The sequence below is a fragment of the Camelus bactrianus genome, chromosome 5 (genome assembly GCF_048773025.1).
Source record: "Camelus bactrianus isolate YW-2024 breed Bactrian camel chromosome 5, ASM4877302v1, whole genome shotgun sequence".
NCBI classification, from domain to species: domain Eukaryota; kingdom Metazoa; phylum Chordata; class Mammalia; order Artiodactyla; family Camelidae; genus Camelus; species Camelus bactrianus.
The window spans coordinates 24,990,677-25,104,725 of NC_133543.1; the positions used below are offsets into that span (position 1 = coordinate 24,990,677).

The following is a 114,049-nucleotide window of genomic DNA, read 5'->3' on the forward strand; positions in this document are numbered from 1 at the left end:
CTCATTGGAACCTAGATGAATAATTTCCTAGGGACATGCAGATTACCAAAATGAGTTAGAAAACTTAAATGGATCAATGTTCATAGAAGAAATAATGTTATTAAGAAATTATCCTATAAAAAAGCATTGGGCCCAGATGGGCCAAGGAATTCTGTCAAACCTTTAAAGGCTAGATTATAAAATTTATAAATTGTTCCAGAGTGTTAAGAGTGATAGAAAGCTTCCTAACTTGTTTTATAAAGCAAATATAGTATTGATACTTAAACCTGGTAAGAATAGTACAAATAAAAAACTCCAAACCAATATTCCTTATGAATACTGATACAAAATACTAAATAGGATAATAGTGTTATTATTAAATAATATGCCATGACCATGTGAGATATATCCCAGGAATGCAGAGATGGTTCTGTATTAACATAGTCATTAACAATTATACTTCGTATTAATAGATTTGGGAAGAAAAATCATTTATCTACATAAATACTGAAAGAGGCTTCCAAAAAGTCACTCATTTAGGATAAAAATAAAACACACAGACATACACACTCAATAAAATAGAAATTGCAGGATACTTTTTAAAAATAATAAAAAAATTTGTATCTTAATCGTAAAGCCAGAGATCTTATATAATGGGAAATACTTGAGGTGTTTCCATAATATACAAAAACAAGGCAAGTGCTCACTATCTCCGCTAATACTCAGTATTGTAATGTAGGTGTTAACCAGTTCAGTTAGATAAGAAATCAGTCAGAAATATGAGAATGGGTAAAGAAGAAAACTCTCTTCTTCCAGATATGCTAGTGTAGCTAGAAAACCCATAGAGGGTCACTGGGAAAATGAATTCAAACAATAAAAATAATTCAGTAAGGTAACAGGGTATGAAATTAACTTTGAAAAATCAGTAGCCTCATATACACAGAGTTACCATTTAGCAGTTATAATGGTGGTGAAAACTTCATTTATAATAGCAACAAATATTAAATACTTAGAAATAAATTTAAGATATGTGCAAAACCTGTATGAAGAAAATTTTAACATTTTTGTAAGTCACAAAAGTAGACTTAAATAGGATGACTCAACACTATAGAGATGTCAGTTCTCCTTAGTTTCTAAATTTAGCTCAATCCCAGTGAAAGTACCAAGAAACTTTTTTTTTAATGAAGTTAGACAACATTGGTACTAAATTATAAGAGGGGAGGGGAGGGACATAACAAGAGTATCCAGGAAGAAACTATAAAAAGAAAAGCTACCTGAAGGGACTACCCGTACCAGATATTAAAACATGTACTATAAAACTTCTACAGTTAAAACAGTGCACTACTGTCACTGGAATAAACAAATAGAGCAGTGGAATAGAAAGCCCAGAAACAAACCAACGTATACTTGGAAACAATAAAGGTGGCATTTCAAGTCACTGAGGCAGAGATGAACTTTTTAAAGTGGTACCAGGATATCTGGGTAGCCACTTAGAAAGAGATAAAATTAGATCCAATCTTGCACAAGAATAAACTCAACATTAAAATGTGTACACAGATGTTCATAGCATTATTTATAATAGGGACAAATGGGAAACAACCCAGATGTATAACTGATAAATGGATAAATAAAATGTGGTATATCCATACAGTGGACTGTTACATGGCAATAAAAAGTGCTGGTACTGCAACATGGATGAAACTTGAAAACGTTATGCTGAGTGAAAGATGGCAGTCACAGAAGGCCACTTATTATTTCATTTATGTGAAATGTCAATAACAAGCAAATTATAGCAACAGAAAGTAAATTAGTGGTTGCCAGGGACTGAGAGAGTTTGGGGAAAAGGGAAAGACTGGTAAAAGGTACAGTATTTTTCTTTTAGGTGATGAAAATCTTTTACAGCTGGTTGTAGTCAAGTTTATAGAACTCTATAAATATACTAAAAAACATTGAATTAAACACTTTAAATGGGTAAATTTTGTGGTATTTGAATTATGTATCAGTAAAGCTGTTACCACACAGGAAAAAAAGAAGCAGCAGCTCCAAATAGATTAAGAATCTAAGTATTAAAATGATTATAAATCAATAAAAAAATGTAAAAAAAATGAATAAGTATTACAGAGAGGGAGACAGACAATAGAAGTACTAAAAGAAAGCATGGGTTTTCTTCTTTAACCTTGGTTTAAAGAAAGACTTACTATGACTCAAAATCCAAAAGCAGTAAAAGATTGGTAAATTTGAGTATGTAAAAATAAGAAAATTTTGCATGGCAAAAACCACCATGAAAAAAGTTAAAAGATAGCTGAAAAACTTGGAGAAAATCTTTTCACTATATACCACAGTCAAAAAGGCTAATATCCCTTATACATAAGAATTCTTAACAATTAAAGGATGAAAGGAAAAAAAAAGGAAATTGAGAGACAACCAAAGACCTCATAGGAAAATGGCGGAACTCATGAACAGTAACCCTTAAAACACACAAAAAGTTTAATCTTACTCAAAATTAAAGAAATACAAATAAAAACAGCATTGAGATAACACTTCTTATCTATCAGATAAGCAAAAATTTAGAAATGACTGCACATTCTGTTGCAGGACTATTGGGAAGTAGGCCCCCTTATTATACACTAGTGGTGGAAATGCCAGCCAGCATAGCCCTTCTAGAGGGCAATTGGCAGTACTTAATAAACCCACATACACACTTTTGACCCAGCAATCCCACTTGTGGGAATCTTCTTTAAAGACACTCTTGCATATACACAAGTTTATTCATTTTAGGAGTGTTTGTTATTGCAAAATATTGAAAACACAAATGCTCATATAGCAGAATGACAGCAAAATTACGGGACAGCCACACAACAAAGAATGAGGGAGGTCTCTGAACTGTTACAGTGTGATTAAGTGAAAAGAGTAAAACACAAAAGGTATCTATAGTATGCTACTCTTCACGTAAGAAGGGAGATGTGTATACATGTATTTGCTTATTCCTGCGAGAGAAATCGAGGAATGATAAACCAGAAACTAATAAAATTGTTTTCCTACAGGAAAGGGGAGTTGAAATGAAGTAGAAAGATTGGCAATAATAGAAACAAGATACTAGGGAGCAGAGGGGAGTGACACTTCTCCAACTATACTTTTTTTGTATAACTCTGATTCTGGGAACGCTGATAATTTTTCACATACTCTCCAAAAATAAATAAAAGTCAGTCTAGATGGGTGTGTTGGGTGGGGCATGATTCTAAAATGGAATACAAACAATAAGAAGTGAACTTAACTGTATTACAAACAAGTAACAAAACCACACTGGCTTGAGTGGGGAAGAAAGGAACTAAGTAACTTTGGAAAACAGGAGTTTGATTATATGCTCTAGGGCTAAAGATTAACAGAACAAATGTACTGTGTGTAGTAAATGTGTTTCTCACAGAGGTATTGGCTAGGCATATGAAACTGTCTTTTGTGCATACTGAGTTTGAACAAATAAGTGAATTTATTGTAGATAATGAAAGTATAATTTTTCACTGTTGGATAAGGAAGTTACAGATAAAGGAATAACCTAGAATGAACCCTGTTTTCTTTGGAGTTGGAGGTATCCATATGAACCCGTGATTTTTAGTATATATTTTCAGGTGCAGAATTCAAAAACAAATATAGCTCTGTGAATGTGTTAGTATACATACAAACATGTTCTAGTTCTGTCCTGAGAGGACAAAGAGCAGTGAGACCCTAGTTAGAGTGAACACCTTAATGCCCAGACTTCTCAATACCATTCTCCAGAGAGAGGAACCATAGATCCTTAGAGAAATTGTTGAGTCTGAGGCTGGGGTAGGGAAAATTCAAGAAGATCCTGGAACATCATGTGGTACCAGGAAGTAAGTTTGAAAACAGGAGTATTGAATTTTAACCCAAAGGGTAAAATATATATCTGGGCATTCATACATGTAAATAAATAGATAAATAAGGAGAAGGGACAGCATTTTCTTACAATGGAATTCCAATGAGTATAGAAGAAAAGAGGGGAATTAAAATCACCATCAAGCAAACAGCACTGTAATTATTGCATGCAAGAACGATCAGTGGATGCTAAAATTAGCAAGAGAAACTATAATGAGAAACGAGAAATTTTCAAAGTCACAAAATATCTCCCCACAAGATACTTACTAATTACAAGGGGGGAAAGTAGTAACTGTATAGGAAAAACATGGCAGACACCACCTTAACCAAGTAATCAAATTAAAAATCACCAGTTGTAAGAGAAGTCAACATCATGTACTCCCTGATATGATGCACTGAAAAGGGCACAGTTTCACTTCTCTCTTGTTCTTGCCAAAAATATATGTGCTCAATTTAGTCTAACCTAATCATGAGGAAATGCAAGGTAAACCTAAATTGACAGTCGTTCATTCTACAAAATAACTGACTAGTGCTCTTCGAAAATATAAAGGTCACGAAAGACCAAAGTGAGAAAGTGTCACAGATTGGAGGAGAGTAAGCCGACATGACAACTAAATGCAGCATGAGATGCTGATTGGATCCTAGATCAGGACAGAGGGTATTTGTGCAAAACTGGACAATTCATTTGCTTAAGGAATTTGAATAAGGTCTGTAGATTAGTTAGTAGTGTTCTATCAGTGTTAATTTTCTGATTTCAGTAATTGTACTCTTAATTATGTAACATGCTGTCATTAGGGGAAATTGAAAGTATATAAAGGTACACTCTGCTATTTTTACAACTTTCTCCAAGTCTAAAATTATTTCCAGATAGAAAGTTTTTAAAAATAAGTAAGAGTTTGAGGTACAAGTAACTTGCTGCCTGAACTTTTTTTTTTGTTTGATACGCACACTCAGAAACCAGACAGATTTTGATGACACCTTTGCTGTCAGAACTCACTATCTGAAGTAAGGCTGAGTAGATTCACAAGATACCTGTATTTATTATGTACATTTTTGTTGCAATATTATTGAAACTTGGTCTAGAGTTTATTCTTATTCCCCAGGAGTCAACCATCAAAACTCCTTGCTTATTCTCTCGATGTACTCTTCCTTAGAGGGCTCATTCATTTATTTGGTATCAGCTGTCACTCTTTAAGTGAAAAATCTGTTCCTGCCACTAGCCTGGTTGTCTTCACTGTCTCTCTAAATCAGCCTCAGGAAAAGTCAGCTCTTAAACTTCACTCTCAAGGTCTGCTCCTTCAGCCTCATTTTAAAGACTCTTGCTCTTCCTTGAACATAAAGCCCTTGCCTTGCTGAACTATTCTCAGTTCACCAAAGTCACTCATCCTGTGCCTTTGGACTTTTGCTCATAATGTTCCTTCTCCCCCAAATCCTTCTTCTCTATTACTACTTTGCCTGGCAAGTTCATTCAAATGATAGCTTAAATGTTGCTTTCTCCACAAAACATTCCCAGACCCTCCAACACTAGCCTTCAGTGCCCTCTTAGGTGCTTCCCTAGCAACCTAATTTTAATTCCCCTGTCGTCATTTACCCACAGTATCATTATAATGTCTGTATCTTTCTCTGGACCCTCTGTGATATAAAGAATAAAGTAGAAGGGGGTAAGACCATTTTAAAGGTTAGAGACCAGCAAGAAGCCCCTTAGGGAAATCAATCAGGAACTCATGGTTCAGGATATTGGCCGTGGGGATGGAATCCAAAGATATTTAGAAAATAGGTTGTAAGATCCTTGAGGGAAATTTGTCCTGTTTGCCATTAGATCCATAGCAGGGAAACTCTCAAAAATCTTGCCTTACAATCATGATTCCAATTCCATGTCCTGCCCGTGGAACATTTCACTTCACCCTTAACTGTCTTGATACTTTATTTTCTGTACTTATCTGTGGAGGTCTATGAGGCTGGCACTTTGTATATCCCACTGGCTGTGAAATGTTGATTCAGTTCATCCGACTAATTGGGAATATCTCAGTTCTTACCACTCTGGACTCTTTGGGCTTGTTTATTTGCTTACTTGCTTGTCTGTTTACTTGGCTTTTGGTGGGTGGTGGCCAAGAGTAGATAAGAAAACTAGTAACTTTTCTGCCCCTACACCAGTTTCCCATGTTAAACGTCCTACTTCTTAAAGTTCTTTTGTAACGTTTTTTTCAGTTATCCAGTTTTTAAAGTGTTTGGATTATCTTTGATTTAACCTTCTCTTTTATGAGTCATCCATAACTTGCCAAGTTTTGCTTTGAAGTCTGTCCACTGTCTTCATTTTACCCCAACTATGGTCTTCTCATATCCACATTGTTATATTATTATAAGAACCTCCAAGTTTGCATTCTTCATTTCTTTGCCTCATTATCCTCAAATTTGCAAGAATTATGTTGATTCTAAGCTTTGATGTCGGATTATCTCAGTGAATTGAATTTTTCCACAGAATTTGAAGTATTAAATGAGATAATAGATGAGTACTTTGTAAATATATATCCCCTAGCTCTTGATTTAGCCCTTCCTTTCTTAGATTTTTTTCATTTTAAACTCTAATGCTTGATTTTCAAGGTCTTTCATAATTGAGCCAATATTTGATTAACCATAATTTCTACATAGAGAGGGAATAGTGTACCAATTAAGAACAAAGGCTGGAGAACTTAATTCCAGCCTCACATCTCGGGTCTAACAGTACATAGGAGAAATCACTTTATCCATTTATACCTCTGTCTTTTCAATTTTAAAATTGAGGGGAGGGGGTAACGTCTCCTTTAGGGTTATTGTCTGAGGGCTAATTAATATTTGCAAACTACTACTTGGCATGCTATACATGTCACATTTTATGATACTGGTAGCAAAGGTGTATTAACATTAATCTTAGGTGATCAGTACTGAAGCACTCAATATACGTTACATACTTTTTGATGTAACTGCATTATATGTGATAGAAACTTGCTATAGCATCTGATTAACTAGTTTACACTAAGATTACTATATTAATGAGTAAAAAACGTTGCAGTAAATATGACTCCAAAAAGAGAAAAGGAGAGGAGGTCTGCTGGAAAAGGTTGTACAGAAAAGTTTAAATATGGTTATAGTGAGTGACCAAATGGCTTTCTGGGTTTACCAGTTCTGAACATTTCACCCCACTTGTGCGCACGCTCTCTCTCGCTTGCTCGTATTTTTGTCTCACCTCCAAAGTTTAACATTGGTAAAATGTTATTTACATACCAACCATATTCATACTACTCCTGTTATTAGTAAATATCCTTTATAGTTTTTTGAAAAATTCTGAATTCACTCAAATGTAATGCTTTATATTGGTGGTCATGTCTCTCAAGTCTTTAATAATTTTGCCTGTCTTTCCTTTCATAATATTGGTATCTGCAGAGTTCAAGCAAGCTGTCTTATAGAATGGTCCATAGTATAAATTTAATTGTTTCCTCACAGATTCAGTTTAAATATTTTCAGAGAAATACTGCATAGGTGGTTTTGTCCCCTATTTACATTACATCAGGAAGCTTGTAATTTTAGCCTGTCCTGTTATTTACTGGTGATGTTGAACTTGCTCACTTGGTTAAGGTAGAGTTGTTGATGTAAGCATGCCTTTTTCTCTTTGAAATTAAAAATTAACAGTAATCAAAAGTATCTTGTTCAGTAACAATCTTTCATCCAGTAGTTTTCTGTGATCTATTTGCGATCCTTGCCAGAATCATTTATTACATTAGTGGTTGCAAAATACTGATTTTCTACCTCTTAAGAAAAATATTAAATTTCTGAAAATTAGCTTCCATTAGATGGCCCTTGGTTTTGGTAATCATTTACTCATTTTATTTAGAATGTCTTAGGAAGTGAGAGAATTAGGTTCAAATGTTATTTTCACCTTCAAGGGTTGAGCACTTAAAAAGGCACCTAAGAGCTAAGGCACATAAAAATTAAGAAAGTTTATCAGCAGTGTCAGTAATTAGATTTAGAAAATTAAATTTCTGTTATTAGTCCCATAGTTGCCCCAGTTCCCATAATTCAATTGGGAATTATGTTTTTACTTTATAACTACAGTTAAGTTAAACACTGTGTTAGCAGAGTCAGTGTGCTTATGTTTTTGCAGAGGAAGTGTTGAGCATTCTAAGATGTACAGTATGAATTTTGAGGTGCAGGCAAAAAATTAAATCTTACTAATTCATATTGTTCCTATTGAGGATTTATTCTTTGAAAATCTTCTTTATTGCCTGACCTTGATAGCATGTTTTAAGCACAGTTCCAGGATATTATAAGAAACATTTCTAAATCTGTTTCACTGCTATTTGTATTGAACACTTACAGGGTACAGACAAAGCTAACTTATGTAATTAATGATGTAATATCGAAGAGAATATTGAGATATTGTGTCTTATTAGCAAGTTGTAGGTTGTTCCTAAATTAAGGGTTCATTATCAGTGGAATTCACTGTTAACAGCTGTCCTTTCCTTTCAGAATTAGAGGGAGACCTCTAATTGACGGTAATGAAACTACATTTTAAAATATTCTTAATTATGATTTTTCACTACTTCAGAGTTACTTGAATTTATAAGGCCTAACAATTTTCAAAGCACAGAAATTAATAAAATCATTTGAATTATTATCATCCATATATACAAGTGGATTTATCCCGACCTTTTTGACTAGTAGAAATACTCATTTTAATTTATCCCACAATGAAAGTGGGTTCCTTCATTATTCTGCATTTCAGTTTATCTGTTTCATAACAAGAGCTTTTATTATGGTTTTTAAGGAAAGCTGCCTTGAATTTATATTTCTCATAAGTAACAAAAATTTTATCTGAGAAAATATCATTTGTACCTTTCGAAGGAAGCAGAATTCATTTAAGGAAAAGTCAGGAGCTTGGATATTTGTGTTTTGGGTACTCAGGGTGGTACTTGATTTTTACCTCTTACTAGTAGGTGAGTATCACAGAGTACATGAAATGGTAAAGGATTATACATTTGGGAAATAGGTGTTTAAGGAAACTTTAAATTAATGTGAAACCTCTCAGACAGGGATCACTGTCTTACTACCTTTGTTCTTTGAATAATCGGTGAGGGTTTTGTGGATTTATATATATATATAGGTCTGAAATAGAGCCTAATTTTGAAAAAGCAGTAACATATTTTTAAGTTATAAAGTCAGTGTCTTTTATTTTGCTGTTTTCCAAGCTGGTATACAGAGCACTGCTGATGTGTTAGGGTTACATAAATTGTGTTAAGACAACCTTTCAGTAGCAGAGAAAGGTAGTATTTCTGGTTAGTGCTATACATTTTTTCTTCAAATAGTACAGGTAATGTATGAGTCTTCTCTGATATGATCCTTGCAGCATTCCTGTATGCTTATGGAAGTTATGATCTTTGTTTCATAAGATGGGAAACAGAGGCATGTGCTTTACCCAGCAATCACAGAAATCAGCGTCTAGAATTTAAAAATCATGTTTCTCTTGCTTATTCATTGTTTCACCCAGTAGACACATTAGTGTTTTTATCTTCTTCATTTTATTTTGTTTTTCTTCTCATGGTTATTGAACGTTGAGTTTCAGTTAATTCCTTTTCTTTTAAGTCTGCCACTTGAGCTAATATAGACAACAGGCATCTGACACAAGGCAGAATCGTCTTCTGATCGCAGTTCTATTGCTGTCTCCATCTGTTGGTATAACGAAGTAATGCTCTTGCCAGTATAAGCCAGCTCATTTTAATTTTAACAAACAAACTGAGAAATAAGGAATTATGCTCTTAATGCATTTTCTTTCTCTGTGACAATTAAGTCAGTTTGAAGATGCGAAACTGTCATGGGATGTCAGCTTTTGTAGGCATTGTCTTTGGGGTTTTTTTTAAAAAGCTTTTTGTTATTAACATAAAAAGTGTCAAAGAGTCATTAAAAATCTGATATATTAACCATGCCTGTATTCCATACATTTTGTTCTTTAGGGAATTAGAGAAAAATATAATTATCTCAACATTTTTCCATCAGCGTGCATCAAAAATTTAATAGCAAGAAATCTCAAAAATCCTGATAGTCTTTGCACATTCACAGTTTCATGGGCTTTTACATCATTGCTTCTGAATTGCTAATGAAGAGCTCAATATAGCTTCCGATGCATCTTAGATATTCTGGGTGGTGACTGGCTAGAGTGTTACTGACATCACAACATACAGCTGTTGACTTTCTATTGTCTGAGTCCTCGGCAAGTGCTGGAGCCTGCTCTAGCCGCACTCTCCCAATGCCTGACTAATCAGCTGGTTGTGTGTGCCGCGAGCTCTGTGGAGGAGCAATGCAGAGCATCAGTTTACAGATACTATGGAAAGTACACCTTCATTCACTCTGTATGATGAAGCAAATACCAATACGATGAAGGTATGTGACTCTTAATTGATTTAATAATGTGTACAAAAGGTAATCAAATGTATGAAGAGTTATGCATACTCACTTAGTACCCTAATTTTTGCTAGGGGCTTGTGTGATAAAATCCTGACTGTGTCCAAAATGAGAGCATGTTTTTAAATGGTTTTTGTTTATTTTTGCAAAGATATGTTTGTTTAGCTTGGTAGAATAAGGAGTAGGATTCCTTTATTTCTCAGCAGTAGTACAAGCTTCTACTCTACCCCCTACATTTGTGATACTTTTTGTACCTTGAGATAGAATGGTTTATCGGTGTGCTCATTGGTGTTTGTGTATGGCAGAACAGTTTTTCAGTTGGAAAATGATTTCTCTTTCAGGTTCATCTTGAAATAGAAAAGCTGTATGGCTTTTTCGTCTTAAAATTTTTACTGTGGAACAAATACAGTGTAGATAAGACTCATCTTTTGGAAATTAAGAAACTAAGAACCTTAACTGTAAAAACGGATGTTAATTTTTGTATTCCTTTTTTGGAAGAATAGATCAGAATTGTTTTTAAAGTGCTTCTTAACAGCAACACCTAGATCTGTCATTGCTCTGACTAGCGTAGTCAAATACCACGTTGCAAAAGAGAGCAAACGCTAACTGACTGTGATTTTTGAGAACTATCTGATTTCAAACCATACTGTCTGCAAACTTTGACATCTACCTTGATATTTTATGATTCTTCTAAACCGGACTCTAGCCACGTAGGTGAGACTGAATAACTAAATATGTCCATTAGTGTGAAATTGACTTGTTTGGAAGATTTTTGGGAGTTTTGTTTGCTTTTTACCTGGATTTAGCTGAAATTTTAACAGTATTTGGAATTGCTGTGATATTTTCAGCTCCTCTCTGCAGTATGAAACAATTATTTTGACCTTAAGAAATAACTCATCTCTTTTTTAGAGGAGATAGGACAAAACTCATTAAATAGCCTTTTTTTTTTATCAATGCTGAATGTAATTACTCCTCTTTCTTTTGTTTCTTTCTGATTCCCAACTGTGTAATTAGGATCATGAAGACATTAACAGCTGTTATTAAAATTAGGGTCTTTTATCAGATATATTATTTCAACCTAATGCCAGGAGAATTTCATCATCATTTCTTTTTTAAGCCTCAGATTTTAGATTTTATGTTAAACTATGAAACAAAAAAATGAAAATAAACAGTATATACTCAGTTCTTACATACAACTGCTTTTAGCCATCCTTTGTTGCATTCTACTTTTCTCTTCTTTAAATATCTTTCCTCTTTTTTGTTTCTTCTGTTCTTTCCTTTAGGTTTCTCTTTATATCTCTCTCTGCCCCTCGCAGCTTCTGTGTGTGTGTGTGTGTGTGTGTGTGTGTGAGACTTTCTGAATGTTTGTCTCTTCCTCTGTCTTTTCTCTCCTTCTGTCTTCCTCCACCTGCCTGTAGGTCTTTCCCACTTTGTCTCAGTCTGTCTCCCTTTCTGATCATCTCTGCCTGGTGTCTCAGGATCCCTCTCCCCTCCCTGTGTGAATCAGTCTGTGTGTCTGTCTGTCTTTCCTTTTCTGCTCACCTGACTCCCTCACCCTGGCATCTCCCTCTCTCCTTCTGTGCCTCTCTCCCTCCCTAGCTATCTCTGTATCTCCCTCTCTGTGTCTGTCTGTCTCTTCCTCTCCCTTCCTGTTAGTCTTGCCCATCCTTCTTCTCCCTTTGTCTCCAGGGTGCCCCTCGATGTGCCCCTTCCTCTGTCTTTCTGTCTGTCCCCCCACCCCTTCTTCCTCTCTCACCCTTCTTTTATACTCTTCAGTGCCTCACTTTCTCCCTGCCTCTCTGTCCTTACTTGCTTTTCCCAGTCTCCTTGCTGCTGTTCTGTTAGTCTTTCTGCCTCCATTTCTCTCCCCATCTTGGCATTTTGCGCCCTTTTCCACCCTACCCCAAGGTCTTTCTCTTTCCCAAGGTCTAGGCTTCACTCACACACATACACACTCCAAATTTTCGTTGTCATACAGATCTTCAGTTTTCATTGGAACCAGATCTGCGCTTGACTTTAAATGCGTTTTGGTTATTTAATAGCAGTCACTGGTCAGATTTTAATTTATGTCAAACTCTGCACTTTTTTTTTTTCAAACTCTGCACTTTTTAAAAGAAACTATTAGGTAATAATTATATTTTAAATAAATAGATTTTACCCTTATTAGTTTCTGTAATTTTCAGACATTTATGTTTCAGGTCTTTCGAGTGGATTGAAATGATCACATATTGAAATTGTCATTTAAAATGTTTTGTCTTCCAAAGATACACATTTTAGACTGTTAAAGGGAATTACTTTTATTTTAAATGGTTTTTCTATTAATTTTCCTGGTTTTGTTAGAAAGCAGTGTTTAAATTTTCACTTTTTAAGGTACTTAAGACAATATCCACTTCATAATTGTGTTCCAGTTTATAAGTAAACTTGTATTTTTTATGCCTACATGACTTTTTAAAAAATATTCTGTATTTTCCAAGTGTGTTACAGAGGATACATGTTGGGATTTTTTTTTTCTTTCGTTTTTAGCTTTTTATTTTGAAATACTTCAAGATTCACAGGAAGTAACAAAAATATTAGAGAAGTCCTATGTATGCTTTTTAAAGACTTTTAACATTTAAAAAATGTTTTTCTCAAGATTGTGTGTGTTATATCTCCATATTTAAAATGGTCTGAGGAACAGAAATTCGCTTAGCATTTACCTACTTACATAATTCTACAACTGTCATGTTGTTTTTATTTTGTTTTGTAAAACAGATTAAGATAGTATGTCTCAGTAGGACTGTGGTTTTGTGATAACTAGCAGAGCTGTCAGGAAAGACAATTAAATGTACAGTTAACAAGTTATGTATGTTTGAGAAGCAAAGAAAGGTAGATAAGAGGAAAATCTTTTCACAGCTGAGTTAAATGTCATTTTCATGTATAACTGCCTCCTGTGACATTCTGTGGCGCTCCTCTCTTCTATGTTCTTTTGGTGCCCCTGCTGCTTGTCATAGTTCTCTTCTCTGCTGTATAATCAGACTCCTAGTTTTGTGGGGCATGGAGTGTGGGTGAAATAGAACCAAAAAAAAAAACAAAAAACGAAACCGAAAAACACTGTCTCTTCAAATCTTGTTACACTTCCATAGCTGACCAACCCCCTTTCTTATTGATACATGATCTCTTTAATAGAGTTAATACAATGATTTTTATTTTTTCAATTAAGTTCCTCTAAACTCTAGAGTTCCACAGATACACTTCAGTAACTAGAGAAAAAGCCTGAAGCCCAATTACTGTCTTTTGATTCAGCCCCACCTTCTCACTTGAAACTTAACAATTTGTGTAAAAAAAAATATGCATATGGATGTACACACACACAGACACACAAATATGTGGTTCTTGTTTCTGCAGAACCTATACATGAATCCTAGTTAACAACCCTTGTTTTATAACTTACATATAACATAATACAAAAATGTTATATATAGCATGCAAATATATATCCTAGTTGCTAATCTGATTCATGTATAAGCTTCTGGAGAACCAAAAAACTCCCAAAACTAAATGCAGAAATGTCTGTGAACATACACATGTGCCAGTTTTGCATTTCTGCAGAGAAGATCCTTGGGTTTACTAATAAGCTTCTCAACAGGGAGAGATCCTTTTGTGGTCTGAAAGTAATTAAGAATTACTGCTTTATGGTATCTGTAAATCATTACTCAATCTACTATGTTGATTTGACATCCTCTCTTTTCCTTTATATTCAAATACTTAGAAGAGTATATGGTTTCCTCTTTTAACAGCAGGCATTTCCACAAAAATCACATGGCTTTTTTTCAGGCAGTTTGAACATACACAGTGCTGAGTCCCAAGCACGTCTGATGTCAGGCTGTTATACGGGATCACCAGAGAGAGACAGCAGAATGTTTTATTATCTCAGTACTTTCAGGGTGCTGGCAAAACCACAGCCTCTTTTAGCAGGTAGAAAATGAATGATAGCAAAAATTGTGGACTAAATCACCCCCGTTGAACTCCAATGACACAATTGTAGAGAAAGCAAAAGAAATACATTAACTGTTAATAACTACTAAAACAATTGGATGTGGTGGGCATAGCTTAAGGAATAATGAAAGAAAGCCATTTAACAATCGAATCTGAAGTGTACTAGATGGATGTGTTCATTTTGTTCATAGCCATAGGAATTTGAACCAATTAAACTGGACGAAACCTTAGGTACTTTAGAGAGAAGCTCTGTCTGCTCACTCTACAAATGCAGTGTATAGTGTGCATTTCTGGAGACCATGAGGTTCTCAGTGGTGTTCGCTCATGCCTCCTAGCAGCATCTCTATCTGCAGGCGATGAAAGTATGTGCACTCCGTTGTACATGTCCTGTTACGGAGTCTGCAGGTAGATGATGGCAGCTGAAAGACAACACCGGTTCTACCTCAAGCTGTTTTTAACCTATTTTTACTGAGCATGAAATGCTCTTTGACTGAAAGAAGAAATAAAACATTTTTGAGCCTTTTCCCGCTGAACATAATCCCTAGGTGCTTTCTTTAAAGAGGGTTGTGATCCTTTGTTAGAAAGAATGTGGTTGGCAATTCAAGAAGTGAAGGGTGACACATTAGTAGTTATAAAACAGAATGCCTGCCAATTGTAACCTAAATAAAAATCCTATAAAGGAAACATTTTTGTCATAAAAAGGAAATGGGTCATGTTAGATCTACTGATTCAAATGCTAGAGAAAATGAAGTTTCTCATGTTGATGAAATACATTAGGCCATCAAAGAACCTTTGGGTGGATTAGATAAATGTGCCAGGAGCCCAGCAGGAGTTTTGCTAAGAGTCTTTGATGACAGAGCTTAATACTTTTAAAGCTCTCAAAGAATTTCCTTTGTGATCCTGTGATAAGAATGAAATGCTAGTCGTGGATAAAAAGTACATAGAGATAAATTTCATTTAGTTATACTAGTAGTACAGAGGGGAAAACATCAAATGAAATAGAATTCTGAAGGAGTAAAGGAAATAACACATGAGAGTAGCTAAAATACCATGAAGACTGAAGGTTTCTTAAAGAATAGCCTAGCACTTGCCACAGTCTGTGTAAAGCATGTGCCTTTACATTGATGATATTAGGGATGGCTGAATCAACTGGAATTACACTCGTGTTGTGTACCTGTATTCATGAACTTTAACTACAGATATTATCATGCTATGAACCCAGCACAAAATACATTAGTAAGGGTGTAATGAATGAGACTAGACTATGCAAAAGATTGATGACTGCAGCGACTTGTGACACTAATTAGAATTAGGCCAAGCCTCACAGGTTAAGGACACAGTCCTCCATAAGTCTGCTCTTACTTCACACAACCAGGCCACCCTCACTTCTGACCCGCTGGCTACCCCGTTACCCTTCAGGTTTGATAATTCCCTAGAATGACTTACAGAACTCAGAAAAGTGCTATACTTACAATTATAGTTCTGTTGTAAAGGATACAGATCAGGACTGGCCAAAAGGAAGGACTCATAGGGCAACGTCTGGGAGGGTCCCAGATGCAGAGCTTCCCTTGTCCTCTCTCCATGAAGTTAGAATGTGTTACCCTCCTGGTACAGAGATACATGACAATGTGCAGAGTATTGCTATTCAGGGAAGCTCAACCAAGCTTCGGCACTCAGAGTTTTTATTAGTGTTTCATTGCATAGGCATGATTGAGTCATTGGCCATGCAGTTGAACTCAATCTCTTGACCCCCTTCCCTTCCCAGAGGTCATGCTGGTATCACATTGGCTGACAGCCCCAACTTTCTAGCTGCATGGTTAGTCTTTCAGGTGTGGTCAGTCCACATCCTTAGTCATCTCATTAGCATAAGCCATTTAGGGTCTGCACTGTAAGTCACCTTATTAGCATGAGCTATCAGGAGCCACCATCAATAACAGACATTCCCATTACTCCAAAAATTCCAAAGACTTAGAAGCTACTTCCCAGCAGCCAGGGACAGCGGCTAGCCAAATTCTTAATTACATAATATTTTATGCTCTAACTAGTGATAGTGTCTTTGGTGTTCTGTATTAGGGAAATAATTTACTTTTCTGGTTTCTCATCATTACAAGAGATAACTCTGAAGTCAAGTCTGAATAAACATGTTTCTGATTCTAAATGGTTCCCTTTAGCTGGTTCCATATCTTAAAAGCATCCCTAAGTAGACAATATACTACTTAAAGAATAAATTATAATCAATTCAAACTCAGTATGGAACAAAAAAATCTATATTCTCTCTTCATACATGCCTATTATCTTAATTTCGGCTCTCACATCATCATTATCTGTGCTCAATTTCCAGGTATCTAAACCTTTGAATGTTCTTTGGTTATTTTCCAAAGCATGGTCAGATAGTAAGACCAGTCTTTTTTCTTCCAGGTAGTCTTTAAAAGAGATCTTGTTATGTGACAAGAGATCTTATTACGACCTGATTGATTTCCCTATTTCAGTCTTACATTTAACACATACGAAGGGAGCTCCCAATATAATCCGAACTATGACAGGTTTAGAATTACAGCAAAATACATTTTGCCCTCACTAGCAGTATATTGCAAGGTAATCTATAAAGCCTTCAAGTATAGAGTTACGTTAATGGCACTGACTTTATTGCATGGTCTCTTACCTTCATCTGCCAATATCTAAACGCCTTCAGGATCTCACCAAGTTATCCCAGGATCCTCCAAGGTATCTCTCATGGGCTCATGAACAGCCCTTACATGCTTTTCCAGTTTTGTGCTTCTCCAGCCCACTGCCCACTGCCACTTTTGCTAGTGCTTGCCATAAATTTATTCATGTCCCTGCCAAAGGTTCTGCCTCCAGAGCTCCTAGTGTAGTTAATCTTCAGGGCACCATCCTCACTAGGATCTTCTGTCCCAGGCTTGATCACCTGGGCACCAGGAGCCGTTTGTCTCCCACTTCTCCCCTGCTTTGGTTCTCTGAGCGAAACTCTTCCTTTAGCTTCTGCTCTGACTCAGACTGAGACCCCTGCTACATAAAAATATAGACTTCTTTTAGTACTCTAGCATTCCTAACGTTCAACTTCTTACATTTTGATTTGGTATCATTAGGCTTCTTAAGCCCTGTGCCACATAGTGCTGGAATGTCAAATCTGAAAATGGCCATAGAAGGAAGTTTACCCTGTACGATAGCCAAGTAGCACCTGAGCTGTCTCATGTCACTTCTTCCCATTGCACTGACTTAGTTACAGAATCAGAGAAACCTCCAGTCTTGTCATCGGCAGAATTCCCCCAAGAAGGACTGTGCCTGAACAGCCCTGCATGTTGGGGTCAGCTGTGATGAGCCTCCCCGCTCCACTCTTTATCCATCCTCACCCATCATTCTTCCAAAATCCAGCAGCCATCCCAACTTCCTCTCTTCTAGTAAATGTTCTAGATAAAATAGAGAAAGCGTTGATTAGATATGAATTCCATCAGTTCTCTGCCGCATTCCCTCCAGTTTCTGAGGACAGTGAATACTGGTAAGGCTTATCCCTTCATTTGTGCTTCTGACCCCAAGTCCTCATTTTTTTTTTTTCACTTCAGATTTTCATTCTCATTCTCATCCTTTTTTCCTTTTAAGCCTCCAGCCTCTCTCCCTCCTTTTTCTACAGGCTTCTCCTTGGCCTACACATTTTCTATCCTGACAGACTTCTCCTAACTTTGCATCTTCTGATAACCTTTTTACCAAATCCAGTAGATAATTCAGAGCTTCCATCTATATGGTAATTCTACCCAGTAAATGGCATCAGCCCTGCTTTCTTTCCTTAGGTCCTGATTGTCCAGCTCCCTGTTAGATTTCTCCACCTGAATGTCGTGAATGTACACAGCTGTGTACAAAACTGAACTACTGTTCTGCAGCAGATCCTCTTTTTTTCATCTCATATATTTTCCTCTGTTAGCGGGTAGCAAGTACCTGTATCTAGTTGGCTTCCCCCAGTTAGTTACTTTCTTTCTATACCTCTTTACCTCTTCATCTCTAGAGGCAGTATATTATAGGTAGAGGCTAATAGCCAGGACTCTGGAGCCGGACTACCAGAATTCAGAGCCTGACTCTGCCACTTACTAGTCATGCAGCCTTGGGCAAGCTTCTTCATCTTTCTCTACCTCAGTTTCCTCATTTGTAAAATGGGGATAGTAAGAGCACAGGATCAAATGGATAAATACAGTTAAAGCATTGGGGAAGGTACTTTGTGAATAATAAGTAGCTAATTTAAGAGTCGTCTGTTAATATTACTGGTTTTAAAGCATGTATCACAACCAGTAATTATCTTGTTTATTTTGTCTGGTAGAATGTTAACACCTTGACTGCTAGGGATCCTGTCTGCCTGGTTCACTGTTGTATCCTCTGCACTCAGAGCAGTGCTTAGCATGCAGTAACCAGCCAAAATATTAGGATGAACGGATTAAATCTCCTTTTTCCTTTTCAGCCTTCCGCTCTTAATTCTTTGTCTGAGCCTTAGCCACTTTCCATCACAGTTCTCATTACATTTTACCTGCTAGAACAGAATCCATCTGTATTTTACCTGAAGTTTTCTCCATGGCTTCTCTTAAAGTATGTCCCTCTATTATTAAGATGTTCAGGACTAAACTCCTCAACTTCGAATATATCCACCCTTTGATATTATTCTCTTTGTTTTTAGAGCATTTTTACTGAAAAATGTCAGAACCAAAAAAAAAGGAGCATTATAAAAGCATTCTGTACTTACTACTCAGAATTAGCAAATGTAACCTTTTGCTGTTATGTGCTACAGACCTTTTTTTTTAAGAAATAAAATAATGAAAACGTAATTAAAATCCCTTTACTATCTCACCAGAAGCCCTTTCCTTTCCCTCTCCAGAGAGAATTTCTAACATGAAATAGGTGTGTATCCTTCCCATCCATGATTGTGTGGTTTTAAAATTTTTACATTGCATTGTATTGCAGAAACCATTCTGCTTTTTCACTAAACATTCTAACCTTTGGGGGACTTATGTTGATACAGCTTTAGTTTTAATTGTTTTATCATATTGTGCAATATGAGTATACCATAGTTGTTAAGCTTTTTTTTTTAACATTTTTTTATTGAGTTATACTCATTTTACAGTGTTGTGTCAATTTCCACATAGTTGTTAAGCTTTGTATTTTAATCTGTTTCCCTATTAATAGACGTTTGGTCTTTCCTGTTCTTTTGTGTTAAATAAAACAATTCAGTGAATAGTTTTGTATGTCCCCTCATGCACATGTGTGATGTCTTCAGTGTATAGATGCAGAAGTGGGTGTGTCAGGCCACAGGATAGGAGGAATTTAAACTTCATTCATTACCACAAATTGTTTACTTAAGTAGACTCAGTGTTAGAGAGTTCCCCATTCCCTTGACAACCCTAGCTATCATCAAATTTTTTGTCTTCAGCCTCAGTCCGTACACTATTTCTGTTAAATGGCCTTCTTTTTCCTTTCTTCTCCATTTTTCTATTCAGAAGTCAACAAATTCATGTAACATTTTACCTCTCCGTGTAACTTTTTCCATAAAAGTGATTTATCTCATAGTTTTGTAAGACTCCACTAATAAATTACTCCCTCCCATTCTTTAACAAAAGCCTTGTCTTCTCTCTTTAAATATCCTCTTAAAATTATTTTCTGTATCTGTTGACAAATGTCACAATTAACCTCCTTGTTCTGGTTTAACAAACTTTTTCAGGTCAAGGTAGTTCTTTTTCTTTTGCTCACTTACAGTAGTACAGCTGATACTGTGGCTGTACCGCTTTCTGCAGTTACTCAGTAAATTTTTGTTGGATGACAGTAACTGTTTATATAAGTCACGTAGACATTTAGCATTTTGAAACGTTGGTGCTTGTATTCTTGTTCAAGTAACTGGCAAGTGATTAACTCTGAGAATGTGAATTTCCACTATTTCTAAATACAGCATGAACAGTTTTCCTTTCCTTTCTTTCTAGAGGCCGTTGACCAATTGCTTGTGTCAATATGTAACCTTAGGAGAAGCTGATGTGTATTGGTTGTGTGCATTCCATTTATTTTATAAATGTGCCTGCCTGATTATATTTTTCCTGCAAGGGAAGAAATACAGCATTATGTGCATCTAATGAAAAGATATGGAATAACCAGGGGGTCATATGGGAAGAACAGTGCAGTGTGCTTTGCCAGATTCTCTCCCAATAACTTCTGTAATGTAACTTCCCTGCCTCCTGATATTCATGTGAAGAGAACTTTATCTGTAGGGCCGGATTTCTTTCCCATAAAAAATGTAACTTCAATAATTTTTGACATTTTGTTTACCTAGAATAAACTGGTTTTCATAGTGTGAAATTAGAATATTTACTTTTTTGATTGCCTCACGTTTCAGTTCTTTTGTGCTGTAGAACCAAAAATCAGGCCCTTGGCAGAAGTATCAGTGTTGCATTTTTAGTGCTAAATAGTCTATTTGAAATTTTCACTAGAGAAAGTACTCATTCATGGACTGCGTAAACTTGTGTGCCTTTCTTCCCAAATGTTGATGCCGATTCTGCCTTGCTTTGTTACCCTGAGGAAGGTGCTTAACTGTGCATATTTATCACGTTGTTCCTCTGCCACAAACTGAATCCTTATTGCCAGCCAGATTTACATAGCTATAAAACAAGGGTATTAATAGAACCTACCTCCTAGGATTGTTGTGAGCTGTAAATGAATGAATTATGAAAAATACTAGACCAGAACTTGTATATAGTAAACTATATATTAGTATTAGTTTTTGGTGGGGGTTATTTGTATTTCTTTTGTAAATTACCTGTTCACCATTTCTCTTTTTTCCCCTTTGATTTTCAAGAGTGTCTTTATTTTAGAGATTTTGACCCTTTTGTGTTGGGAGTATTTTTTGTTATATCATTTGCCTTTTAATCTTTGTTATATTTTGTCATACAGAAATGTTAAAACTTCATTATAAGTTTTGTTAATATTTTCCTCTGATAGCTTCTAGATTTTTACGTCATGCTTAGGAAGGAATCTCCCGCCCGATAATTACAAAATATTTCCTGTATTTCCTGTACTCTTATAGTTTTACCTTTTTTATATTATAATCTTTAATTTTCCTTTTAATTCTCTTTTGCTTATGGTGCTAGGTGACTTCCAACCTTTTTATGCATAATGTTCTGAAGATTTTATTATATATCCATCCATATATGTGGCCTTTCTTTTGTTGGCCGCCTGGTAGCACAGAAATTGTATATAATCAAATCTCTGGTGTGTCCCTAATAAATAACATGTTACTGGCTGGAAGAACGTTTTTTCAAGGTTGAATATGCATTTTGAGCACATATATCCATCTCTTTCAGGTTGAAGCAGATTATGAGAAACTCAGTTTTTAAATATCAATAACAAATACTCAGATGTATGCACTTAACAGATGCCAACATTTTATTTTTTCCTCTTAAGTTGTCTTTTTATTGTAGAAACCTACCAAGTTCATGTAAGTTCCTTAATCACTTTTATTTACTGTATAACTGTTAGGTTAGGATGCTGCATTTAACTGACTCCTAAATATTGTGGCCCAGACACGATGTGCCATATCTCTCTGTGGTTTCCTGTACTTGACAGCTACATGTCCACACAGCCTTAGGTAACCCCGGAAGTGTAGGCTTTGTGCCAAGATAAAAGGGTTTTTATTTTAGTGAGTACCAAAAATCCATAGTATCTCTTTCACTTGAAGGTTTGGAAAACATTTTAAACAATGCATTAATATTTCTGAGAAGAATTCAAAATTAACATGAATTTTTAATGTTAAATGCGAAGGCTCTAATGAGAGCCTGTGTGCTCAGGCAAGCACCCCCACCCTCAAACACACACACATGCATGCATGCAAACTCTAGCCGGTCTTCTCTGTTGAGCTTTGCAGGTACATGCATAAGAAAACTTGAGGCATACAAAGCCATGAGCACCCTTGGCACGCCTCCTCTCAGTCTGCTCTCCTGCAGGGTGTAGCCAGGACTCAGCAGACCCAGCTTCGGCTAGCTGCTGGGCTAGGGTGATCCTAACCATGGAAGAGAGTTAACGTTTTTGGAGGGCCCACTCTGTGGCAAGTGCTTTACATTTAAACCATTCAATTCTTCCAACAATTTATGAGCTAAATATTTTTCTTCCCATTTTACAGGTTAGAAAATGGTGGCTTAAAGAGATTAAGTCATTTACCAAAATCATAACTGGCAGAGCTGGGATTTCAACTCGGGTCTAATGCCAGGGCACTTGATCCTTCTGTTATACCATTGCCTCCTTCCCAGGCAATAACTGGCCATTGTGGTTCACCATCGTTCATTCACTTGTTGTCAAGTGGAGTAGCGTATTAGCAAATATTGGTCACACAAATTAGTTGTGTGACTGTGGGCGAGTCATTTTTCCTCTGGGCTCTAATAAATTATACAATTATAAAGTGATCTCTAAGATTCCTTAAAACCTTGGGGTCCTAAGAGGATCGTCTGATCCTCATTCACCGCTTCACGTTGCGCCCCTCCTCTTCACCCCTTGCAGCTGTTACCTTAGCCAGTGCCTTATTCACTTTAAATGGATTACAACCATCCCTTTTTAGAATTTCGTATTTAAAGGATTTGTGATTAAATCACCCAGCCACTTTACAAGAACACAAAGAATTTAGCTGCTTAGTGAGTACTGCCATCTTGTGTCTACCATTATATGAGAGGAAAAAATTTTAAGTGAGAAAAATTATACTTAAGTATTTTTTGTTTTGTGTGTTTTGGGTGGAACTTGAAAAAAAAAAAAACGCCTTTGATTTAGTGGCCCAGCAACCTTGGTCCTATTGCAATGACAATGTCAGTTAAAAAACAACTTTGACATTTGTTAATGATACTCCTTTTCTGTTATCCCATAGTCAAACATAGTGAAATGGAGATGTGAAAACTAATGTGAATCTGTATCAGGTTTCTAAATGATTACATTTCAAAATCGTTTTCGAAGAATTAGTGCAAGATGTGAAACCTTCTGTGGTGCATGCTTAGCAGTATTAGTATTGTATCTCCTGGTGCTTAGATCTCATTATGCTCAGTTTCTTCACCTTAGAACTGTGCTGTTCTCTGTATTGACAACAAAATTGTCAAAGGAAGATGGAAGAGCTATATAGGACTTTTAGAGTTGTGATGTATTCACTTGCACCAAAAAAGGTATAAATGAAACTGACTTTAAAAGCAGATGACACTGAGAGAATTTTGGCATTAATCTTTCAGATGTCTTTAAAAATAGTCATTCCGCCCTTTATAGACATTAGCTTTTAACAATGTGCATTTCTTTGAAAATGTTAAATGGCTTATTATAGCTTTTGTTCTTTTGTACTTTTAAAAATCTAGAGTGAGATTATTATTGAGAACTACAGTCTTAACTCCATACAGTTGTAGCTCTGGAAGAAAACTCTACAAATCATAGTTCTTGGAGTCAAGCGTTCCTGGTTCTGATCTTTGGCAAACCTTTTTACCCATACCTATAAAATGAACATAGTATTTCTCTTATTAACACTGACCACATACTCGGTTCTTCTTATATATTAGTTCCCTTGCTTTCTTCTGCCTTCTGCTTTTACTGCTAAACTCTCTAGGTGGCCTCATGACTTAACTGAGGCGTACAAAACCAATGCATACTAGGATTGGTTGTAACTAAGTGTTCTGATTCTTGCTTAGGACAAGAAGATGATAAAATCAACATTGATATTTTTAGTTTCCAAATTACTGTGTACTGTTCATTTCCCTTGGCTATTGTGCTAAAATGTTTTCTTTTGTTTTAATTTTAGGCCACTGAACGGTATGATATATTTGATCCAAGACAGTCCGTTTCAGTCCAGGAATCTACAGTGGTGACAAGGACATGGGACTCCTCCTGCCAGATTCCAGATGGTTCAAGACAATTGACATCCTGGCTGACAACTGTGAAAAAGAACCTTGGATTATTTTATTTGATTTCTGTGGGACACCACAATCCCAAATCCATAGGACACATCAGGTAACCTCTCTTGTCACTTGAGAAAAACACATCCCTTTTTCTCTCACAATCTTACATGTAAGCAGCAAGGAGCCAGAGTACTTTAAGTAACTCCCTCCCTCTTAGTAACCTTACTGTTTTGAGAGTGAACCACTTTTTAGGTATGGATGAAATTAAGGAAGACTTTAAAGAAAAAACCTTTTCAGATGTATTTATGGCTTCCTGAAATCTATTTAAATATTTAATTGCAAAATACTCTTTTCTGGAAAAGAACTCTTCAATTTTCCATATAGAAATAAAACAAGTTCTACTGGGTTTTTTTCCCCTCAAGATCTTCTTATGAGATTTTCAGAGATACAGAGAAATTGAAAGAATTTTACAGTAAACAGCTGTAGGGGTTATAGCACCCCTACATCCTGTCATTGACATTTTCTCATACCTGATTTGACCTGAACCTGTCCATCTTTATCCATCCCTCTACCTATCCATCAGGTCATCTCAGTTTTTGGATGCATTTGAAATAAGTTGTTTTTGTTCTCGCCACACACACACACACAAAATTTAATCATGTGAGATAATGGATTGTGTTAATCATTCCACAACATATATGTGTATCAGATCATCCCATTAGTACACCTTAAGCTTACATATTGCTATGTATCAGTTATATCTCAGTAAGGCTAGAAAAAAGCAACAGGTCACTTACATCAAGTTCTGCTCTTCAGGTTCATCTTTCTCACGTGTCCTAAAATGACAGCTTTCTCTGATACATCCCTACTTGGCATCCAGTGTAAAGTCCCCACTGATGTCTTAAACTCACTAAACGTATACAACATATCGGCGTCTTGTGTATTTAATCTCCTGGGGAGTCCATATACTAGAGCTTCCTGTCGTATGTGTTGTTTCACCCTGAATCACGTAAGTCAGGAGAGTTTCCAATGCTTGATTCATAATGCTGAACAGAGTTATTAATGGCGATTCACAACTGTGTTTTGTATAGAATGTTGCTGTTTATTTTGTAAGTAACTTCTTTTTGACATGGCAGGTTAATTTAAGAAATTTGAGATTTTAGGAATCTAGGTGAAAGCTGTAACAGGAAAATATTTTTTTCACAGGATAATACTCATACTACCCCTTCAGATAAAAAGATTTCTAATGGCATCTAAATATACATTTATAACTCTCCAGCCATTACCTTTCATCTCAGTAGGGCTCATTCCTGTGTGTTTCTTAAGAACTTTCACAAGTGGTATGTGCATCAAAATCACCTCATATACCCTTATTATATAGCCCTTATCTCATTGTATTATGAATTTTTGTTTTAGTTTGAGTGTACCGCTAAACTGTATTCTCCTCAGACACAGGAATTTTGCTTCTATCTGTGTATATTTAACAGTATTTCTGGAACATAAAAGACACTTAAAGGCATTATACATTTACTGAATGTAAGAAATGCTTCAAACTGAATTAAATCTTTTTTTCTTGCTTGCTAAGGCTTCAAGTTCCCTGTAGAATTCTAAAATAACCTTTGCTAATGAGGATGTCTGATACTGTTACTGTAAAAAATGAAACTGAAACAATGAAGGATTTGGAGGCAGAAGTGAAAGATACAACCAGAGTTGAAAATCTTATCAAATCAGAAAACTATGGGAAGATTTTGGCAGAGAAGAATGAACGTTGTATTGACAACAATATTGATTTGCAGGTAAACAGGATTTTTTTCTGGCTTCAAATATTAAATATTCCATATATAATTATATTTATCATAAAAATTTCACTTTCAGAATTCTAAAATGGTAAGTTGACCCTTTGGGACATGCCTACCAGCTGTGTTTTGAGTCATCTGAATTAGCCTGTTGAATCTAGCTCTTTGATTTGCTTGTATCACCTAATATAATTCTTTTTATTTGTATGTGGCCAATATGTTTTTTTATTGGCTTTCTACTTTTTCATTCCACTCTGCACCTAACTGTTAGTGTTGTGAGAGTTCAAAATTTAACCGAAGATTAGAGGAGAGAAAAATAGAGAGGTTGAAACTGAAGTTCTGTGCTAGGGGAAGCAGACAGTCAACCATAACAGAGAAAAGAGGTTGGTGGGGGGAAAAAGATCACTTGAGGCTTTTGATGCTACGCATATACGGTAATTTAGAAGTAGCCATTGAGAAGGCTTTTAATTCCAGGAATAGATGGAAATTGATGAGTTGGTCAACAGATTCAAGATAGGTAAAAATTGTTTGAAGTAGTACTTACAGTGTTCGCTTCTAAGTGTTCCTTTTGTCTATTGCTATACAACAGATGATTGCAAAACAAAGGGCTAATAATTTTTAAACAACGTTTTATTTTTAATATTTCGTATGAGTCAGGAAATGGAACAAGGGCTTGGCTGAATGAATCTTCTCTCCTACAAGGCATTAGAAGAGATCCCTCACTGGTATTTAAATGGCAGATGGGCTGGCTTGGAAGATCCACAACTGTTTCACTCACATGTCTGGCCCTTTGGTGGGAATGGCTGGAATATAGGCTCAGCTGGACCTGGGAGTAGTCCTGTGGTCCCCTCAGCACAGTAGGCCCAAGCAGTCAGGCTTATTATGTAGAAACTCAGGGGTTCCAAGAGCCAAGCAAAGCTACAAGGTTTCTTTTGACCTAGGCTCAGAATTCTCAGAATGTCATTTCCACTGTTGTCTTTTGATGACACATGTCATTAACCCAGCCCAGATTCAAGGGAATGGGCATTAGACCCCGCCTCCCAGTAGGAAGGACCTTTAATCTACCACAAAATGTTGTCTTAAAATACTGTTTAACATTTCTGTTTTAGTTTAGCCCTATGAATAAAGAATTCTATTTCTGGAGAAACAGTCTATCATTCTTTCTACATTCTAAGGATCTTGAGGGCTACGTGCCAAAGCTTGAACCTTTTTTTTTCCTTAGAGTAAGTAAAGAAGGTTCTTTTAAAGGTTGTTTGATTTCTTCATCCAATCAAAAACGTTATTCTTCATTATGTGCCAGAAATGTATTCAAAAATGATAGCAACTCGTATAGCAATAAAAAAGCATTTAGGCCCCACTAATTAAGTATACTCAAGTGGTAATTATCTAAGAAATTTGGAGGAATAACATAATTCTTCTACTCATTTTTAGTAATAGCATTAAAAAAAAAAAAAAAACTGGTGTACCTGCAATCAGTACACGCAGTGATGGCAGCATGCCAGTATCCTGATTGGATCAGAGAAAAGGACAAAATTCCATTGCATTTGTAATTGAAATAGTAAAAGATTTCCTTTTAGTCTCTTTTTTGCACCTAATGTTCACTCTTCCAGGTCATGTTTATCAACAAGCAACTGATTTGGATTATGCAATACCTTGGAGTTATTGCGGATTTGTTTCCAGACCATTGCAGTAAAGCAAATATCGTGATAAAGCGAGTCATGCAAATTTTTTCATTTCCCAGCACATATAAAAGTTATGTTTACACTATGCTGTAGTCCATTAAGTTTGCAATAGCATTATGTCTAAAAAATGGTGTGCATACCTTAATTTGAAAAATTCTTTATTGCTAAAAAATGCTAACCGTTATCTCAGCCTTCAGCAAGCCGTAATCTTTTTGCTGGTGTGGGGTCTTGCCTCAGTGTTGATGCTGCTGACTGATCCGGGTGGTTGCTGAAGGTTGGAGTGGTTGTAACATTTTCTTTAAATAAGACAACAACAAAGTTTGCAGCATTGATTGACTCTTCCTTCTGTAAACAGTTTCTGCTGTCCTATCTGATATCATTTTACCCACAGTAGAACTTTCAAAATTAGAGTCAGTCTTCTCAAGCCCTACCACGCTTTATCAAGCAAAGTTATGTCATATTCTAAATCTTTTGTCATCATTTTGACAATTTTCACAGAATCTGCACCAGAAGTAGATTCTGTCTCAAGAACCACTTTCTTTGCTCATCCATTAGAAGCAACTCCTCATCCATTAAAGGTCTATTATAAGCCTGCAGTAACTCAGTCATATCTTCAGGCTCCACATCTAATTCTAGTTCTTTTGCTATTTCCACCACATCTGTAGTTACTTCTCCCACTGAACTCTTAAACCCCTCAAAGTCATCCATGAGGGTTGGAGTCAAACTTTTTCCAAATTCCTGTTAATGTTGATACTTTGACCTCTTCTCATGAATCACCAGTGTTTTTAATGGCATCTAGAATTGTGACTCTTTCCAGGATGCTTTCAGTTTACTTTGCCCACATCCATCAGAGGAATCACTATCTGTGGCAGCTATAGTCTTACAAAATGTATTTCTTAAGTAATAAGACTTGAAAGTTGAAATTACTCTTTGATCCGTGGGCTGCAGAATGGATGTTGTGTTAGTTAGCAGGCATGAAAACAACATGAATCCCATTGTCCATCTCCATCAGAGCTCTTGGGTGACCAAGTGCTTTGCTAATGAGCAGTAGTATTTTGAAAGGAATATTTTTTTTTGAGCAGTAGGTCTCAACGTTAAATCTGAATATTTAAAACCCACTTAAAATGCCATGTTGTAAACTGATGTACTGTCATCCAGGCTTTGTTGTCCCATTTATAGAGCACAGGTGGAGTAGATTTGGCATAATTCTGAAGGGCCCTAGGATTTTCAGAGTGGTAAATGAGCATTGGCTTTAACCTAAAGTCATCAGCTACATTAGCCCGTAAGAAGAGAGTCAGCATGGCTTTTGAAACTTTGAACCCAGGAATTGACTTCTCTCTAGCTGTGGAGTTCCTAGATAACATCTTCTTCCAACAGAAGGCTGTTTGGTGTACATTGAAAATCTGTTGCTTAGCATAGCCAACTCCATTAACTATCTGAGCTAGATTTTTCTGGAAAACTTGCTGTAGCTTCTACATCAGCACTGGCTGCTTCACTTTGCAGTTTTCTGTTGTGGAGATGGCTTCTTTCCTTAAACCTCATGTACCAACCTCTGCTGGCTTTAACCTTCTGCAGCTTCCTCACCTCTCTCAATCATAGAATTGAAGAGAGCTGGGGCCTTGCTTGGAATTAGGCTTTGACTTAAGGGAATGTTGTGGCTGGTTTGATCGTCTGTCTAGACTACTCAAACTTTCTTCATGTCAGCAGTAAGATAGTTTCACTAGTTTGCTATCATTCATGTATCCACAGGAGTAACATTTTAAATTTTCTTCAATAACTTTTCCTTTGCTTTCACAGCTTAGCTAATTGTTTGGCACAAGAGGGCTAGCTTTCAGCCTATCTCAGCTTTTGATATGCCTTCCTCACTAAGTTTGAGCATTTCTAACTTTTTATTTAAACTGAGAGATATGCCACTCTTTCACTTGAACACTTAGAGGCCATTGTAGGGTCATTTTTTGGCCTAAATTCAATATTGTTATGTCTCAGGGAATAGCGTGGTTCAAGGAAAAGGAGACAGGAATGGCTGGTTGGCGGAGCAGTCACAACACACATATTTATTGGTTAAGTTTGCCATCTTGTATGGACATGGTTTGAGGCGCCCCAAAACAATTTTAATATAAACATCAAAGATCACTGATTGTGGATCACCATAAGAAATACAATAATAATGACAAAGTTTGAAATGTTAGGAGGATTACCAAAATGTGACACAGAGACACAAAGTGAGAAAACACTGTTGGAAAAATGGTGCTTATAGACTTGCTTGACATGGTTGCCACCTTCAATTTGTAAAGATGCAATATCTGCAAAATGCAGTAAAACAAGGTATGCCTGTAATGCATTTCTTGCCTTGTCTGTTGTGTTGCCCTTGGCAAAAGCACAAAAACATTCTAATGACCACCATTGAATCACAGACCAATTGTTCATATTATAGGAAAACTGCATACATTCTCCAAACACCCACTGAAAATCTCTTCCATGCCAAGGAAATAGAGTAGTAAGCAAAAATGGGCCTGGTCTCTGACATCATGTTCCATGTAGCATGGTGACTATTAAAGATTGGGAGGAGGAACAAAGAGAATATGAACATTTGTTTTATGTAATCCATCGAATGCTATGCTCATTGTTTATTCAAATGTTTACTAAGAATTTACTATATGTGGCTATATTTACTCTGCTTGGAGATTTTGAGATCCAAGATGCCTCCATGTAAGGTGTCTGGCAAGAGGCTTTCAGTCGAACACACACAGGAAAGAGGTTTAAGTAATGAAAGTTAGGAATGGAAGTAGATAAAACTGGAAAATTTTATGTTTTTGCCAAATGTAAAATAAAGTCAACTGTTGTAAGCATGAACAGGAATAGAGTGTCTTATTAAAAATAATCTGATTAATTGAGTTACCTTTTAATATAGAGTTAGCTATTATAAAATGCCCTTTTTCTAAAATACAACTAGACATTTCATCTTCCTTTGATACCTCTAAGAATACTGTCAGAAGGTTTAATTTTAAATAGCAACTATTAGTTTTATTCAAATTTAGATGTATGTGCCAATTAATATAGGTCTCCTATTGAGAATTTTGAATTAACCAATATATTTTCTACTTTCCTCTATCATTCTAAAAGTCGGCTACCATGAATATAATTTATGTCTGTTGTCTTGCTTCAGCATTAAATTAAAAATAATTTCATCAAACTGGAGAGAGACCAGCAGACATTACACATCCCCTTGAATGGTTCCCAGCAGATATTATCTCATAGAACCCCTTGACCATTTCTTCTATAGATAATTTTGCTTGTGTGATTCTCTCTTCAAAAATGTTAGTTCTCATTTTAATTCAGTTTTATTTTGGACTGTAATCTTTTATAGAAGTTTTATTATTACTTTCTTAAGAATTCTTCAGAGCTAATTCAAGCAATCTGTGTGCATTAATGTCAAGAAGTTAACTTCCCCCTGTAATCGCTGTGGAATTGTTCTGAATTGTTGACTGTGGGCCCAAATAGTTGTGCAAAAGGTTTTTGCTTAGTAATTTTCCTATTGCTACACACTATTTATTTCCATTACAAATCATAAGTTATTTGTTGGACTTTGTATGATTATTCAGTATTTGGACTATTGGGATGGTAAGGTATCAGCTTTCTAAATCCAGAAAATTTTTAATTTGTTAGACTACTACTAATCTTTAACATGGGATAAATGGAGGGCAATGTGTTTTGATTTCCTTTGTATAATTTATTTTGTCCTCTCATTTAATAAGAAGGGTAACTATAAAGAGGAGTCTTTGTTATCTTGTGCCTTTGGATGTTAAATCCTGTGCCTTTTCACCTAAAGTGTTAAATGGTTTTAAACAGATTAGTGATTGGGAGTGGTTTGTCGGTTTGTTGATGTTTTTTTTAGAAGTCCACTCTTTCAGCTAAGAATACTTTGTTGTTTTCTGTTATTCCAGTGTAAATATCAACCTGGTCCTGTTCTTCCTGTTTCTGTCCTTTAGCTAGACATTTAACACTTTAACTCAAGAGGTCCAAGATATTTGCTTTTTCTCAGAGGTAGACTTTCTAGATTAAATTTAGGGTAAATTACTTGTGTTGATTTCCGCCATTTATTTGAACTGGAAAATTAGGAATCTTGTGCTCTAAGGTTCAGACTCAACTTTCTCATGCTTTTACAACTGTATCTTTGTACTTCACAAATGTTTTGTCTAGGGTGTTCATCTGTGTATATGTATATGCGTACACAATCCAAAACATATTTTGGAGCAGTTCAAGTAGTGATCCCTCTTCTCACAAACTATTTATTGAGTAGTACGATGGCTAGTCCAAATTGTGTTGGTAACCGTTGTGGAGGAAATGAAAGAACTGATTTTTGTTAACAAGGAGGCCTTATATACTCAAGTGCATGAACATATATGAGTGAATTTTCTGACATATATGACATACACAATTGAATTTCTATATACGGAACCAGTTGAAGTAGTTGTTTAGTATGTTCTCAGTTTCTGTAGCAAGTCCTTTGATAATTAAGATGAGACTTTTTTATTTTGTATTCCCCAGGTTAGTGCCAGTGTATTTCTTTTAAAAAGAGAGAATGGGGCAAGTAAGGGGCAAGAAGCGATGGTAATCTATAATAAGGTTATCAGAAAAACTCAGGGTGCAGACTACACTTTTCCAACAGTGAGGTTAACGAGCATCAAATTCCTAAATTGATGAAACATGTGAAGAAGTTTCTATTTAAAGGGTTCAGTAAAAACTCTGTATAAAATCATACAAATCTTAATTTTTTTCCCTATTTGTCAGAGATAAAAAGGCTTTATTTAATGTACCTGCTACATAGTTAGAACCCAGCAAGTGATAGATATTATTAATAATTATATTAATAATCATCATCAGGGCAGTAAATTAAAAAATAGTCTATGTTTATTGTACTATTACATCTTAACGATATATTATTGAGTCTCAGTTTTTCTCTAAGCTAGGAGCTAGTGGCTTTGACAGCGTATTGATACAGTTTCAAACTGAAATTCTATTACGGATGTTTTATATTCTGCACCCACTTATTAGTAATTCCTGTCCTATACCATAGTATCAAACAACACAAATTATAAATTGTTGTCTTTATCCCTAATCCTTTTAAATTCTAATTTAATTAGCATCTTTCTGGAGTAGTAAAAGTCTGTTAAAGGAGCTGCCAGATTTTTACTGTGACAATGAAATTTTGTTCAAAGTGAAAAGCAAACAATAGAGAAATATCAGTGAAACCAAAAGTTGGTCCTTCAAAAAAAATAACAAGCCTTTAGCTAGATTGACCCAGATAAAAAGAAGAGTCAAATTACTAAAATAAAAAATGAAAGTAGGGGCATTACTATCAATTCTATAAAATAAAAAGGATTAAAAGAGGGTTCTATGAACAGTTGTACACAAGCAGATTGGATAATCTAATGAAATAGATGAATTTCTAGAAACACAAAACCTGTCAAGACTAAATCACACGCAGAAAATCTGAATCAAATGTATAACTAATAAGGAGTTTAAATCAAAAAGCCTTGGACCTGATGAATTCTGCCAGGTATTTGAAGAAGAACTAACACCAATCATTCTCAAACATTTACCAAAAAATTAAAGAGGAGGGAGTACTTCTAACTCATTTTTATACGTATCCAGTATTACCTTGATACTAGAGTAGACAAGGACAGTATAAGAAAAAACTGCAGACCAATATTCCTTTTGACCACTCATGTAAAAATCTTCAACAAAATAATAGCAAACTGAATTCAGCAGCATATTAAAAGAATTTTACTATGTTACCAAGTGGGGGTTATTCCAGAAATGCAAGGATGGTTCAACATATGAAGATCAATCAGTGCAATACACCATATTAACTGAATGAAGAGGAGGAAACCTGATCATCTCAGTTGATGCAGAAAAAGCATTTCATAAAACTCAACAATCTTTTACAGTTTTTTGCCTTTACACTCATAAAACTGGGAATAAAAAGAAGCTATGTCAACAAAATAAAAGTCATATATGAAAATCCCACATTAAATGTCATAGTTAGTGGTAAAACACTGAGATCTTTTCCTCTAAGACTAAGACCAAGGCAAAGATGCCTGCTTTTACCACTTTTATTCAAAATGACACTGGAAATTTTAGCCAGAACAATGAGGCAAGAAAAAGAAATAAAAGGCATCCAAACTGGAAAGGAAGAAGTCAAATTTATCTCTGTTTGAAGATGACGTGATATTATATGTATACAGCCCTAAAGATTACGCGTATACACACATAAACAACCTGTTAGAACTAATAAACAAATTCAAGTAAAGTAGCAGGACACAAAGTCAACATAAAAATCAGTTGCATTGCTATACACTAACAGTGAACATTCTGAAAATAAAATTACAAAAGCTATTCCATTTACAGTAACAGTAAAAATACTTCAGAATTAATCAAGAAGATGAAAGACTTATGAAAACTACAAAACATTGCTGAAAGAAATTAAAGATGACATAAGTGAATTGAAACACATCCTGTGTTTATAGATTGGAAGACTTAATATTGTTAAAATGTCACTTCTACCCAAAGTGATCTACAGATTCAATGCAATCCCTATCAAAATCCAAATGACATTTTTGCAGCAATAGAAAACCCCATCCTAAAATTCATATGGAATCTCAAAGGACCCAGAATAGAAAAAAAATTCTTGAAAAGGAACAAAACTAGAGGAGTCACACTTCATGGTTTCAAAACTTACCGCAAAGCTACAGTCATCAAAACCATGTGGTACTGACATAAAGACACATAGACCAATGGAATAGAATAGAGACCCCATAAATAAATCTTTGCATATATGAGCAAGTGATTTTTGACAAGAGTGACAAGATCATGGAGAAAGGACATCCTTTTCAAAAATAGTGCTAGGAAAACAAGATATCCATATGCAAAAGAATAAAGATGGACCCTTACCTTACACCATATACAAAAATTAACACAAAATGGATCAAAGACCTAAAGGTAAGAGCTATAAAACTATGAAACTTTTAGAAGATACATAGAGGGGAAGCCTAATGACACTGGATTTGGCAGTGATTTCTTAGATCCAATACCAAAGGGGCCGATGAAGGGGATTCTCAGTCTCCAGCCCCACCTCCAAGACACCCCAGTGTCCAGGGGTGCCTGCTGTAAACTGCACACCCAAGAGGGAAGGGGCCATAGAGCTTGAGCTGCCAGACCCATTCAAAATGGACAATTTTAAGGAGGGCAAAGGGCAAAGACTGCAAAACCACAAAACAGATTGAAGAAGGTATGGGGTGAGACTGCCAAGATTCTGCATCTCCAGAAGCTCCCAGGTTATGCCAGTATTGCCCATTGACAGGTCTGTGGGCAGTACTTTGAACAGAGGATATAAGACCTAAGAGAAAATCAACAACACTGATGAAGGAAAACAACCATTAAGCTGTGGAAGATACTCTAATCAAATGATTAGTGAAACCAGACTCCCTTCCCCTTGGGCATCTTTCAGGACCACAGCCCCCCTATGATGTGCAGAGCAGAAAGATGCAGCCCAGAGCAGTTATATGCTGATCCTGTCCCCGCAGACAATGGGAGACTGGGCCAGTTTACTTTTACCAGAGAGGGAGTGTGGTATTTACTAGAAAAGAGTTAATGCTGGGCTCTAAGGCAAGACTGCTTATCAGTGGGCTCCTGGTGCCACATCCAGCCCTGAGAACTGACCGTGTGTGTTTGGGCTCAAGATTTCCATTTGAAAACCACAGACATCTGTGGAGGTTATCATTACCACCACCATCCTTCATGAACCTGAGGGAGAGGTACCCTATGTTAATCCCATCTGATAACATTTTTCCCCAAAAGATCCCGAATTGACAAGAGAAGCTCAAGGTTGTGACCAGCCATTTTGGACTTTGATTCATAGAGCTCAAAGAGTCACAGCTCAAAGTTGACCTGAGCAGTCCTTCCATTTTCCAGAGACCTACACCTGTGAAAATGAATGGTTGGCATCACCTGGAGAGCCAGTGGCACAGCTGGGACTTACTCCTAGCCTTCTACCTTTGTGTGCTTTTTCTGAAGCACTGTGCTGCCTCCATCATGACCTTTCCCAGCCTCATTTGGGCCCAGCTACCCTAAAAGCAGCATCTGTGTTTCAGTACATTTTACAGTGAACTCATGCTCTTTTTGTTGAGTCTTATAGATGTTACAGTGTTTGCTGAAATGGGGACACTCCAAGGAGCAACCCTATCTGGAACTGACTTGCTTTTTAATTTGTGAGAATTGGCTGATGAGAGTCAGATAAGTCAGCCAGGTTGATCTCAAGGTGGATAGGTTTGAAAGGGTGAAGTGAAATCTCACACACACACACAGATAAACCACCAGTTGGCTCAGGAAGTTACTCCGTATGTATCAAGCTGGCAGGGGAAGACTACGGACACGTGACTCTTGCTTTCTCTTGATTCATGCCATAAGAAGCTTTCCTTAGCTGAAAGCTATCATGGAGGCTTATTCCAGGATGGCTAATTGAGATTAGCAGTATATTGACTGTGAGTTTTCCAGAAATGTTGTAAGTCACTTGAAGGCCATCTTGCAGTATGCTCTGAACCACCTGGCTTTACTTGCTGAGAGGCTGCGCTAGTCTGTTAAAGGTGCTGGCACAGATGACTCCACGCTGGTCAGGATTGTGGTCCCCCGAAGTGAGATTGCTCTTGTACAAATAAAACAGATGCTCAGTAGTTGTATCAGAAGACCCTGGGCACGGTAGTTGCAAATGACATGAGTGGAGACTACCAAAGGCTTCTTCTGACCATTGTGGACCAGTCGTGTTACTGAACCAAATTTGGGTCTGCTTGCCCGCATGCAGTAAAGGTAATCGATTGACACTGGTTTGTGGTGAAGGAAAGTGCAGCATTCATTGCAGGGCACCAAGCACGGAGTCCAGGGCAGCTAGTGCTTAAAAGGTCCGAACTCCCCAAAGGCTTTCAGGGAAGGACAGGGGGAGGGGGGAGGGGTTGTGGGGTGAGTGACAAGCTCATGGACGTTGTTCTGATTGGTTGGTGGTAAGATCATTGAGAGTCAATCTCATCAACCTTCTTGTGAACCTTCCAACTAATCCAACCTTCCAACTAATCTGGTGTCTACATGCTTGTTGTAACTGCCCTGCATGCAGCAGTGTCAACCATCACCTAATCAAAACAGCTTTTTAGTAAAGACTGGGTCAGGATAATTTACTTGGTTTGCACATGTGGCTGTTGCCTTAATTCCAGTGTTTTTTTTTTTCTCTATATACAATCAATGTAAAGCCATATCACAATAATGTAGTAATAATGCAGTGTTTATAAAATATAATTTTTGTTGCTTTTATTGTAATCAGAATACCAAATGGAGAAAAAAATCACAACAGTCTCTGAAAAAAAGTGTAGAGGGAGAAAACAAAGGACAGAGCCTTAACAACATTGGATTTGGCAGTAGTTTCTTGGATGTGACACCAAAGGCAAAAGTAACAAGAAGAAAAATAGACAAATTGTACTGAATGAGAATTTTTAAATTTTGTGCAGTAAGAGACTACCAACAGAGTAAATAGGCAACCCAAAGACTAGAAGAAAATAGTTACAAGTCATAACTTTCATAAGAAATTAGTAACTGAGATATATAAAAAACTCCTAGAACACCACAAAAAAACCAAACAACTTGATTCAAAAATGGAAAAAGGGCTTGAATTGACATTTTTCCGAAGAAGATATATAAATGGCCGATAAGTACATAAAAAGCTGCTTAACATCAATAATCACTAGGGAAAAGCAAATAAAAACTGTGATGAGATACTACTTCACACAGTTAGGAATGACTACTATCAAAAAGTAGAAAACAAGTGTTGGCAAGGATGTGGAGAAACTGTAACCCGTGAACACTGCTGGTGGGAATTTAAAATGATACAGCCACTGTGGAAAATAGGCTAGCATTTCCTCAGAAAATTAAAAATACAATTACTATATGATCTAGCAATTACACTTCTAGATATATACCATGAGAATTGAAAGCTGGATTTTGAAGAGATATTTGTACACCCATGTTCACGACAGCATTGATCACAACAGTTAAAACATGGAGTCAACCCAGATGCGTCCATAGATGAGCAAAATGTGGCATATACATGCAATGAAATAACATGCAGCCTTAAAAAGGAAGGAAATTCTTTAATATGCTACTACATGGATGAACCTTGAGGTCATTATACTAAAGAGAATATGCCAGTCACAAAAAGACTGTATTTAGAGTAGTCAGAATCACAGAGACAGAAAATAGAATGGTGGCTGCCAGGGTTTGGAAGGAGAGGAGAATGGGGAGTTAGTTATGTTTAATAGGTACAGAGTTTCAGTTTTACAAGATGAAGAATTACAGATATGGATAGTGATGATGGTGGTACAAAGTGATGAATGTATTTAATCGTGCTGAACTACACACTTAAAATAGTAAGGTGGTAAATTTTATTTTATGTGTATTTTCCACGATAAAAAAAATTGGGGTAGAAAAATGAAATGCATGCTTTAAGTAATAAAATCCATCTGGGGAGGTGGTAATTAGGTATTTATTTATTTTAATGGAGGTACTGGGGATTGGACCCAGAACTTCATGCATGCTAAGCATGCACTCTACCATTGAGCACTGAGCTATACCCTCCACCCATAAAATCCATTTTAAAAATAATTTATTCCTATTTAAAGCTAGACTTGTTATCTCTGCTTTGTTGTTGTGTGTGCATGTGTACGTGGCAGATTTTCTGGTATATATTTTATAATTTTAGTTCTTTGCTATTTGAAATGAAATAATAAGAGATTTTTATGAGTAATGCCACTTGGGCAGTTTATAGTTTACTTATGTAGTAGTGTGTTAGTTTTTTTTTATTGCTTTATAGAGTATTACCACAAATGTAGAGGCTTCAAACAACACCTGATTATCAACTCACAGTTCTGTAGATTAGAAGTTAAGTTGGACTCAGCTGAGTTCTCTGTTTTGGGTTTCTCAAGGCTGAAATAAAGGTATCGGCCAGGCTAGGCCCTTATTGGAAGACTCTGGGGAAGAATTTGCTTCCAGGCTCATTCTGAAAGCAGCAGCAACTCAGTTCTTTGCAGATGAAGGCCGCTGATTGTTAGCCAAGGGCCACTCTGCTCCAAGAGGCTGCCTGGCGTCCTCCCTGCAAAGCCCGCAGGGGTGTGTCAGGTCCTTCTCACCCTTTGACTCTGACTTGCCTTTGCTCCCAGTGGAAGAATACTCTAGGCTTTTAAAGGGCCCACTTGATTGGGCTAAGACCCAGCTGCATTATCTCTTTATCTTAAGATCAGCTGACTCTGTAAAATCCCTTCATAGCCTCATTTAGATTGGTGTTTGATTAAGTTGCCAGAGGATGGGAATGTTAGGAGGCCTTCTTTAGAATTCTGTCTGCCTAAAGTAGTATTTGATTCACAACAAGATCTTTTGTATAGGTGTGTGACGTAAAGTACGCTGGACTAAGATTCTGAAGGTCTTGGGTTCTGTTTGACTATCTACTAACTCCATTCCTGAGCAGCAAGGCTCTTGAGACCAGCAGCTGTGTCTTGTTCATCTTTATAGGCCTGGTGCTTAGCACAGTCTGGTGTATAGCAGGAACTCAGGACATTTTAAATGAAGTCACACTGTGATCATTTTAACTCTCTGTGGATTTTAAGAAATCTTTCTTCATCAAAGTCTTCATTTAAATTAAAACTGAGGTGGTTAATGCATGCATAAGTCTATGGAAATTCTATACCATTACTACAGGGACAATGTATAGCATGCCCAAAGCCCTTTTTTAAATCAACCCTTTCAATGAACCTTTTCAACAACCTAGAGAATTAATACAAATAGTATGGACTTTTATACAGATAAAAGGAAACTGAAATAACTTGACCAGGGTCACCTACTAATAAAAAGCAAAGCCAGAAATCTAATTCTATCCTTGTGCATTTTTAAAGAGAAAATACTGTGCCCTTGATACTTAGAATTGTAAGGGATTAAAGCAGAGGATGAGAGTACATTTTAAAATCTTTTCTGCTGCTTAGAACTCATTTAGTCATGTGCATTTTGCTGGCATTCATCTGTTGATTTTCTCCCACTTTTTTTCCTGTAAGCCCTTACTCTATGTAGCATAACCCCTTTTAATTCTATTTTTAGATGTGCAGTTAGAAGTCCGCTTTAAGAGGTTAAACAAATGAGTAAATAGAAACAAGAGGTACCAACATGTAGGAGCTCTCTTAGGCAGTACTGCCGTGTGCGTGCGTGCGTGCATACATGCCATTTTCTCTGCTGCAAGAAACAGAAAGTCTTTTTTTTTTCCTCCTGTTTTCCTTTTGTTTTTGTTACTGCTGATTTGTAGTATGGATAATCCAGGGTCAAATCCCAAGAATACAGTGCTTCTTATCTCAAGAACTTTGGGCTCAAACTGGGGGGCAGGACACACTGGTACTGTAGGCTCTCGTTTTTGTTGGTTCTACAAGGAAGGTTTTTTTTTGGATGTTAGAATGAAATGGTGGCTTTTTTTCATATGTGAAGCATACTAATCTAGGTAATAAGGACTTTATCTGTTTTACGTTTGGTACCAAACTGGCTCCCTGGTTTTAATGAGTATAAATGATAGGTTTGGGGTTGGGGTTAGAGAGATAAGTTTTCCCTCTTTCCACCTCCTAATCTATCTGGCTCTGGTTCAGTTACTTCAGCTGCTTTCCCAAACCAAAGCCTGATACCACAAACTACAGCTATCTGCCCCAGTGCGTTCCCCCATCGTGTGACTGATGATCTGGCAGTTGCACTGAACATGCATTGGGACACTGCCCACTTTTCACGTCTGCTTCATTGCCTTACCCTAGACCAGGCAAATAGAATTCCATTACTAATAAACTGGTGGTGTGCTATGAAGTGCTCAAAGTTCTCAGTGGAGAGGTGGTTGTACTCTGACTCTGCATTTGAAACATTCGCCTTAGTAAGTTTGGAACTTTGCTGAGCACAGCTTCTTAAAATTCCTCAAGTTTTTTGTGGGGTTTTTTTCCCCCTAACCTTGGCTACAGTGTAATACGTTATAGAATACCGAAGAAGTGTATTTTATTTTGCTACTGTCTAAGAAATTACCTTATAAATTCTTTTTAGTTCATTTAACACAGAAACTGTGGCTACTTGCTCACTTAAAGAACGTGCCAACCCACAGAAGGATTTTATAGGATCTTTTGCAAGTGTGCTCCTGGGAGGAATTTTTTACTTGAAACCAACTTGGATTTCTTCATTTCCGATTCTTTGTACAGTTAGTGTCTCTTTGGTGTAGGATTATGAATTAAGAACCAAACTTTCTGTTTCAGTATGAAATTTAATACAAATCTTTCTTGTGTATTCAGCGGCCATTGCAGTCATTTGGACAGACAGGAAAAAGGTCTAAGGTATAGTAAATATTTTGTGCTGGCATGCCAAGGGCCTTCCTTCATGCTTGATGATTCTTTGTTTTCACATAGCGCTGCATTCAGTTTAGTTTTGTCATATTTTGTTTGGGGCAGAAAGCTTATTTTGTTTTATTTGGGGTTTTTGTCTTGCCTAGTCGCTTTTGTGCATTGCTTTTATATCTTTAATGGTTCTTTCTCTATAGAGAAAATGGCTTTCTCACCATTTGTTGGGTTTTGAAATTGGAATTATTCCCATTCCTGCTATTGCTATTATTTTAAAAACTGCAATTATTGTTTTCCCTCATAACAAAAGGTTTTAGTGGTATTTAATGATACATTTAACTTGCGAATTTCACCTCCGTCTATACCTGGCAGAAGCTATAAGGAAACTTAACTCTAGGGGGCTTTTGGATATGCCCTAGGTTTGTGAAATGTAGTGTTAATTTTAAATACTTTTCTTTAGTCAAGCTCAAAGTTAAAGCTAGTTCGGAGCCTTGCAGTATGTGAAGAATCTCCACCACCCCCTACAGCAGAGATATCACAGGAGAACCAGGTAAAAAAACACTAAACAAAACAGAACAAAATGATTATTTAAAGATATGGTGGAACAACCTGCTTCCAGGAGAGTGTTTTCTCTTAAGGTTAAATAAAAGTTGTATGTGCATGTGTGTGTTATGTCTGTTTTTACTGAGTGAAACTTCTAATACTTGCCACCCAAGATACAGATGAGAAGTTGGAAAAACCTTGTTACTTCAGTCTAAGGCGTTAAGTGCAGTGATTTCTCTCTGGAAAAACTCAAGGATCTATAACTCATTAAGAATATGACTTCAAGGGAGTTATTATGGAAAAGTTGGAAAATATTAAAAAAATACTTCCAGTTAATGTAATTGTGATGAAATTTGCCCTTTTGATGTTGGCTTTTAGAAATTTGTTGACCACTGCTTGCGTGTGAAGAGGAGGCTACACAAGTCTTCCACTTGATACGCTGTTTTACTTAACCTGAATACAGGGTGAAGCCAGTTTTCATATTGGTTTGGCTCTAATTGTTATCTAAACACTTCTAATTCCTCTTTTGTCTATGCTTGTAAAATACAGAACTGCTGAGTTTCAAGCAAATAGTTCGGCTTGCTTTTTATATTATTTTTAGTGCTTTGACTTTACTTTTCTGTGACTCTACGACAGATTGACCTTTATCTTTTGTTATACTTGGACATTTACGTATTTTGGGCCTTCTACCAATGTTTATCACTGTGATTAACTTCAGCTGTCTGTGGATTGTTCCACTTTTTTGAGTAACCTAAAGTCCCCAAATCCCAACAATTAGTTTCCAAAAAATTGAGGCAATTTTGTGGTGAAGAGACATGACTGAAAAAAAGGGAAAAGAACAAAAAGCCATGACAGGTTATATGTTCCTTTTTTTTATGCCAGTTGTACATTTGTTGATTCATAGACTGTTGTGCTTTGTCTTGATTTAAAAGATGATGCCTCAAAAGCCTACTATAGATACTGAAGATAGTTGTCACATATTTAGAATATGTTCTGTGTTTAAAAAGCACTGCAACTCTTCATTTCAAATTATAAGAAAAGGAAGGTTTTTAATACGTTATTTATTGTCAATGAAAAATACTTAAAATTACAGTTTCCTTTGAAATTTGCTCAAGTGTCAGAAACATAGGGCTCAGATTTTACTTGTGATTTTTATTTAAAATTTGACTATATAAATAGAAGATAGCTGTATGTATTTATTCTATAAAATAGATTTGTCTTGCAATAAAATAGCAGGTTTTCTAGCAAAAAGCAGGAAAGAAATATAGTCACCATATTTTACTAAGAACCATTGCCCAGACAACGTTTTTAGATGTTAACTTTTGGCTTTTGCATGGTTGTTGACAAGACTGAAGAATTACGATACACTCTGAAAAAACTCAAAATAGTTTTTTGCAATAACATTAAAAAGTTTGTAGAAGTCAGAGTAGAGAATACACCTGCTCAGGGTGGAGCAGTGGGCAGTGTAATGTTTTTTGAAAATTCATTTCTTTACTCTGTTAACCAGAATGTTACACCATCTTAACGTCCTGGAATAAATAGTCCAAGGAGACTGAGGAAATGGAAGGGTCAAATATTCGTAAGATTGTTAACCCAGATAAAGTGCCTTCTTTTTTGAGAAAAACTGTTATCAAACATGATCTTTGGTTGTATTTGTGCATTTTACCTATCTGAGAATTTTTGCAGGAGGTGGAATGGGGGAGAGGGTTCTTATAATGCTACATAAATTTGGCTAGGGAAAATTTATGAGAAAAAAGTATCAAGAGTATATCTGTTGTATATTAATGTAGATATTGTCCAAAACAGCTGAGTTAGAGCATACATATAATTAATAAGGTGGTTATGCCAGAATTCAGTTATTCCACATAATATATTCTTTCTCAATTTCTCTTGGATACAGTTAACTTTTTCTTTTGAGATAATAACCTATTATTACCCTCTCTGAACAAAAGATACTCGTTTTAATAGAGTCTTTTTCCACATCTTGAGTTAACTAAATTGCACCTGAATGGGAATTGGAAAATAAATTATTTCTCATAAAATGTACTACTGTCTAATCCTTGATGGTGGAGATAGATTCCAGTTAATAATGCTTGCTTCAGAATGTGATTTTTGAAGAATTAATCTGGAATAAAACTTACTATTCAAAAGGTTGAGAGGCAATTAAAAAAGCAATGTCACTTGTGTTTGATGAGAGTTTATGAGAGGGAGGTGACCTCAATAACAGATGTTAATGACGGAGTGAAGAGTAAAGGAATTACAGCTACCTATGGAGATACTGCTGTCATTTCAGTTATTCATAGTCAGGAGAGTTCATGTATAAGGACTTCAGCATTTAAAATATGTCTTGTTTATTTGCTACTGAAAACGAGGCCTTGGTACCAACTGAAGGCAAGCCTCAGTACATTAAACCTACTAGATTTTTAAAATACAGTTCATCTTGATAAAATAGTTTAATATCTGTAATTAAAATGTGACTTTAGGAGGAGAATTTAGAAATGAAATCTGATAGTCATTGAAAGTGCCTTTTTAGTGCAGGTCTAAATGTGAAATCTTTTCTTTCAACCTGCGTTTCATAGATTATCCTTGAGTTAACAGGAATTGAAGCTGTAAGTCAGGAAAACTTCTGAATATTCTGCTTCTGAAACATAGTTCTGGGGTTCATTTTTAAATATCTATTTTACAATTATGAAAAGAGTACAGAAAGTGGATTTGAAATGAGTCATAATGAGAAAAATGACTTACTGGTTGATGAATGTATGAAATTGATGAACGTGTGAAGTTAGGTAAGCAAGACAAAGTGGGACATAAAGCAAGTGTTGATCGTCCTAGTGAAAATCACCAGTGCGTAGCTTGTGTGCCATATTCTGAGCACAGCTTTGAGCACAGCTGAGGTGGATGGGAAGCAGAATTGAAAAGAGATGAAAAAAGCAGTTGGCAAACCTATAGAAAAAAAAAATACATATATATATATATATTTGATCTGAAATTCTACCAAGTACTATTTTGAAAACAATAATGTGAGGAGAAAATGTTTAATAGAAATCCTGGTGGCTGCAAGTTTAAGAATCCTGAAATTTATATCCCCTTCAGCATTGACTTACTGCACCTACTACCACCACCAACCCTCACCCAAAAAAGGGAAGTAATTGAGTAATATTTTTCATCACTAAAGAGCAACTGTATAAAATAGTTTAGCCTACAAATAGGCTACACCTTTATCTTTAGTAGAAATTATCTGGAAATTATTCTGCCATTTATAATTTTGCCTGAATAAACAGAGCTACATGATTTTTATTTTGGGGGGCTTTGTAAATTAATGTCCCGTAATTCCTTTGGGTTCTGAAATTGCATGTAATGGCATTGTTTTAAAAATGAAATGTAAAAAAAAAATGAAATGTATATTTAATTCTCCTTTTCAGTCTCACAGAATATGATTACGTAAAGTAAATATTAAATATCACTAAGGAAAACTATCTTGTGTGAAATCTTTCTAAAACAGGTTTGTGGTGACTGAAGGAAGAACAGGGATATGTTAGTCTCATATAGAGAATAACCAGAGTTGTGGATTTGGTTTTGGAAAATTTTTACTTACAGTTTTATATAGCAAGAAAATGAAGGAATATGAAATTATAGTGGATATTCAAAATATAAGTATTTAAAGTGTTGACCTGACACTCATATTTCCATTGTCATGATTGATGGTGATTAATCATGCTTTTGCTTGGTGGTGGCATCTCCACTGCAAAAGTAGGTTAAAAGGCCTTTGTTTTGATCCTCCAAGGGTTTTACAAGTAGATTCATTTAAACTATTATTAAAAACATTTATTTTCTACAAAATTTTCAGGATATATTTCATTTGATATATTGAAACTCAAATCAGGAATTTTAACTTTTTATCAAGACAGATAAAAATGGAAAAAATATTTTAAGTTATATTCTGATTTGAAGAATCTAATTGGATAAAATAGAAACCTTTTTTTTCTTCATACAATTTTGTGTTACTCAGAAAATACAAATGTGTGGTGTTAACTGAATCACTTTATATTTTCATTTACTAACTGATTTTACCTTCCAACAGGAGAAAATTCAGATCCAGTTAACACAATCATTTGAAAAAGAGGAGAAGCCCTCAAAAGATGAAGCAGAAAAAGAAAAAGCCAGTGATAAATTGCCCAGAAAAATGTTATCAAGAGGTTTGCAATTTATTTCTGTGTTTTTTAAACAAAAATTTGTTTCACCGTTGATAATTCCACTTTTTACCCCTTGAATAATTACATATACTATATCTCTATTAAAAATGATATGGAACAGACTGAAGGGACGATACAGTTCTGGGCAAAATGGCATAACACAGTTCTGAACATCAGTAAGATGTTTAGCCATAAAACTGTAACACATGCCAAAGTCACCAAGAAAGGTAACTGTCAAGATACTTACTGGTCTGTCTCTCGTATTGAAATAATGGAATCACTATAATTTAAACACTGATTCCACCAAAAATATTATTTTAAAAAAATTCCTTATGATACAAAGAGCTGATGCCAAAATATTCAGTATCCTTTAAGGATATTCTTGAAAACCCAGAATGTTTATCTTTCATAATAAATGTTAATGGACTTCATTGCATACCATTACAAGCCTAAGATGCTCTTTTTAATTTATAAACCCAGTTGTGTTGACCAGTGTTATAAACAGCATAGGGTTATTACATTTAAGCAGGAGAAATAAACATTAATATTGGAAAAAATGTTTTGAAACAAGCCCTTGGTGATAGACCTGATCAAATCTAATTAAATATTCTTTCAGAACTAAAATTCTTACCTATCTCCAAATTATTGCCTCCACTTACATGCATAAGTGAACTAAGCAGATTCAGTTTGCTGCAAATGTAGTTAATTGTCTAAATCATTCTGATCTTTTACTTAAGGAGGCATTTTGAACATGAGGATTGTGGTAAGTATATAAAAAGATCCTTAAGAATTCAAAGTAAATTAAAGTGGCACGTTTAACAGATAAATGTTTTTTAAGAATGTGCATAAACATACAGTTATATAAATCCATGTCATGCTCATTATGTGGGATTAGAAAAATTGTGGTCATCTGAATTCATCATGAATTCCCTTTTCCTACTTTGTCAGTTTTTTTTCGATGTGGGGCATCTCATTTTATTTAAGATATGCATCATGTGTAAAAGGGAAAGGGATTTGTTTCAAACACCTTTATACTGGGTTTTTGTGTTGTTGTTTTTTAGATTCCAGTCAAGAATACACTGATTCAACTGGCATAGATCTACATGAATTTTTAGTAAATACATTAAAAAACAATCCCAGGTAAAAATTAAATTTATAAGGTTTACATTGCTTCTAGAGTACCATAATTTTGTTACCTTTGTTTTCATTACTGAGTTAGAATAAGATTGCAATATTTGAAGTACACCAGAAACATTTCAGTTTCTTAGGCTAAGGTGTTGTTGGCCTCTGTGCACACGTGTATAAATATCTTTTTGCATTATGTATGTCACCATGATATAAAAATAATTCATACTCTCTGTAGGAATTTTGGGAAATACAGAATCACCAAGATATTTTTACTCTTAATTGAGATAGAGAGGTATCACTAATCATGAAGAAAGAGAGAGAGAGAAATACACCTCATAATGAAGCACTCAGTAAATAACTTAGTGTATTCATATATAACACGTTTTTGGACTTAATTGAATGCAGAATTCTTGTTCCTTCTTGGTTAGTTTATAAATCTCCAACCCAAAGATTTTTAAGGTGCTTTTGGGGTCACTTTTAACTAATTGTGAAATCCTTTGATTTGCCAGGGTACTAGATAAATAGATTTAGTTTTTTGGCAGGTCATCAACCCCATTCAGGCATTCTCTCCACAAAGAGGCTTTTCCTCAGAGTATCTGACCAACATGTTCTTGGGGTAGAAGACTCCAGGGTTAAGAACCCCTCTTCTAGATGTTAGCTTCCCAGAGTGGTAGTTATTTCACTTACATTGAAGTAGAATTTTCAGTTCATTGGGCAGGTGCGCATGAAAGAAAACATGAACAACTCTCTTTAGTCTCACTGAGGCTTATCTCGAGTGATGCTTCAAGATAAACTTTTCGTTCAGGTTTTGTTTCAGTACCATCTCGATTTTCTATTTTACATTTAACATAAACCCCCAAAGGAAAACCAGCAAAATGAAAGATCTCCTTATAGAGGCTGAAGGAGCATAGATGTGAGGTGAGGAAGAAATTAGTCAAGTTTGCATGAATTTTTTTTTTCCAGTTCAAGTTCATCATTCAGTGGTACCAGTAGGAAGATGAATTCATTAGTTGACAATCATTTGTTGGGTATCTATCATGTGCTAAGAATTATGCTAAACGTTGTAGATATAAAGATGAACAAAATGTAATCTCTGACCCTAAAGTATTCACCATCTCTGTGCTAGGAAAAACTATATAATATATAAATTAGAATAGATGTTGTAAAAGAAGTTTTTCAAGCTGCCATAAAAACTTGGGGAGGGGACACCAACCTCTGTTTGAAAGGATATAGAGAGGCTTCACTGAAAAGATTATACCCCCACTCACTCCCCCCACCCCCCAAAAAAAGAATGGCAAACAAAAAGATTATGCCTGAGCTGAGTCTTGAATTCATAGTGCTTGGGAACTATCCATACAGAGGAGCTTGAGAAAGCCATTCCAGGGAGAGACCAGAGCATCACAAAGGCACAGTAGTGTGAGAGGGGAGATGGCATGTCCAAGCAAGGACAAGATAGTACACTCTGGTTCTAGCAGGGAAGCATGTGGCAGGTGATTCTAGAAAGTGTTGGAATGGGTGTTGGTGAGGTAAGAAGACAGATTATTCGGCTGTCTTCAACCTAAGATAGTACCAACACGCTGGGGAGGTGAGTAAGTATGGAGTGTTACTGGGAAGCCAGGGATGCTAAAAAGATCTGTGAGACAGTAGTGAACAATGAAAAAATAGTCTTATTTGAAATTCCAGTACTGCACCGTTTGAGAAATACTGAGTATGGCATGCTACCTTGAGGGGTAATTACAGATATTTAAGTAGAGTAATGCCCACAATCAGATTTGCATTTTAGAAAGATCAGTTAGTTCATTAGTGAGGGGCCAAGATCATACGAAGTGTGGGTAGGAGAAGACAGAGGAGTATAGAGAGGAAAGGACATACTGGAAAGACATTTAAGAAGCACCGTGGCAGGACTTGGTGATCATCTGGCTGTGGAAGAGTTGTGGCACGGCAGAGCTGAACAGCTGCTAGTTTCTGGCTGCATTGGCAGCTCCTGTTAACAGAGGAAGGGAAGACGAGGCAAGCCTGAATGGGGCAGGGCATGTTCTGTTACAAATAAGCATAGTTTGAGGTGCCTAATGGAAAGCCAGGAGGTAAGATCTGTCAGCTGTTAAAAGGCTCTGGTTTCCGAGTAAACAAGCATGGCTGCTGTTACAGATGAGGAGTTAGCAGTAGAGGTAAAGCTTGCTCTGTATGAGTTTGCCCAGAGAGTTGTAATAATGACAAGGACAAAATCTATGGAAAGACAGTGTATAGAAGGTAGATGAGAAGGAAGAGACAGAGTCCTAAAACTAACAAAAGAATCGTGAGCACCTTTGTCTTAGTAGTCAGCCAAAGGGCAACAGTTTCATGAAAGGCAAAATGAAACAACCGATGAGACTGGGAAACCAAGAAATTTCTGTGTTTTAATGAGCCATTTCATTTGGGGTAGGATGGTGCAGACCAGAATTCAGTGGGTTAAGGAATAAGGGGGAAAGTAGAAAATACATAGCTAGTTTGAGTAAAGCAAGATGGGATCCTAAACAGGCAGAATTTTTCTTTGCAGTGAACCTGTAAAAGAGACATCAACAAGGTCAAAGACTAGAAATCCATACTTAGATATTCCAAAATCGTTTTCTTTTGTGCAGTTCTCTGTTTTCCTCTACAAATGCAAAAGTTAACTTATCTGCATATGCACTTTTGAAGTGTACAATTTTATGGTTTTTAGTGTATTCACAGATATATGCAGCCATCCTACGATCAATTTTAGAACTTTTCCATCACCCCAAAAGAGAAGCCCTGTACCCTTTTGCTCTCACCTCCCTATGCCCTGAATCCTAATTTAGTTTGTCTCTGTAGACTTCCCTGTTTTGCGTGTATCATGTGAGTGAGATCATAAATATGTGGTCCCTTATGATTGGCCTCATCCGCTTAGCATAGTATTTTCAACTTTCATCCACGTAGTAGCATGTATCAGAACTTTAATCCTTCTTTGTATGCATTTATACATATATAGGTGAATAAATATTTATTTATAAATGTATAGTTGAATAATTCATGTAACAGCTAATGTATAACTTATTAATAATGTCAGTGCGGATTAGGAAGTTGTAGCTAATGTTAAATTTAGTGAGCAATATGATTTGCAAATTAATTGATGACTCAGTGTTCTCTCAGCGAAACCCACAATTGCCAGATATACATGACACAAAATTAGTGATAAGCCTGGCAAATTTCCACCAGAGCTTTCAAGATTGGGTATTGCTTAGAGAATTCCTTTAGATGTTAAGCAGATTTTTAGTGATACTAAAATTTAGTCAACCTATTATTTCAAAATTTTTCTTCAGATCATTAAATCTTTATCTTGTTCTTAGCCCAGTAAATAAACTTAACCTCAGATGTTAAATAACAGTTTATCTGGAATTCCTGTTTGCAAGAAATATTTTCAGAAACTACAATTATTACTCATTACTAGACTGGAACCTAGGAACCTAAAGTTGTCCAAGATAGAGATTATACTCACTGACATGATTTTATACCTGTTTTCTGTTGCTTTTATACCCATTTTGTGTAAATTCTATAAAGTACTGAAGAGATATGGACAGTACAGGCTATGATTACGTCACCGATGGAGGGGAGCAGCCCCGTGGATTAATCCTGAGAATGTATATTTTAAAAGTAAACTGTTGCTCTGGGGAACATCATGTAATTGTTCTGTGTTTGAAATATTTTCTAAAATTACTTTTATTGGAGGTAATGTTTGAATCATTTTATTTCTTACCTGTTGCAGATATTTGACTAAGGTCATATGGAACATTGGGAAGGGGAGGTGGTCAGATGGAAGCATTATTGTTTTCTTCCTCTTTAGTTGCCAGTGGTATACCAGCTGCACACACTTTCTATAAAGTTAGTTCTGATATAATGACCAGAACACTGTTAACTGAAAGATTGTTGTGCCTTCATTTTAACTTTAGGTAGTAGTAGTTTATCAACCAGCTTGACTGAGACCCTTGTTTTTGTTATTTCTTTAATAACAGCATATATTGATTCCTTTTAATGGTTGTACAATAACTTAAGTGGATGTGCCTGCTTTTGGATTCATGTGCTAATAAACCTTAGGCCTTAAGAAGAGTAATTTGTGGATCTGTTAGTTAAGGTGCTGTTTGTAATGCTTCTATAAAAGATTATTAAATTTTGACTTACGGCTATTACCAAAATACCACATCTTGACTATAGATTTGAAAATTTGGAAGCTTGGACTAAGCTACAGCGAATTAAAGGCAGGAAGTGTAAATCTTGAGAACTTAGGAAGTTAATTGGTCTTATTTTTCTAATAAGTTCTACTTTTTACTAACTGAAAATTTAGTAAACTAAGCAGAGGAATTTAATTTAAATAGTGAGTTGTCCAGGTGGTAATAGAAAATCATCTGCCAGCCATAGATCTACATGTGAAAGGGAAAAAAAAAAAGCCTGAATTTGTATAGCAAGTAAAATTGTTAGATTTTGTTTTCCTTCCTGGAGACAACAGAAGTTCCTTTTCAATGCCAGTTCATTTACTGAAGAACATTTCGCATATCTTATGCCTTCTGTTCAGCTCAGAGAAGTCCAATTTAAATGTACTGTTTGATAAATACTGAATCAGTTGCCTGCCTCAGATCCCTTTTTTCTTCCCTACAATAAGTGTATAAAATACACTAGGAAAGTTACTGGAAATTATCATCTCAAGACAAACTGATCCCAAAATAATTAGATGAAAAGAGGATCTTACAGTTAAATAAGTAAGTCCTTTTTTGAGGAAAACCTTATGAAGTAAAAATTTCCCATCCTCCACCAAAAATTTAAGGAAAAAACATTAGAAACCATGGGTGAGATGCTCTGATTAATTTATTTCATGCAAATACTTTTGTTGAGCTCCTCTCTATAGTCCAAATAACTGTATTGATAATTGTGATAAGCACTATTAAAGAAAGGTATGAAAGAAACAAGTTCTAAGAAAGAATACAAGAAGTTGTCTTAGGCAAAGGAAACAGCATGTTCAAAGAAGCTGTGAAAAGAAGGAGCTTGGCAGGTACAGGGAGAAGCCAAGATAAGAGCTCTCTGAGTGAGGGGCAGGAAGTGAGGCTTAAGAGGTAGATGAAGACCAGGTCATGGCTGCCATGTAGGCCACATCACAGATGTTCAGTTCTAGCCTAAGATCAGTGAGAAGCCTGTGATAAATACTTAACCAAGGCAATGACATGTGCTCACTTATATGTTTTTAAAACATCATTATGGATGCTAGGTAGAACAGATTAGAAAGGAACAAGGAAAGATACAGAGAGATAATATACGGCTTTCATTACAGTGGTTAAGCCAGAAATCCTGATTGCTTGGATCCAGGGTAGTGGCAGTGGAAATAGATGAAAAATGGATTTAAAAAAAATCAGGTAGAAGGTAGGTAAAATTTCCAATAGTGATTAACTACATAGGAGGATTTGAAAAACAAGAGTAATGGGCCAAAAATGCTTCTAGTACAACATACTGGATGAAAGGTGGTGTTACTTCCTGAGGTGGAGCATACTAAAAGAGAACCAGGTTTGGGAGCAAATTTGAATGTTGCTGGAATTTTGTGATAAAATGTAATCCTGTTTTCAGCTTTGGGTTTGAAGTCACCAGGTAGGCATATTTTTCTCTTGATTTTTTTCAACTAATATAAAAATATGTATGGTCAATATTACTTAGTTTTCTGAGACTTATTTTGCAGGATAGAGAGGATCAAACTCAGGGCTGGTATGTAGACTTTCAGGCAACTTAAGCAGAGGGCACCATTCCTTCTTGGAACGTGAGGGGATACGCTACTATATAGTATTTATTTGGATGGGGAACATTAACCTGTTGGCCTAGTTTCTTGATCTATGAAATTTTGGGAACAGAACTGAATGATCTGCAAAGCTGCTTCTAGCTTTAAGATTCTATGAGGTTTGTTTTTGTTTTGGTTTGGTTTTTCCCACATGCACTTGAAATTTACGGTGAACACAGAAATACTCGCTTGAGCCGTGTTCTTGGTGTGTGCGGAAGGAGGTCCTTTGGGTTGTGGTACCATTAATTTGTTATAGCCCAAGTGCACTAAATAGGACCCTAATGGTCTAAAGGAGCACATGCAGGTATTCCCCAGAGTCTATTTATTTTACCTGTTGGAGGTCTTCCGTTCATTTTGATTTTTATGGGAAAAATTCCCAAAGTCTTAAAAATATATAATAGCAATTTACAGAAAGATTTGAAATGTCCTCTTCTCCTGAGTTAGCGTTAGTACTATAGCTCATTCTGCTCTGCTTTAGTTCCACCTGTATACTAGCATTGGTTCCCACAGGAGTGTTCCTATTGTTACTGGCATTGCATGTTCTTTAGGGTACTGTTTCTATGGAGTTCAGCATGATAACAAAGTCATGAGCCTAACCAAAGATGTCTGTTTCCCTGCTACCTCTTAGCTTTACTGAGTAAGGAAGTAAAGACTAATATGCTCTTATAATCCATATATTTACAGAACAGAATCTAATATATTCATACTTAGTAAATCAAAAGATACCTATTTTAAGAATGGCCACAAGTTGATCATTGTTGAAGTTGGGTGATATTCTCTCTACGTTTGTATATATTATGAAGTTTTCCATAGTAATTTTTAAAAGTAATCTTTCATTCTTTTAAAATACTACTTTTTTTTAAAGAAAAAAGCATGTAAATATTCTATCATCAAGCTATGGTTTTAAGAAAAGAATTAACCATATAAATCCAACATGTATGATTATTTCAGTGTTAAGTTTTACATATAAGAGTGTTCATATTTTGTTTCAGGGACAGAATGATGCTGTTGAAATTGGAACAAGAAATTTTAGATTTCATTGGTAATAATGAGTAAGTTCTGACATTTAACAAAAAAAAAATTGTCATCATAGCTCTTCAAGATTCACTCAGTTAGTTTTTCTTTTACTTGTAGGTCTCCACGTAAAAAATTCCCCCCAATGACATCTTACCATAGAATGCTATTACACAGAGTAGCTGCTTACTTTGGATTAGACCACAATGTTGATCAGAGTGGAAAGTCTGTCATAGTAAACAAAACTAGCAATACAAGAATGTAAGTATCAAGAAATGTAGTTACATGTTACATATGTGTGTGATAATACTTTTATCTTTCTACGGCACCTTTCATCTCAGGTTTTCCACATTTTTTAGTAGCTTAATTCAGCCTTGTGATAGCCTTCTGTGACAGGACCAAAAAAATACCTCTAGCTCACTAGATACAAAATGCACAGGTCTGAACTGAAATAAGACAGATGAATTGAGGACTGGTTTTTAAAAACAAAAGCAAAAAACCCTCAAAGGTCATAATATCAGTGATGTTTGATAACCATCCTCTTAGAGATTTTTTAAATTAATATAATTTAGATAGCTATGGCCAACCACAGGCAAATTTAAAAGAAAAAAGTGAATTTTAACACCCTTACATTTAATTCATTTTCTGTCAGTTTACTATCTTTTCCACCTCTGTTTTTACTTTTTTCTTCACAAATCTCAAGAAGGTGGGACTATTGGTTAATCCAGTCTTATCCATAATGTTGTGTCCCCCTTCTAGGCTATATATAATTTACTGAGGAAAATATTATAAAGAGTTAAGAGGGGTCATTTACTTTAAACGGTGATAGCTTTATAGTATGGTGAAGGAGACAATGTGCTGATATTTGCGAGCAAAGTCCCAGTGCAGAAGCACCTAAAATTGTAATGTATTCATGACACCGCTTTTGCCTATTTGTAAAAGCTAATCCTAGAGCAGTAGTTGATTTCAGCTAAAATTATACTTTGTGATGATCTACATATCAGAAGAATGTTCTATATTTCATATGTGGCAGCAATGAATCTATGGTCATGAACAGCAGTCAGTTTCAGATAGCATAGATAATGCTTTTCAGTTCATTATTTTTCTTCCTTTCTTGAAGCTAGACTTTTCTCAAGGTTCTGTCTATTATGAACCATTCAGTTTGCATGGTTATATTTAATTCACTTATGTCCCTTCTGTTATAATGGCCTTTACCCTTGTAGCTGCCATATTGTTTGCCTGAACTAAGTTGGTCCTCTAACATTTCAAGTAGTATTTTGTCAGCTGTAGATATATTGGTGGAAGCTAGTATTTTTACATGATTGTTACTACAACTAAAATTAAATTAATGAAGACCGATGTCTTTGAGAAGGATCCCATATTTCTTTATGGATTAAATTTTACCTGCAAATATGAATCTGATTTAATTTTCCTCTGCTTATCTTATTAGTCTTTTTAAAATATTTTCATCTTTTAGTCTTTTCCCAACTAGTTATATCATGGCTAGAGTAGAATGGTAACCATAAGTTATAAGCTGGACTGAAGGTGGATATAACTTGACTTCATTTAACCAGTACCTTTCAACATTACTCAGAGCTGCTGGATACCCATGCACATGCCCATGCCCATTAGCAGGCATTTTGACTAACATTTCGACTGGTGATTCTCTAAGGTTTTCAATACAGTGTAACCTCAGTTATTTGAATGCTACGAATGATGTCAGGGTTCTCTTTATCCAGGGAATCAGAAGTTCAGCTAAACACACATGTTTGTGGTGTACTTAAAGAAGAATGAATCAATAGCGTAATTATAACAGGGCATTTCAGATCATTGAAGTTACACTGTATTGTTATTTTGTATCTTCTGAAATATGAAGAAGAATGTAAATCAGAAAACCTTAGAGATCTGCTCCATATTGAATAAAAACAAACTTACCTTTTCCTCATAGGCAGATTACCCGCTCCAGCCTTGAACCAGTGGTGTTGTGGATGTCAACAACCCGGTGTCCACTGGGGTGTCTCATTGGAGCGGGAAGTTGGCGATTGCAGGGCAGTAAATTCAGGCATCAATAAAAGACAGAGGTAAGACAGTCTTAAGGTTAGCTGAAATGCCTGCTAATGCTATTTGGTGTGCGAATCCAGCTGCTCTTAGAAAAGTTGCCAGGCCCTTGGTTAAATCTTATAGTTCACTTTGGAATTACAATCTCTCACCGAAGTATAAACTCCATGAATAAGAAAAATGTGACTTTGAACAGCTACAAAAACAGTCATTATAACTAAAAGGGGCAATCGCGTGTCAGATAACAACATACTGCCATTGTCAGAACCAAATAGATAATCTTTCAAACTCCTAAAGAAAGCAGTCTTTTTCTCATCAGTTTGGTCATAAAATTGTTATTACTGTTTTTATTTTTCTCTGTAGTTGTGTATATAGCTTTGTGTGGAGATTGCTCTGTTTCAGTTATCTAAATATATTTTAAAGTGGAGGTTTCTATTATTTGGATAATTTTCATTTTTTAATCTCTTGCATCATTTAACAGGTGGCAGATACAGTACTTTATTAAAAATTCACTAGGTTAAAACAAATATTCAGAAGTATTACTTGATTATATAGTGAAATATCTGGTAAAGTTTACTGAAACTGTCATTACCAGATTTATTTGATTTAGAAATTTATTTATGGTATTCATAATATATTCTATGACTATACAATATGTTTTGAAACTATGTAAAAAAATTGCTTAGGGATTCACTTAGATTTTATTGCCACTAAATATATTTTTTATATGTCACATATTTCAAAAGAGTAATTCCAGTTTTATAATAGGATGGTATTAAGTCTCAAGAGTGTTGAATTAATTTGTTGAAGCTGAGAGTGTATTTTAGAAAGTGAAATATTATATAATTATAATTTTCCAAGGATATCAACCTTATGTCTGTCTTTTGGATCTCAGTAGAACTTGCAACATTTCCACAGAGGAAAGACCAATCAGCCATAAAATTTATTAAGAGTTCTTAATATTACTTTACGTCACAATGTGAACCTTCAAAAAAGAACTTGTCTTTTTAACCTATTTCAATTAATGTAAAACTAAGAGACACCCTGCTGTAATTCTTGGTATCTTGGTTGCATTTTGAAGTAGTTCTCTTAAGTTTTAGTAAATTCAGCCACAAAATATTTGACTATCTAACACCAAGCCACGTGCTGTGGGAGTGTAACGTAAGATACAGTGCTGTACTTCTCTTTCTTTCGGAATTGTTTCTTAGATTTAGAGGAGGCAGTGCAAAGAGGATTTACAGGCTTTGAGCCATACATCCTAGGGCTCCCTCTATGGCTCAGTCATGTACTTGCCCTTCGACCTTGGACAGTTGGTTTAATCATGTGAACCTCAGTTTTCTTGGTAATATTTGTAACAGTAACAAACTTCTGCTGAGTGTTTGCTGTTTTAAGTGCTGTTCATCTATTAATTCACTTCATCCTCAGACCAACTGTGAAGTAGGTTCACTATAATTCCCATTTACAAATGAGGAAACTTGGGAAAAGAAAGGTTAATAGGTAACTTGTGCAAGTCCCTGAAGCAACTAAGTGTTGAAGCTGAGTATTTGAACCCAAGCAGTGAAATTCCAGAGCCCACACTATGTTTCATAGCCTTTCAGCCATGACATGGGATAGATGATATTTTCTCATAAGATTATTGTGAGGAGTAAATGCGATAACATAAGTATCTAGTAATGGTAATAGTGAGTGGTAATATTATCACTTTTCATAAAATGTTGTATTTAACTTTTCTGTAAACATTATGTATTATCTTTTTTGTTCCCTTGGGTTTTTTGGTTTTTTTTTTTTTCTTTTTAGACCTGACCAGAAATTTAATGAACATATTAAGGATGATAAAGGTGAAGACTTTCAGAAACGATATATCCTCAAGAGAGATAACTCTAGCTTTGACAAAGATGATAACCAGGTAACCTAGCACAATTAGAGCATTTTTTTTCTTTAATATCTATTTTTATTAAAGTATAGTCAGTTTACAATGTTGTGTCAGTTTCTGGTGTACAACATGATGCTTCAGTCATATAGGAACATACATATATTCGTTTTCATATTATTTTCACCATAAGTTACTACAAGATATTGAATACAGTTCACTGTGCTAAACAGTGTGAACTTGTTTATCAGATTTTGTGAGAATCCTCCTGTATTTTGAAGTGAGAGACACTCTGCCAGAGTTCAGTAGGTGTTTTGTGCAATTCAGGGGTTCGTAGATACAATTCTTGGTGTGTTTGTGAGAGAGGGTGAGCTGTGAGTCCCTATACTCCGCCATCTTGGCACCTATCCAATTAGAGCATTTTTAGAGGTGCTGGATTTATACTAGCAGGTCATTTTTCCAAAAATTAACTGTGCTCTTTTCTTTAGATGAGAATACGTTTGAAAGATGATAGAAGAAGCAAATCTATAGAAGAAAGAGAAGAAGAATACCAGAGAGCTAGAGACCGAATTTTTTCCCAAGATGTATGTGCTGACTTAGATTAGTTCTTTGTGTTTAAATGTATGCTAATTGCATTGTAGGGGCTCACTCCTTTCATCTATTGATTACATTTACTTTTAACCATTTTCATTACATATAAAGTCCCCTTTTAGAAATATTACAGTCTGTCTTGTTCGTGTTAACTATTTATGTTTATAATATTCAACAAATCTTATTGATCATATCCATGGACACTTGCAATAATTTATCTCCCAAACAACCCTATATACAGGAGATGCTATCACTGCTTTTACTTTACAGGTTAGGAAACTGAGGCTCCAGGAGGCTCACTAAGTAAGATAGACAAATATCATATAACTTAAAAGTGACGGTTTGGATTTCAGCCCAGGTCTTCTGAATTCAGAGCCTAACCTAGATGTATTTCTCTCTCAGTTTGTAAGATGAATGAGGTCTCCACCCTCGATGCGTATTCGGATAATGACAGCATGGTGTATGATTTGTATAGAGAAGTGAAGGTAAAATAGGGAACACAGCAGAGAAGCACCAGGGACTATGGGACATGGCACAGAAGCACCACAAACTAGAATGGAGGAGTGAGGGAGAGAGTCAGCTGACAAGAAGTTACCTGAAGGAGTGAAGTGTTCCTTGTCGAGGGTCAGCATCCGCAGGAGCCCAGTGATAAAGGAAAACGTGACACATGGGGAATTGAAAGATCCAGAGTAGCTGGATTGTAGCCTGGGTGAGAGGAAATGAGGGCCATTTCAGTTGGAGAAATAAGCAGAAAACAGACAACTTGCCCCTGAAAGCGAGTTTAGGTAGTTGGGCTTTTTATACAGCAGGGGTCAGCAAACTTTTTCTATAAATGGACAAATAATGAGTATTTTAGGCTTTTCAAGCCACACAGGCTTTATTGCAACAACTCAAATCTGCCTTGTTAATATGAAAGCAGCCATAGATAATAAATGAACGAACATGGCTGTGTTTCACTGAATCTTTATTTATAAAAACAGGTAGCTAGCTATAGTTTGCTGACCCCTGTGCTGGAATATCAAGGAGCTATTAAGGAGGGAAGAGGCATGAGCAGATTGTTGGTTTAGAGAGATTGCTGTGGCGTCTGCTGTTTAAATTGGATGAAAGGAGTGCAACTGGTAGCTGGAAAACTAGTTAGAAGACCGTTGATACAAGCAAAAATGATGGTCGCCTGAGTTAGGTTCATAGCCCCAGAGGAGTTTGGCTGGAAGCTGCGTTGAGGCATAGCTGATTGTTCATGGCTACAGCCGCTGCCAAAGCACAGGTTATCAAAATGTTTGTTGAGTGAATGAAGGGGAATCTACACTGGTGTATACCTTAAATATACAGTAATGAAAATGAGTTCACTAGTTGGGGAGAATATTTGAGTTTCTCAGACAATTTGTACAAACATGAATGGCTTCAAAATGTATATCTTTTAAAAGTAAGATAGTGTCTCCAAGCCAAAAAAAATTTCACTATCATTTATTTGTATACCTTATCACCATGTTTGATTTTTTTCTCAGGGGGGTACTACTTTTGAAATATTATTACACATGATTTTTGCTGTCATCATTGGTTTACAGATGACATTATTTGACAAATGCTTAACTTTTTATTTCTGTTCTTTCTTTCTAGTCCCTGTGTTCCCAAGAGAATTATATTATTGACAAAAGGTGAGGGACTTTTTAACATTTATTTTGGTAAGTGTCTTACTGACGCTAATAAAAATAAAAATGTTTCATTAAAATGCCAACAGACTCCAAGACGAGGATGCTAGTAGCACCCAGCAGAGGCGCCAGATATTTAGGTATTGGAAGCATGTTTTCATGCAGTACACAGTATTGAAAATTTAAAGCATTTTTTTCCTTTATTGTTTCCCCTTTTGTCTCTGTTAGATTTTCAAAGTTTTATTTCTAAATTACAGAGTTAATAAAGATGCTTCAGGGCGATCAACAAATAGCCATCAAAGCAGCACTGAAAATGAGCTGAAGTACTCTGACCCCCGACCTTGGAGCAGCACAGATTCAGACAGCTCTCTCCGAAACTTCAAGCCCGCTGTAACCAAAGCCAGCAGCTTCAGTGGAATTTCAGTTCTGACAAGAGGTGATAGTTCTGGAAGCAGCAAAAGCGTAGGCAGGCTTTCAAAAACAGGTATAAATATCTGTGTAGAACTGTGCAGTCAGAACATTAGTTTCCCTCATGTTGTCTTAGCTCTTTTTTTTTTTTAAATCATGTGGCTTCTGTAATTATCCTAAAATAGAAGATTCCTACCAGGAGTACATTGAGCACCTCCAGAATACTTGAGGTAACATGTTTATTGACATTAGGATTTATTCTCCGTGCAAGAGAGATTTATAAACATCAGTTAAAATAAGAATTCTCTACTGCAACATAAACTTACATCAGGCTGGTCATCTCTTGTTTGAGTGCCCAGAAGTGATTGGAAATTCTTCATTGCTTGGTTATAGCTGGAAGAAATGGTTTCTCACCTAGGATTGGTTAACATTGATTGCATTTTCATGATAAAGTTCTTCACTTGCCATTCAAAAATGGATAAAATTGCTGTGAAGTTTTTGAGGATTTTAAAAACTGAGGGAAAATATTTCAACATAATTAATATGAACAAGTAGAAATTTCAGTAACATTCTTATTCTCCTAGCTTCTTTGCTTTTAGGTGACATAACATTTGGGCTCATAGCATTTTCTGTTTTCACTGTCACTAACTGGCTTTAGTACTAAAGCTCACATCTCTTTTAGGATCCTCTCACATCTTTATTTTTATCCCAAAATAAGTATGAAAATTAGCAGAAATGGCTCTCTTTATCCTTTTTGGGTAAAGCCTAAACATGGTTTTATACAAAGAACAATGAAGGGAGAGATGTAAATTTGAAGGTGACAGTATTTTTTAAATATCTGTGAATTCAGTGCTTTAAATTGCTAAGGTTTGTGAATTACACTTGTCACCTTTTTGACTTATAATGTAGATATTTAAAATGTGTTAGTGTATATGATAGAATATTGCTATGTTGCTAAAGACAGATAAATTATATGAATATAAGAAATATGCATATGTACCAAATATGCACTTACTTGATAAATGACCTCTTAGTCATCGTAACAGGAAAAAACTACTCATGTGTCATGAGAAAGCCATTTGGTAATACAACCAAATTAAAACATTTTAAGAACGTGTTCTATTTATAATCTGTATCATCTTCAGAGATGAAAAGAAATATTTAATTTCTTTTATTAGGAAAAATTATTTTTCATATAGTTCTTACAAATAGTCACTTTGGCACAACTTAAAATAGAAGTTATCCTTCAGAGGCAATCTGTATAGTGTGTCATATTTGTTCATTTCTTTCATTAAAAATTAATTGTCCGTCGCAGAATCAATTTTGTTATTCAAAATCTAATTAACTATTTACAACATCAAAATCTTTTCCTTTCTTCCATTGTCTCATTATCTTTTAGCCATTATACTGAAAATCAGTGACTTCTTCAGTCTCTGTGTAACAGAAAATTAAGTAGACTGGAGGCATATAAACAATTAAAAATAAATTATCAAATTACTTTATTAAGTACAGTGAGAAATAAATTTTAAGCCAGTAAGTACTTGGAATATTTTTATACTATCTTTGTCCCTTGCTATGATAAAAATTGAAAGTTGGTTTTATGAGTTTGAGCTGAAAATGGAAGTCTGCAATGAAACTTGATAGTTATTTCTCTTCATAGAGAATTTATCATTTTTGTTATTTCTACACTACTCTTAATCTTTCTGTGTTCTTATAGATGAGGGGTTTCTGATATGAGGTTTTGGGCATTTGGCTGTGCTAAGTTCTTAGTCCTGGGGGAAAATTATAATCTGTATATTCCTAGGTGTTAATCTAAAAGGTAAAAATGTACATAACTTTGTCCTTTTGGGAATGTGAGTAATGTGGTTTTTGTGGCTGTCTGTGCTGATGTTATTGCAGACTTTCTTAAGTTGCATGCTTTGGCTCTGACTCCTCTGACAACTTATGTGATCAGTTTTGCTCTATTAAACTTGTTCTTGGTGGGGAGGGGAAGCAAAATTGTACAGTAAATGAAAAATAGCTGATGCTTTTGTGTGTTAACTGCATGTTATGCAATGTGAATTTTATTGTTACGTATTTAAAACCTGCGTTTTTATATGAGGTTTAAAAAAAAATCCCTATTTTTCATTACTCCTCCCCTAGGTTCTGAGTCTTCTGGTAGTGTAGGGTCATCTACGGGCTCTCTCTCTCACATCCAGCAGCCTCTTCCAGGTACAGCTCTCAGCCAGTCTTCTCATGGCGCACCTGTCGTCTATCCAACTGTCAGCACTCATAGTTCTCTTTCCTTTGATGGTGGCCTAAATGGGCAAGTCGCATCTCCTAGCACTAGCTTCTTTTTGCTTCCCTTGGAAGCGGCAGGCATACCACCTGGCAGTATTCTGATCAACCCACAAACAGGTTGGTATCCAGAAAAAGGTGTTTATTTCAGTTTCGATATCAGGAGTTATCTGGAAATGAAAGAGTACATATTAAATGTATTATCTTATGTGCCTTGTCAACTTTTTATTTTTCCTGAGTGATTAGCATTTTCCCTAGAACTTCAATAAAAACACTTTATGCTAGAGAATGTTAAAAGACATTTATATCAGAAATTTATATCAGTATTTTTCACTGTGTGACATCCATGACATCATCTTTCAGGTTAAATAATTAAAAAATGATTCATTCCCCAAAAATGGGACAACCACCTTTGAAGGAGCTTTATTTGATAAAATAATTTGATCCTGAGGAAAAGAATATGCATCTCATGAAGGAAAATGTTAATAGCTCTTGTTATGTAATGCAGTGGGAAGAACCTATAAGTAATTGTCCTTGTGAACATGATAATTCCTTATGAATATGGTAATTCTACTGAAGAAAAGCTAAAGAACATGTTGTTATTAGTGAAAGAAAATAGGTAGTCCTTATGAATTAATATTAATAACACTTATTCTTTGCAATTAGATAGTAATTTGTATTTATTGAGCATTTACTATGTGTCATGTAATGTATTAGGTGCTTTAAATACATTATTTATAACAACCCTCTTAGGTAGGTGAAATCTGTATTTACAAATAAGGAAACTGAACCTCAGATTAAGAAACTGCAGTCATAATACTTTTCATTCTGTATATTTGCAAAAATGACTTATTGAAAATAAAAATTTTTTGTAAGTCACGGGTCATCTGGGTCTCTAATCAAAATAACATAGCCCATTATGTTAAGATAATGAGAACAACCTTAAATCATTTGATACCTTTCTTAAATATTCACATAAAATTTAGCTGTTGTAGTCATATCAGCCTGGTAGTAGTTGGACAAGGAAAATAAGGCAAGAATGTCAGGGTCTCTGAGTGTTCCTGAAACTTTCCTTTTGTTTGTTGTAAAAAAAACAAAAGAGGGGGAAAAAAAAAACCATGGCTTGGGACTCGTTACCTTCAGATTTTATTTGCATCTCTTTTTTAAATAAAGTACTTAAACTTTTGTTTCTATTGTAAGAATTTAATTAGCATGAATCTGACTCTTCAGAAATTCAGTTTTTGCTTTATAACACTTCTAATCCTTCAAGTCTATTATATTACTAAACTTCCTGTTTTCCTAGAACAGGATATAACATGACATAATATTTTAGTATTTTCTATTTTTCATTCAAAACATATTACTTAATAGCTTTTTGGTAACATGAAGATTCAGTTGAGTATGAAATGATAAAGTAACTAATCAACCTGGTATTGAATTGTATACTTAATTTTAAGTTAGTCCAAAAGTGATCTCTTTGCTTTTTGTGAACAGAGTGACAACATGTCTAACTTTTTCATAGTCCTTAAGTTACTTTAAAACATGCTTTCACTCAAGTCTTCTCTACTATTTTTTTCCCCAGAATTATTTAACAATCAACAAATACCCAGCATGATTTGCTTTTACTTAACTTTTAACCATCACATAAATTATCAGGAAACTAACTGATGAAAATAATTTGACTTTGGAGAGCTTTTCCCACTTAATAGCGATGAAACAGTGTATTCTTCTTTCCCAATTGTTACTTTATTCTATGGTACAAGTTTATTTTTAAAAAAAAGAGAGAGTGGTTTTTCCATGAAAGGAAAGATGTTTTAAAGGCAATTTGACACTATTATTCAGTCAACTTTCTCTTATTTTGTATTTAGTTTACTTTATTTTTATTCATCCTAAATGAGTATCATAGTCAATGATCACTTTATTCCACATAGTCCTTTTTTTTTTTTTTTTAATTCACTGTGTAGTAAGGAAAAATACTAATCTTTGAATCTGTTTCTATGTACATTGAAAAAAAAATTCTAGAAGAAGGTATCCAAGTTGTTAACTATAAAGTTATGAGGAATTTATTTTCATTTTAAACTGTATTTGTTGTTTATTTTCCCACAATAAAAATATTACTTTGTATAATAAAAAAAAAGTTGTTTAAAATGTTTGTGTAGAGAAAGTGATTAAAATTTATTTTACTTAGTTACATAAAATATTCCTCCAATAATTGGTAACCAGTAAGAGTAAGCCTCAGAATCAATATTAAAGTTATCTCTTGTTTTCTTTCTTACCTATGAATAAAGCTGGATACAATGAATAAAAAGAAACTATTTTAGAAAAATGTTTAGAATTTTAAAAATTATTTTCAACTTTTAACATATTAGAAGTTATAAAATAAGGACACTGCCATCAAGTCCACAATTTGAAATTTGAAGTTATCAACCATTTTAATTTTCACCAAGTTTTAGTCTTACTAGTTAAATATATGCAGTGTGACCTATAAATTAGATATTTCCCACCACTTAACAGGCTCTAAGTGAGAAATTTTCAGCATCCCAAAGTCAAGTTGTTTTTTTGTTTTTTCTCTTAAAACTGAAATGTGTTCTATCACTACAGGAACACAATCCTGTAACTTAATCCCTTGAGCAAGAAGTGCTTCAGAATTGAGTTTTTCAGAAAAACACTGTGTACTGGGTATTATAAAATAACTTAAACAGGATCTAAAGCTTGCCCTCCATAGTAAAACACTGCAGCAAAACTTTTGAATATTTACTCTAAATGGGAAATACAAAGATTATTAATAGCCTCATGTAAGGTCAGACTTCTTCTAAGAAAAGCTTTTGGTCTTCAGAAACTTGAGGCTTTTGGAATTGTGAATAAGAATTGAAAATGTGTTGTAAGTTTCTGTCGGATGACCTATTTTCAGTCTCCGTTGTAAATTAGTTTTTTCTTCCTTTTTAAATTTTTCAGGTCAGCCCTTCATAAACCCAGATGGGAGTCCAGTTGTGTATAATCCTCCTATGACTCAACCACCAGTTAGAACCCAAGTGCCTGGACCTCCACAGCCACCTCTGCCACCCCCACCACCTCAACAACAAGCAGCTAATCACATTTTCTCACAGGTGCACATATCCACGATTACATAATGCTAAGTTCACCTGCTTTGCATATTTGGGACTAAGTTCACTAATTATAATTGAGATAGCCCAAGTAAGTATCTTTTAGAACTTTAATATTCTCCACCAGTGATGTCCCACTCAGTACTCGTAGAGGAGAGGTTAACTTCAAGGGCTTTTCTGCTAATGAATACAGAATGTATATTGGAAAGAAGGGAAATTTTTATCTCATGAGCCTGTGTGGTGAGTATTTTATCCCTATTTCACAATAGCAAGAGATAGACAAGAGAAAAGAGAAAAAAAAATGAAAAACTAAGATTGTTCATTATCCCAGTGAGCAAAATGAGTTGTGTTATACATTCTTGCTGAATTTACTTGTACCAGTGTACACTCCTACTTTCATTCTATCTTTGAAAGTTTGGGTAATATATCAAAAAAAAAATGTGTACAGTTATTTATACCTCTTTGTCCCTGGAAGATGATCTAAATATTCCACTGGTGAGAACATGCAGAGTAATTTTCTGTGAAAGGAGTGTAGTGATAAACTTGAACTGGAGACATTTCACTAGTTTTGTTCACAGATTATATTATTTGTACTGCAGGGGTGAAAAATGTATGAGCAGTTTGATAAAGATATCAGATATTTTTGAACTCATGAAAATAATTGTTGTTCTGACAATTAAGACTCCTAGTAGGCAACTTGAGAAGTAGGCAAGGCAACTTCTCAAAAGTAGGACTTCTAGGTTTTTCATGCACTTCTAAGACTGTACAAATGAATTCATATATGTAGAGGAAATTGCCTAAAACTGCTAAAACTGTTCCCATAGATTCCCATACCCAGTTCCCAGCCTCATTTGATTACCTATACTCAGGTACATATTAGGCTACATCAGCTCCCTCCCAGGCTTTCTCTGCCTTGGTTTCATTCAACTTGGTCATGAAGTTTTTCTCTTTAATTTGCTATCATGTAATCATCTTTGCAGTGCTGTATGTTTCACCAGGAACTTTATAGGGCTGATTTCATTTGATTTAGTGCAGTGGAAATAAGGTTAGTCTGGCAGCTTCAAAAAAATCTAAGGACTTATCTATGGTTACATATTTCAGAGTTAGAAATAGTTTTCTCTGGTACAGTTTTAAGAGACAATCCAAATGAAGGTGTAGGCAGCTAACTTTAGAAATGATGTCTTAATAGACTATAATTTGAAATCTTAGGGTGTGCATTAAACGCAATGGCTGGTTTTCCTGGCGTTGTTTCAAGTGTTTTCTGGTAATTCATCATCAAATACAGAAATAGAGAACTGATGAACAAATGATATTCAGTAACTATCTTTTTCACACTGAGATAATCCATGTATGAAATTTCAAACAGCCAAACAAAATAATGCTGTGATTTCCAAAGCCTTCAGATGGACTGCATTCTTGAAACCAGTCACTTTAAGTGGGTGTTGTTTTGCAGCCAGTTACAATTTAAGTAGGAGAAAGGAAATGTTAAGCCTTTTTCTTTTCTAAGTGGTGTCAGAATTTCACTTTGATCAGCCAGTCTTCTAGCCCACATTTTTCTTATTACCTCTTGACACGCTGGCAGACATTAATTCATACCCTCAGTGCTCATGGTACTCTGCTTCCTTTTATTCCCCAGCAGACTGAAGCTTTTGTCTCATCTGACACTTACATAGTAGGTCAGGTTGTCTGGAAGAAAGTTATGTCTTAATGCTTGTCTGACTTAATAACACATCGAATAGCGTGTACTTGGCAGTTCTCAAGCTGCTGCACCTCTTTCAGTGTGGTGTGTGCTGTCTTCCGTTGGGAAGCCTGCTAATTTCTAGTCAGCAGGTTAGTGAGGAACCGATGGCTACTCTGTAGATCTTTCAGCTTTTACTTTTTTTAGTCCTTTAACTCTAGGGTTTTTTGTGTGTGTGTGGAATTCTAAACTAATCTAAGCCTTTCTCTGTTTTTTTAGAAATTATTGTATTGATTTTATGGTAGAAAGGCAACGCATCATTATACATCTTAGTCATAAGAATTTATCTTTATTTAGATTATTTCCCAAGTAATTTTATTTAATTTTGCATTTTTAAAATATATTCTTTGGAAATATTGTCCAGAAGGAGATTCATGTATATACATTTTAACCAAAAATGGGAGTTTTCATTAAATTACTTGGGTTCTGTATACAGGGTACTTAATTTCCCTTAACCTTATTGCCACCTATAAAGTGGATTATGATAGTCATTAAACCAACATGTATATTACCCCTTTGTAATAAACTGTAGTCCAGTAAGATTGTGAGACTAAATGCCAGCGTTAACCTGTAGATGGCCAGCTGTATTCCCTAAGATTTAGAAATGATTGAAACTTTTTTCATTTTTTTAAACACCTGTTTTTTGAGTGCCCTTGGCAAAAGTGAAACTTATATATATATATATATATATTTTTTTTTTTTCCCCTGAAATGCAGGAGTATTTCGTTAGTGAAAAAAAATTTTTTTTTCAGGTAACTGTAGTGGACCCTTGAACAACACAGGTTTGAACTGTAGAGGTCCACTTACACACAGATTTTTTTCACTAAATACATCTGTGATGGTTGAAACCGTGGCATGGAATCACAGGAATGGAGGAACTACAGATACGGGGCTGACCATAAGCTATACACAGATTTTTGACTGTGCAGAGGATCGGCACCCCAAATGCTGAGTTGCTCAAAGGCCAAGTGTAGTTCCTCAGCAACTGATATTCTCTCCATAAAATTTTTTAGTTAGAAGAAAAATGTGTTTATCTTCCTTATACAGAAGAGATCTGTTTGTATGCATATGCATGTGCTTATATGTATGTGTGTGTTTTCTTTAGGCCTTTTGGGGGGAGGGGTTATTCGGTTTATTTATTTATTTATTTGATGGCAGTACTGGGGCTTGAACCCTGGACCTCATGCATGCTAAGCATGTGCTCTGCCACTGAGCTATACCCTCCCCTCAAGGCCATTATTCTTAATGGTGCTCACAGTATATTTTTCTTTAAAAATTGCTAAATTTAGTCACGTTAGTCCCTAAAGGGTTATCTAATCATGCCGTATCAAATAGAAAGGATACTTGGCATAGATACTGTATAACTTACACTGTCTGAAAAGGATGAATGAAATTTTTCTTTTATTACTTAGTGTTATATAGCTGAACAAAGCAACCCCTTCATCACACCAGGGAGTAAGATTAAATGATTTTGCTTTTACTAACTTAACCCAGAGTTAAGTTATCTTGCTTAGATAATTGGATTTGAAATATCCAAATTAACTGTTGCAGTGAATCTACTAAATATTTTTATAAAAAGAAAAATTACCTTTCTAACCCTGTTTTAAATTTAAATGTATGTTCTCAATTTTTCTATGTAGAGTTTCTTTGCTTAGTATTGTTTTTGTTGTTTCCTATAATGTTGTATTTAAGGTGACTTTATTAATGTAGTTTAAGCTGTTGCCAAAAAAGTATGACTTTCCGTTTTATGCAGTTCTTCTGACATTTATTCTGACATTAACATTGTTTGCCAACCTGTTATTCCTTAGCCTATTCGTCCTCTGCAGTCCTCTTCACAGCCTGTTCAGTACTCTACAGCCCCTTACCCACCCCCGCTCCTGCCAGTCTCACCCACCCAGCAATACTCCGTGGTACTATATCTCTCTTCGCCTCCTGCGTTATTTCTGTGGCTGGATGTGTGATGAATCCTCGTGACTGTGACTAATGTGATACATTCTTTGGTGATTTTCTAAAGTCAGGGATGTGTGTGTACTGAAAAAGTATTTCTAACCTGTATTAGAAATAATTTAAAATTTATTCTCTTCCATAAAGTATTTGTTATATTGGCTTATTATAGTGATTATATAAAGCCTAATCTTTTCCTGCTTTTTCATAATGAAATAATTTTCAAGTTGACTATTCTAGTCCTAAAATGTTATAGCCGCTATTCTCATTGAGGTTGGTGCAGTTCTGTGCAGTCCTTGCTTGGGTGGCAGCTTTCTGTTCTTTCCTTGATGCCCCAGGTAGACTTAGTAGACTTGGTACCAGTAGTAACTGGAAGCTCCAGTTACATAAGACACCCTCCTAAGTAAATTTCCAAAGAAAATCTCTAGCTATTTAATCTGTGACTACAAAATAATGGTATCTCATTTACTCTATAGTGTGTCCCAAGTTACATCTTTCAGTAAGAGCTCAACACACCACCGCCTTGTGTTCTCTATGTGACCTTCTGTAGTTACTAAGCATATGAGACCACAGTGTAAAGACGTCCTGCACAGTGCCTAACATGAAATAGGCATTCAATAAATGTTAGTTTCCTTCCCTTAAAATGAATCTGCTTAACAACCTATATACTTTTTCCCAGTGATGCTCTTATTTTTCTGGCTATATGGCCATAACGTTTTGAAATTGCATTCTAAGTTAAGTTATAAGCTATATCTTAAAATCAGTAAACACTTTTGTTTTGTTAAGGGTGGTTTTGTTTTGAGCTGGGGGCAACAACCTTGTTTACCAGCCTTAGCTCCAAGTGATTTTTGAAAAGCACTTCCAGTCTGAAAAAAATGAAGTTTTGCCAGCATTGAGAAGGTTGGCAACATTTTAAAAAAAATAAATAAATAAAAGCCTCAAAAAAGGTTTGAAAAATGGCGGATTATTGTAATAAGAAAATAACATTTTTTCCAAGATGACTCTGATGGTAATATATAGTTATGGTATTGCTTTTTAAAGTATTTGCCCATATTACCTTATAATTACAACTAGTAGGTATATTTACGTATAGTTTTCTCTTCTGAAACTGTTTATTGAATTAACATGAATAGGCTGTTTGACAATGTTAGAGCAATCATTTGGGAAGAGTAAAGCCATGTATTTTTAGTCATAAAGTCAGGTTCCTTTTTTCAATCTCTTATCTTCTCCATAGCCTTAATTTACTTTGCAAAAACCAGCAGACTGTAGAAAATGCAGACATGTCAACTTTCTTCTGACAAATCAATTGCCAACACAATTTTTTAAGTAACTTTTTTTCAGATGTTTCCTCTTAACAAAATTTGATAAATGTTTTGCCAGTCTGTGGCTCCTTGGGAGTGAGAGAATCCCATTCTAACCCCATTATTATCATTTCAGTGCTATTATCCAGTCTAGTCAGAACTGGTCCTTATGCTGTTGAGTCAGACAAACATTTGTCAAATGGCATATAAATCGTTAACCCTATGTTGGCTGAGCGCCATTGCTTGTTCTCTAAGTAGCAAAAGTGGTAGGAAACAGCCATTTGGATTACATTTGTCTAACATCTGACTTAAGGAACAGACAGAAAGACACTAGGGAAGAGTAGAATTTATGGCCAAATTATTTTTGAGAAATAAGAAGATCAGGGTGGGTAGATTTTACTTTTTTTTATTTCATTTCCATTAGTATATTTGATTGTTAGGTATGGTAAAAGAGAGACAGAAATGCTTAGAACCTGAATCTTGCCTTCTGGGAAGAAGGGCAGTGATTAAAAGTAAAGAGTAATTAGTACCATGCCTTGCTAGTCTCCTGGTCTTTGAAGTCTTTTCAGAAAATGTTAATTGTATAATATAAAAGTGTGCCTTTAATCTTCATTTAAATAAGTGTCTTTTCATTTTTTTTTATTGTGAAATGTTGTTATACCCTTCTCTTTTCTGCATGCTGTACACTTCCATTAGATACATTTTATAAGTAATTTGTAATGACAGCATTGTAATATTCCTACCTTCCTGCCTTAGAGTTCTAATTTTCTTGAACCTATTCTTTTATTAAATCATGTCTGTTGTAGATACATGATTTTCATTATATATACTACTGCAACTCTTCTTAAAATATGAGGTATTTTTCTTTGATAAGTTTGGTCTATGTATGAAAGGCTTATTGATTTCTCACTTCTCGCTTTTTTAGCAGGACAACCTTGGGTCTCAGTTTAGCCACATGAGTCTTGCCCGCCAGCCATCTGCAGATGGTTCTGACCCTCATGCCACCATGTTCCAGTCCACTGTTGTTCTTCAGACCCCGCAGTCTGGTTATATCATGACAGCCGCCCCTCTACCACCGCCGCCACCCCCACCTCCCCTGCCACCTGGGCAGCCAGTCCCTACCGCTGGCTATTCTGCCTCTGGTCATCCTGTCAGCCAGCCTGTGCTCCAGCAGCAGGGGTACATTCAGCAGCCCTCTGCACAGGTGCATTGCTTTTTCCTCTCTCCTCTCCCATAGCAGCCTCCCATTTAAGATCGGTTTTAACTTTAGAGAGCTTATTTTTAATTTTGCATGGATAAAATTTGTGAGAACGTGTGAACAAAGCTTGTATAAACTAAACCCAAGCTAGTCTTATTGGCATTTTTTTCCAGCTTTATTAAAGTAACACTGACAAGTAAAATTTGTACTGGCATTTTAATTTGCATTAGAAATACAGCAAAAATTAAAGAATGGAACCAGCGCAAGTGTGTATTAGTGTAGGAATGGATAAACTGGCTTATTTATATGGTGATTGCTGTTCAGCAGTTAAGTTGAATGAGCTCTAGTGGTACATGTTTCAACCAAAATGAGTCTTAAAAATAATGTTAATTGCAAAATAAGTTGCATGAGGTTATATAGAGTACCATAAATGTAAATTTTTTAAATTCTCAACAAGTAATGCATAACACACACACACTAGAAGTTTAAAAACGTTTATGGAAACTACAGGATAATAGTTTTTCTGTGGAATATAGAACAAAGAATGTTGGAGTGAGCCTGAGGCTATTTCAGTAGCATCTGGTTTTGTAAAAGTGAGAAAAATCTCAAAGCGGGCAAAAAAATTAAAATCTACTAAATCTGATCAGCAGGCAAACTGGTAGGTGTCTTTTGTTATGTATACTCTATGTTTGATATTTTTAAAGTTTTTTTCAGGTGTACTTAAACCTAAGAAAATCAGTTTTCGGATGATTGATATTGGAGGGAATTGCTACTCATTATACTCTGATGTTCCTGGCAGAAAAAAAAATTCTATTGCAAGTAAAATTGATTTTTTCCCCCCTCAATACTTATCCTAGATGCCAGCCTGTTACTGTGCTCCGGGCCACTACCATTCCAGCCAACCTCAGTATCGCCCAGTCCCTTCTGTCCATTACAATTCACATCTAAATCAACCACTGCCACAGCCTGCACAGCAGACAGGTGAGTAGAAGTCACGAGAGTAGCACTTCTTAGCTTTGAGTATTGCTGGTTTTCATCCTGCTTCATTTCAGTCTTGCTGTTAAGATACTGCCACACTCTGTCAAGGATCTCAGATATGTGCACATACGTGAATGTGTAAACCAGTGAGATTAAAAGAGTGGGCAGATCTTAGCACCCGCCAGAAAATACCACACTGTCAGGTTTATATGCTAAAGGTTGGGAGTCATAATGAGAAGATTGTACAGGTGAGCGACTTCCTGGTACTCACTGCCTTTGTAGTTGAAGCCTTCTCTGCAGCTTGGTAGTCCACCCAAGGTAAACAGCGAAAAAGAGAGGCAAGGCCAGTTAAGATGCCTGCTGAACAGCTAACTGAAAGCAAGGACCAGGATGACCGAACTTTGGTTGAGAACTCTAGCCTAGTAAAGATATTTTGATGTCTTAGTCTCCGCAGAGACTTCCTTAAAAGGAATAATGTTCTCACACATCTTTTTTGTGTTTTGTTTTTCAATTTGCTGGTTGTATAGTGAAAGGTGTTTTTAAAGCAAATGCAGTCAATCTAATCCTAGTCACGTCAAATATATTAAAACTGAAAAGATTATTTTTCTTTTGCCCCTTTCAAATTGTCTTTAAGCATTCAATGAAAACAACTGTGATCTCAGTATAAAAAAAACTCACTAATTTTACTGAACTAATTTCTCTTTATGCTTCCTACCTAGATGTGTACTTCTGCCCCAGATGTTTAATAAGGTATTCTCTTCAGCCTTTATATAACTCTAGATGTTGAAGTAGAATTTTTACTGGTTTCTTTGCAGCCTTTTTAGCTGCTTGTCACCATTTGAAGGTGCTCAGGTTATGTCCCCATGACAAGCTGAGGCCACATCACCCTCCACCTCTACTTAGGCAGTTTCTTGCTCTTGCTGCTGTGTGGGACTTGTAAGGCGTGCTGCGATTTCAGGAGAAAGGCATCTACACTGGGCGGTCTGATGAGAAGTGTTCTTGCTTCTCACTCGTGCAGTCTTCAGTGATCATTGCGACTCATCGGCTTCCTTTACCGGATGTGACTCTTACTTAACACCCCTGCAGGGGAACTTCCGGGTCCTAAGTCTGTTGCTCTTAGGAGTTGTCTTGTACTTAATATATAGGTTTTTCCCTGTGTCATGTTACTAGCCCTGTATTGTATGTGACAAGTGTTCTTCCAAAGGATGTTGAGTACATACATTGGTCATTTTGGCCAACTTAGAATTTGTTCTCTGTCTTAAATGTGACTCCCTTTAGTTTCAGGTTTTCCTGAAGTTTAGTAATGCAGTCCACTTCAAATAATGTAAACTAGTATATGCTGTAATTTTGAACGGCATCAAAAGCTGTCTTTTATACCTGGGAACATTGGTCATGACAGTGCTTACTAATTTAAATACATTGTTGTTTTATTCCAATAGAAATTATTTCCTAAGTTTTCTGTACCTCAGTGACTGACTTTTCGTGTCACAATTGTCATGATTTTTTTCTTCCAAAATTACAATACAGATTACAGCTAATGTTATGATGATTAAAAAATAAAAGAAATATACTTTAACTCTCCCCATTCATATACCTTGCACATAACTAATTATTAGTTCAATAGTACACCCTATTAACGAGGCAAGCAAGAAACCTGTGTTCTGTATTTGTGTGAGCTTCTTAATTTTGTTCTTTTTAATGGCTAAATTTTTACTCCTCTCCATTGTCAAACTGTCTACAAAATTAAAACTTTTAATCACAGGTTGGACCAGTACAGCTGCCTCTCTGCAAAAAATTTTCCCATTTAATGGAAAACAGCTGAAAATGCCACTCCTTAATTGAGGGCCAAAAATCTGTGTGACAGATGGCATGTTTATCATCAGTGATGTTTTAATTGTGGGGTTTTTCCTAGTGCTGGTTATGGTGAGAAGAAAGGACACAGTAAGTCAGACTGTATCTAGACAGTACAGGCACCAAAAAGTGCGTGTGTCTGAATGGCTTTTGACACTGCGTTTGACTCTTAAGAGTCTGCTATAATGTAGCACTTTATATCTAGAATTGGTGCCTCCGATTATTTCATGTAGTATCCTGTCAACCCAAACTTAAGTTTCATGATATTCAGTTGAAGAATAAAAGGGAGGTAAATCCTCAAAGCACCCTTATCTGAAAGAGAAAGAAATGTTGTTATGCTGATGAGAGAAAATTTTTCTTTAAAGAAAAGTTTGGTAGTGCGTGTGCCACGTATTGTGTTCGTAATTATATAGAATTAGTTGGAGATGGAGGATTATATAATCTAAGGACTTTTTTTGTTGTTAGCTACAGAAGCTTACAGAAGAAATGTGAATTTATGTTTGTGTGTCTCCTAAAAGAAAAGTAAAAGTGCACTGGAAAATGGAAAAGGCAGCTTTTTGTTTCTCATTTTCTTTACAGATTTATAGCAGTTTCTTTCTCAGTAATTTACATTTTTGTGTGTAAACATCATATTTTCTGAATTTCATCAAAAATTTTTTTCCTTATATTTTCCTACATACCACCATCCTTACCTGATTAAATTTAGAAATAATTTATTATGTCCCTTACATTGTTTTCTTGTCAAATAACATCCAGTCAAAAAGCATACTGTTATCTCTTATTACATAAAAGGATGAAATCGGTTATTCAGCCAAATAATGAAAGCATTGATAGATTCAGAGCAATTTTTTTTCGTGGAGGCACAAATAATTTTTAAATGTTTATATATGAATTTAAAGAAATTTTGCCCTAAATTAATAAACCCAATTGAATAATATTCTTAGACCAGATAGGATATAGGCAGTAGAAAGATAGGATTTTCTGTTATTTTCCTTTTTAGGGGCAAGAAGGAGATTGGGGTAATATCTGAAGGATAAGATGCCTTTGGTCTTCTATCTGTGGGTGCACCAGAGGACTGCGGTAGCTATTGATCTCCTTGACAATAAACCCATCTATTGTGGGAACTGAATTGAAATCAGTACTAACATTCTTACTGGGAAATGAATATACCAATCTTTTGTTATGAATGTGAAATTACCAAGGTTATTAAAACAAGGTTGAGTCAGCCCCTGTCAACAGAAACAAGAAATTCTGACAACACAAGGCATCTCTATGGTATAATGTCAAAAAAAATAAATAAATAAATAAAACACAACAAATCCTGGCAGCCTTTATTTGTATTTAACTAATATTAGATGTATAACTTAAAGCCTCAATTTACTCAATTGCAAGAAAAAAAGTAAGGACGTTTTCCTGTACTGTCTGTTGAAGCCTCTGTGTACTGTAAAATTCCATGATTCTGTGTGTCTATCTTATGTGAGTCCTTTCTTGTTCAGAAAGGTGGGATATTGATTGATTTGCAGTAGCTTAATGACTTACTGTCAAGAACTGGCCCCATCCAAGCAGTGATTTCAAAAGATCTGGTTACTTGCCAGCTGCAGTAATAAGATAAGGCTTTATTATCTTAACCCTTTATCATAGAAGTTACAGCTTGAATACCATAAAGCATACCTCGTATAAGGAGCTTGGTATACTATAAAGAAACCTTTCCTGCAGGTAGTAATTACAGCAAAGATTTTAGGTTTATGAGGCCTGGCTGTTTTCTATGTAGCTGCTTTCATTCTTATGACTCTTTTGAAAAGTTTGCGGCTTCACCATATATGTTTAATATTTTGCAATAATTGGCCTTGTTCCTGAGCTGTTGGATTCGGGGCCGTAGCACTGTCTGAGAGGTTTACATTTCTCACAGTGAACCGGTCTCTTTTTCAGCTGCTTCCTGGCTTCTTTTTACTCAGATTTCCACTGCTTTCTTCTTTCTTTCTTTCTTTCTTTTTTTAATGCTGTATTAAAGTACTAACATTTGCTTATATTTTCCATTAATTGTAATGCCTTTTAATCATGCATCATACTCAAATAGGGATTTGAATTTAAATAACAATCTTGACTTAGTATAATTTACCTTTTAAAAATTTGTGAAAGCTATTGCTTTAATTTCTTTTCCAAAGCAGATCTAAATCACAGATTCAGTTTGGTTTGGAGCTTTTCTTAAAAGTTTTAATGTCTTAAGCATGCTAAACTTACTAGCAAAAGTCAAGTACGTCTCTTTCCCTATTGCTAAGTAACTTCTTAGGAATATTATTACTCATGCCATTAAATGGACCTAAGGACACCTAAAAGCATTTGAAGCTCTCTGAGCTCTGACTAGGGATGTAGTTTAATTTTTATTCCAAACTGTGATATCGTATGCATGTGGGAAGCAAAATGACTCTGTAAAACTAAATTATCATTTTAGTTTTGCAACAGGCTGATAAATTGAAAGATTATCAATGCATGATACCTTCAGTCTTAGCTTTCCAAATAACTTGGAACCATGAGGTTCCAAACTGACTAAGCTTTATTACCAATAGACCAAGATAGGGTCCTGATGAACCACAGCCTTAGGAGGTACATTGTATGTTCAACGGGCTGTTAAGATGTGCAGAGTACTGGCAGCATTGCGGGGCACAAATCTAAAAGTAACAAAGGTGTATAAGGCAGGCAAGGAAGGAAGGGCCATGTTGGAGGAGCAGAGGAGGGGAATATACTGATAAAGGATTTCGTTATGTTAAATAGGGACTCTAGGTGCAAAGTCAGCTTCTTTACTGACAACTTTTGGCTCGAGTAATAGGAATTTTGTATTTAAATTACTAGGTGGTGGCCCTGACTATCCTTGTTTTTTCCATTGATTTGTTAGCATTTCTTAGTATTGTGTGACCAGCACAGACTCAAACATTTGTGTATTACCTACAAATCTACCTATTTCCCTTTTCCCTTCTCCATTAACCTGCCGCCACTGAAATCTGGAGCCAAATGTATCTGGTAAGTACCCATAGCTTTCCTCGAGTTGTGTACACTCTTCCATAGGACTGTCATTTAAATAGCTGTGAGCTATAACCTCTGTGTGGCTGTGTTTATTAGATTTGTTTCTTGTGTTTGTATTTCTGTTTATTTCAGGCGCAGAAGTAGGAGAGCAGAGGGTGATAGAGGAGAAAGAGTAGTGAAGGCGTGCTGGCAACTGTGTACTCTTCTTCCATACTCACCAACAGGCTATCCTTAGCTGAACTTGCCTGCTCACTAAAATAGTGCCACAGACATAAGACAAGCCAGATTACAAACTTCAGATTTTGATGATTTGGAAGCAGTTGTTATATAAACTGTCTTGTAGATACCTAGTTAAAATTAAATTTAGAGTTGGCAAAACGGCTCATCCAAAAAAAAAAAAAATTCAATCTTGAAAAAATTTAATAATGCTGTTAAATGAAATAACCTTAGATTTACGGCTATTCTGAAAAGCATTTCTTCAGTTCCTTTTATTATCTTTCTGATTATGCCTAATCCACATTATTAAGAATGTTTTCCTTTAACACAAATGCTAGTTCAGGCCACCTGTGTGAAAAAAAAAGTAGCCTATTAAAGCCTGTGAAGTACTTTTCTGCTGAGCACTGTATTTCCTTCTTGCTCTCTTCTCTGTTGAAGTGAAAGAGAGTTTAAAATAGAATATTCTTTGGAGCCCCCCAGGGAAGTGCCTGAGCCATCAATTTATATTGTCCCAGTTCTCTCAGCTTGCAGAACTGATTGTGGTTTCCTCTGAAAGTGCTAGGAGAAATGGGATAATATTGCAACAGTGCAATCCTGTAACAAAGGAGAATGTCAGTGCTAAATAAATTTGCACCTGTGCTGAGATCTGGATGTGTACTCTCTTGTTTGGTATCACTTATATAGGCATTGCCTGCTTTACGAAATAGACGCTTTCCCACACGAATTCACAGATTTCTATGAAAGATATCCTGTTTTCCTCTTAAACCCAGGTTAAATCCAGATACATCACAGGAAGCATTTTTTTTTTAATTCTGATATACTGAAACACATCTTATTGAAGAAAGGATAATTTAGGTAGTAGCCAAATTGGGGATGTGTACTGAGTGTCAGACTACTCTAAATGCTCTTCTTGTAGCATTTTTTAAACGTAGTGGTACTTTTCATTCTCTAGGAATCTCCTTTACACTTCCTAATCTTCAGCCTTCTCCCTTTTTTCCAGATCATTGGATTTTTTTTTTTTCCCTCATACTTAGCAGTCTTCAAACTATTCTTTTAAAACTAGCAGAACTATTTTTCTCCCATGCCTTGGGTCTGAGTAGTTAGATAATGAACCACAGTGCCACTTCTCTAATAAGTGCTATTAACAATTGATGCACTGCAGCCTGAATATTTAAACACAGGTTTAAAGCACCTTGAACAGTTTTTAAGTTGTAAATTTTATTAAGCAAGTGTGCATAAAGTGAGGCGTGTCTGTAATTAGATGGTCCTTTATTTTATGTTGTTAATAAATTATTTTATTAATGATTTTGTCTTGCCTAAACAATAAGGTTCTTATCTTTCACTGAATTAGAATTTTATTGTTTTTTTCTTTTTTTTAAAGTGCTCTTTCTCAATTGAATATTTCTAATTTTGCTTGTGATTATAGTAACTTCAATCAACATAGATCCCATGGTCTTATATCATTCACAAAATGTCCGATAATCTTTTTGTAACATTTAATATCATGTTCTTTAGCATATACTCCAAAATTATATACTTTTTAACCAGTTACTGGGCTGTTGTTTGTTTGGAGTTAGCATATGAAAGTGCTTAGAGCAGTGCCTAAACCTAATAAATATCATGTAAATGTTAGCTACTAATATTATCTTGTTGTGTCATCAAAGAAATAATTATGTAGTATTCTAAATGAAAATGCATACAAATTTGGGATAAATTTGTGTTTGGGTTGAATTCCAAAGTGGACACTGGAAGCTGGCATAGTTTGTTCCAAAATATTTAGTCATTTTGTCTTGTTAACATCTTGACACATGCCTTCTTCCTTAAAGTCAGTGGAGACTTCAGATCAGTTGGCTTTTTTCTCGTCCTTTGATTGTTAACTTGAGGTCTAAATATGTTCTAAGAAAACTTACTTAAATACTTCCTTCCCATAGCTTTGTAAAATCCCTATTGATTAGCTATGGAAACATTTCATGGAAAAAGTTTATGAAACAGTATATGTCATAGGGTCTTATTTCTATAAATAATGTGAGTGGTATATATATTGCTATCTATGCAGAGAAAATAAGGCTAGCCATATATATAATGTGTAAATAGTGATCATCTATACATGATTGTCTTACAAAAAAATTTTTTTTGCATAGTGGCTTTTTCCCTTTTGTATTTTCCAAATTTTCTTCCATGAAAACATACTTTATAATCAAATAAAACTTTTTTAAAGATGTTTTCAATGTCCTTTTTTTTCCCCAGAAATGTTCAAATAAAACCTTCACTTCAAGCTTTACATATTAGATATAAACTAAAACAATTTTGTTCTTTCTTTTCAAATAAACACTTTGAGGTTAATTACGTGAAATCTGTGATTCATCTGCTGTGCATTTTTTGAGAAGCTTTGTGAGCAATTCATGAATTCTAGACTGAGGTGATTTGTATTCTTGGGATTAAGTTTCATTTTAATGAAAAGACAAATATGTTTAACCTTATTTTAAACATGTTACTTTAAAACTCAAGTATGACTTTTGCTGTGAAAAGCCATTCACTAAACGTGGACAGTGAGAAACTGGCCATTCGTTCTCAGTCAACCTGTCAGCATGAAGTAAGCTCCTGGTTTTGTGTAGAAGCATACATAATTTTGATTCTATTCTGTTAAGAATATGTTTTTCCGCATTGTTTATTTAGTAAGTATAAATACTAAGTACTCACTTTTTTGGCTCATTTTGTGATAGCTGATGTGGATTTTGGGTTTTATTCTTTTTCTTTAATGGGGTGGTTGGGGTGTTACAAGTTTCTGACCCAATCCTTAAAAAGCATGCCATTTCAGTTTAGGGTTTTGGGGTTTTTTGTTTTTTTTTTTTTTTTTTTTTATGGTGGAGAACAATTAACAAGAACAGTTTTCTATTACCTGTAGAGTTTTAAGAGATATGGGAATAAGGCAATGAACAAAATTGTGAGAAGATTAATAAGAAAACTTCTTAGGGAAAATATTTTCTTTTAAAGTATTTGGCATCCTTATTTTTAATAGCTCCACTGTTATTTAAAAACATATTCCCAGTTTATTTATTCTACTTCTGAATGAAGTACTAATACTTGTCGTTTTCATACTTTCACAATCTTTAAAATCTGAAACTTATTGGTAGTTCTCACTGCTCTTATACTGGTAAAATCTTTGGTTCTCCAGCAAAATTCTACCTTCATCTTCTACTTTTCACTGCACGTACCACATCCAGCCACTCTTGACTATTATTCCCTGTTCCTCAAACATGTTATTCAGTTTTTACTTTTTCTAGACTTTAAGTCCAGCCTCAAATGTTACTGCCTTTGTGACTATCAGCCAGGATTAATTTTTTCCTCTTTAATTTCACAAGACCCTACTTACTGTGCTATTCTGGTAGGGTGTCGTGGGTAAGAATGCCTAATTTCAAAGATAAGGACCATGTTTTACTCAGCTTTTATCATCCACCAGGCACATCTTGAGCTCACAGCATCCTTATACTACCCTCTCTAACAAATGAGGTGCTGGAGTCAAATGTTCTAGATTTTGTTATATTGTCACATTTCCAAAATGTGATGTTTGTGTGGTGATACATAGATAGAGACAAATAAAGAGGTGTGTGTGTGTGTATGTGTGTGTATATATAAGTAGGCATTGATGTTAGTAGGGATTGGGCTATGTTAAGGAATCTAAAATACCATTGGAAACTTTTTGGTGCAATTCCAGGATGCAGTGTCCAAGTGACCCTACATTAGACCACTATGACATGGAATCTACAGCTATTTATTGAAAGCTTACTGTGTCCGGTCATTTTTTTTTTCATGAAAGAGAATTGCAGGCAGAAGGCATGCAAGGTGAATCTCCAGATACTGGCAAATTTAGATAAATAAAGCAAATCAGAGCCACATTTGAACATAAATTGGCTTTTTTCCCCAAAGTTTTCTTTTGAGGCAACCTGTAACTTTGAATATATTTTGAATAAAATAGAAAAATAATATGAAAAAAACACTTCAAGTTTTTTAGGGGGATGTGACTGTTTAAGTCAAAATATGTAAGTCACAGTATGTTACAGTGAATTTTGTCAGGTGTCCACATTTTTCAGTTTAATTTTAGTGGACTATAATCCTGACAAGTCCATTGTAAGAATTTGCTTTCCCAGTGTATAAAGAGCTGAGCCCAAATTCTGATGCTGCATTAGATGTGTTTGTGGGTGTGTGGGTGTTCAGAAATGGCGTTTCCAAAACAAGAAAGGGTCTTATATTCACATTCTGTGTCCATTCCTGGCCTTTATTTTCTTAGTGGTAGAAATGTGTTAGTGTATGTTTTGATGGGGTTTGGATTGTGAATTTGAAATACTTGACATTTGATAAACTGCAAATAGGGTGGGGTGTTAATTATTATACCAAAGAGCAAGAAAGAAGTTTCCTTACTTTACCTGGCAAATCTGAGTATTACAGGAATTTCACAGGGAGAAATGTTTAGGAGATAGCATATTATAAATCACTTTATTAGATATAAGGACTATAATACACATTTTTTTGGTAAAAGCTAGATTGATAAGAAATCATTTGAAACATGGCAATAAAGCACTGTTGCCATAGAAATAGCGTCATTTTATGAAACCCTTCACTATTAAAGGATTCATTATAACTGGATTTTTACTTGGTTGTTAACATGTTGCCTAGTTACCAGATATATTTTGTATTCATGTCTTTAGAGAAGGTTGATGCTAGAATTTATTCAACTGTTTAGTCATTGAGCAAAATCATTGAGGCTTCCAGGCAACTACAGTGATAACTTTGTCTACAGCCTACGCTTGAGATGGGATCTTTGCCATTCCTGTGGCTTTAGGGATTAATTAGGATGGAAATGAAAACTGATATATACAGGACAGCAAAATAGATATATGGTATTATCAGAGAAATCATTTCACTGATCCTTAGTTGTGGAAGTTTGTATAGGCAGTGCTATAGTTTGGTTTATCTTTGTAGAATTTTTTTAGCTACTCTGAAGCTGGAAGGTAGTTATTTTTATCTGGTTTCTTTAAAAAAAAAAAAAAGCTTTGTTGTAGTTTCTGGTTATTTACATAAGTCTTGAGCTAATGGGTTTATCTAAAGGAATCCTCTTAAGGCTCTGGAGACAGAATTCATACTGACTACTCAAAGCTTATCATTGTGGAGTCTTTTTAAAAACTAATAAAGTGACCTGATAAAAGTATATTTATATTTTTAACTTACCACTTAAATTACCAGCAGTGCCTTCAGTGTAGGAAGAGCTGTCCCTTAGGTGTTTGATTTGTGAACTTGGGGCAGATTGCTTAATATCTCCAAGGATCTGTTTCTCTGTCAAGTGACTTTAATAATACAATAAGAAAATAATCTAAAAAATTGCTGAATAACTCCATTTTCCTTGTGCCCCTTGACACATTCCTAATGTAAAGAGTCATATCTTATTGTGGTCTTTTTTAAGCATAAAACGATTCTATAAAAGTGACCATTATTTTCCATCTCCAGAGGACCAATTCTACCAGTACCAACTGAGAATTCTCAATTTTTTAACAAGAGGCCCTGCATTTTGCTTTTGTTCTGGACCCCACAAATTATGCATCCAGTCTTGGTCCACAGAAACTATTTGTCATAGCAGATTGTGATACACACTGAATGGTAATAGTCTGTATAAACCAAGTCTATGGCCCTGTAAGTTTCCTCAACTACAAAGGAAATCTTTGTACACAAATTTTACTTGAATGTTATTGGGGGTGAGGGTGGGTAGCTGACTTGGCTTACCTACATAGTAAACCTTTTAAATGTTAGCTCTCACAATAGAGGGTTTTTGAGATTTGCTATTTAAACAAAATGCTGTCATTTTAGAACACAAACTACTTGCTTAAAACACACAAAAGAAATCCTACTAGTGAAATAAATTCAAAGCAGGATTTAACTCTTTGTGCCATTACAGGTTATCAAGTTATGCCCAACCAGCAGCAAAACTACCAAGGGATTGTTGGAGTTCAGCAACCCCAGAGTCAGAGCCTCGTTGGTGGCCAGCCCAACAGCATTGGAAATCAGATTCAAGGAGTGGTCATCCCCTATCCTTCAGTGCCAACTTATCAGGTACATTGTCAGTCTTACCTACATCAGGTAGAGATGATTTTGAATAATTACCTTATGTGGCTACAATACATCTTCTCTCTTCTTTTAATATTGGGGAAATGCTTCTGTAATATATCACTTTATAGTCTGAAGAGTTTTATTAGTCAGTGCAGCTTTGTTTTATCCTCATTTTATTGCATTATTCATTCACTTTATTAATTTTTAGAGAAAATGTCTAAACCATATTCATATTGGGGAATAAATTTTGTCCAGCATTGTCTGTTTCCAGCAGCATAAGTATATGAGCAAGTGTCTTATTCTATTCTTCAACTGCTTAGAAAGTCTGCTTGAGGAGAGAGTGGAATGGGAGAGAAAAGTAAAGGTGGAGATAGGTACAGGTGGAGATAGGTATGAAGTAGAGTACAGATTACAAGTCAGTGTTTACAGGATAAGGAACAGTGTGCAGTTTGCCATGCTGGAACTGATTTTTTTATCCCACTTAGTCCCAAAAAGGAATAGTATGTCATATATTGAAAATGTCATGGATTTTCATTTCTAATTCTAAAGTAGAAGCACTTACTGTTTCATAAATAAGTCAGCTTTCTTTAGTAAACTATGGCACATTTTCAGAGATTTGTTTTACCTTCCTCTACTTTCTGGAGTAACCAGCAAGTAGGTTTGTTTTGTTAGCCTTGTGGTTTTCCATAGCTGTTAAGAAATCCAAAGACCATTTTCCTTCATGTCAACAAGGTAGAAACAATTTAGTTGGAAAGAGAAATGTACACGTATTTCATCTAAACATGTGTAAACAAATTGGTGGTAGTATACAGACTGATAACTGAAGGAGTCATGAAATATAGCCATGAACAGGTTAAGGACTTAATGCAGAAGTCTTCTAAAAGATCCAGACCTTTAACTAGCTCTCAAAAGAAAATTATGGGCATAAATTGGTTAAGAAGATGTTCTGAGGATGGGAAAGGATATGAGGAAAGGTGGTAGCATGTTCTGTGTAATTCCAGGAAATGAAAATTGTAATTAAAATTTTAAATGTGGAATTATCAAGGACTTTTGAGCACTAAAGAATATGCCTTACTTTGAAGCCCCTTGATAATAGAAAGCAACTAACAAAAAAAGATGTATCATGAAACTAGATTTTACATCTTTCTCTTCTCTCATATCCTCCAAGCCTTTTACTCTTTATCCTCCTTGCTTAAGCCTAGGCACATGAAACTGCCCATCCCCTACTTTGTCTGGAGTTAGACAGAATCACTACCAAGCCAGGAGCCCTCCCTTCTCAAGGACACTGGTCATGCTGCCTAATTCAATCCATCAGGCATCAGCTTGATGCCTGTACACCTTATAAGTAAGATCTGCCTTGAATATAAATTTGAAATATATTACATCCTTATTAATGTAGTCTTTAAAAATGGAGCTAGATATTTTAAATGTTTCATAGCTAAGACAGTTATTATAATTTCTGTAGCATACTTTTTTTTTATAAGTTACAAATTACTTTCTCATGATATTTCATGTAATCCTCCCACTGGGTGAATGTCATGAGAAATGTTACTCTGACAAGCAATGAGTAACAGCCTGCTTTGTACTTCCTACCACGTTTGGTTAGATAAGCTGGATGGTGATAAACCATCTAAAAATTAAGTCAGAGAAGTCAGCTGTACTCAGTAGAGTGTATACTGTGGCTGTGCATTTTCAAGTACTGTTCCCTGTCTTTTGGTACTTGAGTTTTTCCTTTACCGCTAGGTACAAATTTATTCTATAGCTTAAATCATTTTCCTAGATCTGCCTTGCTTATATACTAACTTAGGTACAGTCAGAAATAATAATTTCACAATATCACACTGCCTCAGTAGACAAAAAGACTGAAATATACTGTGTCGTACAGAATTGGAGGAATTAAACCAGTAACTTTCTCTTTGCAATAATTGAGCCAAATTGAAAGTAATTAAAAGATGACCATGTAATTTGAAAGGTGCAGGTGCATTTCAAGAAGATGTTAGTAGGCAAGACTTAGAAGCTAATCATTAACTTATAAATCATGATGCTCAGATATAGAGAATCATGATGTGGTTAAAGAACTAAGACTCTGGGGGCAGTGGGCATGGGTTCACATTCCGACTTCTCTGCTATACAACCTCAGGCAAGCTGCTTAACCTCAGTTTTCCCATCTGTAAAACAGGGATAATAAAGATGCCTTCTTAGGGTTGTTAGGAGGGCTTGATGTAATAATATGCAGAGGTTTTTAGGACAGAATCTGAACGTGATAGTAAGTACTCAGTAATGTTAACTTTCATTGTCATCACTGTTAACTGCTGTCAACGCCATTACTATTGCTGACGTCATCATCATGAGAATCATCAGAAGCTTTTACATTTATATTACATTTTGTATTTACCAAAATCACTGAATGCAACTGTAACATGGCACATTTGTAAATTAAGGAACCATTGTGCCCATGTGTTTTCTATTTTAAAAACTATGGTGGGGAGGGTATAACTCAGCGGTAGCAATTATGCAGAAGGTTCTGGGTTCAATCCCCAGTAAGTCCATTAAGACAAATAAACAAGTAAACCTAATTACTCCCCTCCAATAAAAAATAAAAAGTGTTAGAGGTTATGGTAAAAAAAAAAAAAAAAAACTATGGAAACCAGAGAATTGAAGAATCATTATGTTCATGTGGTTTCTATGTAGATAATATAGAAAACAGAGAAAGATCCACCATTTATCATATTTCTATTGTGCTAGACCCTGTAGATGAAGATTATAACAGAGATAATACCCAGTCCGCCCGGTGGAGGTGTCATTCCCATTTGTTAGATAATGACCTGTGGGGCCTCAGAATAGTGAAGTCCTTTGCCCAGGGTCACATAGGTAGTAAAGTGATGGAGGTGACATGACAGCTAGGTACCTTAGGCCCCAGAGCTCACACTCTTTCTGATCCAGTGTATCTCCCTGGTGCCCCACCTAAGTTTTACTTAGCTCTACCTGAGGTGAACCATATTACTCTTCATATCAAATGATCGTGCTTATTTTGAAAGTTTTTTTTTAATAACTTTGAGACATGTCATAACTTTTTAAAAACAATCTGATGCATCTAGCCTACTCTACTATTGATAAATATTAACCAAAAACGGTAGCCAAAAAGGATACAGAAATCAAATGGTAATGCTGTAGCTAACTTATCGGGGCAGCCTATTGGCAGTTTTAACTTATTCCTAACTGCTTATTCTTGAAAAGTGTATGGTGGCTGGAGACATTGACATTTGCAGGGTTTTGAAGAACCTCTTTCCCTTTAAATTGTCTTTCAAATTTTAGGTTTCACTGCCTCAAGGTTCTCAAGGAATTGCCCATCAGACTTATCAACAGCCTGTTATGTTCCCTAATCAGTCTAATCAAGGATCTATGCCCACAACGGGAATGCCAGTTTACTATAGTGTCATTCCACCTGGCCAACAAAATAACTTAAGGTGAGTGTGACTAGAAGAACCTAATCCTATAGCTCCCGTGGTTTACCAGAATTGTGGTCTGTTGCTAATTTTAAAGTTGCCTAAGGAGCAATACCTGAGATCTTTTTCCAATATAGAATAGAAAAACTATGATGCAATCTGTTTTTCAAATATTTCAGCGTAAGCAGAGCATTACATGTGTAAAAGGGGAGTCAGAGTCTCTCATGTGCTTAAAAGCAGTAAAGCAGTAGGCCAGTCTCCTTTTACTCACCCAGAGGGAATCATAGCTGGCCATAGGCCTTGGAGTTTAGAGCATTTGTGTGTTAATATTTAAGGTTTTTGTAAGAGTTTGGGGAGAATATATTTTCTATATATAACCTCTGCAGCAAAATATCTTGCTAGAGTATTTCAGCATTTTTATTTCTCCTAAACTTCTAATTTTGTGTTTTCGGCTTTTTGTTGGCCTCAGCCATCTTTTGCAGTAATTGTCTATAACAAAGTCTCAGACCGAACCACATCTTTTCGTGAAATTTTACTTCTGTTGTTATTAAAAGGGAAGTTGTTAACACTTAGCCTAGAGAAATAAAATGTAATAAGAAAGTTACTTTTGATGCTGAAACATTACCTTTTTAGAATACTTATTTTCTCTTTGTCAGATGTAACAGCTTTTTACTATTTTTGTAAGCATGTATTTATCGGCAAAATTAATTAGTAAGTTAAGTTTTATTGACAAAAATGATGTTAAAGAAAGGAAGAGGATGCTTATAGGTATTTCACTGCTTGTGACCCCAACAAAAATGAATGATAATAGTAAGATTAAAGAAATAATTTTTAAGTGGATACCTTTAAAGAATAGGGAGGGAAGAGGTGACATTTCATGCAAAAAGCTTTATTTTCAGCCTCAGTGAGTTTCTCTTGAGAAAAATATTTCTCCTGCACCTGCATTTTATCTATTAAAAGAGTATTTTCTCTATTTAACTTACTTGGGTCCTTCTGATTATACATATGATACATAGTTATTGTAGAAAACTTGAAAATATAAAATATTTCAAAATGTGACATGTGAAAGAGCAGATGAAGTATGCCTCACCACCGGAGGTAATCACTGTTAAATTTTGGTGTCTTGACTCAAGTCATCTTCCAGTGTACATATAATATGTGAACTTTGTTAGGAGTCACTTGTTCTAAACATTTCATTTTCTATATTTTTAATTGCATTTTTCATAAGCTGTGGTTTAAAAAAATCTCCCTTACCCATTGCCCTTTGTGCAAAGCAATTGCTATTCCTCGACCAAAATAATCAATTAGAGTTTGCTATATATCTTTCTAAAACTTTTTTTTTTCCTCTAACACTTTTTCTTCTTCTAAATAGATACGTAAAAAATTTATGGTTTGAGAAGGGAGGTTTGGTGTTTTTGAGATAGATTAGGGATGTTTTGGTTTGTGTTGTGTCACTGAATATTTTTCTGCATGTGCAGAATTATTTTTATGAATGTTTTATTCTTCAGCTTTTTCGTTGAATGTTAGCCTTGAGCATCTTTCCACAGAGTATCTGAATTTTTCCTCTTAGGTTGGACTAGGGAGAAATCAGCATGAGAGTAAGAGGTCAGGCCAAGGAATTTATATTTTAGACTCTTAATAGCAAGTAATTGTGGTTTTTGAAGCGTGAAATTGATGTGATAAGGTTTGTCTCTTTAAATAAATTAGTTCAGTCGCAGTAGTTGAGGTGGATTTGAATTGGGCAGAGAACTCGAGGAGGAGAGTGGTGCATACAAGCATCAAGCAGCAGGTGCTCCACTGTGTGTGGTGGTGGCAGCAGGAAGTGGGTACATCTGGGAGGCACTTTGAAAGAAGAAAGGAATACTTGGTGATACTGTAAATGACGGTTAGGGGAAAATCTGATACCTTGATGGAAAATGTCCTACTAGCAACAATAGGGTATTAGAGTTGGAGATGAGTGTAATTTATATATTGTTTACTTTAAAATACCTACTAGATCTAGGGTCAGCACATTTTTCTGTAACAGGCCAGACAGGAAATATCGTATGCTTTTGAGGCCAAGATATAAAATTATAGATACTATTTTTGGTATTTATATGTTTATAACAACAGATAAAATAAATTTCCAAAAGAAAATTTTATTGACAAAATTCAAAATAAAATAATTGACCACTTTTTTAAAAAAAATATGGGTCTACTAATGAGAAGAATGGAATTACTTCAGGTGGAGGACCATTCTTACCTTGCAGGTCATTCAAAAGCCCAGTGGCCAGAGTTTGCCAACTCATATGCCAGATGATTAATAGCAAAAAAAAAACAAAAACAAAAAGCCAGCAGGAAATGGTCTGAAATGAAGGCTGACAGCATAAGGAAAAAGGAATATGGAAGCCAACATACTAGGAGATTTCAAAGATTAACAGTCAAATATTGCTGTGGAGGATGAGACCATTTACTGGGAAAAAAAACATTAGAAGTAACAAGAAAAGGTCATTTGTAGCCATAGAGAGTGTGTGGTAGATCAAACAATTATAAGAAACAGGTTAAGTTTAGACTGTTCATGAACTCTTTGAGATAAAAGGTCAAGAGTGTTTATTCAAAAATAGGAATTTTTTTAAAGACAGAGGGGAAAGGACTTGTGTAAGGAGAAATGCAGATAATTTTTTTTAAACGTAAGAAAAAGGAGTAAATCTCTTCATCTTCCCACCTACTTCTGAATTATTAGTTTCTTCAAGTAAATTTTAAGCTTCTCCAAACTGTTTCTCAAAATCCATCCTGGCTTTCTTCACACCCCACGATTTTGAATGGTTTGCCATTTTATTGGATATTTCTCCAGGCCATAGGTAACCTAGATAGCAAGTAATCCCCTGAGGTAGGCCAAGTTTAGGAAGCAGGAAAGGCTTGTGTTAGAAATGCCCCTCTGGCATATTCTATATTATTTTGTGAATAATTTTTGTAGCTTGAGAGTGTGCTGACTTCTGTATTTTACTTATTGGTGTTGGAGACAGTATCAGGCATACTGATGAAAGGATCTTAAAAACCTACTGTACTCCTGGCTTCCATTTAGAAAAATATGTGAAACAACTATTTTTATTAGACAGTGAGGGACAGTACAAGTACACCCCAAGAGAGGGAGAACAAAGAAAGTGAGTCTTACTGCCCCAGCTTGCCTCCTGCAAAGAGTTTCCCAGCCATAGCTCAGGGAGAGGAAACCCAAGCAGAGCCTCTTAGTGGAGTTGAGAGTTAAGGAAGCCAGGGTGCCTTAGAGTTTACAGGGCAGAGTACTAAAGAGAGGAGAGTTAACAAAGAGATTGCTCTGGAGACCTAAGAGGGACCCTTCTGAGTCTTAGGTGATTGCTGACTGTTGCATTATGTGCAAAAACTACACAAGGCCAGGAAAAGAACCACTCAAAAGGAACAGGCAGGGCAATCCCCGTATCTCACACAAGGACGGGAATAGTTAGTTTATTTATATTCCTACCAGCCAGCATGTCAGAACCTCATAATACATGAGGCAGTGAGTCGAGGACTTAAAAGAATACTGTCTCAGCAGTGGAGGACAGTTAGCCCTAGATTAAAGATTGCTTGGGTTGTGCCTTAAAAAAGTAAGACCCAAAAGGATTAAAGTGTGTCCAGATAACTGTGGCCCAGAACAAAGCTCAAAAATATTGTTAAAAAATACAAGGATATCTAACACTAAACACATAAGCCTGGCATCTAATCAAAAATCACCAAATACACAGAGAAGTAAGAAAGTAATGCCAATAATGAGGAGAAAAACCAGTCAGTTAAATAAACCTGACTGTGAAACAGTGCCAACCTAAAATTCAGACAGAGGGAAAAAAGACTAGAAAAAAAAGAATAGAGCTAGAGCATCAGTGGTTTTCAAGGAGCCTAATGCATGTGCAATAGGCATCCTCAAAAGAGAACAAAGAGAGGAACAAAAAATACTTGAATAATAGCTGAAATTTTTCAAAATTTGATGAAAATTATAAACCTGCAGATCCAAAAAGTTCAACAGACTTCAAGTGAAAAAAGGAAGGAAACTTCTTACGAAGTTATAAAGGGAAAGTTGTAAAAGTAGCCAGAGTTAAAAAGACACATTACATAGAGGTGAACAAAGATAAGAATGCAGGAGACCTCTTGTTAGAAACAATACAAGCCGGAGACAGTGGCACAACATCTTTATTTGAAGTAATGAAAGAAAAAAACATAGAATTCTATACCAGTAGAAGTATTTCTCAGAAGCAAAGATGAAATTAAGACTATTTCAAACATTCAAAAACTGAAAGAATTAATTGCCAGCTTATACCTACACTCCAAGAAATGTTAAAGAAGGTCTTTCAGGCAGTAGGAAAACTATACGGGATGGAAACTGGCTACAGAAAAGAATAAAATGAAAGAATAATAAAAAGAATAAGAATGAAAAGTCAAACAATATACTGACTATGAAATCAAGTATCTGAAAAAGGACTTGTGTAGAGTATATTAAGAATTCTCAAACCTCAGTAATAAAAAAATAACACAACCCTCTTCAGAAACAATTTGTTTAAAAAGGTAAACCTACCACATGGAGCACTGCTATACAGAAGTTAGAGGTACATGGTGCGAGATGGTGTGGAGATTTCTAAGATATTAGTGATGTTTTTTTCTTAATATGAATATAGGTTACTCAGTTCTTCATTTTATAATTCTTTAAATTGCAGAATATAGTTCTGGGTACTCTTGTATATATTTCAAACCCCTAAAAAGTTAATAAAATACTGGAAGGGAGACCTAACTCTCTCTTAGGAGATGAAAGCCAAGAGAATGGGAAGGGAGGGGCTGGAGACAATAAACAGAGACAATTTTGAGGAGAATTGCTTTCATAAAGGGGGGCATTGAATTTCAGTGGTGCATGGGAGAGGGGAACAAGGCTAAGAGAGAGTGGCCTGTTCTTATTGAAAAAAGAAATGTTTGTATGCTGAAGGGAAAGACAGTAGAGAGAGGATGTGCTGCTTCAGGAGAGAGGGTAGAGTTGTTAGGTCCCGAAAGAGGGTGAGAGCCAGCACTCAAGTGGAAGTGGGTTAGCCTTCGATAAGAGCACAAAGGATTCACGTATGGGGGAGTGGGGGAAAGCAGAGTACGTGGGCACAGAGATTAGTGTGTGGATAGGTGTGGTGAAGAGTTTATGAAAATACTTTTCTGATTGCTTTGTTTTTCTCACTGAGGTAGGATTCAAGATTTGAAATGCATTATCAAAGAGTAGATGAATTTTCTAGACGGGGAATGTATAAGCTCAGTGGTAGAGTGAGTGCTTAACATGCAAGAGGTCCTGGGTTCAATCCCCAGTACCTCCTCTAAAAAACAAACAAACAAACAAACAAACCTAATTACCTCCCCTCCCAAAAAATAATTAATTTTAAAGAGTAGATGAATATTTTAAAGGTTTTTTTTAATATAAAGATTCAGTACAGTTATATTAAAACAGGTTTCAAAAAGAAAACATCAAGATGTGGGGAAATGTGACAGATGTCTGGTAAAAGTTTAAACATTTTTCTCACTTCTGTATGTTCTAGAAGGATAATATTGCAACTTGGCAAATAAACAATTCATGGAAATAAATTGTTTACCCACTTGGCCAGAACTGGTAGTAAATTATCCCATGAGAAGATGTTTACTCTCACCAACAATCTGAGAAATGAAAAATTAAGGCAACTTTAACCGGAAAAGGAGGATAAAACAGTTAACAATATGCAGAGAGACGAACATTGCTGGTTGCTAGACAGATGAAGCCCATTTTTCTGTAAATCATTCTGATGACATTTAACAAAACACAAAACTGCTGTACTTCTTTTATTCTGTAATTCTGTCTCTGAAAGTTTACCACAAATATAATCCACCCCCAAAATTAAACTTGCTGCAGAACAAGTTGTAAAAGTTCTGTTATTAATAGGAAATCCAACAAAAATAATCCAAAAGAAATAATGGAGCAACCTTTGGATAGTTTAAACTTTCAATTTTTGTTTCCTCTTCCAAGCTGATTAAATTTGATTTAAATTCTAGTGAAATTTGCTCAACTTGTCACAAATGGTGGATCAGTCATTAGGACCAATGAGCCTCAAAGTGTTTGTTTTTTGTTCACTGCTTCAGTCGCATTTCATTATTAAAGAATTAAATGTGTGATACTGAGACCGCTACAGTCCCCAAATGGGTACTATCGATTACTCACAGCACCTTCAGGAAGCACAGCACAGGTCTAGAGAGGAAGGAAACTCTGCCACATGCTGTAACATGGATGAATCTTGAAGACATTATGCTGTGCAAAATAAGCTGGTCACGAAAGGACAAATATTGTCTGATTCTGCTTAAATGGGGTATCTAGGATAGCGAAAATTCATAGAAACAGTACAGTGGTGGTTGCCAGGGCCTGGGAAAAGGAGGAATGGGGAGCTGTTGTTTAGCGGGTACAATTTCAGTTTTGCTAGATGAAGAGTTCTGGAGATGGATGGTGGTGATGATTGTACAACAATATGAATGTGCTTAATGGCACCGAGTTGTATGCTTAAAAATGGTTTAAGATGGTAAATTATATGCTATGTGTACTTCACCATAATTAAAAATTTTTTTAATGTGAATATACTGATGAAGGGGAAAAGGAGAGAAACTCTATATTCTTTATCTGTCACCCTCCATGTCTTAAGCTATGTTATTTCTACAAGTGGCAAATACTCTTATCATGCCTTCCAATCCTAATTGACATGAACTTCAAAAAGTACTATTTTTTCATTTTGGCATGTGGTCCAAAATCACCTTTTGTGAAATCTTCACTTTACATCCTTTTCTTGTTCCCTTTATTGAACTACACTAAATACTGCCACAGAAAACAATGAAACTTTACTAAGTCTTATTAATTGGAGAATTGTCACCCTGAATTAGAGAATCATTTTTTAACTTCTTATTACAGATATTTGTAAATACACTTAAATATAAGCCAAAGTATACTGAACCCCTATGTACCCTTCACTCAGCTTATACATTTATTGACTAATGACTAATCTATTTTCATTTAAACTTCTACTTCATGCTCCTCCCGTATTATTTTAAAATAAACCCGGGTATCATATTATTTCATTCACTAGTATTTCACTAGAAGTATCCCTAAAAGGTTTTTTAAACCATACAACTACAGTACTATTAAACATCTTAAAAATTTCACAGTTAACCTCTTAATTATAAAAAATATCCAGCTGGTATTTGTGTTACCAACTACCCCACAAATATTGCTTATGTTTTTGTACGTGTGTCTTGTAGAGCATTCCACAGTCGGATTTGACTGATGGTGTCATCGTGGTGTTTAACACTTCTCCCTGTATTCTCAGTAATTCAGTAGTTGGATCTAATGTTTTGAAGCAATTCTATGAGATGTAGTGCAAAAAAGTTGTTAAAGCTGGATTAAGAAATAAAACTATGTAAAGAAAATTGATTTAAAAGGCTGGTAACAGGGTTTTATATATAAATTAAGATTTCTGATTACTTGAGAATTCTCAGCAAGAATTCGTAATATTGCTCTATGATTTGAAATTATTTTCCTGAAAGAAATTGCTAAATGGAGAAAACTTGAAGGACATATTATGACAAATTCCATGTAAGTTTGAGTCTCAAAGATAAACTGTTGAAAAATACAGCAGTAGCTTAATGGTTTTACACTAACAGCCATTTATTTTTGTCAGCATTTATATTAGAATATGTCAAAATCATGTTCTATTATTTCCTTTATTCCTTAGATAGTACATTATGTCCTTAGTACATTTTTTAAGCAATAAAATATTTTTTCTGAGTCTCATCATTGTCAAACCGCATATTCTCTCTTCTAAAATATAGATAGCTTAGTGAGATCCAAATAAATTACCTTTTTATTTCATAAAGCTAGTGAGCTATTTTTCTTCTTTTTAAAATAATTATTTGAACAATACAAAAGGCCTATTCAGAATAAGTTGTAAAAGAGTAAGAGCAATGAAATCATGAGTTACTTTTAAAAAATTAGTGTCATTGACAAAAACATAAAGTGATTTTTATCAAAAAGGTAATTCTTTATAACTCACTGTTTAGAAAAGAGTTAAGTTTGACTTTTATTAAGCAAACCAACTTGAGAAATAATATATATCTAAATAAACTTATAGACCTTTCATTCAAAAAATCTTTACAGTCATCTCCATCTCATTGCGCTGTGTTCTGTGTTTGTTTGATTTTTGCCCCATAGCTCATCAGTAGGTTACTTGCAGCATCCAGGATCAGAACAAGTCCAGTTTCCTCGAACTACTTCACCATGCAGTTCCCAGCAGCTTCAAGGCCATCAGTGTGCAGGTATGAATAGATAATTGGGGGAACGTGCAATGGTTTGTCCATTTGAGAAATAATTAAATAAGTTCCTTGGGCATTTCTAGAAAAAGGTTTTCAACTTGTCATGTACTAAGATATACCAGGGTGCCCCGTGAAATCAGAGTTAACAGATTCAGTCCCCTCCTTCTTCCTTTTCTCCTGCCTCCCTCCACCCCTGCTCTCCATTTCTCCTCCTCAGGCTCTCCATCCTGCCTGCCTCTTAAATATTGATGTTCTCTGGGATCCTTTCCTAGGCACTCTCTCATTACCCTTCAGACTCTTCCTCAAGAATCCAACCACGGCTTTTTTGCCAGTGTCTCCCAAATCTTATTTCTGCTGAGACAAGACCGTATATAGCAACTGCCTGCTGGACTTTCCTACCCAGATGTGTCAAAGGCACTTTAGATTTAGTATTTCTCCCTCCTCCTACATCCCTTTCCTCACCTTCTATCTAGGGACCAATACAAATTTCAGAGCATGATTGATTCTCTTCTGTTGTCCCCTTTGACGTTCATTTCCTCAAATCTGGTACCGTCTTTCCTTCCCCACTGCTGCTACTTGCGGTCAGTTCTTTTCGTGTCTTATATGCAATCATCTCTTTCGTATTTTGCTGATTTCATGTTTCCCCCGTGCCCACCTTTCCTATTCCCCACCACACACATCATAAGAATTACTGTCGTGAAACAGAAGTCTCTTCATGTCTTTCTTCTGAATAAAAATTTTACATGGATGCTCCATCTAAAATCCTTAGCAGTTATGCCTCCTATTTATACTTAAATTCTCAAGTCATACAGAACTTTGTTTCTAAATATAATGTGTTTTTTCATACCAAAGATGCTTTTGTGCCTGCTCTTCCCTCTGCCTGGAATGCCTTTCCACCATCCTCTGCCAAAATCCTGCTCATCCTCAAAGTCTGACTCAAAAATCACCCCTTCTCCAGAGGCTTCCTCAGTCCTTAAGACAGAGTTTGTTGCTTCATTCTGTCTGTTTCCATAGTGTCTAAAACAATCCTTTACCATAACACCATATTTTATTGTAATGATTTGTTGACATGTGTAATCTCTAAGAAACAGAGAAACAAAAAATAATTATCACCCACATGAGTAAAAGTGGCTGCATCCAGCGTGAGCTGCTGTGCCCGAGAACATTGAGATGTTCCTCAACAGTCAGCCCTCCTGTGGTTTGCCAAGCCAGGTCTAGATGGTGCTGTTTCCAGGGAGCTGGCAACTTTACCATCACTGCAGTGCAAACAGTGGCCCCGGAGGCAGGGCACCTTACCTTTCACTGAAGTGGCGAGTGGCAGAGTACATGCCTAATTCTGGGAGTGCTGCAGCAGCGGTGTATGACAGGAGTAACTCAGACCGGAAGATAGATATTATCGTCCATGTGTCCTGTACAATTAGCAAAGTGTTTTTACATGCATGTGATCATCACAACCCTTTAAAGTCAGCCACAGAGGTGTTCCTAGCCTCCTTTTTCAGATGAGAAATTACAATGAAAGAGGGTAAATAATTTGCCCAGTCATGGGGCATTTCAGGGTTCTGAAATTGTGCTTTCTGATTCCCACATCCCAGACTTCTTCCAGTGCATGAAACTGATTCACTCAAAAGATTACTTTTTTACTGTATGTTAAAATTTCTGTAGGTTATTAGTTTTTCCCAGAGTTTTCCTTTGTGTATGTAGAATAATGCCTGTTTCAAAATTAACTTATTTTAAAAATTAAGCGTTTTTATAGATCATATCTCAATTGTGCTACTCTCTACTAGGTCTTGTAGATAATTGGACTTCCCTGACCTATTATGTTTAGGGCAAGTGAGATGTTTAGGTCTACAGAGATAATTTTGATACCTTTTTAAACACACAGTGCTTATAGCATGAAGCATTAGGGCTTAAATCTGATTTGCATTTTTATCAGTAAAATTTTGTTCAGTGATGTAAAATTATTGCCATCATCTTGGTGTTTAAAGATAACAGCTGTTAGCTAAGGTATGCTGATGACAGTGTCCTAATTTGTATTTTCAGCTGTGCCGCCTCCACCACCTGGTGGCGGAGTGGTGATGATGCAGCTCAGCGTACCAAACAATCCACAGTCTCGTGCCCATTCACCCCCGCAGTGGAAACAAAACAAATATTACTGTGATCACCAGAGAGGACAGAAGTGTGTGGAATTTAGCAATGTAGACAATATTGTTCAGGTAAGGTGCTTCTTTGGTTTACTGTAATTTCTAAACTTCCAACATTTAGTCATATAAGATTGATCTATAAAGCTTGATGCTGAATTTTAAATCTTCTCAAGTAGATTAGTAAAGTTTGAACATTCTCTATATGCAATTTATTTCAGTATTTAAATATTATTTCCCAACGTTTTGCATATTTAAAAAATTTTAATTAAAAAATTCAGACCATAAACTAGATCTAAAATTTGATAAAGAAAAAGTGCTAAGCTTGTTATCCCACCTTTCCCACGTGAACTATATTTTACTGTAACCAGAAAGTGGATGAGGGAATACTCTTCATCATAGAAGAAATACAATGAATACATTTAAAGGCAATGATAGAATTTAAAAATCACTGTTTTAGAATCTTATTAAAATAATGAACAAGGGAAAATAATCGGCAGATGCTAGAAACATTAAGAAAAGGCTTATGGGGAACTTTAAAATGGATACATTAGAAAGACAACACTTTTAGCAACTGATGGATTGTACTATCGCTAAAAGTGGACCAACCAAACATTTGCTTCCTGATATGGTTTAGAAGGAAGTACACAGCATCACCTGTGAGAGGCTCTTCTCAAAAATATTGAACCTGAATTTAGTCAGGCCCTAAGTCTAGCTATTAATTTATTGAAAATAAAGGAAGAAAATAAAAAGCAATTGATGTGACACCATGGAATATTTTATTGGACTAATTGGTTTGTTTCTTTGACTAATAAATGACATTTTGAAATGAAGGATGAATCCGTTATAGACTAAAAGAGACTCAAGAGTTACAACAATCAGATGCAGCAAACAGGGATCTTCCTTGGATACTGAACAGTCGAAAGACATTTTGGGCCAAAAAGAAGACAGTTAAATATGTTAATTTTGTTAGTATGATAAAGGTTGGTTTGTTTGTTTTTTTAATAGTTCTTATCTATTAGATAGAAATATTTATATACCGAAATATTTACAGGTGACATGCTGTGATAATCTTAGATTTGCTTTAAATTGTTTAGAGGGAAAAAAAAAGCAGGGGTGATCACAATCAAAGCTGGATGAAGACTACATGAAAATGTGTTAGAATTGTCTACCTGTGCCTTTATATAATTGAAAGTTTACAGCATGAAAAGTTTTTTTAATTTTTTAAGATAAAAAAGTATTTTCAATGCACATGACAAAATCATATCAGAATAAAAAAGGCAAAGGTCATTTATAGACTAGCTCACAGACTATATAAATGGCCAATGACGTTTAAACAGATGAAAACATAGAAATATTTTTTATTTGTATAATTGGGAAAATTTATGAAGACCAATAATCCACAGTGTTGGCAGAGATACCAGTTATAAACTCTCCTGTACACTCTTGTTGATACTGTAAATTGATCCAGTCTCCTTTTGAGTGCAATTTAGTTACCGTGTTCAAAATGTGGAAGGTGCATGGCCTTTGATTTACAGATTCACTCCTAGAATGTTGTCTGGTAAAAGATGTGGAACTAACATACAAAAGTATATGTACAGTGATATTTCTTTCTTCCCTGTTGTAACGCTGGAAAACTGAAAAATAGTCTTTGATATTCATTAGCGGGTAACTGATTAAATAAATTACTGTGCCACTTAGGAAAAATGCTCTTAAAGTGTACTAAAAAGGCTGGGATACACCTATCACCCAAATGGTAGTTTCTAAATACCATTCTCCACTAAAAGCAGCCAGGGCTCCTTAGGGAAATGACTGTTGGCAGGGTTCATTCAGGGAATATACAAGATGATCCTGGAACACGTTGCTATGCCAGAAAGTAACGAAGTACTCAGAAGATGATGGAGGTGTATCAAAGGATGCAGGATCAGGCCTGAAGGCTTTAGGCATAAAGTAATTAGGAAATGAATGGTTACCCATAGAATAAAGTAAGAATCCATGAGTGCATACTGATATAAAGGAGTAAGTAGGGGAGTAAGTGAGCTCTTCTTTACAGTAGAATGTGAAGTAATAAAAATAGAAGAAATGATGAAATTAGAAAATTACCACCTGGAAACCACCAGCCAAGAATCATCACTAGAGGAGAGAGGATTCTGGGGAGATGGCAGAGTAGGAAGCACCAGGAATCTGTCTTCCTATCTAAATTGCTCTGCAGAATCTGTCCATTGTAACTGTTCTGAAACTCTAGAATCTGTTGAAGGCTTGCAACTGCCAGGAAAGAGTTTGGGTGATACATTGTGGTTAATTTTAGTCAATTTCAGCTCTTAGCACAGTAGCAGCCACCCATCTTCTGCCTCCCAGCCATTGACAGGCCGCTGTGCACTTGTTCCTAGGGCAGCTTGTGGGAGCCCAGGTGGGCATAAAGGACCCTGCCCTTCAATTACAGAGAGTTTATGTTCTAATCATGGATTTCTGCTCTGATGACAGAGGTGCAAACAGAGAGGTAGTAGCCATTGTTGTTGCACCTTCCCACATTGTTGCAAACCTCTAGCTCTCAGGGGATTTAAAGGGCTGGCTCTCTTTTTTCCTCCCTTCATTTTTCTCTATTAGCCCCTTTTGGGGGCCAGACATTAAGGACTAGAACATTCAAAAGCAACTGTGTGTATTGGAAAAATTAGAAAGGGGCTGTGTGTGCCCAGGGAATGGCACAGGCTCAGTAAAGCCCTGAGAAGACTTTAAAGTTATGTCTCATGCTGATCCTTGGCACAGAGACAGCCTGCAACAGTCAGTAAACAAAAACTATAACAAGAGCAATAAGAAAACACCAAACCCTGGGAAAGAGGGAGAATTTGATTTCCATTGTTACCATATTACTAGATTCAAATGTCCAGTTTTCAACCAAAAAAATCACAAGGCATACAAAGAAACAAGGAAGTGTGGCCCATTCAGAGTAAAAAAATAAATCTACAGATACTTTCCCTGAAAAAACCTGATGGTAGGTCTCCTAGACGAAGACTTAAAAACAAGTGTCTTAAAGATGCTCAGAGGACTAAAGGAAGATGTGGAGAAAGTCAAGAAAACCATGTATGAACAAAATGGAAATCTGAGTTTTTGGGTACTATTTTTGCAACTGTTTTATGGATGAAATTTAAAATAAGCCATGTGAAAAAGAGAATGGGGCAGATGTATATATTCCCTCATGAAAAAGTATCTACATTATTGTAAAGGTATAAAAGCAAGATTCAAAAATAGGATGTATAGTCTGTTTGCATTTTTATAAAACAGATGTGTGGATGCATATGCATAGAAACAATGTTACCACTTGAAAATTATAAATTTCTCTACTGTTTTAATTTTTTAATAACCTATACATATACATATTACAGTGGTGTAACAAGTACAAATTTGCAATCAGAAAGAAAAAAAATTTCTGTCCAAAAGGAAATTTGCAAAAAGCCTGACTAAAATATTGACCTGTTTCCTTGATGTAATTGCAGCACAGTCCTCAGCTCAGTAGCCCCATTATTTCACCAGCTCAATCGCCAGCACCAGCTCAACTGTCCACCCTGAAAACTGTCCGTCCCTCTGGACCACCACTTTCCATCATACCCCAGTTTTCTAGACCTTTTGTCCCTGGGCAAGGTAAGTGTGCACAAAGCTAGTCACAGCCTCAGAATTTTAAGACGTCCATTCCCAGTCAGTTTGTGATTTACCTTGGTACTAACCACTTTGGGAAAAACTTTGACAGTTTCTTACAAAGGTAATCATTTACCCTACAGTGCAGCAGTCCCACTCCTAGGTATTCATGCAAGAGAAATGAAAGCATGTCTGTGCGGACCTGTACAAGTACATTTATAACAACCTTCTTTTCTTTCTTTTTTTTTTTTTTAACATTTTTTTATTGAGTTACAGTCATTTTACAATGTTGTGTCACATTCCAGTGTAGAGCACAATTTTTCAGTTATATATGAACATACGTATATTCACTGTCACATTTTTTTTTCGCTGTGAGCTACCACAAGATCTTGTACAACTTTATTTTCTTATAACAGCCCAACTGGATGTGACCCAAATGTCCACCATCAGGAGATTGGGTAAACAGTCTTAGAATTCCTTTCAGTGGAATACTACTCAACAATAAAAATGAACAAAGCGAGCTGCTGGCATGGTTGAATTGGAGTCATTATATTAAGCAAAAAAACAAGCCAGACACAAAAAGAAGACATACTATATGATTCTAATCAGGTGGAATCTAACTATAGGCAAACTAAGTTATGAGGTTAGAACTCAAGATAGTAGTGTGAATAGGGTATGGAATTGAGGGGAAAGGAGCTTTAGGGGACTTTTAAGGAGATAGAAATGTTTGTTTTCTTTTTTGGGTCTTGGTTACATGAACTTTTACAATTGTTAGATTTCATCAAGGCCAATACTGAAGATGGTGTATTTTATTTTATGTTAATTATATCTCAGGTTTTTAAAAATACTATAAAATACATATACACATGTGTGAGCACACATATAAAACAAGGACTGAAAAGATACACACCAAAATGTTAGAGGTAATGAAATTACCCAGGTGGTCTTAATTTTCTCCTTTATAGTTCTCTATTTCCAAATTGTCTACAAAGCCATTTACTTTAATAATCTAGAAAAAATAAAGCATGTTATTAAAAAAAAATTGAAACAGTCTGTGGATTGAAATGGCACGTGGCAGTGTACTGATACCGAGATGCATGGTCTCGTAGGGGTGCCCCAAAGGAGTGCGTAGCATGGCCTCTAAGGAGGGTCCCTGGCCACTGCTGGCCACAGTCTGATCTCTGCATTTGAAAAGAATACTGCTCCATAGGCCTGGCCTTACCTCTGACTTCTTTGCAACTGTTTTTTACATATCTTCACGCTTCACATTGTATCTCTGATCTCGGTGCTAAGCCTCTCATCATATCTGCCCTTCAGCTAGTGTTTGGGAAGCAGCAGGTATGTCATGGGCGTGTCCTGCCAGGGAGCTGCCCCAGCATCTAACAGAGTTCAACAGAAAAAAACCCACAGCGCAAAGGATGTTCACACCGTGCTTCTCCCTGTTACGAAACTATCTGGAGAAGTGCCGTATGATTTCCGAAAGATGCTTTCCTAGTGCCTACCCCTAACGCTCCTCCAGACACGTGCTCAACTTGGAGACTTATGGTTAAAATAAAATGAGAATATAACAAATGAAAACATTATTCTCCAGAATGAGGCTTTGCAGTCAGCATCTATTAAGCCCCTTCCACGTGGTGATCTTAGGTCACTCCTGCATGAAGGAAAATAACTGGAGGATCTCCGTCCTGACTGCCCCACACTTGTGGATTTAGGGAAGGGGTACCTGCTCATGAGTAACGCTTAAGCCTTGTGCCACTCTTTAAAAGCAAGTTTAAGTTACAAATACGAACTTTCACTTAAAGAGAGCTTAAGAGCAGGCCCAAGACCTAGAATGTAAATATGCCCATTGGTTAAGACTATAAAAATGTTCGTGTGAGTATGTGCAAATGTATAAATGCACCTGTACATACATTTATAGTAGTTAATAATGAATTTGGGGAGATAGAGAGGTTCATGTTTTTCCAAGGTTATTTCCTTCCCCTGAAATGTAAGTTCTGTTAATTTTTAATCATGAGAGAAAATGTGGATTTTTAGCATCTCAGGTAGGTGGAATGAGTATTATAGTTGTTTTGATGGATTTTACAGAGAATGTTAAGATGTACAGAGAAGTTTCTCTCCATGCTGTCCTGTCTGCTCAGTTCCCATCACTTACCCTGCTTCATAACTGCTGTATTAGTCCTTTCCTTTCAAACTTCTACCCAAGTTTTTTAAAGGATACCTGGAAACTTTTAATTCTTTAAAAAAATATGTGAATACCTATACTTTTTTATTCTACCAGATGTGTTTCCCCTACTCATCTCAACTGAGACAATTAAGAAAACAGCAGGGAGTACTTTATACCTGAGTAGAGGAAAATGTAAAAACCTTTTTCATTGACTTTCAGGAGATGCCAGATATCCGTTACTTGGCCAACCCCTGCAGTACAACCCTCCTGCTGTTCTGCACGGACACATTCCAGCCCAACAGGTGTGAGAGCCAGCTGTCTGACGTCCTAGGCTTTGTTGGCAGAACATTATGCTTCTGTTGCTGGAAGTCTCCTGGGCACCGCACATGGGACAGCTGTGTGCCTGGGCCAGTGGACACATCCGTGTTGCCACAGGCCCCGCTGGTAGCACAGTAAGGGACGAGGTAGTGGGCTGCTTGGCGGAGCAGCAGTTCCCAAGTGCGGTCCAGATATGGAGGGGGACAGGGTGCTGGGGCTCCCTGGCTTGTGAAGGACCGTCAGCCTGTGACTGGTCATAGTGATGGGCCGAAGTGCCACTGTCATCAAGGCAGAATTCAGAAGGCCTGGGACTGGATTTCTTCTGCTAACATACGAACTCTGACTGAGTGTGGTTAAGTGTTCAAACATTGCCAACACATTTCTCAGCATCATTAACCATATTTCTCATCTGTTTGTGGATTTTCAGGGTCAGTCTGGCAACAGGCATGGAAACCGAGGAAGGAAGCAAGCTAAAAAAGCTGCATCCACTGACCTTGGTGCGGGAGAAGCAGGTGTGTCCCCAAGAGGCAGATGGATATGGTTCTACAAAGTGCTGGCCGTTTTGGCAGTCTGTAAAACCACCACACCACAGAAATGGGTCTTCCTCTTTTAGAGTCATACACAAAGTCATAGAAAATTATGCCGTCTATAATGTAGGGCTCTGGAATGTGTCCTTTAAATTCTGTCTCATTTCAGGTTTGAGGGTGTAATGAGGTACAGGTGGGTTTAGGAGAGGGGAAGGGACCAAAGGGTTTCAAAAGAGGTGTGAGAGGATCAGGCATAATCAACCGCGTTGCCTCGAGATTCTTCCAGAAAGAAATTCGTGCTCACACCCATAAGGCAATAGTGTGAATGAACAAATATATCGCCTTTCTGTGACAGGATGCTTTCAATTCTGTATTTTAACTTTCTATCCATCAGCCTTGGGTGGTTAGGGAAAGTGCTGTTATAAAGATAATACTCAATTTTACAATGAGGACATGAAGCTTGGGAAGCTGTGTGCCCGAGATCACACAGCCGACTGGGAGAAGCCACTGCACAAGGGTGCATTTCGTTTGTGAGGCTGTCAGTGAGGCCTGCGATACGTGTAACTCTGCACCCCTTGCCTGAGGGGTAAGTAGGAGGTATTTAGAAGGTGGCCATAATAAGTATAGCTTTGTGGACTTGAATGGTTTCAGAAAATGTTGTTCATTTCCTGTGTTACGTTTGGGTCTGCGGTACTTTTTGCTCACCTGTTTTCGTAAGGGGAATTATTAATTCTACACCTTTTCCATTCTAGTTGTTGGGAAGGTCTTGGAAATTACTGAACTACCAGATGGAATAACTCGCATGGAAGCCGAGAAGCTCTTTGGGGAACTCTTTAAAATTGGCGCCAAGATCCGGTGGCTCCGGGACCCCCAGTCCCAGCCCCAGCTGCGTCGTCACCCCCTCTGCTGTGGCAGCGGGGACAACACTGTCAACCCTGAACGCTCTAAACCCAGTGACTTGGCCTCCACGTATACTGTCTTAGCCACATTCCCCTCCATTTCAGCTGCGCAGAATGCACTGAAGAAACAAATTAACTCGGTTAACAAGTTTAAGCTGAGAACGAGCAAGAAGCACTATGACTTCCACATTTTGGAAAGGGCAAGTTCTCAGTAACAGCCACCTTGGACCCTTGGCCTTTGTGACTCCCCTGTCCTCGCCCATCTTTAATTGGCTTGGTATTTGGAGCTTCTGTTAACATGATAGAGACTCCTAGGATTTGTGGTCATGGTGTTACAACTTCTGAAGACAGGCCAGTGATCCAGCAAAGGGGAGGAAATACACATTTCACCCCAAGTGACTGTAGGAATCCACACCGGAATGATACAGAGTTAGCAGCTTTTTCTGAGGAAATGCTGTCCAAATGCCTCCTAACTTTTATAGTTATTTTGTTTTATATTTCTGAATTCTTGTATCAGATCCAAAGCTCTATTGTACAGCAAATTATTCTTCAAAATGATTACAACCAGTTGCAACCTGTATTTCTTTTTTTGCAGCTAGCACAGTGTGACCCAACATGGACTTTGGGGGGAAAAGAATACAGGAGTGGAATAACCAAGTCAAAACCATATACTGTCTTTTGGGAGCGCTGGAGGGTAACTGAGGAGAGCCCACAAATAGAAGATTACTCTTCCCCTGTATCTCTAAACACAGAAACAATTTCCAGAAAATACAGAACTCCCTCATAGGGTCCTTTCCTTATTCACTTAGGTTGTATGAACATAAGCATAAAGTAAATTATGTTCTTAATGCCTCTTGATCAAACCACTTAGATTCAGAGAGGAATGGGAATCATTCCAAGCAGGAAAATACTTCCACTTTTTTTTTTTTTTTAAGTGTCCCTCCGATAACTAACTGCTACTTATTTGCATTCCCCTCCTTGTGGATTTTTTGTCACCTGAGGAAATGCATCTGATGAGTGCTGGAAACTTCCTAAGTGGTTTAAAATGTGTTTTCATTGTTTGCAGCGGATCACTGGACATCAAAGATTCATTGCACTTATGAAGAACGAACTTTTTTTTTCAATTTCTGTGTAATTTGCAAGGCTGTACAATGTGTGCTGATGCAAGCCTTTTTCAGTTCAAGAGAATAAATGTTTACAAATATAGACCCACTTTGTCTTTTGTAAATTAAAATCACCTTTTGAAATGAGAGTCAGTATGAAAGGCGTAACCTGTCTTGAAGATTTCAATTTCAGAGTTAAAAATGAAAGACAGTAAACCCCCTCATTTTACAAATACTCTACAAGCATGTTCTCTGTGAGAGTGATTACTGTGGTTATGGCTCATAGACCTTTGTTCTCTTATAAGTTAATGCTCATCAGTTGTAGACAATTTTGAGTTTGAGCATACAAATTAAAATAGAACATTGTCTGGTTAGGTGAAGAATTTGTGTTTTTAGCCGATATACTGAGCACCCAATTGTCCAGTTTAGCTCAAATGCTTTATAGAAAGCTTTCTCCATTTGTTAGCCCAGCAAATACAAACCACTGGGAAACTCAAAGGGAGAGTGGGAGGAGGAGGGTCTGCCATCTGCAGCTTGTCTGGAGCCTGGTTTGCTTCCATCCCAGACTAGGGGTTTGATTTTCAACTCAAGAGGGGTAGGCAGTGAGGGTATAGCTCAGTAGTAGAGTGCATGCCTAGCCAGCATGAGGTCCTGGTTTCAATCTCCAGCACCTCCATTAAAAAAATACACCTAATCCACACTCCCCGCAAAAAAAAGCAATAGGTATTATCAGGCTCCGGTGCAGATGTCTGGAAAGCCCCACTTGGTCCCACCCTACACACACACTCCAAAAATATGCGTGCATTTCCTGGTCTGTAGTCTCCTGTTCTTTTTGATCTTATAGAATCTGATTTCACCTATAGAAAAATGGTGGGAGGAAGAGGCATTTAAGATGTGATTTGGCCCAGACCTAAGGACTGCTTCAGATACCCCACAGCCCTGCCTGAGTTTTCCCAAAGCGCTGATCATATTTAGGGGCAAATAGTACTTTTACCAATAAAATGAGTTATTCTTTACCTCTGCCAATATCGGCAGCTGCATTCCAGCAGCCCCTTGGGAATGATAGCAGGCACTTAATAACTTCCTGGGCACTTCAGCTACGTTATAGTAGAAAGCTGAGAATATGGCTTACTGGTTTTTCAGCCCTTGGTCCACAGAGAACATGGATATATTGGGTATGTGTTTATAAATCTGGAGTACAAAGTGTGTTTGCCAGCAGTAATAAATAATAATTTGTTTGTCATCTGAGCTGATGACAAAGTAGGGATCCAAACCCTCCCCTCAAGCTAAGAAATTGTTTTCTTGATCCCACCAGGGAGGGACCTGTGGCCCGTGAATAGTGTGGAAACCTCCAGGTCTCAATAGAGCCCACGGTTCCAGGACCTCTGCAGCTACCTCAGGAAGCAGCTGAGAGTTGGGTTCTTTCTCCACGTGTCATCAGCAGCAGAAAAAATGTGAGTCTAGGACTTCAGCAGAGGCCAGCCACAGGGCCTGGGTGAAGGCGGCCAGATCCCCCACAGTCCCAGTCTACCACCTGCCCAGCAGATAATGAGACGGGGAATGTGTTGTCTCCAAAGGCAGAGAGCACAGATTCCATTCACTAGTGACCAGTGTTGGGCTAGCATGAAGGTGGCAGGACTCAAAGCTGACCCCACGTTGCTGGGAATTCTTGACACCTTCGTGAGCCGATGCTAACAGAGCCAGAGGCTCAGGTACGCACACTCTGCCCATAGTCCCCACCAGCCTACCCCTTGGCCCACATAAGCTCAGGCTGCATATTGTATATTTGTTATCTTCCCCTTTAATGTCAACATTTAGACTGATTTTGGCTTGATTTTACCAGTGTAAGAGTATTGGAGGAGTTCAAGGTAAAGACTGTAGGAGCTTCTAATAAGAAAGCTGATAAAAGTTGGTTCTTTGTGGTGGGGTGAGGAGGAAGCACTGAAATAGGTAAACCATGAGCTACGTAGTCCACCTCCCACCCCCACCCCCCAAAACATCTCCTGCTGCTTAACAAACCACCCAGAATTTAGTGGTTTAAAGGACCAATCCTGAGGGTCAAAAATCTGGGCGAAGCTGGAAGAGAACGGCTCACCTCTTCTCCACCTGACATCACTGCTCTCATCTGGGGCGGGGCTGGAAGTGTTACCAGCCTCAGGTCTGGCCACTCACTGCTTGAAAATCAATACCCACAACATTGTAAACTGACTATACTTCAATAAAAAAAAAAAAAAGAAAAGAAAATCCCAAGAGGCATTTGTTGGCAGAAAGGAAATTTACTTTTTAAGAATGCCAGCATTCTGGGGAGATGGTGGACTCAGTGTCCCCAAAAGACCAACTCCAAAGATTCTGATCAGCCATGAAGGTTTTTAAAGGAAAAAGAGGAAGTAATCTCAGTTAATAATCAGGATAGGGGATCAGACTTGTGGCCATCTCCCAGTGCAAGTATGTACCCTATGACCTTCACCCATTCGTTCTAAACCCGCCCCTGGCAACCACCAATCTATTCTGTTTCTATAAATTAAGGAGTTTTTTAAGATTCTGTACATAAGTGAGCTCATATAGTATTTGTCTTTCTCTAATCTGTTTCATTTAGCATAATGTCCTCAAGGTTCATTCATGTTGTTGCAAATAACAGGATTTTTTTTCTTTTTCTATGACTGAATAATTAAATGCCTTCTTAAAACCTGATCTAATAAGCAGATAGGGTAGATACTCAGAGAACAAAAGAACAAACTGTTAACAGGCAAGAGAAATAAAAGAGCAAAGATAATAATCAGTGGTAGAGGCTCCCCAGTTCTGTTTCGTTGGTAAAGATTAGTCTGAAGCACTTTTTTTGAGCTGTTTTATAGAATTTCAACCCGGCTCCAGCTCTCAACCACACCCGATCAACTGAAACCTAAGGGATGTTGCTGTTGACCTTTCCTGGCCCTCATGACTTCAGTCACCTAAAGTTTGGACTCTGTCAACCTTTGCCCCAATTCTATGCTGAATTCTTTGCTCAAGCTCCTTCAAGAATACACCCTTATCTTAAAACTTCCCCAGTTTTGCTGCTTGGAGAGACACTGGGGAAAGATCCCCAGTGTTTTCCTTTACTCCAAGCAATAAATCCTTCCTTCAGCTCTTTGGCTTGCTGGTGTCTTTTGGCTGGATACCCACCAAGAAGTGAACCCAGTTTTGGGGTTACAGCCTTCAAATCCCAGAATGTCATTTCTGTTGCATTCTATTGTCTAAAAAACAAAAAAGGGGATGTGTGTAGCTCAGTGGTAGAGTGAATGCTTAGCATGCACAAGGTCCTGGGTTCAATCCCCAGCATCTCCAAAAAAAAAAAAAAAAGTACAATAAAATATATATATATTTGAGGGAAGGGTATAGTGCAGTGGTAGAGCACGTGCTTAGCAGGTACTTAGGTTTAATCCCTAGTACCTCCATTAAACAAATAAATAAATAAACCTAATGACCCTCCTACCCCCACCCCCACCAAAAAAAGTCATGGGGCCAACTCACAGCAGAGGAAATAAACCCAACCTCTTGATGAGAGAAGTGGCAAAAAAGCATGTAGGATGGAAGATAATGCTTGTAGTCACCTTTGGAAACAATTTAGCACAAGCACAAATGCCCAGTAAAAATCCCCGTTGACTCTGCCTCCCAGCCAAATCCTGAAGTTTCTCTCAGGATACTGAGGATTCTCTTTATCTGCATTACCACCACTGTGGTCTGAGCTGTTATCATCCTGTGTTGAATCACTGAAAGGGCCTTTCCCAACCAGTCTCCCAGCTTCCACTCTTGTTCCCATATCTTCACAGAGTCAGAAATATCTAAAAGATTATCAGCTTATGTCATTCCCTTGCCGAAAATCCCTCAATGACTTCCTACTATTAAAATACCTTCGTTTACAAAACTCAACGTGATCTAGCCCTTCCTACATCTCTGATCTTATCTCTTATCACACCAGGATATCTGTACCTGGAATGTTCTCTCCCCACCAGCACCTATATCTTTCATGTAAATGTCACTTCAGCACAGAGGCCTTTATGAGCCACCCAGTCTAATATAGCCACCCAGACAATCTTCAACATCATTCTATCTCAGTTTTCTGCATATCATCACTAGCAGATGTTTTGTTTATTTTCTGTCTCTACCACTAGAATATAATTCCATAAGATCAAAGATGTTATCTTGCTCGTGGCTGTATTCCCAAGCACCCATTAGTTGTTCAATAAATATTTGTTGACTGCTTTAGAGAAGCAGAGGATAAGGAGGACCCAGCCTCCAGACCTGGTTATTTCTCTGATCTGGAGCTCTCCCACTAAGTGCTGAGAGGGAGCTGGAACAGAAGCATGATTCACATGCCCTGCTCTGGCTACCTTGGCTCTTGGCTTGGTTCCTTAATGGCTGGGGCTGGGGCAAGGTAGGGGCTGGTTGGTCACAAGGGGAAATGGAATAAAATGTGCCTACGAGTCCGCTGGGTAATCTTGTTAAAATTCAGGTCCTGATTCAGTAGGTCTGTAATGCCACTGGTACTCAGGCCACACTTTTGTGTAGCAAAGCACTAAGGCATCCTTGTTTCCAGATAAATAACTCAAAGCACATGGTTAGAGCTGGGGCTTGCATCCATATCCTGAGAGAAGGAGGTTATTAATCTAGGTCATGAGAAAATTCGTAAGTAGGTGAGAATCATACATACAGCTCTGGCATATCACTAGCTTGATTAACCCCACATGAAAAGAAGAAACAATCTTCTTCAAATAACTCAAGGACAAAAGCCAACAAAACACTCATTTTGGCCCCTGCAATGTTACATCAGCACAAATATCCATGAGCTATTCCTCTTTGTCTACATTATCCTGCATTACAAGTCTTTCTGCCCCAAAAGAACAGCTGGGATGACTCAAATCCCAGCTTCCCTTTTGCTCCAAAAAGCTGCGCCCTAGCGTGGCTGTGACCAGGCATGTGATCTGGGGTAACACCAGCCACATTCACATCTGCGAGAATCTGATCAGAAAGAAAACAGGTGAGGAAGCAGGCACTAGACACAATTCCTTATTGTAGTTGGATTGACTGTGTGCAATCTCAGGAGATTTTATTCCAGCTCCTGAAGTTGTGCTATCCAAAATGGTAGTCACATGTAGCTTGTAAATTAATTTAATTAAAATTAAAATAGAAATTCAGTTCCTCAGTCATTTCAGATGTTCAATAATCACATGACTTTCACTGTCCAAAATCCTTATCACCTCCTGGGTCTTGCATGCTCTGGCCCTTGCCTACCTGCTTCTCCAGGCTTCCCTGGCATTTGCCCTCTCCCTTCCTGGGATTGAGTCACACTGGACTTCCCAAAGTTCCTTGAACATGCGTGCTCTCTTGTCTCTGGGTTCTATACAGTAGTGATCTGTTAGAAACTGGGATTCTCCCAATCTGTGGCAGAGATTGGTTAGTTTTTCAGCAAACTGTGGAAGGAGGTGGGTGTCTCTCTTCCCTGGCACATTGCCAGACTAGGTTTTCCAGCCCCCTGCACCTATGTGGGCTATGTGTCTGAGTCTGGGGCAATGAAATGTAAGTAGAAATGATGTGTGCCCCTCCATGCTTGGCCCCTACTCCTTCTAAGAGATTCTCCCTGCTCTTGCTAATCAAAGTAGGGGCTAGAAATCAGCAGTTACCAGTATCACCGATCGCCTGATACAAATACAGCATCTCATGTCCCACCCCAGACCTACTTGAATCAGAATCTGCATTTTTAACAAGATCTCCAGGTTATCTGTAGACACTGAAATTTGCTTGCTGGCTGCATGTAGAGGATGTAGTGGAGATCTTTGAGATGCCAGGAAAAGGAAGGGAGGATTCAAGAGTTCTTGAATGACTAGATGGAACAAAGCCCCTTTTACCAACACCCCCTTACACCTCGGACTGACATTCATCTGTGAAGTGAATGAGAAATAAACCTTGCTTGTGTTTAGCCACTGAAATTTGAAGATTGTTTTGTTTCCAATATAACTTACCTGGAACATTTAGTCTTCCCACCTTGCCCTCTAACTTCTGTTCATTTGTACTCACATTTTAGATCTTACCTCAAATATTTCTTCCTCCAGAGCTCCCTAATTCAGTCCTCCAGACTAAGTCATTTCTACCAGTAATAACTCTTAACAATATCCCACACTTTCTCATCAAAGCATTAACAATGGTAATTACATGAATAATTGGCCAATTAGTTGCTTAATGTTTTTCTATCCATCAGTATGTAATCTTCAGGGCAGGAAAAACATCTATAGCTTCTGTTTACTAACACATCCCCAGCTTCCCCCAGTGCCTTTCTCAGTAAATAATTGTCCAGTGATTAAATGAAGAAATGATCTGGCTGAGTCAAACGCTTTGAGTCCTGAAAGGCACATATATATTTTTCTCAAGCATGGTTTTGGCAGGCAGGCAGAAATAATAGCTAACATTTGTAAAGCAGTTAATTACTATATGCCAAGCATTTGCTAAGCACTTCTAAGGGTCCCTATTTAAACATCACAATAGCCCTAAAAGGTAAGTTCTGTTGTTATCTTTGTTTACAGTGAGGCAACTGAAGTGTCAGAGAGGTGAGGAAATTTGCCCTTGGTCATCACATAGCTGATGAGTGTTGGCTGTGTACTGGAACCCCAGCAGGCTGACTCCAGAGTTCTTGGGCTTAACGACTTAATTACTGCTTATGTAATACGGCAATTTTTAAAAATTTGTCTCATTCACCTGGATCTATAGGAGAAGCCAGAGAGGAGTGCCACCCTATCTTTACTTCTGAAAATTCAATTGTTGTGAGTGAAGCTTACAGCATATTCAGATGTTTCTTCCCTCCTTTTTAAATTTTATGTGCATCCGTAAACCTAATAAACTATTCTCCTCCTGGTCTGTAAGTGAGTGATTATGTTTCCATAATCAATTTACTTTTATTTTACACTTTCCCTTTTTCACTAAAGAAAAAACAAGAACAAAGAATGTTTTTTTCCTTTACTTGTTTTTTAATGGCTATGCGATACATAAGTCATACAGCCTCCTCTGGTGGTAAACAGGTGCAAGCTTCTACAAAACAACAAAAAAAGGCTTTTTTTTTTTTTTTAAAGTATGGTGTGGGATTTTACATTTCAAGCTTCAGTAAGAAATGCACTTTGATTTCTTTTTTAAGCAACGGTAAAGGACTGGCACTGATTCATCTACCTTCTTGAAAATATTGGAATAAATTTCAGTGACCAGGGTTAAGAATTCAGTTTGTGATGGGCTTTTATCTGTGCAAATTGAAATAGAACAGTTTCCTCTCTCTGTGGGCAAACTCTGCCAGCGAAGAATAATGGCAGGTGTGGTAGAACCATGATTGTTGGGTGGGCTATTAGCAGAATGGGATATTTCCCCTCTTGTGTCATCCAT

The 114,049-nt window shown here is 36.3% G+C and overlaps 1 protein-coding gene across 15 annotated transcripts; it reads left to right on the plus strand.

Annotated features, from left to right (window-relative positions):
* Nucleotides 1-24,146: 24,146 nt before the first annotated feature.
* Nucleotides 24,147-106,756, plus strand: R3HDM1 (R3H domain containing 1). Of its 15 annotated transcripts, XM_010973215.3 has the most exons (26): nucleotides 24,147-24,285; nucleotides 25,759-25,969; nucleotides 41,049-41,090; nucleotides 41,554-41,643; nucleotides 45,718-45,832; nucleotides 46,891-46,969; nucleotides 53,759-53,818; nucleotides 53,901-54,041; nucleotides 57,636-57,744; nucleotides 58,197-58,292; nucleotides 59,917-59,954; nucleotides 60,038-60,088; nucleotides 60,206-60,432; nucleotides 62,499-62,753; nucleotides 65,589-65,740; nucleotides 69,284-69,385; nucleotides 71,646-71,924; nucleotides 72,776-72,899; nucleotides 83,932-84,086; nucleotides 87,399-87,550; nucleotides 95,769-95,872; nucleotides 97,910-98,082; nucleotides 101,502-101,646; nucleotides 104,024-104,106; nucleotides 104,550-104,634; nucleotides 105,402-106,756. In XM_010973215.3, exons 2-26 carry the CDS (start codon nucleotides 25,799-25,801, stop codon nucleotides 105,761-105,763), a joined length of 3,390 nt encoding a protein of 1,129 aa, XP_010971517.1. In that variant the 5' UTR covers nucleotides 24,147-24,285; nucleotides 25,759-25,798; the 3' UTR covers nucleotides 105,764-106,756. The 15 variants fall into 15 exon arrangements, with proteins under 15 accessions (XP_010971517.1, XP_045364806.1, XP_010971518.1 ...); XM_045508850.2 differs by lacking the exon at nucleotides 69,284-69,385; XM_010973216.3 differs by lacking the exon at nucleotides 69,284-69,385 and having other exon boundaries at nucleotides 71,649-71,924.
* The last annotated feature ends 7,293 nt before the right edge of the window (nucleotides 106,757-114,049 follow it).

What these genes read in the sequence shown, in the direction of transcription:
- R3HDM1 (XM_010973215.3), top strand. Translation starts at nt 25,799, where the DNA reads ATGAGGATGTCTGATACTGTTACTGTAAAAAATGAAACTGAAACAATG. An exon ending in CAGAGGCGCCAGATATTTAG is followed by an intron (nt 60,089 to 60,205) that starts GTATTGGAAGCA and finishes TCTAAATTACAG; the next exon opens with AGTTAATAAAGATGCTTCAG. An exon ending in CTAATCACATTTTCTCACAG is followed by an intron (nt 65,741 to 69,283) that starts GTGCACATATCC and finishes GTTATTCCTTAG; the next exon opens with CCTATTCGTCCTCTGCAGTC.